Source organism: Lemur catta, chromosome 1, assembly GCF_020740605.2.
Source record: "Lemur catta isolate mLemCat1 chromosome 1, mLemCat1.pri, whole genome shotgun sequence".
NCBI classification, from domain to species: domain Eukaryota; kingdom Metazoa; phylum Chordata; class Mammalia; order Primates; family Lemuridae; genus Lemur; species Lemur catta.
Window position 1 is genome coordinate 79,158,819 of NC_059128.1, and position 144,179 is coordinate 79,302,997.

General features: G+C 41.5%; 2 protein-coding genes and 2 long non-coding RNA genes across 7 annotated transcripts; 3 read left to right on the forward strand and 1 right to left on the reverse strand.

Moving 5' to 3' along the window:
• The first annotated feature begins 5,555 nt into the window (after positions 1-5,555).
• Positions 5,556-19,712, forward strand: BLOC1S6 (biogenesis of lysosomal organelles complex 1 subunit 6). The gene is made up of 5 exons (XM_045528413.1): positions 5,556-5,746; positions 9,579-9,720; positions 16,226-16,313; positions 18,766-18,852; positions 19,263-19,712. The coding sequence occupies exons 1-5, from the start codon at positions 5,665-5,667 to the stop codon at positions 19,380-19,382; spliced, it is 519 nt and encodes a 172-aa protein (XP_045384369.1). The 5' UTR covers positions 5,556-5,664; the 3' UTR covers positions 19,383-19,712.
• Positions 19,713-38,349: 18,637 nt separating this feature from the next.
• On the reverse strand, positions 38,350-41,185 carry LOC123622262. The gene is made up of 3 exons (XR_006729444.1): positions 40,865-41,185; positions 39,846-39,988; positions 38,350-38,511 (listed from the first exon to the last, which is right to left on the reverse strand). It is a non-coding gene; the product is annotated as an uncharacterized LOC123622262 (long non-coding RNA).
• Positions 39,125-76,336, forward strand: SQOR (sulfide quinone oxidoreductase). 4 transcript variants are annotated; one of them, XM_045528430.1, is made up of 10 exons: positions 39,125-39,514; positions 56,009-56,259; positions 58,842-59,012; positions 59,656-59,709; positions 63,113-63,307; positions 65,201-65,410; positions 70,376-70,559; positions 71,092-71,278; positions 74,412-74,479; positions 74,776-74,868. In XM_045528430.1, the coding sequence occupies exons 2-9, from the start codon at positions 56,026-56,028 to the stop codon at positions 74,431-74,433; spliced, it is 1,257 nt and encodes a 418-aa protein (XP_045384386.1). In that variant the 5' UTR covers positions 39,125-39,514; positions 56,009-56,025; the 3' UTR covers positions 74,434-74,479; positions 74,776-74,868. The 4 variants fall into 4 exon arrangements, 3 of the variants coding, with proteins under 3 accessions (XP_045384386.1, XP_045384377.1, XP_045384381.1); XM_045528421.1 differs by lacking the exon at positions 71,092-71,278 and adding an exon at positions 76,023-76,336 and having other exon boundaries at positions 39,135-39,514; positions 74,776-74,954; XM_045528425.1 differs by lacking the exons at positions 39,125-39,514; positions 71,092-71,278 and adding exons at positions 51,668-51,752; positions 76,023-76,336 and having other exon boundaries at positions 74,776-74,954.
• A 1,404-nt stretch (positions 76,337-77,740) lies between these two features.
• Positions 77,741-82,082, forward strand: LOC123640875. The gene is made up of 3 exons (XR_006736119.1): positions 77,741-79,410; positions 80,131-80,230; positions 80,755-82,082. It is a non-coding gene; the product is annotated as an uncharacterized LOC123640875 (long non-coding RNA).
• Positions 82,083-144,179: the final 62,097 nt, after the last annotated feature.

A 144,179-nucleotide genomic window follows, 5' to 3' on the forward strand; every position in this document is an offset into this window, starting at 1 on the left:
CTGTCAGCCTGAGTCTCTGAGTAAAGATTTTGTGGAGCAGAGACCTTCATAAAATGGACATGTGTGAGTGTCTTAAGCCCTGAGATGTGAGAGTTGTTACTGCAGCATAGCCTAGCCTGCCCTGACTGATACAGTACCTGATACAGTACCTCTAGTGACCCTTGAATAACATAAATAAAAGAGGTTAGGGAAGTTGAACTTATATCTCTGATTTTAATAAGTTAATGTTTATTTGAAAACAGAAATTTGAATAAAACTTGGCTTGTATTTTCTTATATAAAATATTTCTAGTAATTGTGTTCATTTTCTAAAATTTTCAGAAGCCATTGCTTTTGACTTCTATATATATTTTACAAAACTTTTTGGTGTCAGGGTTAGCAGGAGGTGTTGGTGAAATAATCCATGTAAAAATATGCTTGTTACATAATGCAAGGAAGGAATGTGGAAAGTGTAGCAGAGTTGCAGTGGGTGGAAGTATTTTAGCACTTTGCTAATGTGAAAGAATATTTCTCATGCAAATACAAGAGAAAAGTGGTTAAAATTGCTTGGGAAAATGTTATCTTTTCAGATTGGTTAACCATGGGCAAAATGGTAACTTTTTCTTTAGTACCTTAATTTCCTTGATTTTATACCTAAAATTCTCTTCCTTCCTTTTAATTATTTTGCAAAGGTGCCACCCTATATGAATGTGTTCATATTTTCAGTATGTTAATCCACTGGAAGCATAAGGTCATGGGCTTCTCCTATGTATATTCCTCTTTCCCATCCCTTTTCTCTGCATCCTTAGTCCTTACATCTTTCTCCCTCAAATATTTTGTCCCCCTCTCAATTCTTTCTCTGTTTTTTGGAAAAGGATGGAGAGAGAGAGATAAAGGGGAGGGTAGAAATGAATGCCTCTGAGAGGTCAAACAGAGTAGATTTTTACCAAATCTTAGCACATTCTAAATATAGGACATCTGATCCATAAAAGGAATGAAAATATTCATGGAATAATGCTTCTTTCTTTACTTGAATCTCTTACCTACCTTTTTCCATTAGGCTAGAAAAAATAAAGGATACAGGAAAATTTAAAGAAAACAGCAAAAATGAAAGGTGGAATAGCAGTTTTGATGTATTTATTACATTATATTTGCTCTTCCTCTTTCAGATTTCAAAGTCCTTGAAATTGAATGGCATTATTTTTGCTATGAATATATATATATATATGCAGTGTTTAATTCTTTCTAGATAGTTTCTTTGAACTAACTTATTAGAACTACATGACTACATTCTGTGTTATCTTTTGCCTTCTTAAATTCTTTTAGTCTAACAGACTATGCAATACCTTTCTCCATTAGATTCTTCTACTAACCAATTAATCTGTGTTACTCAGGACAGTTAGGTGCCTGATGCCCTTGAATCTGAAATATATTTTTGCTACTCACAATGTTTTTTCGTGCCTGGAAGACTTTACTAGTTTTATTCTTGTGGATTACGTTTTACCTGTCCTTCTAGGTATGGCTTAAATCCCATTTCCTCTATTAAGTTTTAAAACTTTCTCTAGTTACTTCCTAATTGTGCACCGCACAACTAACTATGTGTCTGAGATAGGTTGAATAATGGCACCCCCAAAGATGTCCACGTTCAAGTCCTTGGAATCAATGAATGCTACTTTACATGGCGGAAACTTTGCAGATGTGATTAATTTAAGGACCTTGATATGGGGAGATTATCCTGGATTATGCAGGTGGGTTTAATGTAATCACATGGCTCCTTACATAAGGAAGGCAGGCGGATCAGAGTGGGAGGGAAGGTGATGTGACAATGGAAACGGGGAGAAAAGGCCATGTGATTGTGGGGCCATGAGCTAAGGAAATCTGCAACCTCTGCAAGCTGGCAAATTCTTGGGAAAGGCAAATTCTTGGGAAGCAGATTCTTCCCTAGAACCTCCACAAGTAAGCAGCTCTGCTGACATCCTGATTATAGCCCACTGAGCCTAATTTCAGACTTCTAAGCTCCAGGATTTTATTAAGATAATAAAATTGTGTTGTTTTAAACTACTAGGTTTGTAGTAATTTGTTATAGTAGCCACAGGAAATATGGCATCATGTCCTTTACGTTACTCTAGGTCTGTTCCATATAACTGAGCATTTTATTGTCATGTTCACTAAGTCTGCTATGTATAAATGGTAGAATATACATTCTTGGTGAACAGGAATCAGGATTTTTTTTTACTCCCTACAGTGGCTAGTTCTGTCGTAGGTATTCAGATGTTTGGAGTGGATTATAACTTTGGTGCATTGGGGGAGATGAAAGGCATTTTGAAAGACATAAAACTCAATAAATTGTGTTTACTTCCTTGCAATCAAATTCCAACATCTTGTTTTTGAGCTCTATCACATACAGTGTTATGTTAGATGCAAAGTAGCCATTTAATGGAGACTAGAACACAGAGGGTACTCAATAAGCACTTGATGCATTGAGCTGAAATGGGGGGGGGAGGTAAAGAAGAAAAAGGAGAAAGATAAAAGCAAGATGGGTCTGGTAGGAAGTCTTCCTTGTCTATTTAGCTGATTAGTTTTCACATTAAGTAAAATTAATGCTGAAAAAGAACATCAGATTTCTAACATGAATTTTTCCTTAAAACAAAATGGAGAAGATGATAAAAATAGGCAGGGTGTAGCAGTTTAATTTCATTCATCAAATTTGAGGAACCATTATTTTAAAATCCACGTAATATGCTTAATGCCGTGCTAAGAGATAAAGAAGTACAGACAACCCACAGGACGTGGGTTTATTCTAAAGAGTCTTACTACGTAGTTGGGAGATAATACTAAAAACCAAGTAAGGTGGTTACCAAGCAACGGGCTCAATGCCTGACATGCACAGAAGCAATACTGTGGCACTAGCTTTTGAAAAAAGAAAAAGCTTTATTGTGAGTTGACTGACAAGGAGACAGGAAGCAACACTCAAATCTGTCTTCCTCATATCGGGGGGTAGGTCAAGGTTTTATGGCATTTCTAACTAGTCCCAGGTGATGAAAATGCAGCTGGTCTGCCAGGCTGGTGGTATTAGCAATGAGGAGGTTAAAGCTTTTTCCCACTGTGCATGCCTGGGCAACATGACTTGCGATTTTGGCTCTGCGCCATGTGTAACAACTTAAGCAATGGTTAATCAGTTTGAGCTGGTCCTGTGGTTACAGGTTACCAGGCAGTTTATCGGGTGCCGTATTGTGTGATTCAGACTTTGGAGATTATACATATTTGGAATTGGGGGCTAGAGAATCAATACTTTATTCATTTACCCAATATTTATTGAGAGAGAACCTAATATGGTTCTCTGTGAATAAGAGTTTCTGTTTGGAGTTTGCAATCTAATCGAGAAAGAAAAGGGAAATAACTAATACAAGAATGCATTAAGTGCTAAATAGCAGGAGGATGCTTTGTAGTTGAAAAAGGTTATTATTGTAACTTGTGAATGAAAGAAGTGGGATCGTCAATGATTTTAAGGTAAAGATATTATTTAGGCTGAGCCTTGAAAGACAAGGACTTTGAAATGAATAGATTATTCCAAGCTGAAGCATGAACAACAGCACTGAAGACATGAAAGGGCATAGTTTTAGGAGAATGCTCAGATGAAATACAAGATGTTTGAAAGATTGTGAATTACTTTCCTAATGCTGTGGTAACAAATTACCACAAACTTAAAACAACACAAATTTATTATCTTACAGTTCTATAGGTCAGAAGTCCAACACAGGACTCACTGGGATAAAATCAAGGTGCAGGTAGGGCTGAGTTCCATTAGAACGAATGTGGAGGCGGGGTGACAGAAGCAGTTTCCTTGTTGTTTCCAGCTTCCAGAGGTAACCCACAGGTTGGTTGGAAGCTCCTTTCCTCTGTCTTCAAAGCCAGCAATGTTGTATCTGTCTAATCATTCTTCATAGTCACACCTCCCTCTTGACTTTGTTTTGCGCCTTCTTCCAGCTTTAAAAGCCCTTGTGGTTACATTGGGCTCAATGCAATAATCTAGGATAATCTATTTTAACATCAGGTAATTAGCAACCTTAATTCCCCTTTGCTATGCAACTTAACATATTCATAGGTTCCAGATATTTAGGCTGTGGACATCTTTGAGGGACCATTATTCTGCCTACCATAGGTAGTGTCAATGGAAAAGAAGCCAAACTCTGTAAAATAAAGAGGTTTATTCTGAGCCACATTTGAGGACCATGCTGCAAAGCCACACCCAAGAAACCTTGAGCAAGTGGACTCGCTGTGGTTCGGTTACAGTTGGGTTTTATACATTGCAGGGAGACAGAGATTACAGGTAAAGTCATAAATCAATACCTGGAAGGCATACATTGGTTTGGCCCAAAAAGGTGGGCCATCTTGAAGAGGGGGACTTACAGGTTATAAGAGGGTTTAAAGACTCTTTGACTTGTAATTGGTTAAAAAATGAAGCTTTTGTCTAAAGGCTTGGAATGTTTTCGGGTAAGTCTGTTAAGCAGAGACAAGCTACCAGCCATATATTTATTGTGTAAACTGTGGACCCACAGGTTTGTCTTGAATAGCCTTAGGCCTTTTAATGAGTTATAAAGGATATCTCCGAGAAGGGAGGGGGGCATGATGAGGAATGTCTGACCTTCCTCCTCATGGCAGGCAATTCAGTTTTAGGGTATCCTCGTGGCCAAGGGGGTCCATTCAGTCAGTAGCCAGGAGGAGCCTTAAGATTTTATTTTAGTTCACAGTAGTAAGGAATTGTTTATCCTGAGAGGCCAAAAGAGAAAGGGGTGTGAATGCTTTGATAAAGGCAATGGGGAGCTGGTACAAGTTTGGGAGGCTTGATATAAATTTTTAGTTTTTTGAAGACAGCTTTGACTGCAGCACAGAAAAGTGAATAGGCGAAATCAGGGAGCAACATTAAGAGGCCACCACTACACAGTGAGAGGGTCTAAGGTAGAGAAGGCATGGCTGATAGTTTTATTTGGTCTGAGGCTGTCTCTGTCCATTTCTAAGTGTATTCCATCAAAACTCATGACATCATCCCACAGGATCTCAGCAAGCCCAGCTTCCGGTAATTTGGCTGAATTTGTTCCGCAGATTACCACGGACACTTTAAATCATTCATTTATCTACAATTAACAAGGGGAGAACGTAATCATGGCAAAGGCCCAGTTAGCGAGACAGTCTCAGCTAGACACCGAAATTTTTAAAGGTCCAAATCGCAGGGAAAGCACAGTCTCCGTTCTGAAGGTTCTCCCTTAACACCGAGGCAACACCAAAAAGCAAGTCCCGTTTTCTACCTAGTCCCAGTGGACAAATCCTGACTGTTCGCCCGCGCACAACAAAGACAACGCTCTTCGTCTTGGCGACCCACGGCCCAAACCCGCCACCGCCCTCGCCCCCACTCCCACCAATCGGGTCGCACAGTGACCCGAGGCCCGCGCAGATGTGTCTACTGACGCGGCTGGGACTTGATCGTGACGTCAGCGCCAGACCCCAGCAGCGCTAAAGGGGCGAGCCAACCCTTGATCACGTGACCCGAGCCTGCCGTTTTCCGCCTCCGTCACTTCCGGGTGTGACCGCCGCTTTGGTCCGGCGGGGCCCTGGAGGCATTGGGTTCTTCCTTCTTGTATCTGAGTGTCCAAACGATTGTCTCTTTCCTGTTCCTAGCCGGCGGGACATGAGTGTCCCTGGGCCGCAGTCCCCGGATGGGGTCCTCACAAGGCCACCCAATAGTCTGGAGGCCGGGGAGCCGACACCGGGTATGTGCTGTCTGGCGGGACAGGCGGCCGGGGCTGGGTACAGGGGGCCGGGACCTGCGGGGTGGGACTGCGGAGCCGCCCCACGGGAGTTAGCCGCTTGTGGCAGCTGCGGCCCAGAGACTGTGGCCTTGTGCGGAAGTAGGGGACTGCGCCGGCCGGCCCTCCTGCCTGGAGGAATGGGCGGGAATCAAATCCCCTGGAGAAGTGGTGTACTGGGGTGCAGTTGGAGGCGGTTGATGGTGAAGTCATTCTGAGTTTGTTGACTCAGTTAGCACATCGTTGGCTATTTGTCATAGGGTAGTGGTTAGGGATGAATTATTCACCAGAAGGATGATCAGTTTATAATTCAGAGAAGTGATGTATGCGGTATTGACCACTTACACACGAAATGCTCTGTGACATTGGTGACATTAATTCATCCCTATTTCTCCAGCACTCTTTCTCAACCCAAGTCCAGGAGCGATTTAAGCCCCAAAGCACCCACTGAAAGGAATGAATGAACTTGCTATGCATCCGGAACATTACTACTAATGACCATCCTTGAGAGAATTGAGAAAATAGTCACTCAGAGTGTTTTCTGTGTCCTGTGGTTCTAATGAGGGACATTAGAGGAGAAAGGCTGCAGGGCTTTGGATCTGCCGTTTCTTTTTCCTCCTGTTTCAGAAATATAGGGGTTACCCCCAAATAGTACTCTCAGCACTTTCCTGGTCATGCTTTTCCTCAATGGTCTCTTCACACCTTTGTGAGTCACTTCTGTAAATATGACTTCCTTGTATATATTTGCAACTTGGGTCCTTCTCTTAACTCTTGCTTGCTCCTCTGTCTGCTTTCTGGATATTTTGACAGGGTTGTTTTGCACTAATCACACATAACAGCATGTACATAAATAAAAACAGATGTCTGATCCTGTTAATGGTGCCAAGTCACTTTTACTTGAAACTTAGAAATCACTCTGGACTCTTTCCTTTCTCTTTTCTTCCACATCTGTTTAGTCTAGGGGATTCTACTATACACTTTCGATCTCCTCTTCATAATTTCACCCTTAAAACAGCAGTTGTAAGGCTAGCCCACTTCCAGTCTCTTATTCTTCCAACGCATCTGTCCCACTGCTGTCACGTCACTGCCCCAAGATGAAGCTCCAGTCTTATCATTTTCCTGTGCTTAGAAACCTTAAATGACTCCTCACTACTTACTAACAAAGATCTAAACCCATTAACTTGGTACTCAAAGGCCCTCACAGGCTGGCCACATGGTCTTATAGCTCACTATTGCTATGCTATTATGCATACATCCCATGCTCCAGACACCTCTCCCTTCTAGAGCAATCCTATACTGTATGCCCACCTTTCTTCATGTTGCTTCCTTTACTTATGTCATATCCCTTCCTGTCCTGTCATAGTTTTCATCCCCATTTGGAAAGAGTCCTCACAGATTGTTGGTGGGAGTATAAATTGGTGCCATCTCTTACGAGAGCAGTTTTGCAACATCTGTTTAAAAATGCATAAACACTTTCTCCCAACAGTCTACTCAGAATTTATCCTACAGAAACAGTAACACAAATATGCAAAGATAAGCAAGGAGGCTCACTGCAGTATTGTTTGAATAGCTAAAAGTGAAAATAACCTAAATAACCTATCTATAGGAGGCTGGTCAAATTCTGTTCCTACAATGGTCAAGTTCCATTCTGTTAAAAAGAATGTACAATGTGGACAAGTTTGACAGTTAAATGAATTTAATTAAAAAAAAGAAAATGTAGATCTATAGATGTTGATATGGAAAGATATCTAAGGTATGTATTTAAAAAGTTGACGAATGGTATGAGTCATATTTCATTTGTGGTAAAGGCAGTGTATGTGTGAATTTGCAGGCACTTTCTGCAAGACTAGGAAACTCGAGAGTGGCTCCTGCTGGAGTTTACTTTTTAGTTTGTGCCTTCCTCTGTAGAGCTTTCAGTTTTTATAGTGAGTAACACTTAAAAAGAAAAAGGAAATGAAAACTCTATTCATTCCTCAGGCCTCAGCTCGAGTGGCCATACTTCCTTTAGGAATTGTTTCTAGATATCCCTGGTGAAAGTCATCTCTCTCCCCTGAATTTTCATAACGGTGTCTCTCTAATGGCACTTCTCATATTCCACGATTCCCCTGTATTGTGCCCTTTCAAGGAAGGGAACTTGCCTTATTTATTGTTGTAACTTAAGAATCTAGTAATATAGACATTCAGCAAATGTTTCTTGTATGAATAGGATAAGGATCCTTTCTTCTTATTTAATCTCCCACAATAAAATATCTTGAACTTAGTAATTAAAGATATATAAAAACACGAGTAACTGAGACTTGTGCAATAATTAACCAGAATATTGGGGAGGGGGAGGAGGGCCTATGAGTTCAAATGTATAATATATTATAAGTGAAATGCATTAGTTGTTATTCCTTAAAGTTGAAATATCCTTATTAGAGTGTTTCTGTTTATCTGTAATACTTACATTTTATTTACTTAAATAAAGTTCTGTTTGTGCTGTTATTGTAATCAAGCCTTAAACAATGGCATTGGTTGGCAGATATAATTTATTCACTCTGCATCTGATGGTACATCAGTGGCATAATATCCTTAAGTGCTCTACTTTTCCCATTATATTTTTATTTTATGTGTGGAGTGCTTCAGTTTCTAGTTAACTCTTACTTGTTTCAGTGTAGCCTTGCCACTTTGGGAAGTCCAGAGTTTGTTCATCTGTTTCTCAGGGTTAAAATAAAAATCTACAATTTTATTTTGATTTTTTTAAGAAGCTTATTTTGAGTATGAGAGCATGTTGTTTTCCTCAATCTTGTGAAAATTTAAATCTGTGGCAAAAACTATACCTAGAAATGTGCTGTATGTAGTGTGTTGTGATAAATGTGTTCTATATTGTGATCTCATTTGATGTAACTGATTGTTACCAGACTATGATTCCAGAGAGATGTTTCAGAGTTTAATATTAATCATAATTTTAGAGTACAATTTTAGTAAAGTGACCATTTTACTTTTTTTCTCATTCTAGATCAATGATTCTAAAATCTAATAAACTATTAATTGAACCCTATTTAGAAATTGTTTTTTACTTTTTTTGTAGGAATAGTGATTGATGGGGATTCATCTTAGACATTTTCGAATGCCTGGCACAGTGCTTACACTGTTATTATTCAAAGGAAAAGGATGGGGCGTGGTACCTGGCATCAGGTCTAGATTTACACACAAGGCAATTATTATACACTATTTTCTATGATAAATTAAGGTGCTGAATCTTAAGAAAAATCTCTCTTCTCCTCCCTAACAAATATTAATAATAAAACAACTCCCCCTTTATGTTTAAATAATATATCAAGCTATACGCAAAATAAATGTTGACCTATATTTTTGTTTCCATAGACATGAAAACATATTTTTAGGCATTACATTTTTGTTTATATAATTTCTGCATGCTTTTGAAAGCGAGAATGCTTTAGTTCAGTGACTATTATCCATTTTTCAGCCTGAGACTCCTTTAATAATCCATTGAAAACAATAAATCCTTTGCCCTGAAAAATACATAAACATACAGAATTTTATATATGTTAATGTTCTTTTACCCTAGAATTTAACTTATATTAGTAGCTTAAAAATGTTTTTTTGAGTGCTCATAATCCATTTTTTAGAGGAAGCTCAAAAGGTAAAAGAAATGGATACCTATAATTGGGAGAGTGGGTGTGTGTGCTCTCAGCCCCACTGTAGGCCTCCCTCCTACCTACTACTCCCAACCTCCTTTTAGTAACTATGTCAATTTAAAAGCTTCCTAAATTTAATTTTTGCTTGGGAACAGGTTTAAGTGACACTTCTCCAGATGAAGGGTTAATAGAGGACTTGACTATAGAAGACAAAGCTGTGGAGCAACTGGCAGAAGGATTGCTTTCTCATTATTTGCCAGATCTGCAGAGATCAAAACAAGCCCTTCAGGAACTCACGTAAGCTAACGAAAGACCAGATATGCATTGATTTCCTCTCTGACATAGTCATAATTTACTGTATGATTGTGTACTGTAGTAAGGTATAATATTTTGTAACATTAAATCATAATTGAATATTTCTGTTTCTTTAGTGATAGCAAATGAGCAGTACTTAGTAATCTAAATGAATACTCCTACAGTGTTTGATCTCTTCCAAAACAGTACCCCTAAATCTTCTGTGATTAGTTCTGGTGTTTTATTATTATCTTATGATAAAACATATTGGGTATTGTTGCAGGGTGGGTATACACATATTTCTTAGTAGAGCTGAAAAATTGTCTCCATAAAAGTCACACTTGTTTTCAATTGCTGGTTCAAATGAGTTGCCAGAGATCCTTAAATATCTTTTTTCAGATGATTGTTTCATTCCTAGTAGATAACTCTACTAGCTAAAGGATGAGAAAATATATTAAGAGAGGAACAGAATAAGGTAGAACAGAACCTATAGAATGGGATGAGTATACAAAAGTATACACTTTGACTTTATCAGCTCCCATCCAGAGACAACAGACATAGCTTCTGCCTCCTCCTGGGTCAGGACCTCTCTGGATTACCCAGGCTGGCCTATCATTTCTTTCTGTGGCTTTAAACTGGCTATGAACTGCTGCTGCTCTAAGACCTACACTTTGAAAACTTACTTCAGAGGTCTTTATTAGGGGAAAAGGAGAGGAATAATCAATAACTATGCCCATTTAATAATTATTAGTAGCGAATATTATACTTCTTGGTGTTAAGATGCTAAATCAGTATAAATGTGGTACTGAGTTCATGTACACTACTGTAGTTAGGTGGTAGTGGGCAACATTCTCAGTTTTCTGCTAGTTCCAAGAGAGATTTTTTTATCTCTAGCACATGGTATGCCTTGTATTTTGATGCCAGTCAATCCTTGTGGCAGAAAAGTCATAAGATTTTGTGGGGGAGTTTGGATGAGGTGATAGACTGAAGGAAGGTAAGCAACTTTGCAAGCAAAACTTGCCTGGATAATTCTTTACTTGCTGGAAGCTAGGAATCAAGGTTTAAGCACAGAATCTGATGATGACATTGTCTAGAATTTAGTGTTTTGAATGATTTCATGTATTTTTCTTGGCACCTGGACAATAATGATAATGATAGTAAAATCAGCTACTGTTTACTACTATGTATACTGCATGCCCAACATTTTATTTAACATGTCTCAATCCTCACACCAACCTTATGGAGTATCTAATGTTATCCTCATTTACAGTTGAGGAAACTGAAGCTCACAGAGGTTAAGTAACTTGAAAAAGATTTCACAGGTGGTGGTAGAATTAACTATTGGATATGATGAATTAGTAGTTGTTATACTTCTTAAGCGTTAAGGAAAGGTAAGCAAATTCAGAGAAAGGAAAAAGAGATGTTTCCTAATAGCTGCCTCTTTTCCCTATCTCACCACAAATTATACTGTTGATAAAGATGTAGGTGAAAGAGTTCTGGACTGAGAGGCACCTGGTTTCCAGGCCTGGCTCTGCCATCAGACCTTTGGCAAGCCACTTCACCATTATAGAAACAGAGGCTCCCGGAGGTAAAGGAGAAGGTAGTAGTAGATAGAAATTAATTTTATTTTGTAGCTAACAATGTTACCTATTGGGAAGGAAGACCAAGAATACAGTTTAGCTCTCTGTATAAGAAAGGTTATAAATATTCTTTTATCTGTATTTCTCATTTTAAGACATCGGAAAGTAAAAAAAGGAGGTTTTTGGATTCAAGCCCCTAAAGTGGCCAGAGAGGTGCAGTTGTGAGCAGGCTTTATGGAGCTCCCTTTGAGATAATCCAGGCTTGGACCTTCTAAGGAAATAGGTTTTCTTTCAGAGGATCATTCCTCAGACAGTGCATCAAGGCTTCCAAACATTCCCAGCATATTTACCACAAATTGTACAAAGCTTCAAGGGAATGGAAGTTCAATAATCTTTTCTGCCCCACTGTATTTCAGCTAAACAGTCTCTGCAAACTTCTTTGAGAATGGCTAGACTTATGGATCAGGAAAGCACAATTACAGTGTTATTTTAAAGGATACAGATCAGGATTAGCTAAATGAAGACACACACAGGGCGAGGTCTGACAGGTCATGAACATAGAGCTTCTGTGTCCTCTTTCAGTGAAATTAGGGCATGTCACCCTCCCAGCACAAAAGTGTGTTCACCAACCAGGAAGCTCCACTGAGCTGTAGTGTCCAGAGTTTTTACTGGGGCTTCATGAGTTAGGCATGACTGATTGAATCATTGGCCATGTAATTGAACTCAATCTTCAGTCCCCTACCCTCCCTGGAGGTTGGACTGGTGTCTCATGGCTCAAATCCCCAACCCTCCTCTAATCACTTGGTTAGTTTCTGGGTTGACCAGCCCTGATCCTGAAGCTGTGGGGGCGGAGGGGCGGTGCCACCATGAGTCATTTCATTAGCATAAACTCAGGTATGATCCTAGGAGCTCATGAATAACAAAGACCTCATGGATAACAAAGACACTCCTATCACATGGGAAATTCTAAGGAACTCATGAATAACAAAGATACTCCTATGACTTGGGAATTCCAAGGATTTTAGAAGCTCTGTGACAGAAACCTGGGACAAAGATCAGACAAATTCTTTATTACATAACAGATGTCTGTTCAGATTTTTTGCTCATTATAAAATTGGGTTATTTTCTTGTTGAGTTTTAACAGTTTTTTTGTGTATGTTTGATACAAGTCCTTTATGTGTTTTACAAATGTTTTCTCCAAGTCTGTGGTTCATCTTTTAATTCTCTTAACAGGATCTTTTGCAGAGTAGAAGTTTTTAATCTTAATAAATTTTTAAATTTAATAAATAGATAAGAAAAAATTAATCAGTTTTTCATGAATTGTGCTTTGGCATTGTATCTCATCACCAAACCAAAGTCACCTAGATTTTCTCTTATGTTTTCTTCTAGAAGTTTTAGAGCTTTGCATTTTACATTTAGATCTTTGATCCATTTTGAGTTAATTTTTGTAGAGGGTGTAAGGTGTGTGTTTAGGTTTATTTCTTTGCACATGAACATCCAATTGCTCCAACACAATTTGTTGAAAAGACTATCCTTTCTCCATTGCATTGCCATTGCTCCTTTGTCAACGAGAAGTTGACTTATTTGTGTAGGTTTATTTAAGGGCTTTCAATTCTGTCCCATTGATCAATATGTCTGTTCTTTCACCAGTACTATGCTGTCTTGATTTCTGTAGCTTTATAGTAACTTTTGATATTGGATACTGTGGGTCTTCCAACTTTGTTCTTTTAGTATTGCGTTGGCTATTCTAGGTCTTTGACTTTCCGTATGAACTTTAGAACAGTTTGTTGATACCTACACAATAACTTGTTGGGGATTTTGATTGGGATTGCATTGAATCTTTAGATCAAGTTGGGAAGAATTTACATCTTAAAAAATATTGAGTCTTTTAATCCATATACTTGGAATATCTTTCCATTATTTAGATCTTCTTTGATTGTTTTCATTAGAGTTTTCTAGCTCTTGCATATAGATTCTGTACTTATTTTGTTTATTACCAAAGTATTTTACTCTGGAGGGAGAGCAATTGTACATGGTATTGTTTTCTAAATTTCAAATTCATTGCTGGTACATTCATAGGAAAGCAACTGACTTTTGTATATTAACCTTGTATCCTGCAACCTTGCTATACTTGCACATTAGTTCCAGGAAGTTTTTTGTTGATTCTTTGGAAATTTCTACATAGAAAATCATCTGGAAACAAAGACAGTATTATTTCTCCCTTCCCCATCTATATACCTACTATTTCTTTTTCTTGTCTTATTGTATTAGCTAAGACATCCAGTATGATGTTGAATAGGAGTTGAATAGGAGTAGTGAGAGGGGACATGCCTTGTTCCTGATCTTAGGGGGAAAGTATGTAGTTTCTCACCGTAAGTGTGATGTTAGCTAAGGTTTTTAGGTTTTTCTTATCAAGTTGTGAAAGTTCCTTTGTCTTCTTAGTTTGCTGAGAGTGTATTTAATCAGGAATGGGTGATGGATTTGTAAAATGCTTTTTCTGCATCAATTGATATGATTTTTCTTCTTTAGTTCATTGATGTGGTAGATTGTATTGATTGGTTTTCAAATGTTAAACCAGCTTTACATGTGTGTAATAAATACTACTTGATTGTGATATATAATTCTTTTTATACATTGTTGGATTCAATTTGCTAATATTTTGTTGAGGATTTTTGCATCTATGTTCATGAGAGTGATTGGTCTACAGTTTTCCTTTCTTGTAATGTCTTTATCTGGTTTTGGTTTGGGGGTAATGCTAGCCTCATAGAATGAGTTGGGAAGTGTTCCCATTGCTTCTGCAGTAGTCCTCCCTTAACCATATAGAGATATGTTCCAAGACCCCCGGTGGATGCCTGAAACTATGGATAGTACTGAACCCTGTAGAGGTTGAGTATTCCTTGTCCAAAGTGCTTGGGACCAGAAGTGTTTCAGATTTGGGATTTTTTTCAGATTTTGGAATATTTGCATATACATAATGAGATATCTTGGGGATAGGAGCTAAGCCTAAACATGGAATTCATTAATATTTCATATATACCTTATACACATAGCCTAAAGATAATTTTACACAATTTTTGATAATTTTGTGCATGAAACAGTGTTTTAATTGTGACCTATCACATGAGGACAGGTGTGGAATTTTCCATTTGTGGTGTCATTCTGCACTCAAAAAGTTTTAGATTTTCAGATTTGGGATGCTTAACTGGTATATACTATGTTTTTTTTTTTCTATACTTACATACCACTGACAAATTTAATTTATAAATTAGGCACAGTAAGAGATTAACAATAATAGCTAATAATAAAATAGAATAATTATAAAAATATACTATAATAAAAGTTATGTGAATGTAGTCTCTATTTCTCTTTCTCTCAGAATCTCTTATTGTACTGTACTCACACTTCTTGTAATGATTTGAGATGATATTCTGCAGACTGCGGTTGACCAGGGATAACTGAAACCAAACAAAGAGAAACTACACATAAGGGGGAACTACTATATTTTCCAAAAGTGATTGTGGAGAATTGGTATCATTTCTTCCTTAAATGTTTGGTAGAAATTACCAGTGAAGCCTGGTCCTGGTAATTTCTTTCTTTGGAAGGTTATTATTGAATCAATTTGACTAATAAGTATAGGCTGACATAGATTTTCTATTTCTCCTTGAATGAGTTTTGGTAGTTTGTGTCTTTCAAGGAATTACTCCAGTTTATCAAATTTGTGAGCAATAGAGTTGTTGAAAGTATTCCTTTATTATTCTTTAAATGTCACTGGGGTCAGGGATCATGACCACTCTTTCATGCATGATACTAGTGATCGGTGTCTTTTCTCTCTTTTCTTGGTTGGTTTGTTAATTATATTGATCTTTTGAAGAACCAGCTTTTGGTTTCATTGATTTTTTTTCCCCCTCTATTGTTTTCCAGTTGTAGCAGCCTGTTTTTCTGTTCTACTTATCTTGGATGGTTGACTTGCTGGGTTTTCCTGTCATCCATTCTGTATTTCACCACCTCTGGTCTCTAGCCTGAGCTGAAGGAACAAATTTATGACCTGTAGGGTATACTAAACTCAGTGCTGGATGGCGGAGGTGTAGTAATTGTAATTAAGTTTCTTTATTGCTATTTCTTTTTCATCATTGTTCTCTATTTAGCATAGTTTTGCAAGCAAATCACATATTTTTCTTTGTAGCGTTCTTTAAGATGTTCAATTATGTGACCCTTTAGTGTCACTTATTCCTATGATCCTAACATTGATTGATCTGGAAGGGAGTATCAGGGAAGTTGGCTTCTGTTCCTCAATAGGTTTTGAATCTGAATTTTAATGAGGAACATTACAAGTTGTCTGGTTTGACCTTTTTACTTCATAAGTGAAGAAGAGATTTAGGCCCGGAGAAATAAACTGAATTTCCTAGATCACACATTGGCTATTGGCAGGGGAAAACTTGCAATTCTTAGTCCTATGCTTTTTTCATTTTGCTGCTTATTTATCTCTTTTGACTTATTATCCCTTGATACTCCATCTTTCCCAATTCTAATCTGAGAAGTCTTTGCTCATTTCCTTTATGGGAATGTTGTACTTTTAAGATATATAGAATGTTGAGTTTCTTGGGCAAAATATTAATAACATAAAAACTATTGGAATATACAGTGTTGCTAAAAATAACAAGTAATAAGATACTTTTAAATGTTTTGATTGTTTTAGTTATAGCATCTGAAATTGACGCAAGAATAAAAGACACATTTAGTTATCAGAATGTAGCTTTGGAATATTGTTTTGAAAAAGATTATGCTAAACCAAATAAGCCGTGGAGAGTCAATAAGTTTCCAACTTAATTTCTGACTGTTAGCATTAGCCAAGACAAATGTGATTCCTTTTAATGAACCAGCACTTAACAATCTGTAGAATTTATTTTGGCTGTGTGCTTTTGTTTCAGACAGAACCAAGTTGTATTATTAGATACATTGGAACAAGAGATTTCAAAATTTAAAGAATGTCATTCTATGTTGGATATTAATGCTTTGGTGAGTATGATTTAGTTGATGTGACTTAATGACATCTTGTATTAGAAATAGTTAGGTTTATCCTCCCAACTATGTACTTATATGTATATTTAGGATCTTAGTGTCTTTTTAAAGTTAAGAATTTCATGTTAGGAAAAGATGGGAGGATGATGCAGGCCTAGAGAAATAAGAGAGAAGGGAAAAAGTACCTTATTTTCAGACAAAGTAACAGAGAAAGAAGAAATGAGAGATGTATCAGTAGAAAGATTTGCCATCTTAATGTGGCCTCAAGTAAAGTCATAGTCTGATTTTATAGATACGCTATATCTCTCTGGGCCTTCCAGTTTTCAGTTCCTAGATGATGATTAAAGCCACTTTTGGCTGAGAGAAGAAAAGAGAGGAAGACTCCATTCTGCCTCTTCAGGCTGAAATAACAGTTACAGTATCTGCTTGGTTCCCTTGTAACAGCAGTAGAGAGTGCTTTACTTTTCTTAAATGAAACTGAGAATCCTTTTTAACAGGAAATCTTGATTTGCTTACTAGAACTTCCATTGTCTTGAATTATTATCTTTTAAATGTTGAATTTGTAATAGGAAATTGAACTTATTTATGAGTCTGGAATAGATCTGTTCATAATTAAAGACAGAAAAGAGAACTGAAAGTAAGGAACCTTTGAGGTACTATTTTTTCCTTTAAGGAAAGTGCATTTCTCTTTACCAATTACTTGATTTCCTAAATTATCATTTTATTTAGTTGTATGGCATATTCATAATGCTATAATAAATTAGCACCATGGGCTGAAAGGACTCTTTGAGAATGATCAGTTATATTTTTCAATATAAATAGTTGAATAGTTGAATTTCATCAGAAATTCTATATCTTTTTCATGAGAGGAACTGATACTCGTAAGAAATAGGGAATTAACAAAAATAAGGAACTTGTTGCTACCTTTCTTTTTCCCTTGAACATTAAGAATAGCTTGGTTTGCATGATTTTGTAGCCATTCATGTATACTTCAAAAAATGGACTTTTCATTGAACAACGGTGGTTTACTAATGTTTTCCTTTTATAACTGTCAAAAACAAAGTCCATGTTCTCTAGCATTAGACAGAGGCCTGTGGTAGTAAACACAGAGTCTTCTGCCTAGTAGTTCCTGACTTCTTGTGAAGGAGGTGGGTGAGGCTACACTGACCTACTTTTCTGTTCTCCACTGAGTTCATATTGCAGTAGAAGGAATGTTTGTTGAACGAATGAATGAACCAAGCAGATGTAATAACTGTTGCTTCAGTCTGAAGGGGCAGAAAGGATTCTTCCTCTTGTTTTCTTCTCTCAGCCAAGAATGGTTTTGATTATCATCTAGGAACTGAAAACTGGAAGGCCCAGAGAAATATAAAGAAGGTCTGTGAGTTCTAGAGCTCATTAAAACTATGACTTTGACTTTGTTTTCTTTTCTTTTCTTTTTTTTTTTTTTGAGACAGGGTCTTGCTCTGTTGCCAAGGCTAGAGTGCAGTGGTGTCATCATAGCTCACTATAACCTCAAACTCCTGGGCTCAAGTGATCCTCCTGCCTTAGCATCCCAAGTAGTTGGAACTACAGGTGTGCGCCACCACACCTGGCTAATTTTTCTATTAGCTATGTTGCCCAGGTTGGTCTTGAACTCCTGGGCTCAAGCAGTCCTTCTGCACTGTTCTCCCAAAGTGCTAGGATTACAGGTGTGAGCCACCATCCCTGGCCCAGACTGTGACTTTGCTTACAGCCATATAAAGGTTGCAAATCTCTCTACTGACACATCTCTTATTTCTTCTGTTTCTGTTACTTTGTCTGAAAATAAGGTACTCTTTCCTTCTTCTCTCATACTTCTCTAGGCCTAGATCATCCTCCCATTTCTCCTGACATGAAACTTTATTTTAGGCTGTACAGGCTGGCTGAGATGTAAAGACTGTACTTATAATTCCTTGGGAAGCAAAGTGTCCTCATAGAGGTTGTTCTATTCACTCTGACTTCAGAAGCCCAAGGAGTGGAACTGAACTTGTCCACAGTCCTCTCAGGGCTCTCTAGCCACAGCTTGGGTTTTCCTGATGGGCACTTTACTGTCCCATGTACCTTGGATCATTCTCCCTTGTAAAGGCAGTAGAGAGTGTTTTACTTTTCTTAAATGAAACTAATAACTGAAATTTTAGGATTATATTGCATGTTTTTAAAGCAAAGTGTTGTCTGTACCCAATTTAATATAAATGTCTATTTTATGTTTAGTAACTCCTTTTTGTCAATCTGAACTGAATCAAATGTTTTTAAAATGCTGCTCATGGCTTAAATAAAATTTTTATTTTGGAATTAAAATGTGGAGGTAATTAAGACTCTAAAAAAATTTGACCAATTTAGGAAGAACGAACAATATAGGCATTGACTTACTTATCCATTTTGATATTTCAGTCTACTTTAACTTGACTCTTCATTTTTTTTCCACGTCAAGTTCACTGAGGCTAAACACTATCATGCCAAATTGGTGAATATAAGAAAAGAGATGCTGATGCTTCATGAAAAGACATCAAAGTTAAAAGTGAGTTGAAAATTATTTTTACGTACTTTACAAAAGTAGAGGTTTATTGTTTTTCTTCAGTATTTATTTTTTGACTTTTTATATCTCCATGTACAATAGCATACTTAATTTATGATATATTGTTTTCTTTTAAAAAATGTCATGTTTTTGAATCCCATTCTGATCTTTACTAGTAGCTGTGCTGGTAGCTCATATTCTCTGGATATTTTCTGCAGTTCTTGTTTAATAAGAGCTTACAACTCTTTTTTGAATAAAAGGGACCTTTAAATTACTCCAAACAAATTTAAATGTTAAATATTAAATTTATTAATATGTATTGATTACCTCAAATCAAAGTACTATTATTTTTAAATTAGGTCATAATCTGTAACCCTCGATTGTTTTCTTGGTTTTAAATTTTTTTGACACAGAAAAGAGCACTTAAACTGCAGCAGAAGAGGCAAAAAGAAGAGTTGGAAAGGGAGCAGCAACGAGAGAAGGAATTTGAAAGAGAAAAGCAGTTAACTGCCAGACCAGCTAAAAGGACATGAAAAGTTGTGTTTGTGTGTTTTCTTTCCCTATCCCATATTTGGATTAAGATGACTTAGGTGTAGACTGAAATTGAGGTAGTGCCTTATACCATGATTGCTGTGTCTCCATGTCTTCATTTCAGCCATGCAAAAGTCTTTCTAAGTAGCTTACATAATGTCACTTCGTTTTGATATTTTTATGTAATTTTTTCAACTTTTGTTCAATTTTAAAATTCATTATTTTTGCCTTGAATCATTTATAAACTGGAAAATGGTTTGTTATGAGTCTAGATTCTAGTGGTTAAAAATTAGTATAAATTTTTTAGCTTCTTAATGAATGTAGATTTCAAAGTTTCCATTTCTTATTTTATGAAGTGACTTGCCTTTCTGGCAATACAATGTTGATTTTGGTAATTGCCTTCTCATTGCTTAGTAAAGAAGATATGACAACTATTTAATCACATATGCCCCTGCAAAAGAGGTAGTGTAGGCTTTTGTGAGGAACATAACTGAAAAGTGCATGCACTAAATATAACGGCACTTTAGACATAATTTAGGTAAGCAAGATGCCAGATAGATTCTACTAACCATGCACTCTCTCTGCTTCTTAGTGGTGGTGTTGCTCCTTCTGTAGCTTTTGGGTTCAAAGTAGATTACATCTGTTCCTAAAGTTTGATGGGGGTGGTGGAGCTATCGCATGCTCAGATGAGCTTATATATTTATAATACTTCGTAATAGTCATCACACACTGAGATACAGCTTCTGTGCTTTTAAAAAATTCATAAAGTAGAATGGTATGTACTAGCTGCCCACTTTATAGATAAATGGTAGGAATGGTGGAAAATTAGGAAATGGCTTCACAAAAGAGGCAGCATGATATCTTTAGTGTTTTCTAGAATTTTTTCCTTATATTTTGTGTAGGAACTTATGTGAGGAAAACATGAAATTTAAAATTGAGAACATATTATTTAATGTTTTAGTATTACTTAATATCTAACTGGTCTCCTACTACATAGGGACTGTACAGAACCTGCGAAGGTGTACAATTAGAATGTGTATCTTTCATAACTCATATTACATTTTTGGTAAGCTGGAATCACTACCTCTGATCACATATCAGGCTAATGATGGAGAAAGCATTAGATTTGAGTGTTAAGAACTGGTCTGTTTAAAGATTTAAATAGTTTGTTCAAAAGAGCCTTTTCCTTCTTTAATGAATGAATTATGACTTCACAATTCACTTGCTTTGACCTCGTATTTAAGAATTTAAATATATTTTATTTGAAAAGGCTAGGTGTTACCCTCAAACACTGCTTAAGGCAGGATATATTAGGGCTTGCAGGACAATATCACCTAAATTGCTGAATGTACTCATTTATAATATATCTGACAAAGGCAGGGCATTGTTTCTCAGAGTGGTTTTGGACCAACTGCAATAGTTTAAAATGCTGGTTCCTGGATACCACTCTCAATTTTCTAAAGCACATCTGGATTTTCTGTTTGTTTTTTTGTTTTTAAAATTTCCCCAAATGATTCTGATTTACCTTAAAAGTTGAGAACCACAGGTCTAGTGGTTTAGGGCAGGGTTTCCCACACTAAGCTGCATAGTATTATCACCTGGAAACTTAAAAAAAAAAATACAGACATTTTGGATTCTTGGTCATAATTTATGATGTGGAGCCCATGTATTTTTTAAAGAGCTCCCCGGATAATGATGATGTAAGGACCCACTGGTATAGACTATCTAAAGATTTATATTTATAAGCAGTGAAATAGTTTAAAAGCTACCCAGTAACTCTTAGGATTAACCTTATGAAATAAATTCTGAACTGCTGCTTTTGATATAGTCAGATTTAAGACTGAACCCTAGCAGCCAGGAAAGAGATACAGAATTCTGGCTAGTTAATGGAACTTTTGTGACCTGTATTGAAATAAATCCTGTTTATTAAATGAATGGCAAGGCACATCTACTTTCAGAATTGTATTATTTAAGTTTTGAAGACTTCTAAAAATTTCATCAAATGAATATATATTAACACCCACTATTTTAAGGTCAGTTGTGAATCAGAAGTACTGTTATCTTGGTAATTAAAATATAAAACTTTAGCTGTATTTCAGTAACAGAAACATATCTTACTGACTAAAGCTGAGTGGAACCCTTATAATTTGTCTTACTGTATTTTTGTACAAAATAGTGAATAGGTATTTAGGAAGTTTCTGGGTTTTGGCTAAAAAAATTGCCTTTGTTTTGAAACTATATCAAATATGTACTGCACTGAAATGATGGGAGTTCATTTTGTATTTATTTTGCAATAAGTGTTATGTAAATATGCAGACATTGAATGTAATATATTAATAGATTGTGTCTAGAGTGAGTTTTTGGGTGGATAGTTTATATATATACCACTTTATGTACCCTCATACATTTGTCTGATTTTGAGCTTGTAAAATGAGAACTTTTTACATATTTAATAAAAAAACTCTCTGAATTATCTGATGTCATTTATCAAGCACCATTCTGTGCATAGCACCATATACTCCCGTTTATGTACATTATTTCAAATATTCTACTCTTTTGATCTCCTCTCTTGTCATCTTCCCCTTAATCTCCATCTATTATGTCACAGAATTATGGATCCACTCATGAAATTCCTTTCAGAAGGGTAATGGAAAGTGTGAAAAGATTGTAGTTGAAATAACTCAACTTCATAAAGTTCTTCTCTATTCTTTGAGAATAAAAATAATAGCTACTCCTTTTTGTGGTTTGGTAGAAAGTGCTTCAAAAGGAACCCTGTGTGTGTAGCTATAAGTAATGGAAATTTCCAGCTAATAGAATATTTAGGTCAGGTTTTTAATTTTTTTAACCTTGGAGTTCTTGGACCCTTGAGGGACTTCTGTGGATGACTTTTGGAGGGGACATGAGCTCTCATAAATTTCTCACAGAATTTTGCGTGTGTGTATTTCTCAAGACTGGGTCTAGATTTCATCAGATTCATATGATGAAACCTTTGTCTGTCTGTCTGTCTATCTAAAATACCCTCCAAAGCAGCAGTCCTCAACCTTTTTGGCACCAGGGACCATTTTCATGGAAGACAATTCTTCCATGGACTGTGGAGAGGGGGATGGTTTCAGGATGATTCAAGCACATTACAGTTATTGTACACTTTATTTCTATCATTATTATTGTATTATAATATATAATGAAATAATTATACAACTCACCATATGTTGGTGATCCCTGCTCCAAAGCAGTGATTCTTAATCATTAAACCTCCAATCCTCACTGCGCACATATTTTAAGAAGTTACTTAGTTTCCAGATTTTTCTTTTGGATGAAGATAGTTCCTATCTATGTTCAGATTTATCAGATATTTAAGGTTTGTTCTGTTGCTAGTTATTCCTGTTTCAGCTCAGTTTGCATGTATGTGGCCAGATGCCATTTAGTCTTCAGATTAATATTTGAGTAAGACAGGTTTTATTTTCAAAGCCAGTAAGAGAGAAATGAGGAGTCGGTTCTAATGACTGTAATTTAAAAAGGGTTTAAAGCAAAATTCCAAAGAAATAATGTAAAGGAAGGACAAAGAGAAGGTCTTGGGTAAAATTTGGGGTGGGACGGGTGGTAGTTGAGAAAGAGAAAGAGAAAGGGACAGCCTGAGACCAACGTGGAAGGTCAAGGTAATTTATCCTTCGTGTACACACCCTCAATACTGGAGGCTTATAAGGATGTAAAGAATAATATATTAATGAAATCCACCTAGTCCACTTTTAGGTTAAAAGTAGCAAAAAGTCGCCCACTACTGTTACTTCATTGTAAACTAAAGGAAAGGTTGTAGCTGTTAATTCTGGTTTAGACCATAAATATATTCCTAATCGGCTCCAGGAACCTTGCAATGTTCAAATCCTGAGGATGGGGCTGAAAATCACTCCAAGAATGTATGGGTAATCTACACTCTTATTTTTAAGTTTGACTTTTATTCATCAGAAAAGACAGTTAAAAAGTACAAGGGAATACTAAGAAACAAAAACACGTCTATAAACCTGAGGGTTCCTGGCCTCCACTTTGATGGTGCATATAGGCCTTAGTAATATAGTGGTGAGGACTGAGGACTCTGAAGTCAGACTGCTTTGGTTCATATTCTTACCTGATTTGGGGCCTTAGACCAATTGCTTAAACCCGGTATTCCTCATTTTCTGAAACTAAGGTTGGGATAAGAGTTTTAGCTTCATAAGGTTGTGAAATTTCACAACATTTTTAAAAAAGTCCTTAACAAAATAGTAAGAGCTCAAATGTTGGATGTTGTATCTCAGTACTTTGAACTCACATATCTACATGAGGGCCCCTTTTTGTACATTTATTTTTGTTCCTAGGGTTTCCTCTGCCTATGATGTCTGCCTGTTGGATACCTATTAATTCTTTGCATCTCAAATGTCATCTCTTATGGTTTTTCTCCCTGCCACCCAAATAATTTCTCTTTTTCTGTGTTCCCATAGTACTTTCATAATACATTTGCCTTAGCACTCACAGTATTAGTTTTGTGTTCATGTGTCTCTCAAGATGTTGTGAAAATGTGTACTAGATATGTAACTGCGAAGCGAGTTGTAGGACACAGTAACCAGAAGGCCAAGATAACTGCTGCTTCCTGGAAACTCCCCTCTTAAGAATGTTGATTGTAGGGAACCAAGCAATCTCTGTAAGTAGAAGGTAAATAAATTAAGAAAGCAACCAGATGGCTTAACATGCCATTAGTGACTTTTTTAAAATTTTTTCCTTTTCCCTTTTATTTTCATGATATAAAAGGTTAGACAGGTGTACACTGCAAATGCAGAGATCTACTGCTTGCTGCTGTCTAAGACTGCCTGCTATGTAAGTTTCCCCTGAATAAACCTTTGACTACTTACAACCGGGAGTAGTCTACCTCTTCCTGAGCTTGCCCTCTACTTACGGAGGCAGTTCTTGGTTTTGGCAGGGAATTTTCCCAACACAAGATCAAAGATATTTCTTCATCACCTTTTTATTCCACGGTGCAGTGTCTAGCCTATAGTTGTATTAGTCAGGATTCTCCACAGAGAGAGATTTTTAAGGAATTGCCTTACATGATTGTGCGGGCTGCCAAGTCTAAAATTTGCAGGGCATGCCAGCAGGCTGGAGACCCAGGGAAGAGCTGATGTTGCAGTTTGAGTCCAAAAGCAGTCTGGAGCCAGAATTCCCTCTTCCTCCTGGACCTGTGTTTTTCTCTTACGGCATTCAACTGGTTGGATGACTCCCCCGCCATTATGGAGGGTAATCTACTTCACTCAAAGTCTGCTAATTTATAGTTAATCTCATTTAGAAGTACCTTCACAGCAACATCTAGACTGGTGTTTGACTAAATATCTGGGTAACATGGCCTAGCAAAGTTGCCACATAAAATTTATATTCACAGTTGTTTTTCAGTATATATTTTGGGATTGAATTGAATCTTGTAGGGGAGAGAGAGAGAGATGCATAGATTAAAAATAGCTATAGTAAAAAACTGGATTACATAAATGCCAAATAAGGAATATTACAATAAAAAAATTGAATTTCTGCAATTCATACATAGCTAAGTAGCCTATAATCCTTGAATAATCCAAGCTACTGCTCCCATGCCTAATTACATATTTAATTAGACTAAAAAATAAATAACCAGTCTCAAGATCTTGGGAACCAAATGTGCTTGGAGATATTGAGTGAACTTGAGGTTACAAAAATAGATGCCACGTCTACTATTTAGATTTATACTTCTCCATCAACTAGGAGCTGTTCGGCACTCTTAAAAACAACTTCAGGGAAGAGGTGGGCAGTTTAAGGGCAGGCTCAATAGATCACCTCTCTGAGTTAATGACCAGATAGAGCACAGATGGGATAATGCTGCCATCTTGTGGTACTCTTTGTTCTCCTTGTTCTACAAAGTCTAGTATTGTCTGGATTGGTTTGATAGGCCTTTTAACTGTAGCTTTTTAGGTAAGTCATGATTTTCTGTATGGTCTGACTTTTTGTTTAAACAATGAGATGCTTGAAAGCAATATATCTAAAACTTTTGATAGCATTTAAAACAACTTTTTTTTTTTTAAAACTTTTTGCGTCTTGTAGTTTGATGTTAGGCTTGAAGTTTTTGTGTTTTTTTTTTGTCTCCAATCATGGTCACTTAATCTATCATTATCATCAGCCATGCTCAGAATCCTCTTTTAAGAAAAACATTCCAGTTCAAAGATCTTGCTTATGAGCAAAGGGCCTGGGAATTCTGTTTTTGTTCACCTGACCCTGTGATGTTGGGCCTTAGCTGATTGGATCTAGGGTGGGCACCTGATCCTAGGGCAGCCAAGCCATGGGCTAATCAGCAACAGGAGAAACTCTGCCTGGAAGGGGACTATAGAGAATCTTACTGGCTTAGTAATCATTCACTGCCTCGGGAATGTGCACCAGAATACTCAGAGAGAATCAGCACTTTATTGCAGAAGTGAGAACACACAGATGCAGACAGAGAGCAAGTAGGTGTTAAGTGGGGATGAGGAGGGATCCATGAACTTATACTTCGGAAACAGGACAAAGTAATCAGACTCCTCAATGCCTTGGGTCCTGAAAAATTTTCTTGTATGTATGAGGCTCTGTGAGACCTGGGTGCTGGCCTTTTCTTGGCTTCCTATGGGATTTGATTACTGGGCTAAGATTTATGTTTTCCACATTTCCACAAGCATTTGTACAGTATCATCCCCCTGCTTCTCCCATTTATGAGCTAACCTTAACATGTCTCGATTTATTGCAACTCTCATTGGCATCTAACATTATCATTGTCTATTAGGTTGCTCTAGTATGTTATATTTTTTCAAAGTGTTTTAATGTGCATTATTTAATTTAATTATAAGGATCCTACTTTGGAGTTTATGTATTTCCATGTCTGCTAATCCAGGAATTCAAGGAAGAAGACATCAATGGCCAGCATGCAGATGCAATCCTGCTCTCAGCCACACACCTGTGTTCATTGCTTGTTGGGTGTTTCTCTTCTTTTGTCCAGTTTCTTAAAATGTTCACATCTCTGGCTAGATTTCTAATCCCAGATTTACTTCCAGCTCATTCTCAAATATAAAATTCAGAGCCCTAGCTCTGTTGAGCATTTATTATATGTCAGGTGTTTTACACATGTTATCTCATAGCAGCAGCCTTAGGAGGCAGCTATTGTTATTGCCATTTTACAGATGAGGAAGCTGAGACACATTTGGGTAACTGCCCAGGATCACACAGAGGTAAGTGGTGGGGCCGGGATTTGATTTTGGGAAAAACTTAAAGCTACCACGTCACAGGGAAATTTTCATAAACTGAAGAGCTGCTAGGAGTGGACACCACTTCATTTGCTAATTTTCTCCCTCCCCCCTTTTTTTTTTTAGAGACAAGGTCTCCCTCTGTTGCCCAGGCTGGAGTGCAGTAGTATGATCATAGCTCACTGTAGCCTCCAGCTCCCAGGCTCAAGCGATCCTCTTGCCTCAGTCTCCTGAGTAGCTGGGACTACAGGTGTGCAATACCATGCTTAGGCAATTTTTTTCCATTTTTTTAGAGATGGAGTCTTGCTATGCTTTTCAGGCTGATCTTGAACTCCTGGGCTCGAGTGATCCTCCTGCCTTGGCCTCCTGAGTTCCTGGGATTACAGGTGTGAGCCACTGTGCCTAGTTCTGCTAATTCTCTTTATCCAGTTTGACAATATTGGAAGAAGAAAAGTGAAGGCAGCGTGAGTTTCCTCATTAGGAGAGAGCCTAGTGGTAAGGATGCACAGAGCTCTTCTTTGATTTTCCTGTAAGGTTGCTTTAATTCTAGACAGACCCTAAAACTCAACACCTTTAGGGACAGATACAAGCAACAGTGAGACTGGAACTGGGTGAGATGTGGCTCAGGGGCCTTCCCTTGCACTGCTAATGATGCTGAAGCAGACAGAAGGAAGATGAAGCTGCTGGGAGAAACAAGTAACTCCAGAATGGCTGGGACGTTCCCAATAAGGCAGGACCACTCTGGGATATTTTGCCACCACCACCACCAAGCAGAGAGAGCTGTCTTTAACGTTGCCTTCCTGGGCCTGCATTTCTGGGTCTGCAGCCTACTAGTTAGTTCCATCTCTTTTGTACCTTTATAGCTTTGGGGAAAGAATATAGCTGCAACTAGAAGCCAGGTGTTTCTCACTGGAGCAAGTTAGATTCCCTCAGGGGAAAATGTGCAGACAGAGGTGATCCCTAAGACTCATCCAGCATTAACATTGGAAGCCTTGTATCCCATGGTTCTTGGTTCAGTGGCAGCACCCACAAATGTACTCATCACAGATGGGTTTTTTCTGGCCTCTAATCACTTCCCAGCCCAGGCCTCAGATGACGAATCCTGAGGTCCACAAATTCACTGTCCCAGAACGGAGGAACAAGGAAGGATTGCTTCTCATGAGGGCAAGTACTCCTTTCCTGTTTGGATTGACAGTATAATAGCAAGGAGAAAAGAGGTGAGGCACACATGAGTCACTTTGTCCCTCCGCAGTCCGCCCGGGAGCCCTCTCATTCTACTGACTCATCCTCCCCTACCCAAAAACAGGTATCATCCTGAACAGCAGCTTGTACCACCTTCAAGTCAGACCTGTTATTAAAGATGCAGACTGGCATTTAAAGCAGGCTGTGTCACACCCACCCTAGTCTTCGTTCTGAGCTCCTCTGGTGGCCATGTGGATATATGCCTCACTCGCCTCCAGCCGCAGGGAGCATGGCTGCCAAGGGCCCCAGCACTGTGCTCTGAGCCCTGTCTGCACCTGCACTACAGGCTGCACCTAGAGATGGTTGAGCATGGCAGGGACACTAAGGCAGGTCTGCTCCTGAGAGACTTGGGGCTTCTCTGATGGTTGACTTTGGTTCAAGAACTCCCCATTGGCTTTGCTGAAGCTCTGCTTGGCAGTTTAGGGTGCTTCCCCGCAACCTTCCTTCTTCACTCAGGCAGACAGTAAAGAATAAAGAGGCTGAAGGAAGTGGGCATGTTGGGAGGGCTATATTAGGTAAGGCCAAAAGACCCACCGTGTTCCATGAAGAGGGCACACAGGACACACCATCCACCTGGCCATCAAAGTGCTCTGGTGAGAAAGACACCATCGCTATGGAGTTCTGCAGGCCGGGGCTGGTGGTAGGAGCATGGTCACAAACTGAGCTGGGCATGACGGAGGCCAGGAGGTTGTGCTTAACTGCCTGAGGCCAGGCAAGAGGTCCCTGCCAAAAGACAGGGTTTGAGGAGCAGTCATGGGCTTTACCAGCAGGGGGAGGGAGGTTGTGGAAATGGTCTATGGAGCATGGTGTCTATTTTTCACCTAGGGCCAAGATAAGCAGTGAACAGGGGTGCTGCTTAGCATCTATAACAAGGGTCAACAAATATTTTAGGTAACAGGCCTGATTGTAAATATTTTAGGCTTTGCGAGTCATATGCTCTCTGTTGCAGCTGCTCAGCTCAGTTGCTGTGGCACAAAAGTAGTCATAGACAGTGTATAAACAAACCAATGTAGCTGTGTTTCAGTAAAACTTCATTTACAAAAACAGGTGGTTGACTGGATTTGGCTCATGGGCCATTATTTGCTGGTCCCTGCTCTATTTTTTTTTTTAAAAGCAAAATTGCAGGAGCAAGTGTCTGAGAGCAATCATTTCAATAAAAAGCCATGATCTCTTGCTCAGTTCCCAGACTTGAGTCAATCTCCAGATCTGGAACCCATTGTCTGAAGAGGTGGCTGGAGGAGGAACCCTGCAACACTATGGCAAATACAGGCCATGACGATTCCCCCAGTCTCCTCAAGGGACCTATGGCCATTTACTTGGGTGACTGTACACTGGGATAGGGGGAATAATCAGACATTTCTAGGACTATTGGACAAAGGGTCTGAGTTGCACTGATACCAAGAGACTCAAAGAAGCATCATGGTCTTCCTGTTAGAGTGGGAGTCTCTGGGGCACCCCCTATGGGGACCAGGTAAAAATGGGGTTCTGGATAAAGTCCATCTTACAATGGGCCCAGTGGGCCTGCAGACCCATTCAGTGGTCATACTGCGTTTTTCCCACCACTCCCACCTCCAACTCCATGGGGCTCTGTCAGCAGGGCTGACTGCACTGTGGCTTGGACCTGCTGCCACACCCTGTCCTGTTCCAGCCCCACTCAAAGCTGGCAGCTTTCTGTGTCATCTAGTATACGGGCCATAAAAGTATCCCCAGGGTGGAATGTGTTGCCTCCAGAACACAAAGAGGCCTACAGGGCATTGTCTTTCTTCTTGATGATAGGGTTAGAAGTTGCGGCAATTTGCCTTTTACTTTAGAAGGGGATATTTCAGAACACCTCCAACCGCTGGACCTCTAAAAATGTCACTGAAACGGCCTGTTCTGGAGTCTTCCGAGGGTTTATCTCCCATCCTCTGAAATGGATGCATCTTCTCAAGGCCTCCAGCATACTTGCCCATGCTGGCTGGTCCTGTCCAATCAGCTTAATGTCATCTCAGTGTCATGGATCAGTGTGATATTCTCTTGAATAACCAAAGAGGTACAGATCTCTCAGACTATATTATGATAGAAGGTGGGAAAGTTAACATAACTCTAAGGCAAACAGTAAATGAATATTATTGTGTGTTTTCTTGTCCACAGAACCTCAGCCAGCACTTCTATCTGGAGGCTTAGGGAATACCTGATCCATAGGTATGAATCCCATACAGCAGAGCATCCAACCAGGGGATCCACTTCAAGTGAAGGAGGTGTGGGAGTGGGTCATGACCATGGGATTCTCTGGTTGTGACATGAATACCCAGAGGTAACTGACCTTATAGATTGTTGGAATGATCTAAAGTCACAACTCTGAGAGAGAATGTGAAAGGATGGAGTGCCATCTTTCAGGACGTGGTGCATTTATAAAGTCAGTGATATATGGCACTATGTCACCTCTATATAGTGCTGTGTCCCCAGTAGGAAGGATACAAGGGCCTGGAAACCAAGGGGTGGAAGCAGGAGTGGTCCTACTTACCATCATTCACAATGACCCACTTACCATCATTCCCAGTGACCCACTGGGGGATTTTGTGCTTTCTTTCCTTGCAACTCTGGGCTCTGCATGGTTGGAGGTCCTGATCCCCAAAGGGAACACACTGTTGCCAGGGACATAATAAAGGTCCCATTTGAACTATAAGTTGTGGCTGCTGACAGGGCACTTTGCACCTTTGTGTCCAGGGACCTGCAGGCACAAGAGGAGTTGCTGTGCTAGCAGGAGTAGTTGATCATCAGCTAGCAGGGCAGGGAAGCTGCATCTGCACAGTGGGGCAGGCAGGAGTGTGTGCAGAACTCAGGCGATTCACCAACTTCCTCCTGTACTCCCTTGTTCCATTATAACTGTGGGTAGACATATGCAGTGACCCCAGTTAGTACCTGGAATAACACAGTGCCTTAATCTTGCTATCCTATCATCTGTGTATGTAACACACGCTTCAACATGGCTTTGAGTTTCTTCTTCCCAAAAATAAAAACAATTTAGGTTTCCTATCTCCTGGGTCATAGCTGGATACTGGTTATCCATGAAATGACTGGATTTCAAATGTGCAGTGAAGGGATTACAGTTTTGCATCTGATTTTTACCATAACTTCTCCCCTGACTGACAAGGCTGACTACATTTTGGGCATAGGGTTGTAGCAGAGGTTCCTGGGAGAGGAAGAGACATCTGGGAGGGAATGGTGAGAAATCATTGAGAGGAAAGAGAATGGGAGTAAGAAAGAGGGAGAAAAGTAAAGGGTAGTTGAGAGGAAACAAAGAAGCCTTAAGTGACATTTCCTAGAGAAATATTCTCGGTAGGGGCCAACCTGGATCTTGATGTTGGTGGCCCCAGTGTCCACGTTATTGACTGGCAGGAGGAGACTCTGGTTGCTTTCACTCATTTGCGTCTCTTTTTGGGCTTCAGCGAGCTTTTCAGGGTTATGTCAATGGCCCATGTATAACAGCATTACCAAAATCAGGCCAAGAGCCCTCCATTCTTAATGGTTCATCTGGAACTATGGGAGTCTGCACGCCCTCCAGGGACATGCTCACTGGCCAGGACCTCGAGGAAGCAACTTCACAGCCACTCAAGAGCTCCTTTCTAGACTTACTTTTCCTTGTTCAAAACATGCATAGAGAAGAGAGATGAACTAGTAGAAGAACTTTTACCTGCTCCAGGGGTCGGGAAGGCCTTAGATCTCTGTACTTCCCCCTACTCATGAGTTTCTCGTTGAATACTAGCCCTCCAGGTACTTATCAAAGGTGAGTTATGAATTTGTTGGATTTTTAACAGTCCTTTGAGGCAGCCTGTTTTAGCTCCTCTTTGGCACTTACACTCCTACTCTAGGAACTGTTTCATGGAGCCCAACGTACTTTTATCAGGTAAAAGACTTGCTAAGCCCTGGCTCCAAGAAGATGAAGACGACACAGCTCCCATGGACTGAAATGGGTTTATATTTTCCTTGGAGAGACACAATTTATTACATTATATATAGCTTTATTAAAGGGAATAATAAGTAACCATGACATAAAGGACCAAAGGAGTAGAGACTGGGATTAAGGGATTCACCACTAGGATGAGGCAGGTTTGGGAAGAAAGAAGTATCTTGAAGGGATGACACTGAAAAGCAACCAAATGTCAGCTCCAAAGGAGGCCTCCCACTCACTAGCTCTCGCTCTTGAGGCAGAGGGAACAACAGCATGTATTCATTTGCCTGAAGGAGTCTGAAGATAGATCGGGGCCTCCTCCAGTTTTTGCTTCATCACTTGTGGCTATCACTCCCACTCTCAGTTTCAACTTTTATTATTATGGTAAAATACATATAACATAAAATTTACCATCTTAACCATTTTATGTATATAATTCAGTGTTACTAAATACATTCATAATGTTGTTGCAACCATCACCACTATCCATCTCCATAACTCTTTTCATCTTATAAAATCAACTCATCTGTCGATGGACACTTGGGTTGATTCCGTGTTTTACCTATTGTGAATAATGCTGCTATAAACAAAGGTGTACAAATATCTTTTTGGGATTCTTCTTTCAATTCTTCTGAGTATATATCCAGAAGTGGAATTACTGTATCATATGGTAAGTCTATTTTTAAGTTTTGTAGAAACTGCCATATTGTTTTTGACAGCAGCAGCACCATTTTACATCCCCGCCTATTGTGCACAAGGGTTCCAATTTCTCTACATCCTTGCCAACACTTGTTCTTTTCTTTTCATTTTTTTTTTTTTTGAGACAGAGCCTTGCTCTGTTTCCCAGGCTAGAGTGCCGTGGCATCAGCCTAGCTCACAGCAACCTCAAACTCCTGGGCTCAAGCAGTTCTCCTGCCTCAGTCTCCTGAGTAACTGGGACTACAGGCATGCGCCACCATGCCCGACTAATTTTTTCTATATATATTTTAGTTGTCCAGATAATTTCTTTCTATCTTTAGTAGAGACGGGGTCTTGCTCTTGCTCAGGCTGGTCTCGAACTCCTGACCTTGAGTAATCCTCCCGCCTCAGCCTCCCAGAGTGCTAGGATTACAGGGATGAGCCACCACGCCTGGCCTCTTTTCATTTTTGATAGTAGCCAACCTAATTGGGGTGAAGTGGTACTCATTGTAGTTTTAATTTGCATTTCCCTAATGGTTAGTGATGTTGAGCATCTTTCATGTGCTTATTTGCCATTTGCATATCTTTGTCAAGTCTTTTGCCCATTTAAAAAATCTTTTTATGTTGTTTTTTTGAGTTTGAGGAGTTCTCTATATATTCTGTATGTTAATACCTTATCAGGTATAGGATTTGCAAATATTTTTGCAAATATTATGTCATTCTGTGTGTTGCTTTCTAGTCTGTTGACACTTTCTTCTGATGCACAAAATTTTTAAGTTTTCATAAAGTTCAATTTGTCTTTGCTTGCCTACACTTTTGGTGTCATATCTAAGAAATCATTGCCAAATCCAATGTTGTGAAGATTTCTCTCTATGTTTTCTTCTAAGGTTTACATTTATGTCTTTGATCCATTTTGATTTAATTTTTACATATAGGATTAGGGAACGGTCCAACTTCATTCTTTTGCATAATCCAGTTTTCCTAGCACCATTTTTAAAAGACTATTCTTTTCCCATTAAATGGTTTTGGCACCCTTGTCAAAAATCATTTGACTATTATGCAAGGATTTATTTCTTGGCCCTCTATTACATGGGTCTATATGTCTGTCTTTATGCCAGTACCACACTTTATGATTACCATAGCTTTATGGTAAGTTTTAAAATCAGGAAGTGTGAGACCTCCAACTTTGTTCTTCTTTTTCAGGATTGGCTAGTTAATTGGGGTTCCTTGAGATGCTATATAAATTTTAGGATTGGGTTTTTTTATTTTGCAAAAAATATCATTGGAATTTTGATAGGGATAGTATTAAATCTGTAGATCACTTTGGGTTGTATTGACATCTGAACAAAATTAAGTCTTCCAAACTGTGAACATGGAATGTGTTTCCATATATTTATGTCTTCTTTAATTCATTTCACTAATGTTTTGTAGTTTTCAAGGTACAGGTCTTTTCCTCCCTTGATTAATTTCTAAGGATTTTATTATTTTTGATGCTATTAGAAATGAAATTGTTTTTGTAATATCCTTTTCAGATTATTCATTGTTAGTGTATAGAAATGCAACTGATTTTTTTGTGTTGACTTTTTATCCTGCTACATTGCTGAATTCATTTATTAGTTCTAATAGGGTTTTTTTTTGTGTGGAATGTTTACAATTTTCTACAAATAAGATTATATAATCTGCAGAGATCATTTTACTTCTTCCTTTCCAATTTGGATGTTCTTATTTCTTTCTCTTGCCTAATTGCTCTGGCTAGAATTTCCATTATTATGTTGAATAGAAATAGTCAGAGTGGGCATCCTTGCCTTGCTTCTGATATTAGAAAGTTTTCAGTTTTTCACCATTGAGTATGTTTGCTGTGGGTGTTTCATATATGGCTTTTATTATATTGAGGTAGTTTTCTTTCTAGTTCTAGTTTATTGAGTGTTTTTATCATAAAAGGATGCTGAATTTTGTCAAATGTTTTTTCTGCATCAGTTGAGATTATCATGTGGCTTTTTTCCTTCATTCTGTTAATTTGATGTATTACATTGATTTTTGTATGTTGAATCATCCATTCCAGGAATAACTCACTTAGTCACAACACATAATTCTTTATTATAATATGCTGCTGAATTCAGTTTGCTAACATTCTGTTAAGGATTTTTACATCAATTTTCATAAGGGATATTGGTCTGTAGTTTCCTTTCCTTGTTGTGTCTTTGTCTGGTTTTGATGTTAGGGTAATGCTGCCCTCATAGAATCAGTTAGGAAGTATTCTTTCCTGTTAAATTTTTTGGAAAAGTTTGAGAAGGCTTGGAGTTATTTCTTATTTAAATGTTTGGTAGAATTCATGCAGGAAACCATCAGGTCCAGGGCTTTTCTTTCTGGGGAGATTTTTAATTACTTATTTAATCTCCTTACTTATTATCAGTCTATTCAGATTTTCTGTTTTTTAGTGATTTAGTCATGGTAGGTTTTGTATTTCTAGAAATTTGTCCATTTCATCTAGGTTGTCCAATTTATTGGTGTACAGTTGTTTACAGTACTCTCTTATAATCCCTTTTATTTTTGTACAATTGGTAGTAATGTCTCCACTTTAATTTCTGATTTTAGTGATTTGAGTGTTCTCTTTCTTTTTTTTTTTTCCTATAGTTTTTCCTTGCTGAAGATTTTTCAGTTTTGTTGATCTTTTCAAAGAATCAACTTTTGGTCTCATTAATATTTCTTATTATTTTTCCATTCTTTTTCTTATTTTTTATAATTTTCATTTCAAAATATTTAATATAAGGGAGTACAAGCGTTCTTGTTACATGGATGAATTGTATAATGCTAATAGGTCTTTTAGTGTGCTTGTCACCAGAATAGCGCACACTGTACCCAACAGGTAAGTTTTTATCACTCATCTCCTACCCACCCTCTCCCCCTTCTTACTTTCCAATGTTCTTTACACCACTTTATGATTATGTGTACCCATTGTTTATCTCCCACTTACTAGTGAGAACATGTGGTGTTTGTTTTTCCATTCCTGACACAGAGTGAGAGGAGGAGGAACTCATTCTTTTGTAATGGCACCAATCCCACTCATGAGGGTGGAGCCCTCATGACCTAATCACCTCCCAAAGATCCCACCTCTTAATACTGTTACAATGGCAATAAATTGTCCACATGAGTTTTGGAGGAGACAAACACTTAAACCATAGCAATAACATGATAACTACAATAACCATAATATTAGCACCCACTGTTAACTGAATACTTATTTTATGCCAGCTATAGTAGCAATCACTTTTTATATATTAACTCATTTCATTTTCATAGGGATCCTATGAAGGAAATACTTTTCAAAATACTCATTTTATAGATGCAGTTAACTGAGGCAAACTGGTACATTGTCTTTGAGAGTAGTGATGTGCAAACACAAAGATAACTTTTGGTCTTCATAGTCCCACATACTCTGAGGTACTTATGGCTTAAGAGGCACAGTGTTTTCTCTTCTAGCATACCCTTGTGGTAGGAGGACAGATTTTATCTCTATTTTATAGATGAGGAAATTCAGGTAAAAAGAACTGCCCAAAAGACAATTTGAGATTAAATTTCTGAGAAAGACTTGATTCCAGATCCAGTACTTTTCTTACATCGTAGGAGAGCCCTCTGGATGGAAAGTCTAAGCTGCCTGAGCCACACCCTGCTCTACAGAATGCTAATATACATATATTTAACAGAACCCTTTGTGGCCCTAGGAACTGAGGATTTTTCACTATCATACTACTTTGCTTATATATGCAGAAAACAACATATGATAAGAAGACTTTATATTTATGGAGCCTATAGTAGACATCTTCCACTCCCCCCCCTTCTTCTTGGTATTCAACCCCTTCCCCATTTTGGGGGGACATTCATCATAATAGTTCTGGCGGAAGTCAGAGGGGTCAAGTATGTCTCTCCCTGCTTTGACAGCTGTGATGCTGGCATTTGTCATACAGTTGGTCAATTGGACACTTCCACTGAGAATTGAATTCTGATTCTCTTTATATTCGTGTCACTCACCCTAGAGTGATTTATGATGATATGGGAGTATCTTGGGGACAGCCAGCCTGTTCCTGCTAAAAGATGGTGTGGTACTTACTGCTTTTTGATTCTCCAGAGCCACCCTGATTCCTATTCTTGTCTCCTGCCATCATTACTCCACCATTTTGATGATTCTGTGAACCCCTCAGAGCATTTTAATACCCCTTTTCTACTTAAGGTTTCCAGAGCTGGCTTCTTGCTTGCAACCAAGAATGTTGATTGAGATAGAAAGCTTTGTAGTTTGTGAAGCACCTCCATATACAGTAGTGCTTCTTGTTTGAAAAACAACTTGATCTTCAATGACACATTCGAGGAAACTTGAGCTATCCTGTAGCCCGATAGCAATTTTAGTTATTGTTTGACAAGCAGGTTGGCTGTGAGGAAAACAGCATATTTGGGAGGTGTTGGGACTTCCTTTTAAAAACCAAGCATAAAACATAATTGTCCTGTCTACCCACCTCCTTCAGTTTTGAGACTGCCAGGTGTTCTGGCAGGATGAACACCATGTATTCTTGGTGCATAGTAGGAACTCATCCCCAGCTCTTGCACAAGTCTCACTGCAGCTCTGCAGAAGCTGTGTTACTGGCTTACTGTCCCAGCTAGGGAGGTTTTGCCAGGTGAAGTGTGTGTGTGTGTGTGTGTATGTGTGTGAGCTGCTTCTCTAGCTACTGATTCATGTAGGGAAGCATTTTTGGCAGGGAAGGGATGAGGGTGGGGCTTGCTGAATGAGCAAAGAGGACAGTACTAGTTAAAGCTGCATGCCAATAGGATCAACTTCTTTGCCCTGCTCTTTCTCCTGTCCCTTCCCTTTCTTGTGTTATTAAGGCTCCCTTTCTCTGTTCCCACCCATTCCTGCTCATGTGCCTCGGTGTCTTCCCAGAGCCTTGTCAGTTTGCTTTGCCTTCTTGTGGATGTTCTTGAATCGGGATGTGTTCCTCTTAGTGCCAGCCCCTCTAATCACTTCCTCTTCTCACACTTTAACGATGTTTCTCCTAGTTTCCCATCTCCCTGAGTGTACTTTCACTTCTCTGCAAACATCACATGGATAGGAATCAAGTCTGAATTTTTAACAGTGTATGCCCAGACAGCAGGTATGGGACTTGCTTGACACGCGCTGGGCAAGGACTCAGTGAATATCCCTTGGATGAAAGAATGACTGCATAAGTCAGTGAGTAACTCTCAGTCCCCTTCTTCTTGTCTGATGGGCAAGTTATAACCTCTGCTCCCCTTTGATGTGCTCTCTTTTGCAGTGGAAGGAGGGGTCTTGGGTGAGATGATAGAATAAATACATGTGAAGCCCCCAGGATGTGTGATTTGCCAAGGACATATTTCTTAACTCTGAATCTGATTCTATAGCCACCAACCTAAAACCACCCAGCAAGTGTTGGCACATTTCCTGTGATTCCCGCTTGTCCACACCCTTCCCATGTAAACCAGGGCTTCTTAACTGGGATGGGGAGTGTGGTGGGCCTGGGAGGTCAGGTGAGGAATTTTGGAAATATAGGGGGGACAATTTTATTTGTCAAAATATTGGGACACCATCTATTGGCATATAGAGAGTTGGAACCAGGGATGCCAACCTCCTGTGCTATGGGAACAGTGCCATACAACAATTAACTGTCCAGAGACCTGCACAATTTCTGATGCCCCACCCCTTGCCCCAACATTCAAGTATGCAAAAAACCATTTTTTGGTAAAATAAATTAGGTTCTATAATAGCTCAGATAATTATAAATATCAAGTATTTTTGCATGGTTTTAATATAACAAAATTTCCCGGAACAGATCTATTCGAAAAAATTGAGATTATACTTTATTTTTTTGAGAGCTTCAACATTATTCGCCGTTTCAGAAAATCATGTCACAGAAGCAATGCTGCAGGTGGAATCGAGTTGCCAATAACAGTCTACAATTTGCATTTGTAGCTATGGTGTTCATGGTGATTTTATCATAGATGCAATCGGCCCCTCTGAAGATAGAAAGTGTTGATTGAAACAATTAAAAATAATTACTCAAAATTCATAAAGCCAAATAAAAGTGTAAAAAATGTAAATATACTTTCAAAGGATTTTTTTTTTTTTGGAAAGCGTGCAGCACTTGCACTTCTGAGGTTATTAAAGCTTAAAATTGCAGTAAGACTTTTGGAACACCCTGTATTTACTATAAAAAGGGGCTGCTGGATCTGATACGGTGGAGAACCATTGATCTACACTTTGCACACTCCTAGAAAGAACAGCCAATTGAAAATGTCCGGTCATGAAAATGGGATGGGACACTGTGTGGAGGCCAGTGGCTGGAAGCCAGCTGACCTCAGCCTGCGCGCTTTGAGGGTAGCGCTCCAGCGCTCACCGGTGCAAGTCACTGAGCTTCTCTGAGCCTCGGTCACCTCATCTGTGACATGAGCGTGGGAACAGCTGTCTTTCTGGGAAGTCGCGGGAACCTGGTGAGAAGCCCAGGGCACCCAGGCGGACCCAATGCAAACTGCCAGGGCCTCTCTCCGCAGCGCCCCACCTCCACCTTTGCTTGTCCAGATTATGCAAAGCTGTTGGCACCCAGGGGCGGGACCGTCAGGTGGCCTCCGTGTCCTCTGCTTGTGCGCGTGAGCGCGCGGGGCCCGCTCCAGGGCGCCCTGGGGTTAGGGGCGAATCTGCCCTGGCCGCTCACCCGCCGGGCGGGCAGCTCCCTGGGACGGCTGGACCCCAGCTCCTGGCTCTGTCCTCCGCGAGCACTCAAAGCCCCGGGGCACTGGTCATTCAGCCTGCACTGGTTATGGTGCCCGGGCAGCGGCGCCGGGCGGGGCAGCGGCGAGAACTTTCCGACCTTTCCGGGGGGAGCCTCGCTGTCCCCGCCTCCAGTCTCCGCCTGGAGGGCGCGGAGGGCGGGCGGGTCCCTAGCTGAGGCCCTGAGCCCCAGAAGGGATCGGCAGTTTTGGCTGCGCCAACGCAGTGGCGGAAGGCTCCGCTCACCGCCGGGTAAGAGGCATCCGGGAACCGATCTCCGGCCCCCGGCCAGGGGAGGGGGACAGGGCGGGGACGGAGATCCCCAGTGAGGCTCGTGGTTGGCCCATCTCTGCCTCCGCAGCGGCGACTCCGCAGACCCATTGCGCCGCGCCCCAACCCCCGGACACCTGCAGCTTTTGCCGCCCTTGGCTGGGGCCTGGGTCTTGGGACTTTTGCTTCCTTCTCTGAGTGTCGAAGCGGGGAGCAGAGAGGGCGACCTGCGAGGGGCGGTTAAAAACCGAAGTATCCGTGGTTTTGCTGTGTGGAGATTTCTGGCGCTTTCCGTTTGTTGACTGTCACTTACCAAGGTCCCGGAGCGGGAGTGGGTGCTCAGCCTTTGGGAGTCAGAGACTGACATCGGCCCGTCTGCCCATAGGGTGACACATTTATCCACCGACACTGCGCGTGGGACAGAGGGGCCCTCGATATGTCAGCTGCAGCTGGAACCTGTAGGGGAGAGCATTTAGGGCATGTGCCAAACCGAAATTGGCGGAAAGGGGAGAAAGGGTCCTCTGGTGGAATCAGGGCTTCTTTCCTTTCCTCTTCATCTGTATTTTAGATATTCAAATCCCAACCTAGCTTTTTGCTCAAAGACACAACGTCTGGATTTGCCTGGGCTGTCTCTGGGCTCTGACCCATTTTTGTGTCACGTACCCCTTTGGCAGCTCTGGGAAGACTAAGAACCCTTTCTCGGGAGGCTGAGGCAGTAGGATCGCTTAAGCCCAGGAGTTTGAGGTTGCTGTGAGCTAGGCTGATGCCACGGCACTCACTCTAGCCGGGGCAACAAAGTGAAACTCTGTCTCAAAAAAAAAAAAAAAAAAAAAGAACCCTTTCTCAGAGCAATACTTTTAAAGGTATAAAACAAAGCTAGAGTATTATAAAGGAAACTAATTGCAAAACACTTGTCAAAATATTAAAATAATTTATGATATAGTAATATATGTGCCTTTTAAAAACTAATGCTTTATTAAATAACGAGATCTAGCAGTGGACCTAATAACTACCATAATTTTGAAGTAGTAAAGAGCATAAACAATATTTCAAGACATAGGCAACACCTGTATAATAAGAAAATATCTGTGATTTCTATTGGTGATGAAGTCTTAGGTACTGCTAAATGCTCCTGTGGTTTGTTGCTTACACACATAATTGAAGAAAATGTTAAATTTCAATTAAATATTAATGAAATAAAATATGTAAATGTTAAATATTAGTGAAAATAGATATAATTTTTTTTTCCGTTTAAGTTCCTGGCCCCAAGGTTAAGATCCCCTGACAGTAGAAAGGGCAGTGCCCAGGCACTCAGAAGGTCAGATGACTTACCTTCTGGGCTTGACACATCCATTGACACCTCCACGGTCCAGCATGACCTTGGCTTTGGAACTTCTTTGGGCCTCAGCTTCTTCATTGTACAGTGGAGATAATAGCACCTTCCCATGTATTTAAGGCAACCAGCACTGCATCTGGTACAGAGAGGTGAAGTAGGTACTGTTTATTAGAACTTGTCTGTATCCCTCCCAAGCTTACGGCCTTCCCCACTGTATCCCCAAACCTGGTACATGGAAGGCACTCAGCAAATATTCATTGAAAGAATACATGGGTTGAAGAGGGTTGCTTGTAACTACAACTAAAAAACAAAATTCATCAAGGAGACAGCTGGTGGTTTAGGAAGTGACTATTTAAATTTGAGGGTTTTTTTTTTCTTTTAAACTGGTTGAACAAATATATAAAGACATCTGGAACTGGAGTGCTTGAAATATCAGCCGGGGCCCATGGATCTGTGTGTGGTGTGTAGGAAGGAAACCAGGATTTCGTTGCGGAACAGTTTCTCCTCCATCTTGCCCGTGTTGAGGCTTGTTAATCCAATGTGTTGTAACACAGGAAATGTCTTACAATGAGTGGACACAGACCCATGATGAGGCATTTCTGGGCACAGATGTACATTCCTCTTCCCTCTTTTCTTTTCACCTTTCCCAGATCCACTACCCACTACATAACTCCTCTCTGACTCTGAAGATTTGGTAATAGGGGCAGTGTGAGTAGTTTGTGAAAAGCTGCCCAGACTAGGCCTGAAGCCAACTAGTTGCTTCTTAATTCCCAGCCTTAAAAGTCTATGTAATCTAACAAATGTGCATGGTACTTATAAAGAAAAGTAGATCCAGCCAACTATCCCTGTGATTTACTCTGTGAAAGTGCTAAATTGGGGCAAGAGGTGGGGAGAGAACTCTGTAAAACAGGAAATTCAGAACCCACTGGTGCCTATAGCCCTATGCCTATAGCTTTGGGAAGGGCAAACACTGGTGCTATGGACTGTGTGTGCCCCTCCACCTGCAAATTCATATGTTAAGCCCTAACTCCCAGTATCTTGGGATGTGACTGTATCCAGAGATAGGGCCTTTAAAGAGGTAGTTAAGTTAAATTAGGTGATTAGGGTGGGGCCCTACTCCAATAGGAATGCTGTCTTTATAAGAAGAGGAAGAGACATCAGGGGCATATGTGCACAGAGAAAAGGCCGTGCGAGGACATAGCAAGAAGGTGGTCATCTGCAAGCCAAGGAGAGCGGCCTCAGGAGAAGCCAGTACTATCACACCTTGGTCTTAGTTTTTCAGCCTCCAGAACTGTGAGAAAATAAATTTCTGTTGTTTGAACCATCCAGTCTATAGTATTTTGTTGTGATGGCCTTAGCAAATTAATACTACTGTGCACTCCACCTGTCCAGAAGAGTCTTACACATACTCTTTTTCTACAGACACTCTGTATGGTCCCTAGGCTCCTGGCTGAGGTCATTAAAGCTATATTTACCTTTACAAGGCTGACTGTTAGGAAAAGAACTCGGTGTCTTCAGCAAATGACCCAGGTTAGCTGTTGTGCTCTGTACATAGTAGGTGCTTTATAAACACATGGTTGGTGATGGGATGATGGTACCATGGGCAGTACCATGGGGTGACTGCCTTCTAATCATAACGAATTGCCAAGTTTTGGTCTCAGCCCACCCCTCTGGGAACTTTCACTCTGTCCACCTGGGGAAATAGCAGCTCCAGCTTATTCGTGTTAATGGAGAGGAAATACCTGTGTCTTTATCCTGGAACCCACCCCTGACTTCTGGAAGTGGGGCCTGTGGTGATTATGCTCTATGATACTTTCTTGTTTCCTTGACTGTTTGTCTAAGGCAGCCCCTGATGTCTCCATAGGAAAATGATGTGTTTTAACAACCACCTTGTTTAGGGTATAGATTGTAAGAGCTCCTCAAGAAAGTACTGAGTCTAGTAAATGTGGTTTTGCATTTCTGTGAGCACATGAATGATGCTTGAGATAGATGAGGGTCCGTCTCATTCTCTGGCCATCTGAGTTTGGATGATAATCATGAGCCAAGGTCTAGGTGACCAAATCTAAGCTGGTTTTGAATCATAGAGTAATAAGTTCTTTAATGTCAGTTAGACACATCGACCTATTTTATACTCAGGAAAATGACTCAGAATGGTTAAGTGACTTGCCCTGGTCTCACAGTCTCAGTTTCCTCACTTATAAGATGGAGATAATAATTCCCACCTCTCTGGTTGTTGTGAGAAATTATGTAATGCACATATCATAATGCCTGTCACATAGCAAGCCTTCCACAAATGATTTTTTTCCAGATGCTTTTATTGTGCTTGGGTTAGTGCACCTACCCAGAGCAGCTGCTCAGTGAATCACAGTGGCTAATGGTGCAGGCGTGGCACTTGGGGACAGAGACTGAGAGGAATGGTTTCCATTTTGATTATGTTCCAGGCCTGGATATAAACCCTTGTCATTCTTTGCCACAATAATTCACAGCTCTGATCAATCTAAAGAGTTAGCAGAACAAATGCCTACTTGTTGCCATTTGAATGCCTACTTGTGAACCTTCATGGCCCTTTTCTCCTCATTTAGAGGATCACAAAGCTTTAGAGAAGGAAGGGACCTTTGAAGCCAGCCAGCCCAATCCTTTATCCCATTGATGAAGAAAGCATGGCCTGGAATGGCTAAGGAGGAGCCCTGCTTGGCACTACCTGGAACGTGGACCTGTGTCATCTAGTTGGACATAGAGACTCTCCCTGTTAGGGAGACCAGCACACCTGGTATCTTGTCTACACCTCATTCTGTCCTAACCATTAAAGGATTGAATTTAGCGTCTCCTCCAACCATGTTCAAAGAACAAATGTATACCTCATAAAGAGTCTTTTCTCGTTGTGCTGAGACCCCACACACTGGATTCCAGGGAGTGATATGCCTGGGTAATTGGTCAGTCCCTATTTACAATGAAACTCCACCTTTCAGAGTCTCCTTGCCTGAGAGACTCTGAGTGGGAATCACGGTGCTCCTGAGGCAGATGAGTAATTTTTCTGTGGTCATTTAACAGATTTAGGAAACCAGGGCCTAAGTTGATCCCTGCTGTGTGACTGAGAGCAACGTAATTCTACATCAGACTTCTTTTCCCAGTGAACTGGGTTCTGTAGTCTGCAGAGGGGCACACAGAGGCACATGTAGACTTTGAAAGGAAACCTTAAATATACTTGACCAGAGGCCAACTGTGAATGGTGGGGTTGTGCTTATTTATACACTAGAACATGAGAAGTCAAGTCCTCACTGGCTAAAGCAAGCAGAAAAACAAGATTTTTTTTTTTTATAGAATTCAGTCAAAACCCTTAACTCTTGAAATAATCCAATTGACTGACTTATTTTTTTCCTTTTCTGGAACCTGAATGCAAGTATTTTCCTTATGTAAATATAATTTTTGTTTTCTGCTCAGCAATTGTATTGGTTCGGTGAAATTGTCAGTCCTCCCATTATAATGCTTTCTCTGGCTATAAAAAAGCATAGGCTAGGGAAACTTGAAGGAAATTTCTTAGTAGCAAAGGGAGCCACTGTTACATTGGAATCTTCATTAGTGACTCTTAATCAGTAACTCTTTAAAGAAAAGTCCCATAGTTTGCCCCTAATGAGTTAGGGAACTAAAGAACCCCACTGTGGCTCCAAGCCTTGAATCATCAGAGAACTGCACAAGTACGATTGCTCCTGTTTCTCCGATGACTCAGTCCTGGTCCACAACTGGACTTGATTCATAGCTTAATATTTAAACAAATGTTTGGATTTATAATAGCTCTAGAGGGAGGGTTCCAACATCACCCTGAAGGGCTAAGATTGCTCCATTTTCCTTATTTGTTAACAATATAGTAATCCAGTTCCTGAACACGCAGGCGAGAAAACGCTGCCATTACTCAAGAGGAGGTGTGCCAAGAGGAAGGGCACGGCAGCCTAATCCCTTCGCGGAACAACACTCAGTTGGTTTTCAAGGAGGGTAGTTTCCTTCTCTCTCACTCTGCTTTGGGCCTTTACTACATTTTGAGAAATCCAGTACTGTTACATCCTCTCCATTAAATCCACCTAAACACATGGATGTAATGTCATAGTTCACATTCTTCCTTCTTCTTTATCCCATATAGCTAATTGTTGCAAAACTGTCTTCAACACGTGTCTCACATTCATGGCTTCATCTCAGTTCCCACCAGCTCTATACTGGTGCCTGAATTTCTGAAACAGCCACCTAATGGATTTTCACATTCCTGGCCTTTCCTATTGCAATAGATAGACTCTTATTATTCACCGCTGGCTCCGCAGTGCCTAGCACAATGCCTGGCATATAGTAAACACTCAAAAATGCTGAACTCAGCTGAATTGCTCCAATGCATCCTGTCAACTTCCCCAGGAGAATCTTTCTAAATCTTTATTTTTTTTAAAAGCCAGTGAAATTTAGCAGTGTCTAAATCTTTCTAAATCCAGTTTCATTAAGAACTTTCAAGGACTCTCACTGCCATCGCAGGGACGGCAAGCTCAGATACACACCAGGCTGGGCAGGTAACTTCAATGAGCAAGGAGGCTGGGTGGGCTGGGGTGAAGTAGAACCCTGTGCCTGGTGGAGATGGCCAATGACCGCTCAGCTCCAGCCAAGGGTTTCCATGCGAGAATGTGGGTTTGGTGTTGCCAGAGGCCAACAATCTGGAATTTTTTGGTGAGATCTCCAAAATTTTTAATGTTAGCACCTAATTCAAAATTCAAGAAAACACTGTAAGCCAAACAAAACACAGCATTTTGGGCTGCAGGTTGCTGCTTTGTGACCCCTAGATGGGATTACTATTGTCTAGGATTAGCTCTCAGACCTAAGTGTTAGTAACATATGCCTATGCAATCTTATTTCTCTCCCTTCCCAGTGCACACCTGCCCTAGGCTACCCTCCTTTTTATCCACTAGGCAATTCTCATTCCAAGTGATTCTACTTCCAAAACCTTAAATCCTGTTGTCCAAAACTAGCTCAAACAGGCTCCTGCCTTCATTTGCCTGTTTGTGCTCACATAATTCCTTTGTCTTCAGCTGCCTGGATATCAACTTTAACTTCTTTTTCTCCCAGAGGCCTTTCCTACTTCTCCAAAATCATTCTTTCTTCCCACCCTCTCTTTTATCTGAATCTTTGCATTTCTAATGCTAACACCAAATTCAGGCCCTATCACTCACACCTGGACTGCTGCAATGTCTTCTAACTGATTTGCTGAACTGTTTTTATTTCTCCTCCAACTTAATTTGTTCCACACCAGATTCCTCTTAAGCTGCCCCCTTTGTTCTATCACTTTCCAGAGCTTTGTTTTTCCATGGAAAGCCTCAGTGTCCTAGCACGGCCCTTCATAATATGGTTAAGATATTTCCTTCTTGTCATCTCAAAGTCAGTCAAATCTGGTCTGCCTGCCATTGCCCAAACACTGCCTGACTGATAAGCTGGGCTTCCTGTCTTATCAGTCAGCATATCTGGGAAACAGTTGGCACATTGAAAGTGTTTTTATTGAGGGCTTAATGAAATAACTATTTACAGAGGCTCGGGCAGGCTTGAGGGAAATCAGCAAGAGGGTGAAGCAATTGTATTGGTTTGGGGCTTGAGGATGCATAGAGGGGGTGGATAGAGCTACAGCTGAGGAGAGGGCCACCCCATAGGAGCCAAGGCCTATGGCTGAGGAATACGGCCATTGATGAGCGGAGGCTTGCCAGAGAGGGGACTGGAGAGTATACAGCCTGGCTTCCCTCTTTTTCCAACCTCTAATCTTCTACTAGTGCCATCCATTGGATGAACCCAACTGGAAGGCAGAGAGCAAGGGAGGCCAGCCGATGCACACCCTATGGGTCTGCTCTCAGGGCTCAGAGCATGAGCAGAGAAGGGTGGAGAGAGATCTGGAAGGCAGTCACCATCTCTTTGATTCGTTTGCTTATGCTATTCCCTCCTCTTGGTGTACCCTCCCACAGAAGTTCCACTTAGCAGAATGTTGCCAGTCTTTTACCTCCTGCTCAGATTCTACCTATTTCCTCAAGCTTTCATCGATTATGCATCATCAAAACACCTCATGGTATATGGTTCATATTGATTACATGGCACTTTGCTTCTGCCACTGGAGCTATGGGTAGTTGGATGTGTGCATATCTTTCTCTTTCTAACTTGAGTTGGGATGTGTCCTAGCACTTTGTGTTTTCTTCTGCACTCAGTATATGTTTTTTGGAATGAAGTTCTACCTTCACTCATTGTACCTATGTTGGGCATATAAAGGTATTGAATAAATCCACCCATCAGTTAATTCATTCTTTTTAGCAAATATTACTAAGATCCTTCACTGTACTGGCTGCTGTACCAGGAACTGGGAATAAAACAGTGGACAAGTCACATCAGGCCCTTGTGCTGACAAGGCATGCATTCTAGTGGAACAGAGTACATGTTAGTCCTTTCCCCTCCTCTCAACTGTTATATCTTCCTGAAATGGCCTCTCCTGGTTCCTTATCTTAGCCATGGCCCAAAGTCCAGCCCGAGTCCCAGCTTCTCTAGTCCCTCTAGCCCACATTGATTCTACAGTTTTATTACCTACCTTTCCTTTCGTGGAACTTTCTTGTTATTTGTTGACATTTTGATGCATCTACTTTCCCAGAGAGATCGAAACCTCTTGATGGTTTCAGACTCTGGTTCTAGACTCTGGTCTCATCTATCCCCACTGACACTCTCTGGGCCCTTTTTGTCCTTCCCTGGGGTGGTCCAGATGGTTGGTGGTCTAGGTAGAAAACCTCTGCAGTCTACAAAGAGTGTAGCACTGAGCTCTTTGGCCACCTTCTCAGGAACAGTTACCAAAAAATGGGGTACCTTTATTTTATAACCTTATATCATTACTGGACTAGTGGAAAGGGTGTTGGCATTAGCTTCCAAAAATATGGGCTTATATTTCAGCTTGTAGATTTTTTTTTCCTCTTAGAGACAGGGTCTCATTCTGTTGCCCAGGCTGTAGTGCAGTAGTGTGTTCAAAGCCCATTGTAGCCTCGAACTCCTGGGCTGAAGTTATCCTCCTGCCTCAGCCTCCCAAGCAGCTGGGACTATAGGCATGCACAACCATGCCCAGCTAATTTTTCTTATTTTTTATAGAGACAAGGTCTCGCTATGTTGCCCAGGCTGGTCTTGAACTCCTGGTCTCAGGTGATCCTTCTGCCTCAGCTTGTGGATTTAATCAGCATGTCATTTACTGAGGTTCTCATGTAACCTCATGAACTGAGGTTCAGAGAAGTAAATTAGAATAACAATATCTATCTCATGGGATTGTTGTGAATATTGAATATGATGGTATATGTATTAGCTTCCTATTGCAGATTTATATCTTACAATACTGTAGTTGAGAAGTCTAGCACAGGTCTCACTAGTAAAATCAAGTTGCTGGCAGGGCCACACTTCTGGAAGCTCCAGAGGAGAATCTATTTCATTTCTTTTTCTAGTTTGTAGATACCGCCCACGTCTTTGGTTCCTGGTCCCCTTACTCCATCTTCAAAGCCAGCAACTTTTCATCTTTCTGACCATTCTTCCATGGTCATGTCTGCCTCTGACCACAGCTAGGAAAGGTTTTCAGCTTTTAAGGATCTATGTGATTAAATTAGATTGGGCTTACCTGGATAATGCAGGATTGTCTCTTCGTTCAATATCCTTGACTTAATTACATCTACAAAGTCGCTTTTGCCATGTAAGGGAACGTATTCACATGTCCTGGGGATTAAGGCATCTTTGGGGGCAGGGAGCGCCGCATTAATTTGCTTATCACAGTCTACACTCAGGCTCCCAGAGCTCCATGCCCATCCCACATGCAAAATATTATTTCCTCCCGTCCAAGTTCCCCCAAAGTCTCAACCCATTACAGCATTAACTCAAGTCCAAATTCTAATCTAAGTCTCGTTAGCTCAAAAGTCTCAATTTCATCGTCTAAATAATTTGATTACGCATGGATGAGGTTCTGGTTATGATCTGTCTTGGGGAACAATTCCTGTGAAACTAAAGAAACAAGTTATTTGCTCCCAAAATACAATGGTAGGATAGGCATAGGATAAAAGTTAAAGGCATTCTGGTTAAAAAAGGAGAAAATGGGAGGGAAAAAGGAGTCACCAGTCCCAAGAAATTTCAAAATCCAACTGGACAAATTCCATTTGGTTTCAAGGCCTGGGAATGATTCTTTGTGGTTTTCAGCTCTGGCCTCTGGGACGTCCTTCCTTTCTCATGAAATGTAGCATGTGTTTGCAGCTGAGTAGTTCTAGTTCATTTTTGTTCAATGTTTATTCCTTCGGTTTATTTCTTTTCTCTTTCATTTTACTAAAAGCAGCAAGAAAAACTCTGGCTGCATCTTCAGTACTTCACTTGGAAATCTCTTCAGCTAAATGTTCAATTTAATCTTTTACAATAGTCCCCACCCCCCATCCATTTTTTTTTGCTTTCTGCAGTTTCAATTACCTATGGTCAGCTGAGGTCTGAAAATACTAAATGAAAAATCCCAGAAATAAACAATTCATAAGTTTTAAATTGTGCGCCATTCTGAGTGGCATGATGAAATCTCATGTTGTCCCACTTTGTCCTGCCTGGGACGTTAATCATCCTTTTGTTCAGTGTCTCCATGCTATATATGCTGCCCGCCTGTTATGCATGTAGTAGCCATCTCGTCATCAGATCGACTGTTGCAGTATTGCAGTGCTTGTGTTCAAGTAACCCTTATTTTATAATACTTAATAATGGCCCCAAAGTGTAAGAGTAGTGATGCTGACATAGTGTTATAATTGTTCTATTTTATTATTATTGTTGTTAATCTCTTATTGTGCCTAATTTACAAACTAAACCTTCTCATAGGTCTATAAGTTTAGGAAAAAACATAGTATACCTAGGGTTCTGTACTAGCTGAGGTTCCAAGTGTCCACTAGGGTTCTTGGAACATATTCCCCATGGCTAAAGGGGGAACTGCTGTACAAATTCCACTTTCCACAAAAGTGCAATTCTCTTAAGCTTTCTGCCACTATATAACATGGATCCCTTTTCCAAGTGTCCTATAACATGTTTCTTATTTCATTCAGAGCCCTCACCAGCAGTAACATCTATATTTCTACTATTAGAGTGTTCATGATGATTTAGGTATTCTCTAAGGTAATTTGTGTTTTCTCTACTACTGTGCTTCTTAACTTCTGCAAAGCCAGTTTCCACTCTGAGGCACTGTTTTTATGATTGTTGTTTTTTGCCTTTTCATTCTTTCACTCATTTTAACTTTCAAACATATGAGAAAATAGACCACCGCAAGGAACACCCATATATATCCATCAGCTGGCTTCAGGTTGCTAACACCTCATGACCCATCTTGTTTCACTTACACTCCTTTGCACCCTCCTGAAATATTTTCAAGAAAATTCTAAATCATTTTAACTGTTAGAATTTCAGTGTATATTTCTAAAAGATAAAGACTTTTTTTTTTTGAGACTGGGTCTTGCTCTGTTGCCCATGCTAGAGTGCAGTGGCATTATCATAGCTCACTGCAACCTCAAACTCCTGGGCTCAAGTGATCCTGCTGCCTCAGCCTCCTGAGTAGCTAGGACCACAGGTGCACGCCACTTTGCCCAGCTAATTTTTCTATTTTTTGTAGAGACAGAGTCTGGGAGTCTCACTCTTGCTTAGCCTGGTCTTGAATTCTTGGCCTCAAGCAATTCTTCCACCTTGGCCACCCAAAGTGGTGGGATTGCAGGCATGAGTCACCACGCCTGGCCACCCCCTCCCCCCCAAAAAACAAAGACTTAGAAAAGTAAATCTGTACTATTATTGTGCCTTACCCTCCCTGCAACAAAACCTCATATTTTCTTCTTTTCAATTTACTTAGTAAGCTAAAATTTAATACCATATATTAGCTCCCACTCCATTCCATGGGATTCAACCAAGTTGCTTTAAATTTGAATGAGAATAAAATTCAGCCAGTAGGCATTTTTCCTGAATTATCAGATAGTTTGAATTAAATTCTGCAGCTTAATTAGTGATGTGACCTTAGGCAAGGTCTCTAACCCTATTCTAAGCCTCAATTTTCTCATCTGTAAAATGGGGATACTATTTACAGAGTTGTGAGGAGTTTCTGAGACAACATAACTATTAATAGTAAACACTCAATAAATGTTAGCTATTGTGGTGATGGTAATTTCTTCCTACTTTTTCTTATCCTGTCTTCTGGAAATAATTGGGTTACAAGGTATAAATAACTGATGACAATGTGAGGTCTGACTTAATTAAATAGGCCCAGAAAGGCCAAGTGGGAGGATCTAGTAGAAGAGAAGTCTTCCAGGCATCTCAGCACCTGGGCATTAGGTATAAGCCTGACCCGTGCTGTGTAGACAAGGCTGGCTCTTGCCTCAGAGACCGGAAGCCATGGGGATCCAGAGTGACAGCTCAGAGTCAGTTCTGCCCAGGTCTGGTGGGAGGAACGGGTTGGGCGGGGCAAGAGCTGAGGCTGTTTGTTGTTTGCTTTCCACTTTGACTTTGGAAGTGTTCTCCAAAGGTGGTCTGTTAAAGGTTGGCTCTGTGGTTATTGAAAATCAGAGCAAAGTGGGCCCAGCCTGGCCTAGGCTTGAGATAGAACAGTTGGGAACTGTAAAAACCTCACTGTTTCCTCAAAAGCAGAAATAGCTGCAGAGTTGACTACAAGCCTGCTGGCTTGGTGGACCTTTGCAATGAATGTTGTAATTCTAGCTGCTCACACACCATGTCATGTGACATGAGATTAGGAAGTTTTTGTCACAGGCAGCCTGTACCGCTTGTCCAGCAAGGGCTGCCGAGGAAAGGTGTGGCGATCCAAAGGCTTGTCCAGACCTTGGCCTGGAGCCAGTGGCCAGTGATGTAAGTAGATGCCCAGGCAGCTCTCTTAACTTTCAGTCAGCAGGGATTTTACTTCTCCAGTTACTATAGATAGACCATTTATTTGAATGCTTTGAAGGACGCATTCAATTGATTTAGAATTAATAAGTTGATTTATCTAACTTAAAAGCATGATATTATTTAATTATAAAATATGTTACATGTGCCACTTGTTAAGTAAAAACTAAATTTGCCTTTTTATCGATTTTTTAAAAGTGTGTTTCAGCTTGTAGGAATGTAGATATAAAGTAGTTGCATTCTTCTGTATCATTGGCAGTTAACTCTTATTTCTTAAACCAACAAGTATATGTTTCAGTCTGTCTTCTGGGGAGTCTAAGAAGTCATATTAGATTTATACTCCTTGATTATTTTGTTGACAGAGGTTTTCTATTTCTTCTCTGCTGACTTCAGGGTCGAGTTTGGCCTCCCTTTCTTTTCTTCTGCTTTCTGGTTAAGATTGTTTGGCTGTTGCAACAACCAGAAAACAGACAATTGGAGGAAGCAATAGACTTGGTTTAGGTCAATGTCAGAAATTTGTGTTGGTTCCTGAGTGATATTTTCTGACACTGCTTCCAATGCAAAATGTATGGTTCCCAACACCAGTCAGTTCTCTGACACCAACCGAGTGCCCAACAGTTCCATTCAGTTCCGATGTTCCTTCCTGGAGTTAGCATGGACCCTGTAGGTTAAAGGCTACGTCTCACAGACTGTCCCCACTTCAGATGCCAGCCAGGCAGCACATCTGCTGCTGGTCCCCAGGTGACCCACCCTTGTATCTGGCTGGCTGCAAATTCCAGGGTCCCCATGATCCCCCCTCAGGTTCCATAATTAGCTACAACTACTCAAAGAACTCAGGAAAACACCTTACTTATGTTTACTAGTTTACTATAAGGGATACAACTCAGAAATGGCCAAATATTTTATAGAAGAGATACGTAGGCCAAGTATGGGGAGTCGTGCCTCGGAGTTTCCATGGCCCCTCTGGGCTCGTGGCCCTCCCACCACAATGTGTTCATCGACCTGGAAGCTCTTTGGCTCCATGTTAAAGAGTTTTTCTAGAACTTGGTCTCCAGGCCCGTACCCTCCTGGAGATCAGGGCTGGGGCTGAAAATGCCAGCCTTCTAATCACCGTCATGTGTTTGGTCTTTCTGGTGACTAGCTCCCACCCTGATCTATCCAGGGGTCCCACCCTTGGTCACCTCATTAGCACAAACTCAGGGGCTCGTTCTGAACAATAAAAGACACTCCTATCACTCAGAAAATTCCAAAGGTTTTAGAGAGTTCTGTGATAGGAACCGGAACAAGGATCAAATATATTTTTTATTACACTACAGTTCCAAAGTGGCATTTTAAAAACTTATGCTTATGTATCATTGCCCTGGCGTGGTTCTAGTCTTTGACTCTAGACTGCTTCTCCACAAACAGAGTTAGATTATGGTTCTAGGTTTGCTGATCTGGAAGTTTAGATGATGTTACACTGTTGGAGAGAGTTACTGAGATTTTTGGGAGTTTTGAAACTTTGCCCTAGCACATTCTTTTGTATTTTTGGAATTGTTGTTTATAGTTGGAAAGTGAAATTTGACTGCAAAGGCCAGGACATTCTGCTTCGTGGTTGTTATTAATGATGCTAATGAAACTGGTTCAGAGGACTTTGCATTTATAAATACTGAATCCATAAACAGGCTATGCGTCACTGTTGAAATAAGACAGAAGCGGCCTTGTCGGCTGAATGAGGGAAATACTTGCGTTAACTTTCAAGAGAAGAACCACAGCGTGTTAGGCTGGAAGGGAGCTAGGAGGTCAAATGACCTCAGATGGAGTGGCTGGAAAAAAGAAACTTAGTCAGGCCTTGTCCACCCCTGGGGCTAAGATTCAGTGTCAGGAGCATGAAAACATGGTGTCCCTTTTCTGGGAAACTGTGGAAAATATGTTTGCTTTTTATTTTCTATTTAACATTATCACACAAGCATTGTTTTGTTGTTGTTGATACACAGTTATTCTAAAGGTCACAGATGGCATAGTGGAGAAGCCTAAAGTAGGGGCCTGGGTGTAAATCACAGGGCAGCACTTATGGGCTGTATGACCTTGAGAAAGCCACGTAACTGCTACCTGCCTCAGTTTTACCATCTGTAAAATGGGGATGATACCGGCGGGCAGCTCAAAAGTTAAATGCTTATGTAAAGGACTTAGTATTTGTTAGTCACTGCCACCAAAATGAAGATTTTATTAACATTAGTATGTATACAGTAAAAACTTTTATAAAATACAGAAAAGCAGAAGAAATCAAAATCCCCCTTGTTCTAAAACCCAGGGAAAACCACTTAGCCAGTGCTAAGATAGATTTTGGCTGTCTTTTTTTTTTTTCTCCAATGCATTTTCTCTTACACAGTTGAGATAATATTGCATTTCCAATTTGTATCCTGATCATAACATAACCATTTTATATATTCTTTGTAAACATAATTTTAAAAGACTACCTAAGTCATTTTGTGTACCATATTGTACTTAACCTTTCCCCAATGTTCTGACATTCAGACTGCTCTCTGCCCCCGTATTAAATTGGAGACCTGAGCCTTCCCTGGCTGGTACAGAGCTTGTAGTTGTTTTTTTCTGTCCCTAGGACATAATCAGGACTAGTCCACAAACCAGTTAACAGAGGGTTGACCATATTATGAATAAGGGTGTGAGAAATATCTTTATAATAGTGTTTCTTCTTCAGTATTAGAGGTTATCTTCTTAGACTAGATTCTCAGAAATGGAAATACAGGGCCCAAGATGATAACTGTTATTTTCTAGAAGGGTTGCATTGATTTTAGACTTGGCAGCAATAATGTATGAGCCTGCCCTGCTTACTGGGGGCCTCTGAATCCCCTCCCTCCAGCTCTGGGTTGCTTCTCAGATATGAAATATTGAAGAAATTGTCAGTGGTGCCAAAACTCTGAAATAGAGTTAATCTTAATTATAATTAGCACCCCCGGCTCCTCCTTGCCACTGCCCATCATTTCCCTCTTCCAGGGCCTGCCCTTCTTTCTTTCCTAGCCCCCTTCCCTCTTAGCCTTCTCTAATCGTCTCGTGCAGCCTTCCTCTTCTCCAGTGGGGGGGGGGTGTGTGTGGGGGAAATGATATAATTAAATCATCCCATTAAGATGTTAGAGACCTTACCAGCTAGAGGTGTTACTCCCAGGCTGGGCATTTGCATTTTAATAAGAGTTTTTGGAGCAGTGTTGAACCTGAAGGACTGAACTTGATGGTAGAACTTGAGGCACTATAATACCCAAGAGGGAGAGATCCTCAGTGTGGCCCTTGAAGTTATACAGGTGGGTGGGGGCCTAGAGGTCAGGCCAATTCTATGCACAGGGGAAGCAAAGGCCAGTCTCTGAGAAGCCTTCATTTCCTCTCTGCCAAAGCACTAGCTGCTCAGAGTAGAAACACGTTTTCCTAAAGGTAAAAGTGCGTCTCTCAGAGGAACTGCTAAGAAGAAATTGTTTACTGAATTGGCTATAATAAAAAGCTGGTCAGCAGCATGTGCAGATTCTTTACATAAAATATAACTTTATGATACCAGGCAGGGCTCCTTTTATGGCCTTTTTAAAATCATCTGGTTGAAATTGCTGAAGGGGTGGAGGGCCTTTGCCTGCATGATTCGATTAAATTGCACGTCCCTGGGTAAGCGGAGCCAGGACGGCTCTGAGTGGGGGCTGAGGCCCAGGGTGTCACAGTCAGAACCCTGAGTGGCAGAAGGTGGGTTTCTTGCTGGGCTGTTTCTGCTTCGGCAAAGTCTTGGGTGCCCTTGAATGTTACGAGTCTCCATCTGGACTCACACATCAGTTTCAATGGACTGAAAAGCCAAAGAAAGCATTGAGGAGCATTCCTGAGAGGAGAATGGGCCACCTGGATACGACGGATGGTGCCCTAGGTCTTATAGATGGACGAGGATGGGTACAGACAAGTTACTAGGAAAGATTTAAAGGGTGGGGGTACCTGGTTCAGACAAAGTCCTTAATGGCCTGAACGTAGGAGAATGGAGAGAGATGGAAAGCTTAGCCGATCATTAGCTACCAATCCAGTGCTCCCAGGATACCTGGGGACCACAGCCAGAGGGAAAGAGGTCTTAAGAGATGGTGGGCACCAGCTGGAGTGGATCAGGTGCCCGCCTCCCCTTCCTCTCCAAAAGACAATGCCTTGGTCCCATGGTGGTCTCTACCGTGGTACTCATAGCCCCATCTCTTCCTTTCTAGCCTGATCGCACGTGAAGATGTCCCCACTGGTCACCTTGGTGTCGGGGCCCCGCACCCGGCTCTTTGCCTGCCTGCTCAGGGTGGGCTCTCAGCAGGCCGGCCCCGTTCAGCTGCACACGGGGGCCAGCCGCGCAGCCAAGAGCCACTATGAGGTGCTGGTGCTGGGCGGGGGCACCGGTGGGATCACCATGGCCGCCCGCATGAAGAGGAAGGTGGGTGCAGAGAATGTGGCTGTTGTTGAGCCCAGCGAGGTAAGTCTCCCCTTTTGATGCCTGAGTGGGCACTCATCCCAAAAGACTGGGAGAAAGTGGAGGGAAGGAGGTCCAGAGGGAGGACAGATCTCTCGGCTTTTTGTGTTCTCCTTTGTATTAGTTTCTTAGGGCTGCCTTAACAAGTTACTACAAATTGGGTGGCTTAAAACAGCAGACATTATTTCTCTCACAGTTCCCTCGCCTCTGTGCTGGCTTCTGGTGGTTGCCCACAATTCTTGCCGCCTCTCGGCTTGCAGCTGGGTTGTTCCATCTTCACTTGGTGTTCTCTGTGTGTTTCAGTGTCCTTGTGTCTTCATGTGACCTTCTTAGAAGGACACAAGTCATTGGGTTTAGAGAATACTCTATTCAAGAAAGACCTCATGGGGCCAGGCGCGGTGGCTCACACCTATAATCTTAGCACTCTGGGAGGCCGAGGCAGGAGGATCGCTTGAGGTCAAGAGTTCAAGACCAGCCTAAGCAAGAGTGAGACCCCTGTCTCTACTAAAAATAGAAAGAAATGATTTGGACAGCTAAAAAAAAAAAAAAATATATATATATATATATAAAAATTAGCTGAGCATGGTGGCGCATGCCTGTAGTCCCAGCTACTCGGGAGGCTGAGGCAGTAGGATCGCTTAAGCCCAGGAGTTTGAGGTTGCTGTGAGCCAGGCTGATGCCACAGCATTCTAGCCTGGGCAACAGAGTGAGACTGTGCCTTAAAAACAAAAAAAAAAAAAGAATGACCTCATGTTCACTTGATTGCATCTGCAAAGACCCTATTTCCAAACAAGGTCACATACACACATACTGGGATTAGAACTTCAACCTACAATTCAACCATGACACCCTCCCACCCCCATCCTCCTGCCTGGAGGAAAACCAGTGGCCATTGCACTTTCCTGTCTGTTCCAGTCTAGGGAAGGGACGATGAGTTGGAGGGCTGAGAGGCCTCTGGAAAGCTGTCAGTGGGCTTGAGAAATTTAAGTACAAGGGGATTATAAACAGATTATAAGGGAGGAAAGGTAGCTGACACTAGGAGGGAAGACTAAGTTTCATGAAAAACATTTTAAAATTGTCCAAAAGCTTCAGAAGAATATTCAATATTTTTGGTGGTTTCCTGTGGACCTGGGCGTGCACCAGTTGGGAGCTGTGTCCTTCGGAGGAAGAAGCAAATGGATCAGGTGTCTATTTTGGGGGGAGGGTAGGACAAGAAAGGCAGGCTCCTTTCCAAGATGTCTCCCCAGTAGACGATGATGCTAGCCAGGGCTGTGGTCTGACAGGAGACTAGGGGGTGCTCTCTGTCACTTCCTTTTTAAATCAGTGTCTCTTCAATTGAGGGATACCACTTTAAATGACAGTGGTCAGAGAGCTGTACCAGGTGGCCATTCTCTCTGGTGTATGTTGTACTGTAGCTAACTCACGGGCAGGTCTCCCAGTTGGGCTTCTCTTTGTAATGAGACTGGCTCTTCCAGGGTCTGGACGCAATTCAGGAGGCCAGAATCACGTCTGCCCTGCCCTGAGAGGAAGGGCAGGGCAGGAGTCTCTCAAAGGAGCTGCCAGTGGCTCAGGCTTTTGGTACTTTCCTGCTGAGTCTGGTTTAGTGGTAGCTGGAGCTGATGTTCGTAGTCTAAAAACTGAGCTTGTATTTTTGTTCCTCTCCCTGTTCCAGATAGACTTGACATTGATGAGCTCTCACACCTGGAGACCTCTGCCCTCCTCCTATTTGATCACATCCCCTACTAGTTGTAGAGAAATTGCCAAGAAATTTCTGGTGTCCTCTTCACCTTTCCATAGGTTTTGGCAGCTCTGGCCAGCCAGTTTGAGGCACTTTGGCAATATGGAGAGCTCTGAGTCTCCACTCCATGAGTGAATTGGAATTTTCAGAGGCCGTCAAACCAGTCTGCCCCTTGCCCCTGAGTCTAGAACTTTCTCAACTAATTTAGATCAAGAGTGAACCATCTGAAACAAGAGAATTCCAGAAAGCCGTGAAAGTTTGGGCTTGTGTTGCATTGTGGAGGCTGGTGCCTACTGGCTTTGGGTGTAAAACCTCGGAGAAAGGAGAAGGACTAATTGGGAGTGTCTGCAGTCCTCCATGGGCTTGGGAAACACAGTCGGAAGTTAATGAAGTTTCGAGGATCCCCAGAAGTGGCTGTAAACTTTCCAGACTTACCACTGTCTCCATATGCTACTGAGGAACCGTATTTAGGCTGCCAGGCTTAATTTTTCTTTACATCTGTGCACATAAAGGTATCCATAATGTGTGTGTCTATAGGCATGTATATATAATGTATACATATTAAACACAAAATCAACTTTCAGCCATAAATAATAAGGTGGTCACTAAAGACAGTTTACAGCTTTTATGGATGATCTTGGAAGAATTCTTATGTTGAGTGACTGTCCTTCAGAGCTTAACATAATAGGAGACACCAACCAGGGGGAACTAACTTTTAGGAGACTTCTATGAGATGCTCTAAGGGTCAGGAGGGAGTAATTGAGAGAGTCTAGCTCATATACCTTTGGTTATAACCCTGTTGATCAGCCTCAAATTGGAATAAATCTCCAACTCCTTTGTTTCTCAGAGACATTTCTATCAGCCAATTTGGACGCTGGTGGGTGCTGGTGCCAAACAGTTGTCCTCGTCTGGTCGTCCCACAGCGAGTGTGATCCCATCTGGTGTGGAATGGATCCAAGCCAGAGTGGTTGAGCTGAACCCAGACAAGGACTGCATCCGCACAGACAACGGCAAGGAGGTAACCAGTGGGGCCTTTGGATTTTTTATCTGAGGGCTTGTATCAATGCACAGTTGCTCTCAAACTGGATAGCTTCATGGTGAAAGAGTGGTATATATGCACGTGTGTGCCTGTATGAATGCGTGTGTGTTGAGTACTGCACGAGATGGCAAGGTGTGTGGTAAATGGAGGATAGGTGGAGGGACTGAGCAATGTTGAATTAATAAATAAATAAAACAACGAAGACAAGTATTTGTTGAACACCCACTGTATATATACCCTGTTGCTTAGAATAGTATCTTGCATCTGAATGTTTATTGAACAAATGCTAATGCTACATGTTAAAATAGCAGACCCTCTTTGCATCTCTTTCTTTTGAAGCAGCCAGCTTTTCTACCTGACACCTGGCTCCCAGAGGAATGGGATGCTGGAAAATATCCACCCCAGTAACACTGGGGGCATCATGCCAGAGCATAGAAAGCAGAGGGCATGGATGGTGAACTGGACCGTGTACCCCTCTCTGCCCGCCTGCCCACCTCTGTCCCAAGACATTACATCAAAAAATGGAAAGATGGCGCTGACCACACACATCTGGGACCTGAGTCAGCACTTGGGCTGCTGCTTTTTGGGTCCTGGTCTAAAATAACATCTTTTTGTGTTGCAGATCTCCTACAAATATCTTATTATTGCTCTTGGAATCCAGCTGGACTATGAAAAGGTACTGTTTTAAATTGTTTCTGTGTTACATTGGCTTATAATGTCAAGATTAAACATTGCATTTAGTTGCTTTATATTCATTTTGCCAAGGAATGAAGTTCCAATAAATCCTCTTCTAGTTTTATTTTTCTACAGTCCTTTTATGATTTTTAAAAAAGTCTTCTCTAAGATTCTGTCAGTCGTAACAACGTGTTCTAGTTTTAAGCTTTAATCAGAGTTCAGAATGTCCACGCCCTAATGGTAATTCTTACAAAATAGCAGCCTTTTCCATCCTTGTAAGAAACCTGCCTTTCTATGTGGGACTGAGTTGGCAGTATTAAAGATTACATTTTCTTTTGGAAGTAAGATTTAGATTATGAATTTTTAAGCAGACTTTAAGGGTAGAATACCAGCAGTTAGTTTATCAGATGCTGGAAGGACATCTGGTTTTGTTGTGTAAATGCTGGTTTTTTTTGTGACTGACACAATGTAGACGCTACCCAGAAGTTCCTTAGATCTCCCTTTTCAGTGAGCTAGGGAGCCAGATGCTATCTGATGGCTGTGAGATTCAAGTTTATTTTTCTAAAACATAGCGGAGTAAGTCAGTAGTAGCCATTTCCAGGAGCTTGCTGGGTGGGGACTGTAGAGACATAGTTGCAGCACATGAAGCATTAGTGCTAACCAGGTCATAAGCTGCAGGAATGTGATCTGGGCAAGGACCTCACTGGGGTTGGCCCAGTAAGGGTCTGTGAAATGTATTTTTGTGTTAAAAAACAAAACCAAAACCAAACCTGAATTGTGACATGTCCGGGGGAGGGTAGTGAAAATGTCTTGGAATGTGTTATGTGAAGATTCCGAGAAGCCATGAGTTGGTATAAGTGCTGAGATGATTTTGAGTCAAAGTGCCATGAGTCTCATGGAATGACAGACAAGCTATGGAGTAGACCAAATGGAGAAGTGTGCCAATTTCTACTACTTTTGGAAGGTCCACGCCTCCTCCAAAAGCCCCCACAGTGTTGACCTAGCAAAGGCAGCACATCTCTAAGGTAGGCTACCCAACGTCCTCTAGTGCCACGTGAGGAGGACTGAAGAGGTCAGTGCTGAGAGTTCATAGCAGCCTCTTGCAGCAAACCAAGAAATAATGATATTTTAAAGTAGCTATTGTTATGGAATCTCTATTATGTACCAGGAACCATGCTAGGAATCAAATACTGATTCTTCACAAGTACTTGTGAGAGAGGCATTTTTATCTCTACTTAAAGATGAGGAAACTGAGGCTAAGAGAATGTAAGCAATTTAACCATGGTCACTGTGCTACTTGGCACTCTTTGATTGCGGATACTAGAAAACTACTCAGTTAGTAGTAAACAAAAAGCGGGGATCATTTGATGAAAATACTGAGATATTTCTGGAACTCTAGGGCAGGAATGTAGGTGAGCCTGTGGCAGGGCTGGGTCTCCAATCTGGGCTCTGTTGGACCAGGCAGGCTCTCTCTGTCCATCTGTCCCCCACTCTTTCTCAGGCAGCCTCGCAGGGTCTCTGCAGCGTGGTGTCCTACTCACTGGTGTACTCTGTGTGGTGGGACAGTCCCCCGCTCCCCAGCACCCAGCGTGTCACTGTGCAGCCAGAGGGGGAGTCACATCTTGTTTCTTTCCCTGACCCTCACTCTCCCCTGTCCCCTCCTCTGGCTCTCTCTGCTCAGAGCTCCCGGGGAAGCGACTGCTGGGATGAGGGGCCACACGCCACCCTTCACCACACAGGAGCGTGGTTACCACTCTATGGCGCCTTTTCCCTCAACAATGGCTTCTTTAGACTAGAGAAAAATAATGAAGGAGAAAATGGATCATCAGCTGTTTGTTTATCTCTTGGATGGCGAGTTTTGCTTTGGGAACTAGGAGACTCGGTGGTCCTGTGGGAACACTCGTAGGCAGGTGGTCGGAGACCTTGGTGTCTAGTTCTTCAGGAACCTGGCCAGGATTCTCAACCTTGCTGTGCTTCAGTTTTCCCATCTGTTCTATGGGCTAATAATACCTCCCTGCCTCCCTCAGAGGCGTACAGTGAATATCCAATGTTAGCAGAGTTGTAAAACTTTGAAAACATTAAAACATAAGGTGACTCTATAATAATAATTATTATTGAGACTGTTCATATTGCTGCTATCTAAACTGTAACAGGGGTGATCAGTAGCAAAGAAATAGTTTCTCCATATAGTGAGTGTGAACAAATAGTGAACCCAGGCCACTGAGGAGATGATAGGACCCTGTTTCCTTGAGGCCTCAGGGATAGGTGTCTGGGGTGGCCCCAGAGGTGGCCTGGAGCATGGCCTGGGGAGGCTCTGAAGGACCAGCCCATATTGAGGACTGTTTCTCGATGGTTGAAGTTGAATCTCCTCTTGCTGAGAACTGGTGCTTAAGTCTCTTTAACTCGATCTGTGACATCTTCATTGCACTCTGTGACGCGTCTAGCATTTGAGATTAAGTATGTAGTTAATTGTATTGGCAGCTATAGGATAACATTTATCGGGCACCTACCGTGTGCATCGGTCCTTTCTCTCACCCCTGAACATGCATGCTCTCGTTTACTCCTGCCAACAACACTGTGCAGCATGTACGTTTATCCCCATTTTACAGGTGATGAACATAAGCTTCTCAAACCTCAGTGGGCATCAGCATCCGCTGGTGGCCCTGTTAAAACAGAGTGCTGGGCCTGTCCCCAAAGTTTCTGAGTCAGTAGGGCCAGGGTGGGGCCTGGTAACTTGCATTTCTAGCAAGTTCCCAGGTGGTACTGGTGCTACTGGCCTGGGGACCACACTTTGAGATCCACTGGCTTAAGAGTCCTAGGTAATTTATTCAGGGCCACAACACTAGTGAGTGGAAAAGCCAGGACTCAAACCAGGTGTGTGGGATTCTAAAATCTTTTGTTTTAATTACTTGACATTACTGCCTTTACCAAGAATTTGATCTGGTACAGACTGATACAGGGCAATTCAAGTTTGCTATTCTTGACAATATAAATGGCTTTTGGTCCTGCCTATTTTTCTTCTCCCCAGTAAGGCAACTGGTTTTCCTAAAAGGAAGGATAGGTGGCTTCTTGCTCTCACTTTGATGGTGGGAAGAGTTGTATGTATTTATTTAATTGTTAATTTAGGGGGTACAAGTGTTTTTTGTTGTATTTAAATCATAGTCTCAAGGCCAGGGAGGTGGAGGATTTCCCCGGGGCTGAGCCCATTCTGTAGTTTGACAGGCGACTGCAGGTGCCACAGCTCTGGTCTTACCACCCCCACCCACCTGCCTGCTCCCTGTGTGTGAGTATTGAGGGCAATAATAGTACTGAAATACTGGAAAGGTTGTAGAAATGGCAAAGAACAACGACTCTAAAGACACTGTGCTTTTATTTATAAAGAATTTTTGTGTGCTTTGATGCAGATTAAAGGCCTACCTGAAGGTTTTGCGCATCCCAAAATAGGGTCTAATTATTCAGTGAAGACTGTAGAGAAGACGTGGAAAGCTCTGCAGGACTTCAAGGAGGGCAATGCCGTCTTTACCTTCCCAAATACTCCAGTGAAGTGTGCTGGAGCCCCCCAGAAGATCATGTATTTATCGGAAGCCTATTTCAGGAAGGTATGCTTCCTTTCCAGGGCCAGAGATGAGGAGGGCAGATGGTGCTAACTCAGTGATTGCCAGAATTCTATTTTTATTACTATCATAATACCTTTTTTATTTCTAAATTTTTATTACATATGTAACAAAATTATATAACTGGAAGGAGGAGGTCACCCGTGATCTAATTGCTATAATAAAGCTGCTGTCATCAGTTTGATGTTTTCTAGTTTTTTCTATATGCTTTTTTAAAAATATGGCTAAAATCATACTGTACATACAAATTTAGATGTATTACTACACACTAATAGTCTTTGTAACATACTTTTAAATATGTGAATAAAAGTCTACTGGGGAGGTATGTTAGAGATTATTTAAATTTCAATATAGTTAGACTAAAAAATTCATTTTTATATATAATGCTATCCTCAGCTTCCACTCAGGTTTAAGGTCATGAATATTTTCTGGCTCTTGATACACATTTTTGCATATAGGCAAAATGCCAATTTTAAAAGCAAAAGCCAGGCGTGGTAGCTCACGCCTGTAAGCCTAGGTCTTTGGGAGGCCAGGGTGCTTGAGGCCGGGAGTTTGAGACCAGCCTGAGCAACGACACAGTGAGACCCTGTCTCTACAAAAAAAAAAAAAAAAAAAAAAAATTTAGCCAGGTGTGGTGGTCCACGCCTGTAGTCCCAGTTACATGGGAGGCTGAGGTGGGAGGATTGCTTGAGCCTGAGAGTTTGAGGTTGCAGTGAGCTATGATGATGCCACTGTATTCTACCCTGGGCAAAAGAGTGAGACCCTGTCTCAAAAAAAAAAAAAAAAAAAAGGTGGTTTACTTGGACGTCCTCTGAAGCAAAACAAAACAAAAAACGCAAAAAAGTGTTCACATAGAACTTCAGACCTTTGTAGAAAGATGTTTGTGCAGGGGAGGCTTTCTCAGTGTTCTCCAAACACCTTCTGTGTAGGAACAGGTGTCTGCAGCTAAATATACCGGGCTCAAGGTTGTGGGGGAAGCTGTTCTTGCCCTCCTGCCCTTGCCTGGGATGTGACATTTAGTTTACCAAAGCAAGGTTTGACTTGAGACAATGGCAGGATTCAAAGCAGCCTGTAGTCCTGTGTGGGGACAGACGGGGAGACCAACTGGGGAAGACAGGACTGAAGAGTTGTTGAATGTGTGCTTGGAACCCGGCACTGGGCAAGGCCTGCACCTGAGTTCTGTGAACTGCAACTCCCCTGGGGGTGGGGTTAAGGGACGGTTCCAGCAATCGTTTCTGATTCTGAGAAACTTTTGGGTCGTAAGGGGTTGGCACAACCTTTTGAGGTTCTTACCCACCTAACTTCTTCAAATGGTGAGATCCAGGTGAGCAAGTCCTAAGAGAAGCTGAACAAAGGAAAGAGTAAGAGACCAGTTCTTTCTTCCGTCCTGGAAATTCCCTTTGCATAAGTCTTTTCTCCCAAGTGTTGGATGGCCCGAGAGGAAGTTTCTCTCTCAGGTGCAATGACAGCTTCTCTGAAACATGAACAGGGGGCAGGAACTTTGTTTTGTTCACTGCTGCTCCCTTAGCACCTAGAACAGTACCTGGCCAGTGCTAGGACTTGGTTAAGTATTTGCTGAGTGAATGAACACATGAGTAAACAACTAGGCTCTATCTATCCTTACCTGGACTTGACAGTCCTTTTACCCTTCAGCTGAATGGTGCCCACCTTGACCTCCAGCTCAAGTGTGCACTTGGTTGCTGTGCCCTGGGCAAAAAATAAGGAAGAGGCAGTGAACTGGTCCACCCATCATCCCCCCAGGGTATAGTGATGGGAAAAGCTGGCAAGATCTCTTCTGAGAGCTTTAATTCTTGTCTAGGTTAAAAAAAAAAAAGCAATGTTTGGTGTTGGTTGTTTTTCTTCTTTCCTATTTCTTAGGTTGGGAAGCGATCCAAGGCCAATATCATCTTCAACACTTCTCTTGGAGGAATTTTTGGGGTTAAGAAGTACGCAGATGCCCTGCAGGAGATCATCCGGGAGAGGAACATCACCGTTAACTACAAGCAAAACCTCATTGAAGTCCGAGCTGACAAACAAGAGGCTGTTTTCGAGAACCTGGATAAACCCGGAGAGACCCACGTGATTTCAGTGAGTGGCAAGGTTAAGCTGTTAGCATTGTCTGCTGAACCGCAAGGTGGATGCGGTCACACCGTGGCTCTCGTCTCCTTGTCAGACGTAATTGCGTGCTGGGGAAGGCTGGTTAAAACGAGCATCCTGGGGAAGTGATGGGTGAGAAAGTGGACAAAAATGGGTGAGGACAAGTAAGAAGTTTGTCAGTGGGGTGAGAAGGGCTTATATACTGGTGGCAAGTGAATTTTTGTCCCATTCTTTTGACTGCACTTTTCCTGGTACCAAGTCATTTGAAGGAGCCAAAAATATTCCACAACTTCAGTTACTGCCCATAGTTAAGGGAGGGCTCTCTCAAATGCGGGATCTGGCGGTTGTCTCCATGTGTGGCATGGGAGAAACAGTCCTGCTCGTGCGCAGGAAGCACCCCTGAGGGTAGTTCAGGAATGACAGGGATGTCTTTCACCTGTGGAAGAGGCTGTCTTTAAACATCTTTCCCCTGTGCATCAAAGGAAGCACTTAAAAATCCTTCTGGAAGGGTTTGGCAGAGCTACCACCCTTGGAAAGATCTAGCTGTTGTTGTGTGGGCGTGGCCTTCATGTGTCTCAGTTTCTTCTTCTGTTCCCTGGGAATCGTACTTTCGTGGAGGCATGGTGAGGATTAAGAACACAATGGAAAGGCATCTGGAGAAACAGGGATGGAAGAATATCTGTCTGCATCAACCTGGCAAGAGCAGTTAGCAACGAGAAAGCATTCACAGCCACATTTTATTCATTTGGCATTTTTCAAAAAATGAAAGGTTCCATAAAAAGGAATTTTGATGTGAACCAAAGATTAGTCTTCAAACATCAAAACTTCAAATGTTAAGTCTTTTAGTTCAACTCTTTCTAAAAAGTATTACACCTATCTATCGTTTTAAAAATGGAATATATTGCACATCTTTTAAAATGTTACTGATGACTCAGGGTCATTTTTAAAAAACATTTGGAAATAATCTCAAACTTGGAGAAGTTGCAAAAATAAAAATAGTACAAAGAAAATTGAATATAGCTTTTACCTAGATTCACTTACAGGATTTTACCCCATTTCCTTCAGCTTTATCATTTGATCTCTCTCCATCTCTCTCCGTCTCTCTGTCTCTGTCTCTATGTCTCTCTCTCTCTAATTTTCCCAAAGGTAAGTTACGTACATTATACATCATGTCCTTTTACCCTTAAATATTAATACTTTAGTGTAAATTTCCTAAGATAGGAGTAGTCTCTTGCGTAACCCCAGAACAGTTATCAACTTAGTAAATTTAGGACAGATATAATATTTTAACCTTCTATTTGTATTCCAATGTTGTTGATTGACCCAACAGCATTTACAGCATTTTTCCCTTTAGTACAGGACTGTAGACTGTGTGTAGTACGGGACCCAGCCTACAATCAGGAATTGCATTTAATTATAATGTCTCTTTAGCCTCCTTTAATCTGGGACATTTCCATGGCCTGTCTTTGTCTTCTATGACAGTTACATTTTGGAATGATGGAGCCCTCCTCCCACCACTTTTTTTTTTTCCTAGCAGAATGTTCTTCATTTTGGGCTTATCTGTGTTTTCTTGGGATTAGTTTGAGGCTCTGCTTTTTAGACTGGAACACTGACTGAACAATGTTGTGTCCTTCTAGGGCATTTGCAAGTACACAATGTTCATTTGCCCTTAATTGATGATGTTAATTTTGATAGCCAGTCAAGATATGGTCCAATATTCCACCAAATAATTACTATTATTTTTCTCCCTTGCTACTAATAAGTTTGTGGGGAGACACTTTAAGACCATGGAAACAGTCAACTCATTGTCTCCCCTAGCGTTAGAATCTATTGATAATTTTTGCCTAATCTAATCTTTACTATGGTGGTTGCAAAATGATGATTTTCTAACTCTAGTATTCCTTCCACATTTACCAGTAGGCTCTTGGGATTCTGTCAGCAATAGCCTTTCTTTTTCTTTTAATTAATTATTGGTATGTGTGCATGAGTTCCTATTTTTCCCCCAATGGTTTATCATTCATTACCGTTCTTAATTATATTGGTGCTCAAATTTTCCTGGATTTGGTCAGTAGGTGACCCTCCCAGCTGGCTCCTGTGCCCCTGTGACATGCCCATCATGTGTTTGAGCACTTCCTTCCATTCTGGTGAAACAGGATGTCCCAGGCCCATCTGGTATCCACCTGCCCTGGCTCAGGTTCATCTTTTTGAATAGCTCCTATATAGTCATATGCTCAGAGCCTGCTGGGTTGTTTAGGGCTAGCTAACACTTTACCAAAGGGTCTCAGATTACTCTGTTCTTTGTTTTTATGCATGTCCTTTTTGTAGTTGTTCAGTTTTCCTTTTTCCCTGGCTATTAGGCAGACATAAGTGACTTTGGAAGGTCCCTCCAGCTTCAGCTCTCTTAAATTTCTGCTCCTTATTTTTTATTGGTTGGAAAATGAGAGAGCCAAACTTGCTAAATTATGTGTAAAGCAAAAGCAAATTGCCTATGAGTGAGGGCCCAAGGCATACTTTTATGAGCAAAGTGTAAGAGCTTGAGTGCATGAACTTAACTTTGTTATTTGGGTTTCATTGGTTTCTCAGCTGTCCTCTGGATAGTTGAGGTTGTAGGTAGGACGTGGATAAATGAATGGTTATTTTTCTTCTAAAGGGTTTGTATAGAAAGAAGATATGTGTCCCCTTTGAATTATAGGGTTTCAAGGCAGATATTCTTTCAATTCCACTCTTAAAATCTGAATTTTCAAATATCTACCAAAGGGATTTAAAGCAGTAGCTCTCAACCCTGGCTGCACATTGGAATCACCTGGGATGATTTTAAAATGTGCTCATGCTGGGTCTCACCCCCAGGGGTTTTGATGAGTTAGTCTGGGATGTGGACAGAGGATACGGAATTCCACAAATTCCCTAATGACTCTAATGTTTAACTAGGATTGAGAACAACTGCTATGAAGAATTAAATGTACCCCAAAGTCTATCATCTTGGATCCTTAATAGAGAGCTTATATAATGAACTGCTCCAAGTCTCCTAAGTTTTTAAAAATCTAAGCTTGTTTAATACCATAGAGTCCTAGAGCTGGAAGAAACTGGAGATTATGTTGTCTACTGCAATCTTTATGGTTAAGCTAATCAATGACCCGAGAGGTGAAGTGACTTGTCTAAGTAATAGCGTTATATATTTCATTGTAAATGAACCTGTTCCTTCAAGCCAGAGCTTCTAAGAATGTGATGCACAAGTTTCATGTGTCAGAATCACTAGCAGATTTTGCTAAGGTAGAGATGCCTGTGCTTCACCCACATCTACTAGATCTTGGGGTGGTGGGGCCCAGGAACCCGTGTTTTCCACAAATCTCCCAAATGCTGCTTATAAACACTAAAGTTTGAAAATCACTACTCTGCATGAATTATTTGTGTTAATGAAGGAGAACCAAGTCATTTATCCTACATGGTTTGTAGAAATAAATAAAGAACAAGCTACAACTAAGTGCCAGTGTTAATTTTTAATAAATCCGTAAAGCAGACCCTAGTATTTCTTTTATGTAGGATGTTAGCTCAAGTATAAAAACTTCATGCTTTATAATGATTATGTGAAAATGTTTAAAGTTCCTCCTGGAAAAGATGTGTGGAATTCATGTGTACTTGTGAAATTCAATTGTGCATATTAACTCCATCAGATAGAGATGACTCTAGTAAGGTTTTGACCTCAGTTAAAAAAAAAATAGTCCCAGTTGACTGCAGAAATGCTTTGGCAGATGATGGTTGTTGACCATTTCCTTCCTCATCCTGCAGACATGTGTTCAGTCTCAGCATTCTCTAACAGACCTGGCCTCAGAGACCCATGTCCCCAAAGGGCCTCCCAAGATTATCCCATAGAGGAACACCAACCATTTGCAGTACTCCTTCCTTAAGGTTAATTAAGCTTATACTTGTCTGAGAGTTAGAATAAATACAAGTCATCTTAATTCCCATTGCCATCAGTGATTGTTGAGCCTGGGTAAGGGCATGGACCTCCTTATAGAAACAAGGGGCTATTGACTGTCACAAAGTTGAACTGGTCTTGAAATGCTAAAGTTTTTACCCTAATGAAATGTTATATGAACATTAGAATCAATGTGTCCTCCAGTGGACCTACTAGCAAATTGAAGTTGTGAGATGGATTTCACTAAAACTAAAAACAGTAAAAAGAATGAACTACAAAAAGTAGAATAATATTATATAAACAAACAAAAAAGCTAACTGAGCCTTCATAAGTGATTAGGATGGGTCAGTGCACTATTACCAGGTAACTTTGATACAGTGTTTTGAAAAAAAAAAAAAAAAAAATCCACCCACCCCTTTACTGCTCAGTGAACTCAGTAAAGAATCAGAATCCTCTCTCCTTTTCCAAAGTACTAGCTGGCATACCTATCACCCACCCTTTTTTTTTCTTAAATTGATGTTTTGACAGTTTCCTTTATGTGCTTTGAGAGTTGACCCATGTTTGGGAATGATGCTCACTTACCGGCTTCTAACAGCCTTTACAAGTTTCAGGGACACTGAGCACCTCCTTACAGAATATAAGTGAAGTACCTGACTTTACAAGTTGACAGTGAAGGGTCAGGAAAACAGCAACTGAAATACACCACCCCCTTATTTTAGTATTAATAGATACATCAGTGGATTCTTTCAGAATATTAGTGAGCTTTACTCCACTCTCTCAGATTTCCCTAGGCCTACTGCCACAGGGATCACATGGCCCCCGTATGGCAAGATCACTGAAAGAATGGTTATTTAGTTTACCACCGTCCTCCACAGGAACATATAACATCTTGGAGTGGGGGTGGATTGACGTAAGCACTGATTGTATGATGCTCAAGGAGCCATAGCACAGTGTGTGGAGTAAGGAAGAGGCAGGGGGAGAACTTGTGGGCCGTAGAAATATTGCAAAAGTGTGAGCGTGGATATTTTCCTTTCGTGTAGTATGAAATGCTTCATGTCACACCACCAATGGGTCCACCAGATGTGCTCAAGACCAGTCCTGTGGCGGATGCTGGTGGCTGGGTGGATGTGGATAAAGAAACTCTGCAGCACAAGAGGTACCCAAATGTGTTTGGGATTGGGGACTGCACCAACCTTCCTACGTCAAAGACCGCTGCTGCGGCAGGTAAGACAACCAGCCCTCTCTCTCTCTCTCTCTCTCTCTCTCTCTCTCTCTCTCTCTCTCTCTCTCTCTCTCTGTCTCTCGACATGATGAGGCAGCATCGTAACAAAAACAAAAGTTTGGCATCAGCAGCATTCCATTAATAATGCAGAAATTTTTTGGCCTAAAAATGACTTTGACCTCTCTGAGACCGAAGCAAGCTGTCAATGGACCTAGTGTTGTATAAAGAAGAAAGTATTCATACTTTTTGAGTGCTTTTCCCCGGAGTAGCATGATCTGATCTGTCTTTTCTAGGTCAGAGGGGTTGTTTTCGGAAAAGGCATTAGAGAGAGGGCATCACTTTTCCAGCTCTCTGGAATTCTGTTACTTCTCACACTGCCATACTGGCATCCCTGATATTCTTTACCTCTCATGCCAGACAGCTTGGCTGTTTTTCTTCCGTCTGAAACACCATAAAGCTAGGGAAGCATTTGTTTTCCCAGAAAACACATGCAAGTCAATGAAAGCTTGCAGACCAGAAAATTGTTCTGTTAAGACAAATACAGTGGAGCGTGCCTGGATTGGAACACGATTAAGGCCTCAGCCTGGAAAACTAAATTCTTCACTTGGATGTTCTGCACCAGCAGTGATGGGGAGAATTGCCTTTTAGATTCTGTCTTCCACAGACAGGAACTGTCTTCTCTGGGTGATATAAAACACAGACCTCCCTTCTGCGGGGTATGGTAAGTTTTGTGTGAATTAGCCACCTGTGGAACATGATGTGTTACTTTTGTTGACTATTTCAACCTTAGGAAAGACTTGCTAGGAAAACCACTGAATGTCTTTTTTATTATTAATCGTAATTTCCTTCTAACTTTTTATTTCAAAAATCTCAAACCTATGAAAAATTTGAAAGTACAGTAGATACTCATATGCCCTTAAGGTATTAACCAATTATTATTTTCTGAAATTTGCTCCATAACTCTATGTACACTTTTTTGCTGAGTCATTTGAAGTAAGTTTAGACATCATGATATTTTACCTTAAATACTTCAACCTGCATCTCCTAAGAGAAAAGATATTTATCTCTGTAACTATAAGACCATTATCATGCCCAAGAAATTTAATGTTGTATATTAAAATCATCTGATATACAATCCAGTTCTAGATTTTTCCAAAGCTAGAATTTCTTTAGTTTTCCTAAAAATGTCCTTTGTAGCTCTTCCCTCCCATTAATTCTATTTGCCAGTGAAGGTCCACACACTGCATTCGTTGTCATAGCTCTTTGGTCTCCTTTAATCTAGAACAGGCTTTCTGATGTTTGTTTTTTCACTTTCATGACACTGGCATTTTTGAAGAGTCTAGGCCAGTTATCTTGTAGACTATCCCACAGTTTAGAACTATCCAGTTGCTTTCTTATGGTTAGATTCAGGTTGTATGTTCTGGCAGGAATCCCAGTGCCCGAGGTTGTGTACCTCCCTCTGCGGCACCTTAGGAGCCTGTCATGTCCTTAGTTTGCTTTGTCTTTTTTATTTTTTTTTCTGAGACAGAGTCTCACTCTGTTGCCCTGGCTAGAGTGCCGTGGCATCAGCCTAGCTCACAGCAACCTCAAACTCCTGGGCTCAAGCAACCCTCCTGCCTCAGCCTCCCGAGTAGCTGGGACTACAGGCATGTGCCACCGTGCCCAGCTAATTTTTCTATATACATTTTTAGCTGTCCATATAATTTCTTTCTATTTTTAGTAGAGACGGGGTCTCGCTCTTGCTCAGGCTGGTCTCGAACTCCTGAGCTCAAACAATCCACCTGCCTCGGCCTCCCAGAGTGCTAGGATTACAGGCGTGAACCACCGCGCCCAGCCTGCTTTGTCTTTGGTGAAGCTAGATTTCATCACTGGGTTAAGGGGTATCCATTGTTTTTTTCCCATTGTAAAAGCACCTTTTCTATTTGTAATTTTATAGGTAATCTGTGGGGTGATACTTTGAATTTACGCTCACTCAATGTAAGCCAGCTGAGTTTATGGAGTGAGAATACCTGTGATGTGAGGCCCAGATTACCCAGCTTTTAGCCTACTTCAAACAGACACATTTAATTCAATGTTTCAAATAAATAATATTAAATATGATTAAATAAAAGTTTATGTGAGAAGTCTCGCTTCCAGTCCTGCCTTCCATCTGCGTGGCTTCTGCATTCCCCCAATCGTGGAGAGGGCATCCCCATGGTTTTACAGTCTGTGTTCTGTTGTATGGTTGCTCCAGAACTTATTCAACGAGTCCACTCTTAATTTATATTTGGGTTGTTTCCAACCTGTTTTTATTTCAAACATAGTAGTGAATGCTTTTCTTTATGTGTTATTTCACACATGCGAAAGTCTTTTTGCTCTTCTTGTCAATGTCTAAATAACAATAGTTCTAGCTTTCCCCAAGTAGATCTGCATTTCTTCTTAGATTCCCCTCCCCAAAGCCTTTGAGTGTCCCCAGGCAATGGGATACCTGTTCCACACATCCATGCTTGGGTTTTCTTGTCATCCAGCCTCCATCCAGGCCCCTACACTATGAGTGAGTGAGACCCTATCCCATCCTATTCCTGAGGCTCATGCCTCTTCCTCTGCTTCTCTCTGCCCCAGGATTCTCCTTTAACTACTCACAGCACAGTCAAGATTATTAAATGTGGCATTTAATATGAGTTAACTGAAGGCTTGGGAGTGACAGAAGGAGACTGTCATAAAGGAAAAAAACAGAGCTGTCGTATGCCTGCACACACGCACACTTTAACCTGGGCATTGATTGTGACTGCTCCTGGGTCCGCAGGCTGGACCTCTGTGCTGGACCCACCAGAAACCTTATCTCCTTTTCCACCAGCCCTGATGCTGTGCTGCAGGGCCCCCCTCAGGTGTTCTCAGCACAGTTCCAAACTCTGTTAGGGTCTTCAAAGAGGAACAAAGTTTTCCAAAAGGGAACCATGATCTTTAGAGATGTTGCTTTGCTCACGGTGAAGATAGCCATGTAATATTTTTAAGCAGAGTTGTTTACTCCTCATTTTTTTGAACCCTTTCATTCTAGAAAAAACCTCACTGCTTTTTAATTTGGGTGCCAGCAAACTACAGCTTGTGGGCCACATGCAGCCCATTGTCTGTTTTTGCACAGCTGGCTAAGAATGGTTTCTACAGGTGAACATTTATAGGCGATTTGATGATTAACTCTTTTCTCATTCTAAGAAAAAGAATTCCATTCCACTTATTAGCAGAGCTATATTACAAAAAATTATTATTACATTTTGGATTTTATCAATAATATTTTTTGTGGAAATTTGTTTTTCTCTGGTTATATAATATCTTTGATTTTGCCTCTTGGCTTGCAAGGTTTAAAATTTTTCTTTACAGAAAAATTTGTTAACTCTTGATTTGAGGGATTACAAAATAACCGCTGTAATGAGCATTTTACAATATAAAGGTAACCAATCTTTCCTCAAAAGTAAATCTGGTGTTCTATGTCTAGAGAAACAAACTGCTGTATCTTTAAAAGGGCAGTCTTAATTATTCAAAATTGAATACAAACTGGGACTAGATGATATTAAAGAATTATTGCTGATATTTTGAGGTGTGAGAGGAGGGGCAGAGGGGTTGGGGTTGGGCCATCTTTACAGCCCTGCTGGAGAGAGCTGGCTCTTTAGTTTTAAGCCCATGGAGACATCTATGTAGGCCTTTGATGAATCAAAGACCCCCATTTGGTGGTCAGAACTTTAAGTGTAAGAAGGTTGTGCTCTATTCATAGTTTAGAGCTATGGGGAATGGAATCTTTTTAACTTATTTATATTCAAGTTATTTGCAAATTTGTTTTCATAGAGACTATTTTTCTGACTTTTCTATTTCTCTTATAGCTGCCCAGTCAGGGATACTTGATAAAACAATTTCTCTGGTTATGAAGAATCAAACACCAAAGAAGAAGGTTTGTATACCTTGTAAGAATCACTGTCTCAGTTATCATCTTCCATTCTGCATGAAAGTAGTGTTTTCCCACAACTTTGCCACTTTCTTAATTAGTTTCTCTAATATGGGCTCCTCAGCTTTTGCCTTTAGTACTATTTTTTGTTATATAACTTATTTTTCACAGTATAAAAATTAGAATATTCAAAAAAAGAAAAAAAATGGCAGCCACTCAGAGAAAATAATAATTTCTAGAGTGTCTATATAATACCATGGAAAAACATCTACTTTCCAACTCAGTCTCATTTATATTTTTAGTATGATGGTTACACATCGTGTCCACTGGTGACCGGCTACAACCGTGTGATTCTTGCGGAGTTTGACTACAACGCTCAGCCGCTAGAAACCTTCCCCTTTGATCAGAGCAAAGAGCGACTTTCCATGTACCTCATGAAAGCTGACCTGATGCCTTTCCTGTACTGGAATATGATGCTAAGGTAAGTGCACTGCTTGGTTCCTGGGTGAGGAGAGAGATCTGTAGCACATCTACTGCCCCGCAGGGGATGCAGCCTCTTCTCTTCATTACTGGCAGTGACCGAGTCCTCCTGTCTTCCATGCTCTGGTCTTCTTTTGCTGCTGGAGGAATAATAGTAATAGCAAATCACTTTCACATGTCAAGTACTGTCTCATCTGCTACCTTACTTTTGTTTTCATTATGTTATAGGAAAAATAAAATAGTGATTAAGAGCATAGACTTTGGAGTCACACCTGTATTTGAGCCGTGCTTTTGCCATTTACTAGTTGTGTGTCTTAGGGAAAGTTGTTTGAACTCTCTAAGTTTCTTAGCTGCAAAATGAAAATAACATTTCTTACCTCACAAGATGGAGATTAATGAGATAACACATAAAGAGATGGGTACACAATAGACGTTCAATAAGTAAATAGAATAATAAAAATAATAATTCCTCCTCCTTGTTCCCAAAAATGATGATCTCATTTGACCCTTCCAAACCCATGTGAGATAGATAAGTTAGGATATCTACACCAGTCATTCTCAACCAAGAGTGATTTTGCCCTGCAGGGGTTGTTTGGTAATATCTGGAGACCTTTTTTGGTTGTCATAACTGGAGAGGTGCTACTGGCATCTAGTGAGCTAAGACCAGGATACTGCTAAAAATCTTATGATGTGCAGGTCAATCCCCACCACAGAGAATTATCTGGTCCAAAATGTCAATAGGGCTGAGGCTGAGAAATCCTGACCTATAGTTAATTTATGAGCAAAGAAAGCAGGACGAATAGCAGTTTACATGTAGTAGGGGCTTCATACAGGTTTGCTAAGTTGCATCAGCATGTCCAGGCTCACACACAAGTCAATGTCAAAGCTAGGACTCGAAGCAGTTTGTCCCTTGTTAGTCATGGGATCTTTCTATCTCACTAGACAAATCTTGCTTTATGTGCTGATAAGCATACTCTGTTAGCAGCCTGGCTTCCCCTTCAACATCCTGCTGGCTGAAGTCACCCCATCTCTTTTGTGGCAAATATCTTTTCCATGTTGTTTTTTCCAGGGGTTATTGGGGAGGACCAGCCTTCCTGCGGAAGTTGTTTCATCTGGGTATGAGTTAAGGATGGCTTAGCCCTTGCTCACCTTGGATGGCTTCTGGATCAAAATTACCATCACTGATTGACCAAGAGCAGCACAAAGGACTTGGAGCCTAACCCTGTGAAGAGTTTCTTGCTGGATAATGGTGACGAAATGCCTCTGTTTTCAGTACCTTTGAACAGCCACCGTGTGGGCTGCCCAGGATGGGTTGATTCTTTGAAAATAGTCAAATGAAAGAATAGACTTCTATTTTCTCAATAAAAGTTTGTCATTGATTGAGTTCCACAAGAGAATTTTATCTTGACTGGTAGGAATGAAAAGTTAAGCACTTGGGAGAAAAAGATGGTGGTGGTGGGATAGTGTACTTGTCATTTACTATGGGTATTCAGCTGATAGCTGGCATCATTTCACAGGGCCTATTTGGATTCACAGAGTCATTCCAAGGACAGTATTGTTTCAAACACAGTGCATGGTAGCCCTTCTGTGCTGCTTAGAACTCCTGCTGTGGAGCACAGTGGACTGAGAGCCCAGCTGCTACCCTTCTGGCAGCACCTGTTTGTGCTGGGGCCAGGCTTTCTCCCAGCCAGCGACTGAACACGGGGTACTGGTACTGTACACCATGAAGGAGGACCTAGGAATAGTGTGTATGGGACATAGTAAGTACTCAGTAAATATTTGTTGAGTAACTGAACTAATTAGCTAAATTTTGGTCATTGCCCACTCCCTATCTGACGGAGTGGAGCTTGCTACCAAAAGAAAGAGACTGGTAGAAAAATGTTCTGAGCAGCCCAAAATCATTATTATATCTATGGTCATGAACCATGAGCAAGACTCAGCCAGGCAGAGGAGTGGAAGCTTCCCAGGCACGGGGAGTAGGGTGTATAAAGGAGTAGAGGTGAGAGGATTCGGAAGCTATAGGTAATCTGGTATGGATAGACTACGGGACCACATGGAGACAGGGTGGGAAGTGGTCTTCCGAAGGGCCTTGGGCTGGATCTTTCCTGTTGTTCCTTCAGTTCCACCTGCCACCTTCTGCACCCTGCCCTCTGCCCCAGGAGGTGGACAGGCACGGTCTATGTCGGTGGTCTCTCCTGCTGTCTGGTTTCTGGTTGGATTTGGTTGGAGGGTGTTGGCAGGAGATATGAGAGAGGGAGGAGAGTGAGGTTGGCCTGTCATTCCTTTAGCTCCCTCTCTGCAGGGCTGTCTTGGCCTCATGCTGGGGTAAGAACAGAAATTAAGATATAAATTCATAAACTTTAGTAGCAGTTTGATAGAGATTTTTATCTGTTGGATCTAATACAAGTTGAACACTCCTAATCTGAAAATCCCAAATCCTAAATGCTCCAAAATTCAAAAGTTTTTTAGGGCCAACATGACCCCACAAGTGGAAAATTCTACTTCTGACCTCATGTGATGGAGTTGTAGTTAAAACATTGTTTCATGCACAAAATTATTAAAAATATTGTATAAAATTACCTTTAGGGTATACATATAAGGTGTATATAATACAAATGAATCTCATATTTAGACTTAGGTCCCATCCACAAGATACCTCACTATGTATAGGAGATGTAAATATTCCAAAATCTGAAAAAATCTGAAATCCAAAACACTTCTGGTCCCAAGCATTTTGGATAAAGGATAGTTAATTTGTAATTTAAAAAAATCTGGGCTTGTATTTTATGTGTTTTTTCTCATCTCCTTTTTTCCTAATAATTTTTAAATTGTATTAATAATTTACCAAAGTACTAGTCTGAGAAGAATTAGATTTAAAAAATCCAAACAGAACAAAAACCCCAAATCTGGTCCTTCAGCACATGTCACTAGGGAAGCCTGGCTCTCATGACTCTTTTAGGCTGTGGTAAGGCTCCCCGCCCTCATCCAAGGGGGGCTGGCGGCGGGGAGAAGAGCTCCACTCTGTGAAGCCTGCGTGAGCAACTGCACTGTGCCTGTGGTTCCCCTGAACCTGGGCCCCGCATTGTAAGTAAACCCATCTTGAATCATCCTAATTTGATTCTGTCATCTGCTTCCCGTTGGGACCCCAATTGACACAAGGTCACCTGAGAGTGATGTAGAACCACTGAGGAAGTTTACAGAGAAATGACAGGAGATTGTGACAGCAAGAGTGAGGTATGGGTTGGGAAGAAGACTCCAGACAGAGTGACTGATGCCAGGGCCAGCTAACATCAAGGTGGGGAGGGCTTGAACTTAACGCTGTGGCACTAAGGGAAAGACAAAATTCATAGATATTCAGGATACTGTATCAGTCAGGAAAACAGAAACCACTGTCTAAATAGCTTAAGCAAAAAGGAAGTAAACACCGCAGAAGGTGACATACTATGACCTGTGAGCCAAGTGCAGTGTGCTGCCTGTTTTTATAAATAAAATTTTATTGGAACATGGCCATGTGTATTTGTTTATGTGATGTTTTTGGGTGCTTTTGTACTACAGAGTTGAGCAGTTGTGACCATAAGTGACCTGCAAAGCCTAAAATATTTACTATCTGGTCCTTGACAGAAAAAGTTTGCTGACTGCTGGAACACTGGGAAGTAGGTGCTTACAGTACTCTAGAAACAAGAATCATGGAAAACCACTGTTGATTTTCAGATCAGGGGGCTGCAGAAATCGCAGGAATACCGGCCACAGTGATCTCGGCTGTTGGTCAGCCACATCAAATAGGCGATCGCAGGAGATAGCCTAGAAGCCTACGCTAGCCTCATGTCCACAGATGCAGACACCCACGATTGCTGGAAGGGGAAGGGCTTCTCCTCTTCTGCCTTCCCATCTGGCAGGAGTGCCCCTCATCGGCTGACTCTAAGTGAAAATGATGTATTTTTCCAGATTTTCCTCTTGATACAGAAGTGAGCGTAGAAGGGACAGGGATAGGGAAGCCCAGGGCTTTGGGATGACTGGTGAGGACAGGGATTTGGAGGTTGGGATGACTCCCAGGCTTGGATGATGGTGATGAATTGTGCCATCCATGGAGAGGGAGAGGAGCAGAAAAGAGGAAGATTCTGGGTACAAGAAGGGGCCCTGTCAGGAGGTGAGATTCCCAAACTCTTGCCAACTGTGCAGTGGAGTCACAGCCATCTGCCCCAGTGGCGTTGCACTCAGATTTCTTCATGGGGTAAAACCATAAAGTACTTTTGACATAAACAAAATTGGTATTCCAAGACTGGAATTAATAGATCTTGCCATGGCTGATGATATCCAGGTTGTAAGCTAAAGCAGTTATAAATCTTCCTTTTTGTAGGTTTAAAGGAGACCTTCCAGGAATTGGAAAACATTGGCAATCGCCCTGTTGGCATGCATAGTCCTGTGAACGCCAGAGAGGCCTAAAGCACAGTAACAAAGTGAGGAGATCTCGTAAACTGGAGGGAGAGGTGGTGGGAGGCAGGGGTGGGGAGGAGAGAGAGGGTGCACCTGACGATGGGCCTCAGTAGAGAGGCGAGAAGTCAGCCAACTTTGTGTGGGGGCAATGGGAGGATGTGGGGAAAGCAAAAGGGCACTGGGGCAACAAGTGCTGACCAGCCCTGGGCCTCTGCCTCCACTTTGCTTATTGTCAGTCAGGGCTCCCCCTTCCTCCCAGGGTAGGCTCCCTGCTGTTGACAGGGGACCATACTCTGAAATTTAACATGACTGTGGCAAAAAATTCTCTCCCACCTGATATCCTTATCTGAGTAGAGATTCAAAGACCTATTTGGTAATAGTCCAGTTCACAAATCCATCCTTGAATTCTACTAATCCATCTTATATCCTACTAATTAGTGATTGTCTTCTAAATGAGGAATGCCTTCTAACGGTTCTTATGTGCAAATACAATATTGCAGGTGCTTAAACACCAATAGCTGTAAAAACAACGTAGTAATCACTATAGACTGAATGTTTGTGTTTCCCCTGTCCCCCATTTGTATGTTGAAGTCCTCAGCTCCAATGTGGCTGGATTTGGAGATGGGGCCCTTGCAGAAGTAATTAAGGTTAAATGAGGCCATAGGGTAGGACCCTGATCCAATAGGATTAGTGTTTTTATAACAGGAGACACCAGAGCTTTCTCTCTCTCTCTGCCATGTGAGAACATAATAAGAAGGTGGCCGTCTGGAAACCAGGAAGAGGGACCTCATCAGAATTCGACCATGCTGGCACCCTGATCTTGGACTTTCAACCTCCAGAACTGTGAGAAAACAAATTTCTGTTGTTTAAGCCACTCAGTCTATGGTATTTTGTTACAGCAGCTCAAGCTGACTAAAACAGTAATTGAATGGTTGTGGTTAAGACAAAACTTTTCTAGAATCCAATTTACAAATCCAGAAAAGGGCTGTCATTTCTGACTAGGAACAATATGTTCATTGTCAAAAGGCCTGAAACATTTTCAAGGTAACGTGGCAAATGAGAAGTAGAATTGCGATTTGAACCTTCATCTGTTCTTAGAATGTCTTGGGAAAATTGTTGATATCAGGATTACTTTGGAAGTTTTCTTCCAGTTCAGTACTGTACTATTTCTGCTTGGGGAGTAAAAGAAAAGGGAGAAATGTATTTGTCCAAATTCTTTCACTTGCCAAGTAGCAAAAAAATTAATTTATTAGCCTAAGTATCTAAGAAGTCTCGGAAGGAGATCAGGTATGGCTGGATCAAGAGCTCAGTTTATTACTTTCTTGACCTTTCAGCTCTGTCTTTCTTTGTGTTGGTTTCTTTTATAGGTAGACTTACTTCACATGTTGACAAAGTGGGCCCTGAAAGGGTTGGACTTACCTGGACCTTAGAGCCCACAGTCCCAGAATCTATGCCTCTTTTCTGTTACAGTATTAATAAAAATCTGTTGAAGGCTTTGATGATCCAAGCTTGTGACCTTCCCTGAACCAATCATGTGCCCATTCTCAGGAGGGAGGATTCAGTCAGCTGGGTGTGAGCCACATGGACTGAGAATGGGGGTTGGTGGTTCTCCAGTGAGGTGCTGGGCTTAAAAATCTACATTTGCTGTAAGGATAGGAAGGTGAACACATCCTGTCTTCTCCAACATCAGTGTTAATTTATTCACCCATTCTACAGTTATGAATTGTATGGGGCTTGGTTGGCCGCTGTGGTTCCTCACGTGAATAATCTGAGCTCCAGCCTTGGAGAAGCTTCCAGTCTAAGGGAGCCCGAGTTCACAGAGGGGGCTCCCTTGGACACTGGCACAGCAACCTGCGGGCCAGGAAGAAGACCCGCTGCTCCTCCAGGGAGGATGGGTTTTTGGCCTGTTGACACCTCGGCTTCCCGCCAGCACCAGCTGCCAAGAGCCCTTTCAGCGTCTCAGGGCCTCTCAGTGGGGCCTGGGAAGGAGCCCCGGCAAGCGGAGGGCGCGCCCCGTTCGTTCCTGGAGCCCGGGCTGTGGGCGCCCCCTGCCGAAAACAGGCGCTCCTGCGTGCGGCGGAACCCGGCCGGGTCCCTGTCCTTCCGCATCTTTTTTATATACAGTGCCTTGAAACGCTTGGTTTGACCAGGCAGAAGTAACGCCCCGCTGTGACCGTACCCCCTGTGCCAGGTCAGCGTCGGATAAAGGAGTCCGAACTCTCCGTCGCGGGACCCCTGTCCGTCTCTCCAGCCACCTTCCGATCACCTTACGGCGCGCCACAAGGACCCGCAGTCTCCCCAGGGGCCGCGCGCCGGCTCTGGACACCTTTGCACGCGCTTTCCGTCTGCCGGATGCCCCCTCCCCGCCGCTCCGCGAGCTCCGAGCCATCCTTCCAGACGCCTTCCGAGAGCGAACTTCCAACAACACGAGAGAACGATTCCTCTTCTGCGCCCTCAGGGCATCGTCCAAGTCCAGCTCACGTCCCCCCACGGCCCCCGGTCCACCCCCAGGGCCCCGAGCCCCTCCAGCGCCCCCTGTCGCTGCCCCACCGCGGCGCCGGGTCCCCCCACGGCCCCGGTCCTCTCCACGCCGAGCCCGGGAGACGGGGGCTTTGCTTTTCCGTCTGAGGCGCTCAATAAATATTTCTTAAACAAAGGCCTGCGTACGTGAGATAACGTAAAGGGAAGGGCTTGCCGCTACTTAAATGTAAACAAAAGCAGGTTTTTATTTTTTCACTCTAGCCCCTTATAGGTATGAAGCATTTGTGAGCAAAGTAGTCACAAGCTGATTAACACTGGTTTCTAATTTCTAGTATGAGACATGACGCTTGGGAGACAAGCCAGGAAACAAGACGTGCAGCTTATGTTTTCAGTAGCTGAGATTTAATGCACCTAGGGTAACAGTAGGAAACTGAAGTAACCCATAGTTAAACAGGGCCGTTTCGGTTAAATTTTATGGGTGCTGGGAGGAGGGCAAGGCCGTTTCCTGCTGAGGTGAGTTTGCTCAGCCATTACCATAATCACAATCACAAGATAATAACACAGTTGATGGGGCATTTTGAGGCAGACACTGGCTTAGGCGCTATGTATCTAATTTGTCATTTAATACTCACCATCACCTTAAAAGGGGGGCATTTACCTGTGTTTTATGGAGGACTGAGGCTTAGAGAGAAGGAACGTGCTCAAGTCACGTGGCTAGGAAGCGGCGAAGGCAGGTCAGAGCCACAAGAGGGCGCTCCTCCCTTTTCTGTGCTGTCCTATGGGTCTCCCCACCCGCTTTACTTGTTTACTTGTTTCTTAATTTCAGGGGATGGGCAGCTTTGGGAGTGTGGGTTACAGGTAGGATGAGAACATTATTTCTGGCACTGAAAATTATACTGCATCTGGTCTATAGGAAGCAAAGGTTTTGAATTTAGGAGTATTGTAAAATCTAAGGTATTGGTTATCAATACCATATGGGATGAAACTATAAAGCTATGAGAGGCCTTTGTGAGTAAGCCACATTGTGTGTGTGTGTGTGTGTCTGTGTGCACGCGCACAAACACAAGCGAGCACACTTACCTAATGCTGCCTCCAAATTAGTCCTGGGTTCTCCCTTGCCCTGATTACACTTCGAACTAAAGCCTCTTTCACCTCTGCGTATTTGCTCTTGCTGTTCCTGTCCCTGGTATTATTTCACCAGCACCTCTGCATGTCTAAATTCTACTTATTCTTCACAGAGGAGTAGCATTGGCCATTTCTGATTGCCTCATTGGTAAGTAACCACTCCAGTTTCTAATTATCAACTCATTTAAAGTGATAGTTTTCAAACCTTCATTAAGGCATTTTTGTACCCACTGAGTCTCCCCACCAGATTTTGGGCTTCTCGAGGGCAAAGGCTCTGTCTACTTTATGTATTGAAGCCTTGTACATGTAGGGTTTTGATGCTATGTAACTGCATATTTGTGGTTCCCAAACTTGTTGGCATATCCCAGTCAACTTTTTTCAACATAGGGCTTTCCACACCTTCACCTGGAGATTCTGTCCGGCTGGGTTGAGGCTGAAGCCTGGCGACTGTGTTACGTGGACAGCTGGCCCCATCCCTGTGGCATCTACCTCTGCTGCACCGATTGATGCCTCCCCAGCTCACATCATGGCTTCATGGGGCAGGAGAGGGATTTCCCTATGACACTTGGAGAATAGCGTGGGTCTGCTGGTAGGGGCTGAGAATGGACTGATGCCACACTACTGCCCCACTCGGGAGTGGCTTTACAGGACGCCAAGGAGGGAATCCTCCCAGTGGGCAGAGCTGTGAGAAGTACCCTCGTTTGTCCATTTTGTATGGAGGGAGAAGGGGCTTCAGGTCATTTACAGAGACTACAGGGCAGTGGCATATGATTTGGTCAGCAGTCTGGAAAGAGCAGGAGTGGAAGATCTGAGAACAGGAGTCTGGGGAAGAGGCGTGTGGCCGAACCTATGGGAGTGGGCACAAGGCATGCAGATCTCTATGTTGCCCATCAATACCCGTCTGAGTGTAAGCACAGCAGAGAGGCCACTCAACAACCGGGTAGACAGCATGACTCATCTGGTAGATGTCTGCCAGCCTCTGTCCTCGGTCACTCCAGCAGTCACACCATGGGCCCTTGGCGGGAAGAGCTACAGTAGCAGGCAGGGAGGCTCTGCATGGGCCCAAAGCTAGTCCAGTTACTGTCACTGCTATATACTTGACCTGTTGGAGGCCTTGATGTGGTACTATCCAGAGCCCAGCCGGACATGTGCTGGCAGTTGATTCCATCAGGCCCTTTGCACCCTGCAGGGGACAGTGATTCATCCTTTTTGGAACAGTCCCATCAGATATCGGTATGCCTTTCCTGTGCCTCAGCTAGTATCATCCAAAGGTTCACAGAGTGCCTGATTCCTGACACAGGATTCCACGTAGCAGCTTGTTGGACGAGAGGCCTCCTTCCACAGTGGAGGAGGAGTGCTAATGGGCACTGCGCACTGGATGCTCTGCACCTGCGTACACCGCATCACCTGGAGCTGTAGAAGGTTGGAATGGTCTGTGGGCCTTTAGCCCCTCAGCTGGAGTCAGCTTGTTATGCATGCCCCTTAGGTAGGGCCCTCAGGACATCCAGGGCCCCTGAATGCAGGTGTATCATAGAGGAGGACAGGCGAACAGACAGAGTAGGGGCTTGGGCCTGGGAAAGTGTGTGCAGAAGGACACTAGATGTTTAGGAGTGGGAATCTGTATTTTTAAAAGCTCTCAAGGTAAGTCAGGTGCTCTCCCAGGTTGGGGAACCATCAGGGGGTGGAAAGAGGATGAAACGTGGAGCAGGAGGAGCTACGTGTGTGTCTTGGCACCACCACTCATCAAAGGTGACCTCCGTTCGTCACAGGCTTAGGCGACGGTCAGAGAGCTGCTGACTTACTTGTTTATACTCTTTTCTCATTAACAGAACTGCGATCAAGGTACCAACTGGGATAACAGTGTGTGAACCATTATGAAATAAGTTAATATATGTAAGGCTTGTAAACCAGCACCTGAATTGCACAAGAGCACTATGAAAGCATTAGCTTATTTTTATGCAAGTGCTTGTTATTCTTAAAGGCTGGGGCACAGAAAAGACACTGACGAGGGCCAAAGACGTATTTAAATTCCTCCTGTCCATTGGCTCTGTGAGAACCCAGCAGTGGGGGCCAGGGCTGCCATTTCTTTCTTTTTTTCCCCTCCACTTTTTATTTGGAAATAATTTCACACTTACAAAAAGTTGCAAATATAAAATAGTGCAACGAGCGCTTATATACTCTTTACTTAGATTCACCTGTTGGAATATTTATTCCCATTTGCTTTATCGTTCATGCTTTTTCTTCCTATCTCTATGAAATATATGTACATACATATTTATATAAATATATACATACACATTTAGTTATTTATAGTATAATATATATGTATACACATTTTTTCTGAATAATATAAAGGTAAGTTACACCATGGCCTTTAATCCTCAATACTACATTATAATGAATATTAAACTACAATGCTGAGAGTACTAAATACTACGGTAGGGACAGTCTCTTACTTAAGCACAGTACAGTTATGGACCTCACAAATTTGCACTGATAACAAGATGTTATCTGCTGTCCGTATTCCACTTTTATCAGTTGACCTAATGATATTCTTTATAGCATTTTCCCCTCCAGTACAGAATCTGGTCTAGGGTCAGGTTGCATTCAGTCGTCTTGTCTCTTTAGCTTTCTTTCATCTGGAACATTTCCACAGCTTTTCTTTTATAACACTGACATTTTTGAAGGACCTACGTCCCCCCTCCCCATTTTTTTATAGCACATCCCTCATGCTACATCTGTCTGGTGTTTCCTCGTGGTCGGGTTGTGGTTGTGCATTCTCCGCCACCATGCATCTTGTAGTGCAGGATCCCTGCTCCTAACAGGACAAGAGTGCTGATGGCAGATGAGTCCAGGGCTGCCCTGTTCACTTCCTGGCTTGGCACCAGGGAGGGAGTTGGGGAAGCCAGAAGTGCAAATGAAGCCATAAGCTTCAGGAAATCTTGAGTGTCGTTCCATGTAAACAATATAACTGGACAAATGGAAAACTGGGCAACTGGAAATGCAATGGGAAATTCAAGCCAACAGAACCAGGCAGAGCAATGTCAGTCCAAGATTAAAGCCACCTGCACATTTCAATGATGAAATGTTTGATTTCTGAACAATGACACACACTGGTTATAAAATAGATGGGGCTGGTTTATGTATTTTTTTTTTTTTTAGCTCTGAAGTTGTTATTACTGAGGCTTGGGGAGGCAACTAACTTGTGTATGACCACGTGGTAAGCATTGAAGCTGAAGATAGACTCCAAGCCTGCCTGCATACCCTGTGCTGTGTCCATGAGAGCGGTGCTTTGCATGAAAAGTTCTCAAGTTTTAGTTTGAGGAAGGTGAGCTCTAAATAAATAAATTCTCCAGCACAGCACACTTGCTCAAGGAGCAAGGAGAGGGATGGCATGAGCTGAGGTGCAGATATAGAAACCAGAGAGATGTGGAGCCCTGCACTGAGGTTCTAGAGCCTACTCTCGGGAATGTTAAGGTCAATCTGGGCCAGCTCCATATTAAGGCGGAGTGCATGACCCTAGCATTTTCCTTTGGGACCTGAGAGATGCCTCTGGGGTCCAGAGACTATTAGGACTTGTGGTTCTGTATGTGTGTATGTGCAAGTTATGAGTACAATCTTGATTCTGTCCCTGAAAAGGTAAACCATCATTTAAACTATTTAGCCCTACTCTGAGGTCTCTGAACTGCCATTTCTTCATAATAATAACTATGATAATAATGATATAAAAATACCAGCGACTATAATGATTATTGCCTATCTCACTGGGGTACTGTGGGGATGAGATAATGGACTCAAAAGTGCTTTGTAATCCAAAAAGAACTATCATTATACTGGCAGGTTGCTAAATACCTGTTATTATCACTGTTATCCAGATGCTGAGGAGGGGTCAGCTGACCTGACCACGGTGTGGGTCTCACCGTGTCCTGTTGAAGAGTTTGCGTGATGTCAATCTTCATTTCAAATGAAGCGGTGGACACAGCCTTAACATTTCTCCCCTCTTTCTTGGGGGAAAACAACTGTAATGAGGATTGACCATTGACCATGTACCAGCTACTTTATATACGCTATTTATGTAATTAAACATGAAAATTTGTTATTATATATAGTCATTCCGATTACTCCTTTTAAATGAACTATTTAAGAGCAAGCTACAGACATGATGTCCAACACCTCTAAGTATTCCAGTGGGTCTTTTCCCCAAAGGGACACTTTTATAATTAATCACTACACAATCCCCTAAATCAACACTGATATGTTTCTATGCCATCTACAGACCCCGTTCAAGTTTTGCCAACTGCCCCAACAATTTCATTTTTTCCTTTCTGGTCTAGGATCCAGACCAGGATCACACCTTGCATTTAGTTGTCATGTCTCTTTAGTCTCCTTCATTCTGAAGTAGCTTCTCAGGATTTCCCTGTGCTGCATGACCTAGAAGGATGTAAAGAGTACTGACCTATCTTAGTCTGTTTTTTGTTGCTATCACAGAATACCACAGACTGAGTAGCTCATAAAGAAAAGAAACTTATTTATTACAGTTATGGAGGCTGGGAAGTCTAATATCTAGGTCCTAGGTTTTTAATGAAATACTTTTATTAAAAGGATTTGTTCTGTAAAACTTGGATTCAGTCAAAAGGCTGCACTTAAAGACCTAAAAGGCCACATATGGCCTTAAGGCTGTGAGTTCCCTACTCCTGATCTAAGAGCTGCAGCTGGTGAGGGCCCTCAAGCCAATAGAACCAGGCAGAGCAATGTCATTCCAAGATCACAACATGGCAGAAGGCATTCACATGGCAAGAGGGCAAAAGCATACCGTCTTAGGTCTCTCTTGCTCTTCTTTTAAGGCAGCAGTCCTATAGGATTAGGTCTCCACTCTTATGATATCACTTAACCTTAATTACTTCCTAAAAACCTATCTCTAGGTGTCATCTCATTGGGGATTTTATTTCCAACGCATGAACTTTTGGTGAACACATTCAAACCATAGCATGACCTTTCATTCTGAAGGCTGACCCAGGTCTGACTGATACGTCTTCATGGCTGGACTCAAGCCAGGCATTCTTGGCAGGAATTCCACAGAAATAATGCTGTGCTCCTCTTGGTGCATTGCGCTGGAAAACACATGGTACTAACTCTTCCCTTGATATTAACCTTGACCACCTTTTCAAGGTGGTTTCTGTCATATTCCTCCATCATAAAGACACTATTTTTTTCCCATTGTGATTAATAAGTATTTGTGGGGTGATATTCTGGCATTACACCAATATCCTGTTTCTTATCGAACCTCTACTCACCTCCCTTAGCGATTACTGACGACTCCCTCTGTGATGGCTGACAGATAGTGATTTCCCATTTCCATCTTTGCATCTGCGTTAGTTAGTTGGCGTTCACTGTAAGGACGGGCTTTCCTTTCTCACCTATTTATTTATTTATTTGTTTATTTATGTCTTTAAGGTCTCATAGATTCTGATTTTATCCAATGGGTTGTAAATCATCACTATTAGTATTTATTTTGAAGTTCAAAAATTCCAAGTTTAGCTAGGGGGACCCCTCTTCAAGCTGGCTCCTGAGTTCTTTCGACACGTCTTTATTAATCTTTGAGCACTGCTTTACTTTCTAACACAACAAGATATCCCAAACTTGTCTTGTCCTTATTTATTTATATTTTTAAAAGTCTCATTGATTTCCCTTTTATCCGATGGCTATAACCCATCACTATCATTATTTATTTTAAAGTAACTGCTCATTTTGCCTCCGGTATCTCTTCCTTCAAATCCATCCTATACTTTCACCAGATTAATCTTCTAAAATATTGGCATAGCTATTGTCATTACCTTTTGACCAAACTGGCAGCTCTGAAGAAGCAGGAAAAAAGCCCAAGTTTCTCATCTGGCATTCAAAACACCCTACACTCTGTCCCTGTCCACCTTGGCCATCTAATTTCCCAAGACTCTGTCATGTGTTTTCCAGTGGATGTTCTGAGCATTTCCTCTCCTTCCATTATTTTCCCCTCCTTCCCTCCTCTTTCTCCCTCCCTACCTCCCTTCCTTCCTTCACTCCTTTCTTCCTTCGTCCCTTCGTCCCTTCCTGCCTTCCATACTTATCTAGAAACTGTAATGTGCCAGGCACTGAACTAGGCACTCAGGACACAGGAGTTTTTGAAATGAAGTTTCTGCTGTCCTGGAGAGAGACAGAAAGTAATTACACAAATACATATGAGTCAGGTAATAATAAATGTTGAGAAAGAATAAAAGCAGGGTAAGGGGATAGAGTGGAATGGTGTGTGATTGAAGGTGTGTCTGTCTTTTTGTGTGTGTGTGTGTGTGTGAGTGCTGTTTTACATTGGGCACATCTAGAACTTTCCTACTTCCATGCCTTTGCTTATATCATCCCTTCTGTTTGGCATGCTGGTCCCTGTTGACCTTTGGGCTTGAACTTGAAGAAGTAGGATTTTCCACTCTTCGTGAAGTCTTTCTTGATTGTCCCAGACCCAGTGATCCTTCCCTGAACAAATTAAACTAAATAGAAAACATGGGTCTGTATGTTAGAGCACGTTGTATTGAAGTGATGAAATTATAATGCTTGGCAGTATAAATGGCATAAGTTTTTGAGGGTAAGAGCTAATCTCATTTTTGTGTATTTTTTCCCTCCTTCTATCTTCTCTCTCCCTGTATCACATAGTAGATGCTTGGTCAGTTTGAATTAAAAAATAAATAAAAGGACCTGTGAAGATGGACTTAGGAGGGGGGAAAGATGGTGGGCTCTCAGCAGTTAGTGAGAAGATGGTTACAGCAACTCTTTCCAGAACCCTCGGCTGTGATCACACCCAGCTTCAGCTTCTGTAAGGTTGAGGATTCCAGAGCTAGGGTTCTATTTTCCAGATTTAAGAGATGGCAGATGATTGACAAACAGTTTCACTTCATATTTCCCTGTCAACTGCTCTTGGTGGTTGTTTCTGATTGATTTTACTCCCTGGTGAATTCCTGCAACAGGTCTCAGGAGAAGAAAAATCACCATGTTACAATTCAATGTCAGCCTGAAACAAGCAAGAAAACAGGCATATAACCGATCAGCACAGCCTCCTGCTTGTTATAGCACGTTTCTTTATTTTTTTACACCCCCAAATAAACATAATACCTGCCAAGTTTGAAGTCTAGGTCAGATACTTTCTGCCCTGTACACAGACCTGAACAAGTGTTTTTCCCAGGCTGAGCCTGTTTCCAGTGCTGCCTTTGGAGAGGGCCGTGATGAATTGCACCAATCATGCTGTAGGTGGCGCTGTGTACTTGGTGCATGGTGGTCAGCGTGTTTCTGAGATTTGTTTGGAGAAGGAATGGCATCTGGCATCTTTTTAGTTAAACTTGTATTTATCTGCTCAGCTTCTGTGGAGCAAGTCTGAGAAACAGATTAGCCAATTTCTGACCCTAAATGGAAGGTCAGCCGTTCTGTGCTCAAATGTAGCATTCACCGTAGGCTGGATCATGTCCCGAGTTGGGGTTTGGAATGATGCCCACAGGCTATGAAAATGACCCTAAGGTGTTTCTTCCAAGTCTTTGCCTGGGAGTCCTTTCTGGGTTTTGTACTTGAAATCAGAAACTGTCATACATTAGAGTCACATTCTAGGCCTGTGGGGTGTGGGAGAGTTGGTTTGAACATATCAGCTTTCTGTTAAGCAGCAGAGCTGTTTGGTGTTTTAGCAGACATAGCTCAATTTCTAAATTTAATATTGCTCTTTCAAGTGGGCCCCTATTTGAATGAGGCCTTTATTGCCCCCATCCTGTCCCCAAGTCTTCAAAACTCTTTCTTTGTTAAAAACCTTTATGACCATTCGGGAAAATTGGTCTTACACTGGTCCAGAGGCTCTGTGATTATGTACTGCAGATCACCTAATAGCAGAAAATTGGGTGCTGAGTGTATCATTTGTCAGCCAACCTGCAGGACTTGAAATTCCTTAATTAAACTTGTAGGTCTCAGATTTCATAAAATGAATTCATGTCTTATTTTTACAGAATTTGAACATGTAGAGTCAAGAGAATTGACTAGATGGACTAGATGACCTACTATATTACAATTTTAATTCCCTAAATACATTTACTAACGGCATGTCTGACTTTGGGTGTCTTTTATATTTAAGAAAATAGTCTCTCTTATTTATATTGAAGGGAATGAGATGATACTTCCCATCGCTTTTCTGTAATGAAGTTCTTAAAGTTGATTTGAGTATCTTTATTTTTTTCTGTTTATTGTTTTCAGGTGACTTCTTTTTTTACTTTGTAACCAATAGATGGCTCTATGATTTTCCCTGAGTTGATAACGCATTAGTTTGGTGCCTCTTAAAGTATGGGGTTAATTTACTTTTGCTCTGGCCTGTGGGGAAGTCTTGAGCTGTTTCAGTCTCACAGGTGAGGAGAACGGCTGATGAAGGTCCTTTAACCCCGCCCCTCCATCACCATCGCTACCTTCTGGCTCTGGACCTCTGAGAACCTTAGGTTATGCGTGAGTGTGTGTGAAGGAGGGTTGTCCACTGAGTAGGCACATGTGGGCCTCAGTCCTCTGGGTGGTCACCGGGCAGTGTGCTGGCTACTGCTGCTCAAAGATCCTCCCAGAGGCCAGAGGGAAGGATGACTAGTGGGGCTCCTCAGCGCTGGAGGTGTAGATCACCCACTCGAGTGGAATGGAGCCTGGACCATCTGTAGCACTGGCTCAGCCTCCATTTGTCTCCCTGGTGCTGGAGGTGTTGCTTGAATGCAGGTGGGGTGTGGGGGTGTCCTTCTAGATGCTGCCTGCCTATGCTTCTGTCCACATGGTCCCCCCCAGTAGGCCCTTTGTCAATTTCCCCCCGTCACTTCCCTCTCATTGCCCATCCCTATCACTCACTCTAGGGGTTGGGAAACTGTTTGTGACCAATCACATCTTTTCCTAAATCTTTTTGACTTATCCTTGTGAGGTAGAAGTGGCAGGTGCTCACCCATTCCTGGTTCTCCTTTCCTTCCTGGCACATGGGAAGATGAAGCTTTCCAGTCTCTCTTATAGTTAGGCGGGGCTGTGTGACTTGTTCTAGCCAATAAAATTCGAATGGAAATAGCACTTGCAGATTCCATGCTGTTATGGAATGAATTGTGTCTTCCCAATTCATATGTGGAAGCCGTTTTCCCCAATGTGACTGTATTTGGAGACAGGGCCTGTAAAGAGGTAATTAAGGTTATAATGGTTGGGCCTTAACCCAATACCACTGGTGCCCTTGTAAGAAGAGACACTGGGGATGTGCACGCTCAGAGAAAAGGCCATCTGAGGACACAGTAAGAAGGTGGCCATCTGCAAGCAAAGGAGAGAGGCCTCAGGAGAAACCAAATCTACCAACACCTTGATCTTGGACTTCTAGCCTCCAGAATTCTGAGAAACAAATTTCTGCTGTTTGAGCCACCCAGTCTGGAGTATTTTGCTATGGCAGCCCTAGCAGACTGATAAACAGGCTGAGAAATTTAAAAGTGAGTGTGAGTTCTTCATTTTCTCTCTTCCTCTGCTTTAGTGGCCTCCAAGTGGTGTGTTCAGAAGGTGTTGCTAAAAGATGGAGTAGGGAGGCCAACCCAAATACCTTTTCCTGTGCAAGCCATTGATATTTCTGGTTCAATTTTTGCTGCATTCATCAGGCAGACTAATTCAACCTAGACCTTGCCTTTTGGAAACAAAGCTACACATCTGACCACTGGGTTCTGCAGTTCCATGGGATGAATCCTCCTTTAGGCAACAGATGCCTCATGTTTAAATGCATAAGTGAGGTTGGCTCACAGCATAACTGGGAATATGGAGGTGAAAAAAGTTGATTAATTATTCACAATATTATAATGTTAGAATTACATCGTGTTCCATGGGCCTTAAGAAGCTTCCTCTTAACACTCAAATGGAGCCCTCCAGATCTCAGAGATCTGCTGAGATGTTGGAGGTGGGGCTAAAAGGCAAGCTGGGCCTCTGGCTTTGCTCTCTGGAATCAGGGCAACTCTAATCTGTGTAGGGTTTTGTGTGAGATTTAATTTAAAAGAAGAATTCTGTTAAAGATAGTTTAAAAATTTCTCTGGTGGTGCTACAGTCAAAGAAATGCAGATTTTATGAAAATATCAAGACTTGGGAGCTTGAAATTTAGTTTGGTTCAGCCAGACCTCTCTTTTGATTAGTTCAAGGTCATAAGTTTCAGTTCAGCTCAGTTCCATGATCATTCTTGGTGACTTGAAAAAATCTCTGACTTGTGGAAATAAATTTGCACAAAATGCAGGATTTGAGCAAAGTACAGGATTCATTTTGGGTCTTAATATATTAATTTATGTTTCAAAAAGGTATTTATGGAAGGCACCAATGGCATACAGTGATACAGCAGTGATACTAAAACCAAAGCCTGAAATGGCACATGTGTGTTTCCAATGCTGCATCTCCTCATCCTGTGCAGACATTGCTAATTGATCACAGAACTAATTTCTGCAAAGCCCATATAGAGCCCTATAACTCTTCTCAATACACTGCTCTAGGCAGTCCCTTCCACTGATTGGTATTAGCACATGAAATGGGACCTCTTTTATCATCTTTATGTATAATCAATAATGATTTGGGGTTCATTTATCTATGTCTTTGAATGCTGGGTTTTAGGGCTGTGGTTAAGTTAGTAACTGAGTAGTCAGTACTTCTTGAAGACCATAATGGACATGCTTACCATATTTTTAAACCTAAACTAAGAATGTGTTCCATATAAACGTTCTGGTGAGGCTGAGTATTTGAAATGAGAATGTATCAGTCAGGACCCTGACTTGATTCTGCTTGTTAGGTGGTTCCAATTCTTTCTCAGGGCCTCTCTCCTGATTTCGGCTGCAATTTGTCATGTACTTGGTATATGCCAGGCACTGTGCTAAGTGCGTCACATTTGTGATTGTGTTTAACCCTCACAATCATCTAGAGTCTGTCGTCTCCATTTCACAGGTGAGGAAGATGAAGTACAGAGAGAACAATTATCTTGCCTGAGGTCACACAAGTAGTAATAAGTCACACTGGGCTTGTTTCCAAAAGGATTTATGACACTTAAAAATACATATAATACAACAAAGTGGAAAAAAAAAATAAGTAGGTTAGGAATTGCAGTTGAGAGAAAGGTGGGATGAATTGGGATGGGAGGTTCGTGTACACACTGCTTACCATCATGTCTTGCCCAAGGGAACTTGCCTGGGGTTTGGCCACACATGTGGCTGTTAGTAGCAAATATAATAAGGGAGACATGAGTGCTTTATGTGAGAGAGATGAACCAGCGTCCCTATTCCAATTCCTGACGCCAAGCTCAGGATAATGTTCCTCTCATGGGCCCTCAAAAACTTAACAAGCTTCATTGTCAATATGCTCATTGTTTGGTTTAGTATGCTTCACCATAGGCTGAGTCTTGGGGCAGCCCCAAATCCAAAAGTATGTCCCCAAACGTGAATTTAAAATACACATGTGGGATGACATGAGATGTCAGGAAGCAGTGCCCTTTAGTAAACCCATTGCGCCCACCACCAACCGCTGGCAGAATATTAGTCTTGGAGATGAGGCTTTCTCAAGTCTCCTTAAAAAGGCTGGGGGGTCTACCCCCTATGAGGTGTGGGGTGGGGCAGGGGGGCAGCTATAGGGAGAATACTCTGGGGATGAAGCTCTCCAATCTCCACTGAGGGAAATGGGATTCCTCCCTCCCTACTACTCCTGCTAGTGATTTCGTCATAAAATAAATGAAAATGCAGGGGAAAAAAGAAAGGAGAGAGAACATAAGTAAAATAATAAGAGCAGGGTAGAGGTTAAGAGAATATTAAATATAAAACATTGAGACTTGTTAAGAGGAAGTTAAAAGACAAAGGTCAAAATAAATATTACAATAAGAGAATAAAAGTCCAATGTAGAAAAAAAGTTAAGACATAAAATAATAGTGAGAGATAAAAGAAATGAGTTTTAAGATAAGGGAAATAAAAGAGTGAAATCACTAAAAGAAAGTGAGAGGAGTAAAAAAAATAAAGGTAAAATCAAATTCAAGTTAAAAATAAACTAAGAAGGTATGAATGAAAAAGCAAAAGAAAAGTTAAAAATTAAAAAGTAATGACAAGATAATAAATAAAATGATTTAAGATAAAAGATATAATATAAACCAACAAGGTAAAAGGTTAAATACACCAAAGTGAAAGAGATAAAAGATTAAGAGGATAACAGACTAAAACCCACGGGAAAAATGTTAAAAACATAAAAGTAGATGGGTTTGAAGCTTAAGTCCAAGATTAAGGAATTAAGAATGCTCTTTTGAGTGTTAATACTTCAACAAAGAGGATTTAGAGGAAAATACTTTAAAAAGAAAATAAAAGAAAGAAGCTTGAATTTAGAAAAATAGCTAATAAAACAAAGTCAGGTAAAAGAAAGGAAAATTTAAATTATAATAGCACAAATCAAGACAACAAAATTCTCAGCAATAATAAGAAAGCAAAAAAGCTTAGAAGCCATGTAGAAAACTAGAATGTTTCCCTGGTAAACAAATATCCACCAACTGCAAAAACATCATCCGTTTATTACAAATCCCCTGTGTGGGTCTTGGTCCCCACATGGGAGACTCCCCTGTTGTAGTGGCAGTGGCATTTCTGGCAAGATGAAGGAGGCAGGACATGTTATGAGATGCCCTTGCTTTTTGCTGGAAGTTTACACTCTTCTTTCAATACTTTCTTTTGCAGTAATAAAACAGCAGTTGCTCTGTAACTCAGCCAGCTGAGGTTGGGGTTGGGCACAAGCAGTGGCCAGCCCAGACTATGCAAACACCTTGGGCAAAAACCACATGGGAAAGTAATTTGTTTCCAAGAGATGGAAGGGTAAGTTGTCTGGGAGGTGGGGGATAGGTTGGGAGTTGGGGGTGGATCACGGTATGGGTGGAGAGAGATGGGAGTGGAAGGGGGCAGGAATTAAAAGTGTTCTTCTCAGTAAAATAGGAGTTGGGGTCATCTGTTGAGAGTGAGAAGGTGCGACCAAGGATGAGTAGAGTAAAAATGATTAGGTACAGCTGAGGGGTGGGGAAGTGCCCTGCAATTCAACACTTCACCCCTAGTTGGGACCCAGCTGTGGCTGTGACTGCCTGACTGGGGCAGCATCACACTTCAATGCTGGTTCTCTTATAAAGTGGGGTCTCAGTGGGTTGAGTCAAGAGCAGTCTGAATCCTGGGGTTTTAGTAGAGCAGAATTAAGTGGTGGTTGATCTTTAAGTGGCTGAATTGGAGACTAACCAGGCCATAGGGGATGAATCAAGTGGGGAATGTGGCTGAATATTTGCATGAGGGCAGATAGCAGGCTCAGTGAGAGAGGGGACTGTGGCCCTAGGGGAGAGGTAATAGGCAGGTGGGAGTTTTACTTTGATGTTTTAGAGGTAAAACAGGCCCATGCTCACACAAAACTTGAGTATGTTTGAAGGGGTGGGAGAAGGCCACTGGGGGGGTCTCAAGACCGTGGATGATATTCATACCTTTGAGGATAATGGACGGGGACATTGGTTAAGAAGATGGGCACAGGGTTGGAAAGCCCTGAAGAAGGGAGGGGAGAGTTCCGATTGTCAGCCTATCTCAGTGATGGGAAGGGGACAAGGTGGAATAATGGATCCAAGAGCACAGGAGAGGAGGTGGTGAAGTAGACTAAGGAAGGAGGAATATGTGGATTCTTCCTTCAGAGTCCTTGAATTGGAGTGAGTAGGAGAAGCAATGGTCTCCCTCGGAGAGGCTGGTGAAGGAGGGAAGTGGGTTTCAGTTAAGGAGGTGACGTGGAAGGGGAAAGGATGTGGGGCATGAGAGGCAGGTAGACTGAGGGATCTTTTTTCTGATGTGAGCATGGTGGAAGAGAGGAGAAGGATCGATTCAGCCCGTTGGGGTGAGTCAGTAGAGTGGACTAGGGCTGAAAGGGGTCTGTAAGGGGAACATGCAGAGTTATTGGAATCTAGGATAGTAACTGTGAGTCACTGGGGCAAAGAGGCAGGCCCTGATAGTGTTGGCGGAGGGACAGAAGTATGGGGAGTGTTGAGAGGGGCTTAGTTGCCATTGGAAAATTTAGCATAGCTTATCTCATTCCAAGGTGTTTATATGGACATGAAGGATTCTACATACACTGCATATACTGGCAATCCAAGGGCAGGCTTTTATTGTTTTTTGGGGGTGAGGGACAGGGGTGGGTGCTTCCAGTACAAGCTGGGAGGTGGGCCATTTAATATCCACTCCCAAGTTCTGGTGGCTTACAAATGCAGTTGCAACCCAGAATGAACCGTGCTACAGTTTGAATATGGTTTGTCCCCACTGAAAGTCATGTGGGGGCTTGGTCCCCAGTGTAACAATGCTGAGAGGTGGTAGTCACTTTTAGAGGCGTTTGGGTCATGAAGGGTCTGCCCTCATGACGGGATTAATGCCTTATTGTGGGAGTGAGTGGGTTCTTGCTCTTGCAGGACTGGATTAGTTACCGTGAGAGCGCGTTGTTACAAAGGGAGGCTGCCCCTCGAGTTCGGTGTGTCTACACGTGCCCTCTTCCACTTCCACTTTCCACCACGAGTTGAAGCAGCACAAGGCCCTCACCAGATGTGGCCACCAGCTCTTGGACTTTCCAGCCTCTCAACTGTGAGCCAAATAAGCCTCTTTTCCTTATAAATTACTCTGTCTCAGGTATTCTATTATAGCAACAGAAAACAGACTAAGACAAACAGTGAAAATTTAGGACTTAAGAGTAATTAAGAAGAGGACTGGTTTGAGACCCAGGACACCACATAGGTTATTACCGATAGTTGGATTGCTAATGCTGCTGCCAAGTACATTCGAGTCCCAGCATATTAGACAATAGATATAAAATACTCTTGTGTACCTGAAAAAATTTTCTGGGGCAGTAGCTGCTGGCAACTATTCTGTAGGTAATTACAACACAGCTTCTCACACATCTGCTTAGTGGATGGCCTATCAGTGATGCATAATGATGATGATTTGTTTCTGGTCGGGTGTGTTAAATTGTCAGCTATCAAACATTTTATGTGTGAGACTGCTGGGAGTGATGAGATTGCAAGAGCTTTTTCACAGTCTACCCTCCACAGGAATATCCCAGCACCTTGTGCATCATCTGGTATCCGTTTCTGTGAAGGAGAAAGAATTCGGACCATCAGTTTGAATACCAATTAAATGGCTTAAAAATGTCATGTAAAATGCACTGATTCTGGATTATCTGGCCCCAACAAAAAACCCTTTGGCTGCTGTGGGAATCTAAATGCAGGGTGGAGGCTGATCAGGGTTCCAGGATGCGCTGGGGGTGTGTGACAAGAGGGCAAATAGCCTCTTTTGATCTTGGGCCCCTATAGGGTTAGAGAACTCTTTCTCCTTGGGAAGGAGCTTGAGGGGGCTTTTGAGTTGAACTAGATAGGTGTGTTTTTTTTTTTCTTTTTTGTTTTCTTTTGGTAGGTGAAGAAAAGTAATGTAGAGTCATATAATTACATCCTGTTTTAGGAAACACTTGAACTCAAGACTCTTGTCTGATATTTAAAGGGATTTTTCATTTTTACCACTTATGTGAGGTTCATTCTTGAGGGATGATACATACCTAATCTGCATTCAAAAGGATGAAAAAAGTTGTCATTTTGTTTTTAAGTCTTCTCCTCCCAAATGTGTATGTGTTTCTGTAGTGTTACTCTATTAGGATGAAGCAGAGATCACCAGGGAATATTGCAAAGTGGAATCAACCCCACAGAAATGAAAGCCTGCTTCCTCTGAAAGAGGTCCCGCTAGTGTACCAGTGTGTCATCCAGGACTGGGCAGGGAGCTACTGGGTATGGAGAGAGAGCAGGAGGGAGTCATCGTTAAGACCTAATGGTGCTGACCTGAATGCTTCTGCTGTATGAAGTCCCATGATGCTGTGGTCGGCAGCTTCCAAGTTGGCTCCGTGTCAGCCCCAACTCCTGGAATTCATGCCTTTGTGTAATCCCTTCTTCTTCTTGAGTGTGGGCTGGACCTAGTGACTTCCTTCTAATTAATAGAATAGAGCAAGAGAGATGAGGTGTCACTTCTGAGGTTAGGTTACAAAAAGACTGGCTTCCTGTCTCACCCTTTCTTGCTCTCTTGCTTTTTCACACTGAGGGAAGCCAGCTGCCACGTTGTGAGTGCCTCCTGGAGAGGCCTGTGCAGCAATAGCTGAGGGAGACCTTGGGCCAACAGTCAGTGAGGAACGGAGGCCCTCACTGCAACAGCCCTTGAGGAACTGAATCCCGACCACAGCCATGTGAGTAGACTTGGAAGTGGATCTTCCTCCAGTTGAACTTTGAGGTGACTGCAGCCATGTGTGAGACCCTGAGCTGGAAGCCCCAGTCAAGCCACTCCTGGATTTCTGACCCACAGAAACCATGAGATAACAAATGTGTGTGTGTGTTTTTTTAAGCTGCTAACTTTTGGAACAATTTGTTACGCAGCAATGGATAACTAATGCAGACATACTTGTCCACTTTCATTGAAGAGCAGCTGTTGGAAGGTTTTAGTAGAGTGGAATGTTTTATCCTGCCTCCTCTTGTTAGTGTTTTTAGGAATATAAGCTACTCCCTAGTGCAAGGATATTCTTTGCCACAGGTGTGAATTAATCTTTGGACAGCTTTACTATTTTACATTTAGTGCTCATGAGATTCTGATAGCCAACAGCCTTCACAGCATCAGCCATGGCCTTGTGTCCCTTGAGTTCTGAGGTGATAAAATGTTTACAGACAAGTATCTGAAGCACATCAACAATAATGAACTTTATCCAAAGCTACCAACATTAACAAGTGACCCTCACCATTAAGCATAGCTTACTTATTTTGCAACCCACAGTTAAGACTTGGAGCACATGTAAATTCTATATGATATCTCATGAATTTCCATATCGTTCTATGCATTTTAGGGCATTCTTCATCCCTTGCCTTTGAGTTCTATCCACTCAGACATTCAGAAGCAATCTATCCCAGACTCTGCTCTGCTTTGTCACATGAGGAACAGGTTTAGACAGGAGTGCTGCACTGGGACACTCAGCTCAGTGGTTAGGGTGATCAATAATAGTGTCTGCACCCAAGGACTGTTTCTGATGTTAGTTCTTAGGAAATATACAAGCTGCAACCACAACTTGTTCATTGCTCTCAAGAGTTGAGAATTGTGTAACAAAAGTCAAAGATTTTACCTCCTTTGAGTCTATCTCCTAAACAAACATGAGGCATCATGGGAGGGGGTAGTAGAAATAGCAAAAACCTTTTAGTTAGATGGATCTGTGTTCAAATTTTGGCATCATCACTTACCAGCATGTGACCTGGGGCACCTCACTCACTTTCCTGGATCTCAGTTTCATCATCTACAAAACAGAGATAATATTAATAATATCTAACTTGAAGGAGTGTTAGGATTTGCTTAATAGCGTAAAATACATAAAATACCTATAATGGTACCTGTTGAGGTCCCACTCTGAGCCTCCTAAGGTCTAGCATGGTATCTGACAAAGACTGATGGCACAGAGCCCTGGTTCTCGAGATGCTAATAGGCGAAAAGGGAAATAAATAAAAGCACCAGGACCCTTGGGTGCTTGCTCAGGAGGAGAATGGATCTTTATGCTGTTTCCTTGCATTTATAGTTGGTGTGTGGATGTGGGAGGTGGGTGAATGAAGCCCTGCTTGGTGATGTTGAAGTGGCATTTCTTTCCTTTTACTTGATCAAAGCTCTGCCTGACTTCCTGCTACTCTGGGGCTCTCAGCCCTCACTTGTGTCAAGTTCAGCATCAGGATCACCTGGGAGGGGCCCAGTGTACATCAGGACTGATGCTGGTCCCACCCCTGGACATTCAGATGCTGCATCTGGTTTGGGGTGTGGTTCCAGCTCCCCAGGTGATTCAAACTCAAAGCTGGAGTGATGGCCATGGCAGCAAGGACAGAGATCCTAAATCATTGTCCTTTGGGTGTTCCAAGGCAGTTACAAATAAGAAAAAAAGTTGAATTATTCTGCTTCAAGAGAAATGAATGAAAATCTTTTTCTTGGTGGCTGGTGGTGGTCTGAGGTGAGGGTCTGGGTAGGGTGAAGTCTGATCGCTGCAAGAAAAAGTAGCAAGAGACCTGATTTAAAAAAAAAATGGCCCAAGAGGAATCCTTGGTGGCAGGCATGGTGGTGGTACATTAAAATCAGCATCTAATTTTCAATTTTAAAAGGTTTGCTGTGGTGCAATGTAATACCCCTTTAGTTCTTTCAGGAGAAATATTCCATACATAGCTGCCTGTGTCAGAGATGGTTTGAAGAAAGTAAAGAGAAGGGACTTCTCCAGTATTTGGGGACCACTGAAGGTTTTTACGCAAGTGAATGATGTGATCACATTTATATTTTGCTGATACCCTGGAGATAGCATAAGGGATAAATTGGAAGAAGAAAAGACTACAGATAGACAGGATGATATTATAAGGTTCCGGGTTGAAATATGATGGATAAATTGGAATTTAAAGATAATAATATATAGTTATTAAAATACCTAATTTCAAACATACAGAAAAGTTGTAACCATCACAAAAACAACTCCTGTATATGCTTCATCCAGATTCACTAGTTACTATTTTGCCACATTGGCTTTAGCTTTCTTTCAGTCTACCTGTCTATATAAAACTATGATATTTTCTGAACCATTTGATAGTAAGCTACAGACACGATGCCTCTTTACTTTTAAACACTTCAGCATGGGTTTCCTAAGAACAAAGATACACTTTTATGTAACTTCAGTACAATGATCAAATTCAGAAAATTTAATGTTGCAATAATGCTTTTTATCTAATACAATGCCTATATTCAAATTTCATCATTTGTTCTAATAATGTCCTTTATAGCTATTATTTTCTCTGGTCCAGGATTTAATGCAGGATCATGCATTGCATTTGGTTGTCATGTCTCTTTAGTCCTTTAATATGGGATGGTCCCTCAGCCTTTCTTTGTCTTTTATGAAACTGACATTTTTGAAGAGTACTGGCTAGTTATTTTGTAGAATGTTCCTCAATTTGGGGTTGTCTGGTATTTCTTCATAATTAGATTGTTATGCACTTTTGGGAGGAATATAGCAGACGTGTATCACATCAGGAGTGACTTGATGTCAGATTGTCTCATTATTGGTTGTGATATTTACTTGGTTAAGATGGCATCGATCATTTTTTTCCATCCAAGTTACTATTTTCCTCTTTGTGATTAATGAGTAATTTTAGGGTGCTACTTTCCTGCCATTTTCTGAGCATTTATTAAGTCCCAGGCTGTATTAGATACTTTACATACTTTATCTCATTTAACAAACTATGAAGAAGTTTATTTTTGTGTTTTCCCCTGTCCCCTCCTCCCCTGTTTTACAGGTAAGAAAACTGAGGCCTGTCTAAGGTCATACAATGTGGTTGTCTTTGTCTCCAAAGCCCACAGCCGTTCACTCGTACAGTGTCACTCAGGAACAGCTGAATATCTAGAACTCTCAGTGCCCCGATAGAGCATTCCTCCCACCGCAGATAAACATGTGTCCATGAAAGACACCGAGGAACCTTAAGTGCATGCTACTAAGTGAAAGAAGCCAATGTGAAAGGGTTACACACTGTGATTTCAAATATATGATATTCTGGAAAAGGAAAAACTATGGAGACAGTAAAAAGATCAGTGGTTGTCAGTGGTGGGGTAGGGAGTGGGATGAATAATAGATGGATAATGGAAGATTTTTAGAGCAGTGAAAGTGTTCTGTATGGTACTCTGGTGGTGGATACCTGTCATTATTCATTGGTGCAAACTCATAGGCTGTACAACACCAAGAGTGAACCCTCTTGTAAACTATGGACTCTTTACTATGGCACTGGTTCTTGAATAAGACTAAAAAACCAAACAAAAAACCTCTGGACTCTGGGTGATTATGATGTGTCAATGCGGGTTCATCAGTTGTAACAAAGGTAGCACTCTGGTGGGGGAGCTGACAGTGGGGAAGGCTGTGCCTATGTGGGGACGGGGGTAATGGGAAATCTCTGTACCTGCTCCAGAATTTTGCTGTGAACCTAAAACTGCTTTAAAAAACAGTCTGTTAAAAAAAAGAGTGGTTCCTGATAGAGGTGTTTTTATTTTCCTCAGTGACCACAAATTAATTACCTTAAGGTGTTTCACCAATTACTTTCAAAAGAAAGAGTGTATATACATCAGTTCTATTAAAATCAGTGATTATATCTGAAGGAAGGAGGGAGATGGGAAGGAAAAAGAATAGAGAAAGCTGAGGGAGTAAAATTTTAAAGAGATAAGTATAGAGGGTGTGGGTCTGGAACGCATGTGTGTGGCTGTCTGTGGATTAGGAAAAAGCTATAGCAAGGAAAACAAATACCCTTCTTGTGGCCTTTTCTGCTAACAACATTTTGTATTTTCAACTGCGGGCATAAAAGGGAATGACTCACTCTTTGCTTTTTGCCCTAAGGGCAGTCTGGGTTGACCAGGGATGAACTGCCTCTGAGAGCAAAGGGCTCTTCCTGACCCTGTGAACTGCCTGCCCTGAGGCTCTTTGCCCTGCCGTCCACCCCCTGGCTGACCGCCGGACTCCACCTGCCACCAGCCACAAGAGGTAGCCAGGGATCAGGCCAGCACCAGACGGTTGCTGCTGGGTTAGGGCCAGGAGAGCCCAGACCCAGGGTGGCCTTGCAGGGACGGGCCAGCCATATGTGGCCATATGCAAACAGCATGTGATGGCTTTAGGAAAACTGCCCCCGTTTCAAAGACACAAGGTTTAGTCGGCAAGAAAGGGCTGAGAGGAAACAGGAAATCTTTCCCTAGATATCAAACGGGATATTCTAAGTAGGCCGGAAACCAATTGTGCTCAAGGAAGAAAGAGAAGCTGAAATAATAGGTGCTGAAGGGAAATTTTTGTGTCGCACAGTCTGAGGCTCAGGACTGGTGAGAAAGCTGAGCGATAGGATTGCCCCGGAGACGGCCGACTCATCACCTTCAGCGGAGTCGCTTAATAGCGGCATCAGCCGAGGAATTGGACTAGATACCTTGAGACAAGTCCCTGGTGATGTGAGTCACTCAGCGAAAATGGAAAGAAGCTGAGGCAAGAGAAAGGAAGGACAGGAAGGAAAAGGAAAAGGAAAAAAAGAAAAGGTGAAAACCCAGTGACAAGATAGAAGATACACTCTTTCATGATCAGTCCCCTTAAAGTTCTTGACCAGAGTGCTTTAAAGGGCAGGATCGGGCAGTTTGCTCAGCGAAGGGACTGTTATACTTTGATAGAAGCATCTCTCCATGAACAAATAAGTGAATAAATACATACAATAGGAAACAGGAATAATTGAATGTTGCTGATAAATTTGAGTTTGTGTCTTAATAACGAATTCAGTTATCAAAATATTTGTCACTGTTTCAACCCTTTGAACCCCCCCAGCTGGAGTTGCCCCAAAGGCGGTGGCAGGGGAGTTCCCAGAAGGGAGCGCCCCAAACCATCCTGGGATGCGGCCGGTGGGATTCCAGAGAAAGAAGCACTGAACTCCGGGGTGATCAGTCCAAAGTATTTATCAGGGGAGCTCATAGAGTGCTGCAGCAATGCCCTCGACAGACAGCTAGAGAGAAGAGGTGTTCTACCTAGGTATGTCCGCAGCCAGAGGGTCCAGTATGGAGTTTGTGTGACGGTTTAAGGAATTTGGCTCCGGGCCAGAGCCAATTTCTTTCTAGTAAACCTAGATACCTTTATCAGTGCCTGGGAATGTTCAAGGCGCTGGTTTGGTTCAGTTCTCGGGGAAAAGCTTGCAGCTGGCTGGGTCAGAGTGGTCAAGGCACTCTGTGTTTCTCAGTCAGGACAGAAACAAATTGAGGGACACTGGGGGACCCTACAGTTACTAGGCAAGTGTGAGGAATGTATTGTTGTTGTAATCTGATTTTATAGTATTGATAACTGGACTAAATACATTTATTTCTAGTTGGCAGGTTCAGTGCTGTAAGTGACTTACCCAGAGCCACATGAGAGGTGGAGGCAGGCAGTGATCTCGGGGTAGCCATGTCGGTCCTGTCCTCCAGGCTGAGCTCTGCTCCTCAGCCAAGCTCATCTCTTTATGTTAGGCTGGTTCTTAGCCTTGGGTGTGCACTGTGTCCTTTGAGGGAGATGTGAAAAAGTACTGGTGTTGGGCCTGACCCCAGACCCATTCAACCAGGACACTGGGGTTGGGCCCTCAGCATGGGTTTCTGTTAAAAGTTCCTCAGGTGGTTCTAATGAACTGAGGTGGATAACCCCTGATGCAAGCTGTCTTGGATGATTGGACCTTGGTTCTATCAAGACAACCAGGTAAGTCTGAGAGGCTGTGAGGCCTCTTCATGGGGTGGGCTGCCGTCTGCTTGATGTGGTAACTGGCCCCAGTCTTCCCATCCTCCAATCATCCGTAGGGGTCAGCAGTTTCACAGTGAGCCAGGCAGTGCCATGTGGCATATCCCTGGTGACAGGAGACCCAAGAGAGGAATTGGGCCAGTAGGGAACTGCACGTGGCCAAGAACTGGCTCTGATGCTTGGACAGAAGACCCTCTGAGAGGTCAGGGCTGTGGGGGGCGACAAAGCTGCAGAGTGCGGTTGGCCAGGTGGAGGATGCGGAAGAACAGGTGTTAAGGGGTGGACAGGGATGGAGAGGGAGTGTGGGGCTTGAGCCTCAGGCATCTGTGGCCTGAAGGTTAGGACTCAGAGGCCAAAATTGTGTCACACCAGAGTCAGCCGTGTAGGGACTCAAGATCAGTCCATCAGGCCAGAGTTGGGAACCCAGGGGCACAGGAGCCACAGCACTGGCATCCCAGAAGGAAGATGCAAACGCAGAGATGAACACACAGATTGGAGAAGCAGGCTGCCCTGGAAGACCCTCCTGCCAGTCTGGGCCGCACGAGGAGGTTATTCCCTGCTTGCCCAACTAGCCTGCTTCCAACTATGCAATTTGTGGGACCTAGTGCAAAATGAAAATGCTGGGCCCCGTGTTCAAAAAACAGTAAAAAGTGATGTTCAAAGTATTAAAATATAAAGCTTTTCTCTTTCTTCCATGGTCTGACAACTTGTCATGGTAATTTTTATTTGCTATTTAATGTGTTTTTAAGTAAAGAAAAATTGAAAATTTAAATTATTAGCATTAATTTTACTGTTCAATCTATATTGTGCAATAGCAGTTTTAAATGCAAATATAAGAGGCATTCAACTCGTATGTAGAATCACTGAAATGATACAATTTAGTATTTCGTAGCTCATGCATGCATATGTATTTTGTTCTTACAAGAACAGTAGAAACACTGCACAAAACTAACTGAACTGATTTTAATTCACTTCTTGGTATGTGCACATCCTACTGACACTCTCCACCTTTGCCTTACTGAGGAGTGCGAAAGGACTGAAAGGAAAAGGAAGTGTGGGTTGCCCTCTCTCTTCCTTTTCTTTTATGTCATCATTTGCAGTTGAAGTGGCTGGAAGTAATAGGCAGTAACACGAGTATGTAACACACGGACATGATGGGGTTCCTTGGCCGTTTGTGTTTCTTATAACATCATTGCTTTCTTTCTGTACTCAAAGCAAGTTCTTGTTTGAAGGGACAGTGTGGCTTCTTAGGGCTGACAGCACTCCTGCATACTTAGTGGTAGACATAACATGCTCATCTTGTTCTTATGTTGAGTCTCGCTGATGCTTTGTGGATCCACGGGAACTCTGTGCTCATGGGGCACAGAGGACATGCCATGCTAATTGGGCAGCCAGGACCTATAGGAACATGCATATGGAGCATATTGCCTCTGCTTAGGTGCATGCTCCAAAACACAAGCTCAGAGGTAAAATTAATAATTTCTAGGTAGGAACTGCGGCACATTAAATCACATACAGGACCCTTCTGAAGGTGGGGAGGGACCTGTCCCTGTGCAACTGAGCAGGTTGTATGTCCTGCTGAAAAGACAGAAGTTGGGAACTAGGCTTGTGCTTTGTAACCAAGCATGATTTCCTTTTGGTTTTATTTTAATTTAGATTTTTAAAATTGAGGAGCTTATTTTATTTAGAAATGTTATCACTTCTGTAATTAACCTCACATTACAAGCAAATCTGTTCCTGCCTAGATTAATTTGAACAGGGGAATACAGAGCTGGGTGAGGAGTAGGATTAGCAGCTGGAGAAGTCAGAAACCCTTGAAGCGCTGTCAATCAGGCTCGGTGGATGGAGCCGAGGGAGAAGCCAAATGCCTGGGTATCAGATCTGGGATGCCATTGCAAGAATGGGCAAAGGTCCGAGGCTGGGAGACCCAGCCAGGCAGGGCAGGTGAGAAGGAAAGGGGCCACAACAGCCAGGGGCAAGGTAGACCACAGACCCTGGGGAGTTTCAGCAGAGGGAGCCAGTAACTGTCTTCCTGGTGGGCTAAGGGAGATGCCTGGGGAGCCTAGGATGGTCATGGCAGGTGGAATCACAGGGCAACTTCATTGGCGGTACGTTTAAAGGACAGGACACTAGTTTCTGGGAAACTAAGCATAGAAAGTCAGGCAAGGCTGACTCCAGCTCCCAGAGGAACTAGAAGAGATGAAGGCAGGAATCTAGAGCCCTGGAGACAACATGGACACTGGTAGAAAAGACAAGTTTCTGTTGTAAGAAACAAGGCAAGGAGTCCCAGCACTGGATCTGGGACCCAAGGTTGGGGCAGGAGCACCCCCAGGTTCAACAGATTGAGTCTCTGAGCTCCAGTGGTCCTTTCATTTCTCTGACCACAGAATCAGCCCTGGGGCCTGAGTGGGGACAAAGGGGCCCCAGCTGGGGGTTTAGAAGGACAGGTGTGGGGAGCCTGAGGAGTTGTTATTTTATGTGCACCATTTCTGCTGGAATGCATTGATTTGCTCCCTGATTTCTATTTTGTATATGGGAAAAAACAACCCATTGGCCCTCCTTTTGCTGAGCAGAATGTAATTGCAGGTGATCCTGAAACGTTTCTTCATGTTAGCCTATCACGCAATTCTAGGGGCTTGGAATTCACCTGATTCTGCCCTGGTCCTTTTTCCTTAGGAGTCCTAGCACAAAAATACACAAGGCAAACTGTTTAAAATCGATCAACTACAAATAAATGGGCAAATCTACATATTGGAGTCAATTGGTAAGCATTCAATTTCACAGTAATTTCAAAACTATAGACCATGCTCAATCAAATGGCTTGTCTCTCAGCAGGCTGAGCACAGGTAATGTGACCTGTCACATTTCCAGCAGCTCTGACACAACCAAGGTGATGTGATTCCCCATCACCCGAGGCCGGAGTCACTGCAGGATTCACAGTAGTTCTGAATGCTCCAACCTGCAGAAAATTGCACTTCCTCTGAACCAAGACCCCAAAGTTACCTTGTCACAGGGCACATGGCTGATGGGCTGATGTGTGTGGGTTTTTGTGCCTGTGTGATTAGGGAGCCTACATTTCCAATGATGACTTTAGTTAGTGACTGAGTGCTTTTGTATTATTAACATATCATCCCTTGGCTTCTGAATCATGACTTCTGCTGTGTCTGTTTCTAGGCTCTTCTTTTCCATAATCTGTGAAGTTCTGCACATCTTTGGGAAACCCAAACAACAGCCCTTCTCTAGTATGGGAAAAAGAAGGGGCAGGCAGTTTGAATGCTTTGGCATTTCCCTGAAGTGGTAGGTAGATCTAATCTGGTGACTTAGTTCCGCATGTATAATTAATCAGCAGCATGTTTGCAGCTCCTACTAAGCTGCCTGATTTACATAGTGAAGCTAGCAGATGCGGGGCTGGTCTGTCAGCCAATGAGAATTCTCGAGGAGGGACAGCACAAGGTCAGAACGAAGATTGGAATGAAGATTGTGTCTTGACAGGCCTTGAAGGGAAGTGAAAATAACCAGGCTTTGATTTGCACCTATGGTCACTGCAGGCTCCAAAGGATGTCATTTCTAGATATTTCCCGTGTTTTTCTTTGGAGTCACAATACGTCAGGCTCAGCTAAATGAAGAACTAAATTAAAGCTGTCACTTCAGCTCATAAATAACAGATGTCTAATGCATTTAATTATTTATAGTCTTGAATCTTTCAAAAATGAAAATGACTACACACATTTTTAATGCAGTTCTTGGTAATTTGCCGCCTGACTGATAAGATTTGCCGATAATCCTGGCTTGCAAACATGAAAAATAAAACAGAGACTGACTCGTTTATTTCATGAGACTGCTTTTTTGCTCCCTTGTGGCTTTAACAAAATTTAAATTAAAGTGAAATATAATCACAACAAAATGATGTTCATATACTCATGTTAATAATTGAGTTCTCCAAGATCATGAGGTGGGTACCAAAATGCCAGAGATTTTTGCAGTGCCTGGAAAGTCAAATTGCCTTAACCTTCTCCAAAGCGCCTCCTGGCGGGCAGGCTGTGACTACACTGATCAGGGTTTAACAGAGAAAACTGAAGATACATGGCCCCTGAGCGTGACTCTCAGATCATGTTAAGTTTGGCTAAGTATGGTTAAAAAGGCCATTGTGATTTTAGTGACACCAGGAGGTACGCTTCTTCTTCAGAATATTTTTCTCCTTTCATTTGGGTGCAAAAATCTTTCAGGTCTCTGTTAAGGCTCCAAAATGACTTAAATTCACAATAAGGTATGTCAATGTCAGTTTATGAGAGTACTTTTTTTTTTTTTTTTTAAGAGGAGGATCAAGTAAGATGCCTCGATTAGTTGAGTAGTTACTTTCTTGGTGGGCAAAGATAAACATTTGCTTTCTGTTTAGCATTGTAATGAAAAGTGAATTAATTTTGGGAGTCATAAAAACCTAGGTTTGAATCCTGGCTATAACAGTTATAAGCTAGTGTTTGTAAGTTATTGAAAATCTCTAGGGCTCAGTTTCTTTTAGTTCTAAAATGGACATAGTCATACCTGCCTCCCAGGGATGTTGTAAAGACTAAATGAGGCAACACAGGTAAAAAATACCTGTACTTAGCAGGTATACTATAAATATTAAGGATACTTGTTATCTGGCAGGGAGAAAAGCAACAAATGGCTCATTAGCGGAAATAATTATATTAGTTGTTTCCCGAGGTTATTTTCAGCTAAGAGTCTACATCCACTGCTCCCTAACCCTGCTATTTTACTTTTGCAGAAATCTTTATCTGCTTCTCAGTTCTGCTCAGGACTTCCCTTTGTGATTTCTCTGGGCTATTTCATTAGCTCAAACATGTGCTTTGGAACAAGGCTGTCAGTCCCCTCTGCTGAGAAAGACCCTGTCCTCAGCCTGTCCACAGTCATGTGTAACCCTGGGTCACTGGCACATCTCAGAATCCGTGGCACGTACTCCAGAGGCTCCAAGGTGGCCAGATGCCAGCAGAGACCATGCGAAGGTCCCAGGAGAATATAGGGACTGGTGGGGACTACAGTAAAATGGAGAGGCCATGGCTGTCTGTAATATCTCAGCTCCAGATGACGGTTGCCACGCATGGACGTGGACCCAGCATTGCCAGGTCTTTAGATTTTTCAAGAAACACCAGACACTAAGATATTTATTTGAAAACTTCCAAATTTTAATGATGACAAGCTGTTCACTTTAAACAAAAGAGAATAAAATCTGTGAGTATGGATGCTGTGCTATCCAAATAAAGCAGGCCCTTAGGTTTTTGGTTCTGACCTGTGGGCTTAAGATGTTTCATTGGCCAGAACTCCTGGGTGACATTTAACTCTCAGGGGTTTTAGAACCCCTGGGAGCAATTATAATTTCTCCTTTAGTAGCTATAAAGATTTTCTTCCTTCTCTCATGCGGCTCATGACATTTTGATATAGCCATTTGGTTGCTGTAGTGATATTCATATCTATTTTGTGATCATGAAAATAACTATTGAACTTAAAAAAAGGTCAAGTGATGTCCCTAACCCTCACTCTATCCCTGACTTTAAACTCCTATCATCCTCCTAGACTCATATCTCATCCTCTCCCCAAAGGTGAGAGTTCAGAAAGGATATGAGAATGTCTGTAGTGCACAAATCTTGGTAATAGAAAAGCTTGCATTTTAATGGTTTAACTTTTAGGCCCTGTGAAATGTCCCAATGTTAAAACAAAATATCCTTTTTAAGATCTTGAAGAAATGACTGTTCTTAGCCCTATTTCCTCCTGGCAGAGGCTGTCCTACAGAGACTGGAGTATGATAGGTTCATAATCCCTTATCTTGGAGCAGGTAGGTTTTGGAATTCAGAATTGTTTGAATTTCGGAAATGTAACACATATATTACGGAACATCTTCAGTAGAGCCTGGGCTAGCACCCCATAATCAAACACCAATATTTCTATAGCAAAATATAAATATTCATACTAAGTGGGATAAATAAAGGTCATAAACAGCCACATGTCAGTTCAGGTCAGGTTTTCATGCCAAGTGAATTGCAGAAAACTGTACAAAAGATTCCAGTTGTCAGAGATTTTTGGATGTTGGAATTAAGGATGAGGGATGATAAACCTGTGCATGCATCATAGTTCTGCTGCTGTCCAGTGGTGAGCGCCTCAGCAAGGCTTCAGTGGAAAAGTCCCATTTTGATCTTCCTTATGCTGATCCTGCCTCCTTACCTTGTTACATCTATAGAGTTACATAAGGCAGTTTAAATTTTCTCTATTTTCTAAATTTCTACAGTGAAAATATGTTTTATCATTGGAAAATGTATTAATAATTTCACTTGAAATTTTATAAACACTTCCTTCCTCCTGCCGTGTGACAGTGGGTGCTCTGCTTCTCCCCCTCACACACATCTCCAAGCTCCTGCCCCTGAGGTGCTGCTCCTGCTCCCCCAAAGCCCTTCCCCTCCAGCATTCTGGGTCCATCCGATTTCTCCTGCACGACAGTTCTATTACTACAGAGCTCATTCCCTGTGCTAGGCACTGTGCTGGCTCATGTGCCAAGTTCCCTGCAAAGACTAGCTGCTGAATAAATGTTTATCTCTTTCTACCGTCCACACTGACTTATGCAGAATAAATCTCACTTTACCTTTTCCATGTGAGATTGTGTTGTTAGGGCACAGAATACCTCATAGCTACCCCGTCTTTTGCTGTGCTGGGAGCTGGGTGAGGGAGAACATGCACATATCCCCTTGCAGACCTGCCCTACGCCTCCCTAAAGGTGTCTGCCCACAGGGGCGTGGCCAGGAACAAAGGACGACTGGGATTCTGCTGCAGTCTAACTCATATCAGGGCTGTGGAATTTCCCTTGGATAACTTGGTCTGACGCATTTAGAGAAGGACTCCTACTGTAGGCTGGGGATATAGAAACTAGAAAGTGGAAAGAGAAATACCTTCTTTTGAATCTGCGTTTACACTGAAACCTTTAGCATACTCAGATTACTGTTGTGGCTGTTTAATTGTGATTCTCCCTTGGCTGGAAGATCCAGCCTTCTTCAATTACACCTGATTCTTTGCAGCGAGTTTGGGCTTTGCTGGTGGCCCTCCCCACATTCTAAGTCTATGGACAGTCTGGCTCAAGATGCTTCAGTCCTCCCAAATTGGAGGGATAATAAAACTCCCAGTCCCTTAGATAAAAATTGGTTGTATTAGTTTCTTAGGGTTGCTATATACATTACCACAAACTGGGTGGCTTAAAACAATAGAAATGTGCTGTCTTGCAGTTGAGGAAGACAAAAGTCAGAAATCAAATTGTTGGCAGGGTTGGTCTGTCCTAGAGGTTCTGAGGGAGAGACAGTCTCCGCACCGCCTCCCCCCCCCAACTGTATCCCAGCTTCTGGTGGTTGCTGGCATCCCTTGGTGTTCTTTGGCTTGTAGATGCATCACTCCAATCTCTGCTTTTATTTTCACATCACCTTCTTTTTGTCTTTGTGTGTTGTTTTCTGTTTCTTATTAGGACACTCTCATTGGATTTAAGGCCCTCCCCCAATCTACTATGATCTCATCTTGATCTTTATATCTGCAAAGAACCTATTTCCAAATAAGATCCCATTCTGAGGTCCCAATGGACATGGATTTTTGGGAGACAATATTCAACCCCCTATAGTGGTCAACCTAGCATGACCTTCCTTTCCTCTGAAAGTCAATCCCTCATCCACTTGACAATGTCATTGTGCGTTATAAAATACCTTACCATTTGCAACTGCTTTTATACCTGATATCTAATTTAAGCCCCTCCCTGTGAAACAACTGTGTGGACATTACCTTTCTACATTTCACCTGTAGAATACATATGACAAATGATTTGATCAAGGTAAGTTGCAGAGCCTGGACTAGAACCCACATCCTCCTGATTCTCAGAAAGCAATGCACTGTAGTGGAATAAGCAAAAAATTCAGAAAATGATATTTTTGCTTGTTTCTCTTCCCTTTTGGGATGTGTGCTGGGGGAAGGGAGGATGCACATTTCTTTTAATTTTGTGTCTGACAATCACATTCAGTTATTGTGGGGTAAGATCACTGAAGCTTTGACAAAAAATGCAGCTGTAGAAACTTCTCTTCTCTCCCGCTCCTTCATCTCCCTGCAAGGAGGCTGCATTCGTCCCTCCCCCACCCCCAGGCCTACTCCCATGCAGGAGCTGTGCTGCTGCTCAGAAGACCTGGGCTTGGCTCAGGGTTCCAGCAGTGTCACCACCACATCCCCCAACACCCCCCGTCCCCCAGCGCAAGGGCCCGGCTCTGCAGACTGCCTTTGAAGACGTAATTCAGTTAAAATGAGGTTGTCAGGTGGGCTCTAGTCTAATGTGATTGGTGTCCTTATAAGAAGAGGAAACTTGGGCACACAAAATGGAGAAAGCAACTCTGCCAGCACCCTGATCTTGAACTTCCGGCCTCCAGAACTGTGAGAAAATAAGCTTCTGTTGTTTAAGCACCCAGTCTGTGGTATTTTGTTATGGCAGCCCTAGCAGACTGATACAGCAGGTGTTGACATTTATTTACAGCATATTCCTTGACTTCTTTGGGCCTATAATCCCCTCTCTGGGGATTATAGTATCTCTTTTTTTCTACCCCACCTGACATAACGTTTTCTGGAGATTTTTTGTGTAAATTAAATTCCATCCAAATAAAAGTGTAATAATTATAAAATCCATCATCCATGTGGTTGGGACCCAGAACAGCATCAGACTGAAAAAATGTTGGTTTGCACAGATGGAGAATAACTCAGGCCCTTTAATTGTATGTGTTAGACACCAGGGAGAGGACACAATCAGCAGCCCCAGTTTGCTGGCTCTTGTCCCTCTTGCCCTGCTACTCCCCCACTGCTCAGGCAGGAAGGCCTGACGATGGTCAGGCTGGAGTGTTCTTTAGAGCGCTGTGTGGTGGAAGGATGTGGACACACAAAACCCTTAAATACGACGGAGCAAGTGTTATTAGGTTGGAGACCAGAGAGTTGCTCTTGGCCCAAACAGTGGGGGTGGTAGATGGTCATGGCTATGGCAGCCTCAGGCCACGTCCACCGGCCAAATCTGAGACTCTGCAAGTGTGGAGAATATAAACCCTCTGCTTCCCAGGGTGTCAGAGAAGCTGCACATGCAGTTCTGGTGCAGTTTGCAGGAGCTCCTTGGGCTCCTGACTGCTTTCGTGCTGAAAGGAAAAAACACTTCCAGGAAAAGCATCATTTCCAGTTGTACTGGTAGATCAGTGGTTCACAGAGTAGGGGGAAGTTGCTTTCCCAAGCCCAACAGCACTTCCAGAGACATTTGACTTGTCCAAAGACTACTGAAGTGGGGAGGTGCTACTGGCATCTAGTGGGGGGAGGCAAGGGGTGCTGCTGAGCATCCCACGGTGCACAGGGCAGCGCCCCCCACCCCCGACACAGAATCATTGCATCCCAGCATCAGTAGTGGTGAGGTTGAGAAACCCTGCTGCAGACCATCCTGGGCACTTCTTGTCACCACAAGCCCTCCTCACTCCCTGCCTCCTTACCTTGCCTCAGCATAGTTCTGACCTAGACCTCTCCCAAGATCTGGGCATCAACTTCTGAAGAAGGAAAAATATGCTATTTCTGGCAGAGTAGACGGGAGCTTGAAATTATGAAATTCTGATTGAGGTTTGGAGAGAAAAGGGAGGTCAGAGCTGTTTGATTTCTTTGCCATTAAAAATGGGAAGTAGGGTTTAAAGAATGAAGAGGAACAAAGGGCACATATGCTAAGAGGATCATCGCACCGAATAAAATGCAGTTCGAGCCCCAAAGCAGGGGACTGAAACAGGCTGTAAATAATCGGCATCCATTTCCACGTGAAAAGAGGACAGCGGGTCCCATCAGCTCTGAAAAGCATGTTGACTTGGCAAACAGATTTCACGTTGACATTTCCCAGCGACCACAGGAATGACAAAGGCAGTAAAATACCAAAAAACAATCTGATCCCAGCGGCGGTGGTACCGCTTTAACGATATTTTTGCGCCAGTGTGGGGTTTCACAGTGCTGCGTTGGTGAGACGCTGCCCTTTCCAAACTTCCATGGAAATATTTTCCATCATTTTGACATTTCATTTAAAATGAAATATAGGAGATATTAAAAATTCATGTTCATGACAGGTATTATTTGTTTGACTTTGAAATATACAGTGAACACACTGTTAATGAACAGTGAGGGAAGTGTCAGTATTGTGTGCGCCTGCATATTCATGGGCTGCTTCCTGACTTCAGAAGAAAACAATTGCAGAATCAAAGAGGGCTGACCTTTTATGGTTCTAAAATCCATGTGTGTGTCGTTATGAATAACTGAATATGGAATAATAAAAATGACCCTTTTTTGGGGTAGTTCAGGTAAAAGCAAAATGCCATGACTTTATCCTAGAAACTCGAACCTCAATTATTTCTAAATTTGCATGAATTACATGAATATCTCCCTTGAATCATTACTGGGATGCAATCACATTAATTCATCCAACTGCCAGCATGCCATCTGTGTTTCTCTGTCGTCTTTCCTCCGCCCCGAGGACTGTGCGATCCTCCGGCTTGGAGGGAAAATGTTTCCTTCCTTTGTATCCTCTATTCTCCTGCCATTTAGACTCTGGGAGGAAATTGCTTTTTCCTAAGCTGGGAGGCACTTTTTTACGGTTTGAATGTGTTCTCCAAAGTTCATGTGCTGGAAACTGAATCCCCAATGCAACAGTGTTGGGAGGTGGGGCCTGAGGAGAGGTGATTGGGTCACGGGGGCTCTGCCTTCATGAATAGATTAGTGTGGTTATCTAGGGAGTGGGTTGGTTACCACGTGGCTGGGTGTGTTATAAAATTGAGTTTGGCTCCCTCTTTTGCTCTAGTGCTCTCCTGTCATTCCGCTTTCTGCCATGGGATGACGCAGCAAGAAGGCGCTCGGCAGATATGGGGCCCTTGACCTTGGACTTGTAAGAAATAAATTTCTTTTCATTATAGATTATCCAGTCTGTGGTATCCAGTTATGGCAATACAAACAGACTAAGACGCACCTTTTCTCCATTGTTCAGGTGAAGGGAAGGAAAAGGACTGTGTTGTGTCTATTACCATTAGCACAAGAGAAGGAAGTGATGTCAGGTGGAGCCACTATAAGAAAATGAGAAGAAAGGGTGGGAAAGAGAACATGTTTCCTCCGTTAGTAAGATCAGAGAGGGTAGACTTCTATTTTCTTTTATTCAAAAAACATAACCAATTTTATTATTATTACTTTAAAAAATAAGGTGTAGAACTGTTGTATTCTTGGATTTTCTATCATGTAGGATTCTGTGAACACATCCCAGTTTTCTCACTGATCGGCTTTATACATTAAATCAGAGTTTCATTTATTCACACACGTTTCCTGAATGCCTGCCATGTGCCAGGCACAGGGTAGAGACAGGTTCTGGGCCTCCCCGGCCCCATAGTCTAGTGGAGGAAGACAAATCAGAAACTAGCAGTTCTGAGTGATGAGCAACGCCAATGAGGAGGGTGGGTTGCCACAGGTGCACGCAACAGGGAACCAGCCTGCTCTGCAAGTTCTGACAGAAGCTCCTGGAGAGCTTGAAGGAGGAGTGGGCGTTGGCCCAGCAGAGGAAATAGCAGATGTGAGGGCCTGCGGAGAGAGAGATGCCTCTCTACCATGACCTCCCAGCTGCCACGAAGGTAACAATAGCAGGGAAACACTGAGAGAAATCAGCTCTCAGGGATGAAGCATGGTGGGATTCAGGAGGCCTGGATTCCAGTGTTGGTTCTGCCATGTATTAAGGAACAGAGAGGTTGTGAGAGTTGCTGGAGATCACAGTCTGTTGCCTCATTTGTAGTTGCTGTGTGTGAGGAGTGGCGTGGGGTGGGGCATGAAGGGTTTGGAGTTGGATTGAATTTGAAATTCTATTTTTGAATACTCGATAATCTTTTATATATGTGCATGTGTCTAAAGGAATTGTAATTCAATATTAATGCTTTTTCACCCCCTGTAAGATTTTCTTTTAAAATTATACATCTCATGAGCTATGGCACTAGAAAATAAGCTCTATGAAAAAAGGAACCTTGTCCTTGTCCATTGCCTAGGAGAGTTCCAGGCATATAGTGAGTATCTAATAAAAGAGGCTGAATAAACAAATAAATGTTATTAAAAATTGACAATTTACCTGTCAGTTAACATCATAACGAGGAAAGCCAGTTGAGCCCAATTTAAGGGATATGAACCAGCCTTGGATTCTCTCCCATGGAGGAAGGCATACATGTGGACAAGGAGCCAGAGGGCAATCTGGGGATGTGGCCTCTAGTCCCAAAGCCACCTCAGACTGATGGTGGGGCAGACATCTTCTTTTGCCTTCCAGATCATTCTCCACCGTTGCCCACCCTACCCAATGCCAGGAGATTGCCCTGCCTTCCTCCAGAGGAGAGAATCCAAATTCACAGCACCTGGTCCCAAGCCACCTGTGAGCTCATGCTTTTTGATCCCTGGATCTTATTGGAGAGCAAAACTTTGGTTAGATATATCATTTATCCATTTATTATCCCCGTACATCCTCAACATGGACCATTGAAAGTTGATTACTGTATACACAATAACTGATTCTCCTGACCCTTAAACCTGAGAATTTGTTTCTTTGCCCCAACTGCAAGGTGATTTTTGATACAGAACAACTGATTATGTACTCTAGCCGCACACATCAGCATGCTGATAATGTGAAATCTCGTAAGGAATTATAGTCAATGCCAATCATTGTGTAAGTGAAGGTCAAATTTTACAACTTCTATTGGTGTCATCAGCATTTTCAGGATAAATCTTTGAAGCACACAAATTAATATTGGGATACATGTCAGCACTGAAGGCATCTTTGAGAAATCAAATGCCTGTGGACTACATAAGAGAGAGTGTGGGAGAGAGAGAAAAATACCAGAGTCCCTGTGCACAAAATTATTGGTTTAAACTACAAGGACTATGATCAGTCAGCTTTTTAAAAGTGCTAAATGCAGTTTAGGTATTTGAGTTAGTAAAAAATACTTCCAAGTTTTAAATCTTCAGTCAGTGAGCAGCTTTGGAGAAAGATGCATGTACTGTGTGCGCACATGGATAGTACATGCACCTGCAGACGCAGGTACATTGCTGAAGCTCCATTTAAAATTATAGCTGAGAGTGCATTTGTAGAGGCAATAAAAAGCAGTTCCTCTGGATTAAGACAGGCCTGGATTCAAATTCTTGATCTACCACTTATTAGCTGTGTGACATTTTTGAGCCTCAGTTTCCCTGCTTTGTAAAACAAAGATAATAATAGTACTATTTACCTCATGGGATTTGTATCAGTTAGCTTTTGCTACAGCAATGCTGCTTAACAAATAACCAAAAAATGTCAAAGGCATAGAACAACAAGCATTATTGCTAGTGCATCTGAAGTCACATGGATTTGGCTGGGCAAATTTGCTGATCTCTACTGGGCTTGGTCACTTTTCTGGATGTTGAGTGGCTATTATTTAATCTGGGATGGCCTCATCTGGGATGACTCAGGCGACTGGTTGTCCTCCAGGAGTCTTTCATCCTCCAGCAGGCTAGTCTGGGCACAGACTCATGGTGATGGCAGTACGCAGGCACAGAAGCACTTTCCAAGCCCCTGATTGGTTTATAGTTGCTGATACTCTATTGGCCCAGGCTATCACCTGGCTGAGCTTTAAATCAGAATGGGAAACAAGGCATAGTTAAATGCAAAGAATGTGGATACATACAAGGAGAGATGAAGAATTGGGGCTACTGATGCAATCAATCCACTGCAGGATAATGAGGTTTAAATGAGATAATATTCAGCAAGTGCTCAGCACATGGTATTCATTTAATAAATGGTAGCAGTTGTCATTATTATTATTCCCTATTTACATCACAACTAGTATCTACCAGGATTTTAATTTTTCAGCTGGTCTTTCTGTGCTACTTTATAAGCTTATTCTTGCTTTAAAACAGAATGAAGGGATTTAGGTTCAAAGCCTGGCTATGAAACCTACTTTTAATACACCCTCACTGTGTTATGTGGTGGAAAGGAATGTTTGCTGAGCCAGACAGACCCTGGCTAAATGCTGACTTTGACTATTTTCTGTCCTGTGACCTTGTGTATTTACTTCTCAGTCTTCTTAGCTGCAAAATGCTGACAATTGTACTTGTTCTGCTGGATTTTTGTGAAGATTAAAAAAGAAAAATATGTTTTATATCTTTCTCCACATTTGTCACACAGTGTTCAGTAAATGGTACCTATTATTATTTACAACTTTATTAATTTATGTTTGTAGAAAAATTAGAAAAACAATTACCCAAATTCTATTATATAGAGATAGTAGCTATTCACATATTAATTATTTTACCATGATTTTATATGTATATGTTTCCAGAATTAGAACTAGATTACTTATGCTATTCTATAAATCATTTTCCTCATTAATAAAACATGACAACAATTTATGCATTCATCTATCAACGGACACTGAGGTTGCTTCCATGTCTTGGCTGTTGTGAAAAATGCTGCAATGAACACGGGAGTGAAGATATCTGATGTTGTTTACTTCGGATATGTACCATGAAGTGGGATTGCTAGATCACATGGTAGTTCTATTTTGAACTTTGCGAGGATGCTCTGTGCCAATTTACACTCCCACCAACAGTGCACAAGGGTTCCCTTTTCTCTACAACTTCACCAGCACTTGTTGTCCTTTGATAATAGTCGTCTTATCAGGTGTGGAGGTGATATCTCACTGTGGTTTTAATTTGCATTTCCTTGATCATTAGTGATGTTGAGAATGTTTTCATGTACCTCTTGGCTATTTTTATGTTTTCTTTGGAAAAATGTCTATTCAGGTCTTTTGCCTGTTTTTAATTGTTTTCTTTTTCTATTGAGTTGTGTGAGTTCCATATATATTAATATTTTGGATATTAACCCTTTATCTGATACATGGTTTGCAAATATTCTCTCCCATTCTGTAGGTTGCCTTTTCATTTTGTTGATTGTTTCCTTTGCTGTGCAGAAGCTTTTTAGTTTGATGTGGTCCCACTTGTCTATTTTTGCTTTTGTTGCTTGTGCTTTTGGTGCATATCTGAAAAATCATTGCCAAGACCATGTCAGGGAGTTTTGCCTTATTTTTCTAAATTGTTGTGTACATATATACAATGGAATATGATTAATTCATAAAAAGAAGGAAATTCTGCCATTTGTGACAACATGAATTAATCTGGAGGACATTATGCTAAGTAAAATAAGTTAGAGAAAGACATATACTGTATGATCTCATTTATATGTGGAATCTAAATACGTTGAACTCATAGAAATGGAGAGTAGAATGATAGTTGCCAAGGGGTTGGGGGGGGGATGAGGAAAATGGAGGTATGTTGGTTAAAGGGTACAAATTTTCAGTTATAAGATGAATAAGTTCTGGGGATCTAATGTACAGCGTGGTGACTATAATTAATAATACTATATTATATATTTGAAATTTGCTAAAAGAGTAGCTCTTAAATGACTTCACCATGAAACAAAACAAAACAAATTGTAATTAGGTGAGATGATAAAAGTGTAACTAACTTGATTATGGTAATTGTATCACAATATATAGGAATATAAAATCACCACGTTGTACACTTTAAACTTACAGAATTTTGTCAATTATACTTAGTGAAGATGGAAAAAAATAATATGCTGTTCTTCCACAGGAACAAATATAGATCTATAGCAACAATTTTAGTAAAGGTATCATATCCTTATGTGGATATATTCCAATTTATTAAACCAATATCCTATTGCTGAATCTTTAGATTATTTCCAATTTTTAATTATATGAATAACTACACTGCAATAAACATCTTTTTAAATGTCTTTATGCATGCATCCACTTATTTCTTTAAATTTCTGGAAGTAAAATTGCTGGGTTGAGGGATACTTTTTTAAAAAAATTTTTATTGTCAAGTGTAACAAACATATAGAAAAATAATACAAAATATAAGTGAGCATCTCAGTGAATCATCATAAACAAACACTCATGTAATCACCATTCAGCCCAAGAAACAAAACAGTGCCAGCCCCCACAAAACACTTCTCTTCTGTCCCCTCTCAATCACCAACCTTGCCTACTCCCCAAAGGTAACCACTCTCCAGACATTTAACACACTTTAGATTTGCCCATTTTTGAACTTTATATGAATGGGTTCATATTATTTGTATTCTTTTGTTTCTGATTTCTTTCAATCAGTATTCTGTTTACATGTGTGAGATTTAACCATACTTTTTTTACATAGAAATAGTTTATTCATTTTCATTGTTGTGTATTATTTCATTGGACAAATATATAATTTATCTGTTTTACTGATGGAAAATTTGGGTCATTACTATTTGGACTCTTAAGAATAATATTGCACTTTTCATAAGTGTATGTGCTTTTTTGATGTGTACATGGGCACATTTCTGCTTGCTATGTATCTAGGAGTGGAATTTCAGAATCGTAAGTTTACGTGTATGTTTATCTTTAGTAGATAGTGCTAAACTCTTCCAAGATGATTGTTCTAATTCACAGTTTCACCTGCAGTATATGAAAATTCCCATTTGCTCCATATTCTCTTTAATACCTGACACTAAAAAAATGAGCTATTCCAGTGGGTGCATTGTGGTTTTACTCTGTACTTCTCCAATAACAATGCAGTTGAGCACCATTTCATGTATTTGAGCCACTTGGATATTCTTTCTCAAGATGTTCTTACTCAAATCTCCTGCCAGTTTTCTACTGGTTATTTTACTTCTTAAGAAATTGATTTGTGGGAGTTCTTTTATGTTTTGGATAAAGCTCTTTGTTGAAAAATTTGTTACAAATATATTAATATTTTCCCACATTTTAGTTTACTTTTGTACTCTCTTCATAGTGTCTTTTGATGAACATAGATTCTGAATTCAAAGATAGTCAAATGTATCGTCCTACCTACCCTCCCCTTTACTATTTGTGTTTTTTGGTGTCCTATGCAAGAAAACTTTTCCTGACTTGGGGAATGTCTTAATTCTGGCTGCTATAACAAAGTACCATAGACTAAGTGGCTTACAAACAGCAGCATTTATTGTCACAGTTATGGAGGCTGGAAGTCCAAGATCAGGGTGCTGGCGTGGCTGGGCTCTGGCGAGGGCCCTCTTCCTGGTGCAGATGAGGACTGTGTGCTGTATCCTCACGTGGAGGGAAGAGGGCTAGAGAGCACTTTCTAAGGGCTCCACCCTCACGAACTAATTACCTCCCAAAGGCCCCACCTTCTAATATCACCACATTGAGTGTTAGGATTTCAACATATGAATTTTGGAGGGACAGAAACAGTCAGTCCATAACAGACAACAGCAAACTTCTGTATCATCTTGTAAAAATTTTTTTTGTAGTTGTTTTGCCTTTCACATTCAGGCTTACAATCTACTTAGAATTGAGTTTTGCATAGAACGAGGTGGGAGTCAAATTTTATTGTTTTCTAGTGGACATCCTGTTGTCCCAGTGCCCATTAGTAACAGTTTAGACTTTTACTCACTGCTTTGCAGGCCCATCTTTATTTTAAATTAATGTGCATAAATCAATGTATCTATTTCTAGGTTCTCTGTTCTATTTACATTGATCTATTGGCTAAACTTTAGTCTCTAATGGTTATTATTTTTTTAAAAAGGCTTTTATCACATATTGGAGGTGACTATTTATTGGTTATTTTTTAAAACAGTAATAGGTTCCTTGAAGCTACTTTTCTGACAGAAAGTCAGGCTGATCATGAGGAGTTTCCTAGTTGTTCCAGGTATAAATGAAATTGCAGAAACACAGTCATTGACAATTCATATTCTCTTTTTGTTTTTTTAATTTTTATGGGCATATAACAGTTGTATATCTTTACAGGGTACATGTAATGTTTTGATACAAGCATACAGTGCGGCTTAATCAAATCAGGGTAATTCAGGTATCCATCACAATAGGCATTTATCATTTCTTTGTGTTAGAAACATTCCAATTCCACTCTTTTGATTATTTTAAGTATACCCTAACTTATTGTTGATTATAGTGACTTTGTTGTGCTATCAAATATTGTTCATTCTATGTAACTAACTATATTTTCACACCCATTAGCCATCCCTGTTTTATCCCCCCCTCCTTGATACCCTTCTCAGCCTCTGGTAACCGTCATTCCACTCTCTGTCTCAATGAGAGCAATTGTTTTTAATATTTAGCTCCCACATATGAGTGAGAACATGTGAAATTTGTCTTTCTGTGCTGGCTTATTTCACTTAACATAATGTTCTCCAGTTCCATCCATGTTGGTGCAAATGGCAGGATTTCATTCTTTTTTGTGGCTATATAATATTCCACTGTGTGTATGTACCACAATTTTTTCATCTGTGGGCACTGGCGGAATTCTGCTCTGTGCTGGGGCGGCCCTGAGTTTCAATGCAAAGCCCCACAATCACTTTACTCTCCCCGCCCCGGGCACACAGATTCTCTCTCCACTTGGCACACTGGTGTGACATGGCTGGGGGATCGGGGAGGGGTGGCATAGGCAATGCAAGAGTGGCTCTTCTGCCCTCTTCAGTGTGTCTTTCCTTGATTTAATGTTAAAACCAGGTAGTATGATTGCTCACCTGATTTTTGGTTCTTCTGAAGCTGCTTGCTTGTGTGGATAGTTAAATTTGGTGTTTGTGCAGAGGGATGATCACTGAAGGTTTCTCTTCAGCCCTCTTGCTCTGCCCCCTGTCCTGTCATAGTCTCTTTTTTGTTGATCACCCTTCCTCCTTTGCTTGTCCTTTCAAACATCTCTCTTGTCTCTGGTGATCTCTAGTTATCCTATTTCCATTTTCCTCCCTATCAACTGGATGTCAGAAAACTGCACAGAGACAAACAAAAAACTAATTACAACGTGGTCCTACCCAGAGACATTTGCTTTTTAAAATGGACTCCTTAGAACAAAATGCGTCCAAACCCAAAGGGAACGGCTCTCTAATGGTAGAGTGTCAGAATGGTAAGGGGGTCTGGGCGGCCGATTTCTTCTTCATCTGTAACATAGTTGAATCAGCAGTGGGTGACCTCTAGTTCTTCAGCCCAGACAAGTGATATGAGTTGCTCAAAGTCACCTAGTTAATGTGTAGGAAACAGGAATAATAATCAGTATCAGAAGATATATTTTTGAACTTTTTTAAAGGAGTCTTCTTACTGACCTTAAAATTTTACCAAATCAGCTTCCTCCAAAGATTAGCTTTTTTCTTAATTAATAATTACAGAATTGCAAGATTAGACTGTCCCTTATTTAAAATTCTTTTAAGCACAAGTGAAAAGACCTTAAGGTAGACCTTCCTTCAATAAGACATTATTTGTCCTCATCTGGTTCTTTTAATGAAGTATTATCTTACACGTTGTCTCTCACCAGAGTGGCCCTGAGGTAGGAGTGATTCAGCTGTGTGGGTCATTTTCTATAAAGGGATTCTTTCTGTGAAGACCATGTCTCCTTACTTTCTTTTGGGCTCCCCTCCTGACAGGGGTCAGCTGAGTGTGAGAGATGGTGAAATGTTTGTGTCACAAAACTACTCTCCTCCCTCTAGGTTCCATTCAGTTAGGTTAGATTAGGTAGGATTCAGTTCAGCTCAACTCAGTCCTCTTCAGATGTGTTCTGAGCACCTACTACGTGCTGAGTTCTGACGTTGGCACTAGGAACACAGAGATGAAGTAGATACTGCAGGATTTTTGGCCTTGTGGTGTTTATAATCTGGTGGGAAGCTGAAGATTAAACAGATATAGTCAGGCATCGCTTAACAATGGGAGTATGTTCTGAGAAATGCATCGTTCAGCAATTTTGTCTTGCCAATGTCATAGAGTGTACTTATCCCTCATGGTATAGCCTACTGCACACCTAAGCTATATGGTACAGCCTGTTGCTCCTACGCTACTCACCTATACAGCATGTTACTGTACTGAATACTGTAGGCAACTGTAACACAATGGCAAGTATTTGTGTCTTTAAACATAGAAAAGGTACAGTAAGAATACGGTATTATAATCTTATGGGACTACCATCGTATACGTGGTCTGTTGTTGACTGAAACATTGTTATGTGGGGCATGACTATAGTTCCAATTATGAGGGGAGTTTGGAATAGATGCACTCCCTCCAGCCCCTATCAACCACCAATCTGCTTTATGTCCATGGACATATCTCTTCTGGAGATTTCATATAAATGGTATCATATGAAAGTGACCTTTTGTGTCTAGCTTATTTCACTTGGCACATTTTAAAGGTTGTAGCATGCCATCTTATAGCATGTATGAGTAATTCATTCCTTTCTATGGTTGCATAATATAACATTGTATGTATATACCATATTTTGCTTATTCATTTGTCTGTTGATGGACATTTGGGCTGTTTCCACCTTTTGGCTGTAGTGAATAGTGCTGATGTGAACACTTGTGCACAAATATTTGTTTGCGTACCTATTTCAATTCTTTTGCATATACTTAGGAGAGGATTTGCTGCATCAAATGGTAAATATAGGTTTAGCTTTTTGAGGAACTGCTAACCTTCTTTTCACAGTGGCAGCACCATTCCCACCAGCAATATAAGAGTGTCTCAATTTCTCCATATCCTCACCAACACTTGTTATTTTTTGTTAAAAAACTTTTTTTTTTAATTATAAACATCCTAATGGGTATGAAGTGGTATCTTATTGTGGTTTTGATTTGCATTTCTGTAATAACTAGTAATATTGAACATCTTTTCAAGTACTTGTTGGACATTTGTTGATCATCTTTGGAGAGATGTGTGTTGTCTTTGCCCATTTTAAAATTGAATTGTTTGAATTTTGGTTGTTTAGTGGTAAGAGTTCTTTATATATTCTGGATATGTGATTTGCAAATATTTTCCCCTTTCTGTAGGTTGGTTTTTCACTGTTTGATAATCTCCTTTAATGTATAAAACTTTTTAATTTTGATAAAGTCCAATTTATCTAATTTTCCTTTGGTTTATTATGCTTTTCGTTCCATATCTAATAATTTATTATCAAATCCAAGTTCATGAAGATTTACCCCTATGTTTTCCTCTAAGAATTTTATAGTTTCAACTCTTATATTTAGATCATCGATCCATTTTGAATTAGTTTTTGTGTAAGGTGTGAGGTAGGGGACCAACTTCATTCTTTTGCATGTGGATATCTAATTGTCCCAGCAGGCCATATGTATTAATAGTTTTATTTGTGAAGGGATGTGAAATAAAGTTTCCCTCTTTGTTGTGACTTTCCTGAGAGGTGAACACATCCCCTTGCAGCTGGGAGAACTGGGCTCTTATGTAGGATTCTGGCTTCAGAGCCACTCAAAATTTCCCAGCATGGACATAAAAGCACAGCAACTTGATATCCCTGTAACTGACTTATTCTGCTAGTACTGGGGCTCTTCCTCGTCTTGGCTGTCATTGCCATGGCTGCGCACACCTAGGGTACGTAGTATGTACTTGTCTGCTCCCACTTGTCTTTCTTGGGCCAAGGACTGTTTTAGTTTATACCTTCCATATCAGTCCCATTACTAAACAATCCTGCCCCCTGCCCACAAACAGCCCGGAATATTAGGCCTGGTCTCCTCCAATTTTAAATAAATTTAAAGGTCAGGGATTGTGACACTATTTCTGTATCTATTAGCCACAAAAACATTTATAAATGTGAACTTTTAGCTCTTGGTTGCTGAATAAGTAAGTGAAAAGTACACAGTGAGAATGCTGTATTTGCATAGTTATCAATTTCCTATATAAATAAGTGTCCTAACATGAAGCAGGAGCTATACCTAGACAACGTGTGCCTTATTTACATTACTGCCAGCCAAGCAGGCAAAAAGGGAGAAGGAGGAAGGTCACGTGGAAAGAGCTTACTGGGAATTCAGGGATCAGGATTCTATTAATAGTTCTGTCATTATCACCAAGTAGTGGTGTGGTCATTGTGTTGATCTTCTTGTTCATCTCCTCACTGATAGTAAAATTATTTTGGCAGGCTTTAAATCCACACTAGCTGTGTTTATCTTCCAAATGTTTTCAGTAGTCTTTAGACACAATCTAAGTGTGTTTCTAATGTTCTCCCTGCTAAGCCTTCCTCACACTTACAGAAGTATGCATTAAAATTGAGAATCTGACACCTCCTCTCCTTCCTTTTTTATTCCCAACTATATCAAATAAAAGATGTTTCAGTTTAAAGACAAACTACAAAAAGCAGAAGATTGTGATAAAGTGAATTGGGATTAAGTTAGTTTGGGTTCTGGGTTGACTAAGAAAGTTTTCCAATTTCCCTCCCTGGAAGATTAATGAAGGTGTAACTAAGTCTTTCTTTATATGGTAAATGTGACTGAATAATGACCTATGACACTGGTTAAAAGTGTATATTCCAGGAGTCTAACCTCTGAAGTTTGGATTGGGACCTAGGCATCTGTATTTTCAAAAAGCTTCACACTATAATTCTGTACAGCCAGGCTAGGATATCTCTGAGTTCTCAAATTTACTTCCAGAATCCTGTAAGATTATTGAAATGTGTTTGAATGAACAATATTTATCCACATCACTTGCTAACTAATAATGTTCTTTGTATATATCTTTTTCTTCTTTGAGCTTGTAAGATTGAGGGCAGTGGCTATTCTTTTTTATCTTTATAGCCTCAATAGTATCCAGTAGGCATTACAAAACTTATCATTAAATTAAAACAGAAATATTGTGCACATTCAGTCATCTCACAGGAAGGCATTGGTATGTCAGGTTCTGCATTGACTAGAGTTTCATGGGTTACCTGTTCATTTGTTTGGTTTTAACTTTCAGGATAGGAGTTCCTCCTCTTGCTTTTTGCTCCAACCACTTTTGGTTTGCTACCGCAAGTTGTATTTCTTGCTATATAGAATTGCTTGACAGTTCAAGGCCCCGAAGAAACTTGTTTTGGTATGATTGGCTGCTTGGTTGTCACAGCCAAGGAGACTTAGAAAACTCATGTCTCTGGATTCTCAGTCCTAAGTCCTTTTCATTAAACTGACAATTCTGCCTCTCTGTCATCCTGTGAATAAGAGAAAGTTTTCTTTTGTCTCCTTCTGAAAACCACAGCCCTTTTGCAGCTCCCTCACTTCCCAAGGAGATGGTCCATTTGAGCCCTCAAGGTCTTGCATCATAGAATGGCTGCAGTTGCAGAGATAAAGGCAATGAAACAAATGCCATCAAGGCTTTTCTCTAAGCTCCTAGTAAAGGGATTTACATGCAGCAGCTATGGAACAAACTGAAACAGTAATTGACCCCGTGGACCGCCTCTGATTATTCAAGGTGCAGTAATCTCAAGGGGCCTCATTCATCTCTTTGCTGAAGTCTTAGCTGACTGCAGAATAATTACAGAGAATTCAAGTTAAGACTTGGAAAGATTTGTCACTGGCTGGTGGATACCACTGGCTTAATAAAACTCAACACACTTATAATTAGTATAAGCCAGCTACAAGTAACCTTGTGTTAAAATGCAAATTATTAAAACATCTATTGCCAAATACGAAAAGTTTTTTAAAATATTAGGGATTCCAAGCACAGGAATGTGTGGTGAACTTGAAAAGCCTGATGCCAATTATGTGCTTCACTGAATTAAAATGAATTGGTGTTATTAATAAAAACTCTAATGATCTACCCTGCCAGTCCAATCTTTTAACACCTCGAATTTCATTAGAAATGAACTTTTCAATTAAGATCTGTCTTCCCACACTTACCAAGTTGAGTTTTCCAGACTCATGATTCAGTCACAGACACTTAAGGAATATGGCAGGTGCTAAGGTTGGGAGTAGGGGTCATGCCCAATTTTCCATGATGGCTTACCAGTCCCTAATACAATATTTCCACTTCTTTCAGAGTAATGTGGTCCCTTGTCTAGGTCCCGGATATTGAATAATTTATTCAATAAAATGGTGCAATTTAAAAGAAAGTGAATGAAGATGTTTACACTTGATGGCAGCTCTCTAAAATAATATTTGCAGCAGAAAATTGAAATGAATCTGTCATTAACTATTTTGGTAAGAAGAGAAGGAAATAGATAGGAATCAAAATGTTTGAGGATGTATTATTATTCTCAACTTAGATTATCCCGCAAAGAGCTTTTCCATGCAAATGAGAAAAATATTCAATTTGAAATTCCTCCTAGAAAGTAGATTGATTTGCAAATGTTTGACATATTAATAATTTCATCAGTAAATAGAGATAAAATTTAAGGCATGATTCAGAATTTCTCAAAAAAAGTCAGCAGTATATTTATTCTGCTTTGCTGATCTCTTAACAGTGGGTAGTTATTTTCAAAGCTCTTCCTCCTTTTTTAACTTTGATGGGCTCATCTTGCCAGGTTACTTGCAGTTGTACGGAAATGCACCAAAGAGCTGGTCATCTTCACCGGTTTCTATAACCGCCTCCCTTTTCCTGGCTAATAGCAGCTGCAGAAAACTTATTTTTTTGTGAGGAGTGCGGTGATTTATTTGTACCCTCCCTCTTAAGGAGTTTATTATGTGTGCTTTTCATTTCACTAGCAATTTCCCCATGCGATCTCTGTTTCCAGGAAATGGTGGCTGGTATGGTTCCTGGTAAGTTCCTCAAGGGCGGGGGCCTCATCTGTCTTGTTTGCCGCTGCGTCTCATCTCCAGTGCTGTGAGCAGTGCCTGGCACCCTTGACTGTGTCACGGTCCCTTCTCTCCTCAGCTACTTGGCCTTCCTCCCACTCGCCCCCTCCACTCTGTCTCCTCAGCTCTCATCCCCAGCACAACCCACATCCATCCCTGCTTCTGGGTTGTGCTCACACTGTTCTTTCCTCTGAACCTGCTCCTCTCCTCTTCTCTAACCAGATCCTACCTGCCTGACTGTACCTGAGTTCCATGTCCTCCATGGTGGTTTACTGAACCACGCTTATCCACAAGGTCTTGGTTTTTGTAGTCTGACTGTATCTCACTATCATTTGCTATCCCAGGGTTTTGCTTGGTTCTTTCATGAGAAGTGGTGTTTGTCTTCATGGAGTTTGGGCCTAGGAGAGCAGCCTAGGTGCTATTCCCAACACTTGTATGGTGTGTGTGCTCCTCCAAGAACCAGCATTGCACAGGGGCCTGCGTTAGATGTCTGCTAGATGCTCACTGCAGACCAACAGTCCTCTTTCCTCAGTACTACAGAGAGTGATGCCTACTTAGCTTTGAACCCAGCATTTGTTTTGGTCATGAATTCAGGGAGACGGTCAATCAACACATGGCAGGCATTCCCTCTGCCACATTTCCCAAGCCACCTCTCATCTTTCTGGATCGCTCTGCCACCTTTGCAGAGGAGCCGTGTTCTCAATGTCTGGCTCTTCTTGGGGTCCTGTGGCCCAGCCCAGCCCAGCCCTGCTCTCTGCCCCTGCTTGCCTTTACCTTTCTCTCACTCTCCCCAACTATAATACGTCATCATTTTTCTTTGAAGGTACATTTTTAGTTTGGTCTATAACCCTCCTACACTTCAGAACAGTCACTCTCTATTTAAAAAAAATGATTTCATAATTTGTACTTTTCACTGTCAGACTGACCTTCCCTTCACTTAGTTCAAATTACTGAGCTTTTATTGTATTGAGCTACTCTCTCACCCTTAAATTTCAAAAATGCCTTTTTCTGTCAAATCTTATTTAGGAGGGTTAACACAAGAATATGATGATACATAGAATGTTGACACCCAAACAGGATCCTTGAAAGAGATGACCTTGGATCCAGGCTCTGAGATAATTAGCAAAGGAGAATTGACAGAAACCAACTGCTTCCAAGAGAGCACAGGGTCACAATCAAAAGAAGGGCAGCAGAAACGGAACAGACAAGCTGATCAAAGACAAAAACTTTCCAAGGGATTTAGAGTTTTAAAGAAAATCATTGGGGTACCTGGTATTCATTCAATAGTAATTCCATTGGTGTGTATTGAGCAACTATTATATTATCTGCACCATTCTAGGTGCCGGTAATATAGAGAAATGAGGTGGAGTCACTGACCTGCTCACAGTCTAGTCGGGTAGGGGTCAGGGTAGGAGTAATGGTAGAACATATGGACATGCATTGTTTCTGGGAGAAAAGGTGGTAAATTTCATTTTGGATCCACTGTGTTTGATACTTGATACTTGTAGTATATCCAAGCAGGACTGTTCAGTAGGGGTTGATTTCCCCACTAGAGATGTTCAAGCTGCTGCTGCATGGGCAGCTGTTAGTGATCTTGCAGAGGGGGTGGCCTCTTGGATTAGATGAGCTCACAGAGCATGTGAATGACAGTGTGCTTGTTCCCACAATTCTTCTGTGTGATATCCTGTCTTCAGTAATACTCATGGGAGGGGATGGGAGATTCTGTGAGCATCTGAGCCCTTGGCCCCAACACCCTCCTGTCAGAAGCAGAAATCACCAAGGAGATGTCTCCTTTCCATAATCCAGGTTATAAAAGCAATTAAAATGTTTCACGGCTTATTTCCTGCCTTTCTCTACCACTTTGCAGATTGACATCTGAAAGGGCCTCCGACCTGGCCGCCCTGTTCTAATTATCTAAAATGAAAGGAAGGGGAAGTGTTTGTATTTCTTAGGAAAAGAATGCGCATCACTCCTTAAAAAGAAAAAAGTAAAGGCATTGAGGAAAAACAGATTCATTACTGTAGTAATTTAAAATAATAACTTTTTTTCTTGTTACCAAAGCACAAAGTCATCACAGAAAATTCAGATAATACAAATAAGGAAAATACAAAACTCACTTGTGAGTCCATCACCCTGACATAATAACTGCTAACAACTTTTGGCTTTTCAATATTTTTCTATGAACATATTGGTACATATTTCATAATAGCGGATTCATACTAAGCATACAATTTTGTAATCTTTTTTCATTTAATAGTTGGAGTCAGTATGTTTTGTTTTTACCAGTTTGGAGGTACAAAATGAGTTCACATTACTTTTAATATTCAAGTTAAATTAATTTGTGTCTCCAATACAGAAGAGTATCTCTCTTCTGTCTCTCCCATCTATCTATCCATCCACCCTATCATCTCAGAGTTTTAGCTCACACAGTAAATTAAAAAAACCCAAGGGCATTTACTTAACCCCAGGCGTCAGTCTTGGTCACTGTCCTGCCATGGAGAAAGGACCAGGGAACTGACACGGGCAGTGGAACAGCCCCATTCCATTGACTGTTGTTGCTCTTGCTGATACACGGTATTGCTCCAGTGCTGTTACTTGCCCACTGTCAAAAGACCTGCAGTGATATGGACACACTGGTCATTAATGCTGGTGACCCTGCAGCTTGGGATAGTCACTGACCACTGAAGAAAGTGCTTTTTGGACTCATGCACATGTTAGCTCAGGAATGATTTTTCAGGATGCTGTTGGAAATTTGAAGGGAAAGAGGAAGATATTTTCCTGTACCATCACTTTCAGCTGAGGTTGTACCATAGGCCTGGGTTCCTACACACACGTGCATGCGTGCGCGCGCGCGCGCACACACACACACACACACACACACACACACACACACACACACACACACACACAGAGTTTAGAGTTTTAGAAGCAGATCCTAAGATGGAGTTTGAAGTGTAAGATGTTTATTGGAGATCAACATCTAGGAAAGGAAGGGGGAAGAGGCAGGCCTGGGTTCAGGGAGAAGCTGAGCTGTGATGCAGGCCTGAAAAAGCCTCAGCGAGCCCATCAGAGTTGTCCCATCTTGGCCTGGAGTGGTGGAGCCTTTGTATGCCTATCTCACTCGGTCACTGGGTGTGGGCTCTTACAGGGAAGGATGTGATTTTGGGCAAGGCTGCTCTCTGTAGCTCAGACACATGCTAAAGGAGTCCCCACTCTTCCCAAAGCTGGGCAGCAAGTCCTTCCTTGAAGGGGATCTGGGTGGTGCCTCTCTGGTCTTCCATGGTCCACAGTCTTCTTAGCTCCACTTCTTTATATATGTTTGGGGAGCAGCTCCTCCTGGATACCTATGGGCCTCTCTGTAATGGAAAAGTTTAAAGAGGGAGGTTAGTGAGATGAACTATAGCCCCTGCTGCTGCAGCTGGTCTTGGGGCTGCAGTTGACATTGTGTCCTTCCTCCAGTGTTTATCCTACATTCCACTCACTCTGGGTGACCAGGTCTGACAGCCTCACTGGCTTAACTAGTGGCTTGAACCAGCCACTGAGGGGTCTGAGAGTTTGATTGCCATGCCCTTCTCAGGAAGAATGTTGTATCTGCTCATTTACAGTATAATTGATCAAGGCAGGACCAAGAGGTACTCAAATGATTATTGGGGGTCGCTCATATTCCTTCTCGCCCCCGTTGTGTAACAACAGTCTTAGCTTATTCTCATGAGCAGGGACAGTTACCTGGCTGAGATGGTGACTCCTCTTTTTGCCTGCTGGCCCTTGGATATAAGGAGCCCAAAGTATCCAGGCAATAGTTTATAGATCAATAGGAGATTTGATAGTTCCTTGATAGAAGTGTTCCCTCTCTGGGGACCAGATTTCTATCCCTGCTCAAAGTTGTGGGGATAGGAAACACAAATTCCCTAAGTGGGTTATTGGGAGTGATGGTAAGTACAGTCATTCCTACTTCAACCCTCTGACTCCAAAACCCCTGAATTCCTTCTGTTGGGGACATGGTGCCACATAAAAGTGTTTCATTCAAGGTCTATACTGTATCCTGAAGGATGGCATCTTATTCTCTCCGAGTATTCCTTCTGAGATGACAGTCCCTCTGTGCCTTTAGTAGGCTTGTCTGATACTCTGTCAGGCTCGCAGCTCTGAGTGCTGTGGAATAGGATATGACCAGTAGAAGTTGTGACTGTGGATCCACTCATAAACCTGGCATGGAAGGAATGTCTCCCCATGAAACACCAGTGACAGCCTCTGGATCTGCTGTCTATCAGAGCTACCTTTGAAGCAAAGCAGGTCATTATATAATGGAAAGGGAACAATTCAACAAGAAGACATAACAATCCTAAATATATATGCACCCAACACAGGAGCACTCAGATTCATAAAGCAAATTTTACTAGAGCTAAGCAAAGAAATAAATAGTATCATCACAATTGCTGCGGACCTCAACACCCCACTGTCAACAAATCATCAAAGCAGAAAATAAAGAAACAATGGAGTGAAACCAAACCCTAATCAAATGGACCTAACAGACATTTATAGAATATTCCATCAAAAAACTACAGAATAGACATTCTTCTCAGCAGCACATGGGATGTTCTCCAAGATTGAGCATATCTTAGGCCACAAAACAGGTCTCAACAAATTCAAAAAAATTAAAATCATGCCATGTACTTTCTTAGGCCACAGTGGAATAAAACTAGAAATCAGTTGTAAGAGAAACACTCAAACCTACACAAAGTTATGAAAATTAAACCACCTGCTGCTGAATGATTATTGGATCAAGAATGAAATTAAGATGGAAATTAGAAAACTATTTGATCTAAAAGACAAAGGGGACATAAGCTATCAAATCTATAGGACACAGCAAAAGCATTCCTCAGGGGAAAATTTATAGCCTTAAATGCCTACATCAAAAAGAGAAAGATCACAAATTAACAACCTAATATCACAACTTAAGGAACTAGAAAAGGAAGAAAAACCAAACCCAAAGCCAGCAGAAGAAAAGAAATAATTAAGGTCAGAGCAGAAGTAAATGAATTGGAAAATAAACAAACAAACAAATACAAAGGATCAATGAGACAAAAAGTTGGTTCTTTGAAAAGACAAATAAAATTGACAGCCCTCTTGCTAGATTAACCAAGAACAGAAGAGAAAGGACCCAAATAAGGTCAATCAGAAATGAAAAAAAGTGACATTACAACTGATACCACAGAAATGCAAAACATTATCCATGAATACTATAAATCTTTTTGGGTGTAGTCCCATTCTTTCATCATCAGGCCAGCACATTCTCAGCTGGGTTGTGCTGTGCTTTAACCAGAGTTATAGGCCGAGTGGCCAGGAGGGAGGTGGGGTAGATCCTATAGCATTGCTGGGGAGAGGTCTTTGCATTGTCTTCCAGGATGAGGTATAAGGGAAAGTGCTAACACTTAGTAGGGAGGACGAGCCATTTCTGCAGGCTCAGAAAATTCAGAGAGGTCTAGGGAGTCAAAATCTTCAGGGCATCCTCCCAGATGTCTCCATTGCATGTCAGGTCCTCGGTTTTCCCAAATAGGGCCCTCACCACGGCATAACAGACCTGTGTTTTTTTGATATTTATTTCCTTCTTTGAAGTTCAGTCATTTGGACCATTAAATTCTGGGCTTGATCCTTGTTTTTCTCTGTCTTTGCACTACAGGAGAAAAGGACTTCTTTGTGTTACTAAAGAGGTTTTCTGGCTCTTACACTTGGTTTGCAATTATTTGTTAATTTCCCTTAGCATCTAGTTTATTTCTGAGGAGCATCAGTGCACCTTGGCAATAACTACCCAGTCTCATTATCCTTGCAGTTATTTTTGTCTTCCATAAATTTCAAATGCAATACATTGCACTGATGGATAGTAAGAGGCAATTTGTACATTGTCTTTTTATTAATAAACATATCAAATTAATATTATAATTACTTTTGTAGATTGGTCTTCCCTGCTTCATGATTTCTTCAAGGGCAAAGTCATATCATATTCAGTTTTGTGTAAATGGTTTTTGAATAAATGCATGAGATATTTTGTGGGAAGGTGGTTTTTGGAGGTCTCTTAAATTTTGTCCTAGATTACTACTTCCATTACCTATGAGTAGGAGTAGCTTAAAATCTACTGTAAAGGTTTTATGAAACATTAATAATAAGAATTCTACCTTTATTGTTCTCAAATCGGATGAGATGTGGACCCACAATATTATCATTTACTGGGCTCTTCAAGATGATGAAAGTCAGCGTCAACCTGGCTGAAAGTCTTTAAAAATGTTCTAAGAAACTCAAAAGATAATGCTTTTTAACATAAAGACTATAATAGATTTTGAGCTATTAATGCCATGTGGTTTCTCTGCAGTATAACTTTTGAATAATAATAGTAATATTTAATATTTAAAAAGTACCTAGTATGTGCCAGGCACTTTAAGTGTATTCACTAACTTAATCCTCATAACAACCCCATGAAAGGATTATTGTTACTATTCCCATGTTTTGATGAGGAAGCTGAGGCACAGAGAGGTCATAATTTCCTGAAGTTCACAGCTCAGCTCTTAAACGGACTTTGAACTCAGTTGGTTTGGCTCTAGAGCTACATCACATCTATGGTATATTTTAAACATAATTATCCAACATTTAAAAATCACATCTCATTTTTAAACAATCTAGAGCCTTCTAAGAGATATTTATCAACTCACATAGTTTTCAAAAAGGCTACATTGTTTGTGGAATTTTTTTGTTGTTGACAGTGTAAAATCTGAACTGAAAACAAACCTCGTATAATATAGAAAAGATACCTGTGAAGTTCTTGTGTTCAATATGGTTGTAGGCCTATTTGAGTATCCTTTCAGGGGAAGGCACATCCCTTGTGTCACTGGTTTCTTGACTTGAAGACTGACAGTGATGTGCAGCACCCAGGAGGGATTACGAACCTCATCCCTTTCTTTCATTAACGCCCACACCTGCCCTGGCCTTCTCTGCACCAGCTCTTTCACGTAATCACACATATCACTTGGTCACTGAGCTGCCCTGTGTCCTGCTAACAGGCATTTGGGGATGATAATTAGGACTTAGTGCATGGCCCTTATTCTAACAGGACTGACTCAGCTATAACACATCGTAAATACAGCCCCGACAGGAGCCTGGAAATTGGTTCTGGTTGATTGTCTTTACATGGTCCTGTGACTCATCGCTTAATTTCTACTGATGCTTTTGCCATAAAGGTTCTGTAACCTATAGTTTTTATAAAAAATGTCTCTAATTCTTGGTGTTAAAAAAGGTTTCTGGTCAGTAATCACATTGATTGGATATCTCAATCCTCAGACAACATTTATACTTACTACCCATTTTTTAAAACAAGTATGACAGGTTTCGTTTCTTTACTTGCTATTTTGTAAAATGAATATCCAATATATTGAACACCTGTTATGTGAGAAATACATATATTTCATCCTGTTTTCCTCCCCCTGTTTATCATGTACTCATTCTGTAAGAATCTCTGTTAGAAGGCTGGTCTCCCCGTTTATCATGCTGTGGTCAGATGTAGCACTTTTAGTTTAGATCCCAGAACAACAATAATGCTGAAAATATTTCCAGTCCTTATGTTTTTTTCAACACAAGGCACAGTCCCAGCACATGCTCCCGCCAGCGGCTGCCAGCCCTTCTCTACCTGTGTGTGTGTCTCTGGGAGGTTTATGCACCTCATAAACACTGACAGCTCACACTGAATGCCGTGTGGACAGCCACGCTCCAGGCACTGTCCTTCCCCATTTGGTTCCACTCTCCAGTCCAAAGTTTCACACCATCTGAGAGAAGGTTGGCTCCCCAAAGACAAAGTTATGCTATCACTATGTCTCTGGGACCCAGACTAGTGCCCAGAATGTGGCAGAGGGTCAATAACTGTTGAATCAAACATGGTACATCCGAAAAAAAAAAACCAAAAAACCCATGCTGTTTACTTGTTTTTTCACTTTTCATATGGGTCTTGGTTCTTATCATTGTTTGTAGCTTTATTAGTTGGAATATCTTTTTTGTTAACTGTATATTTTCTCATAAAAATAACATGCATTACTTACAGACATTTTGGAAAATAGAAAAAATTAATAAGGAGTAAATACAAACAACCTCTCATATTAACAATGTTTATTTACTCATTTTTGACTTGGTAGCATAATTTCTAGGTAATTTGGATCCTGTCTTTCACTTGGCATTATATTGGGAATATTCCCCTTTATCATTAAATATTCTTCTAGGATAATTTTTAACGATTGCCTGAAGAAGATTTCATCATATGGACTATAATATTTTCCCTTTGCCCTTCCAGATCCACTTCTACCCTTCTCCAGTCTTTTGTCCACACTCTTTGCCTCTGGAGGCTGGTCTCATGGACCATATCAAGGGGTTCCTGTGCCTTTGGGCTTCCTGTTGGGTTTGGTCAATGGGCAGCCCTGGCAGGAGATGGGAGAGAAGGGAGGGAGGGATGAGATAAAGGGCAGGTGTTTTATTCTGTTGACTCTCTCCCTGGCAGGTCACCTCAGGTTGGCTGGGTGCTTCCACCAAAGGCCAACTCTACAGGGTTCTCTCTTTCTGAGATCCAGTATCAACTCCTCATCCTTTTAGGGGTTTCAGGCCAGGATTACTATGCTATCTTTTGGGGTCTCCCTACACCCACCTTTGTAAATAGTCACTTGAATATCCTATGTTGAGTATCATCTTTTTCTGTTGAGAACTTAACTGGCCTTTACCACAGTTTAATTAATTTCCTGTTAAATTACATCATTGTAAATACCATTTCAGTTGAACTTCCTTGTACCTAGATCCTGGTGCTAATTTCTGATTTTTTGAAAGGAGAACTTCTAAAAATAGGATTGCTTGGTCAAAAATGAAAAGAAAATGACATGAGTCTGTTGATATAGATCCAAATTGCCTTTCAGTGTGAAATGCCTATTGTATGTAATCATTTGCTATGTGTATTTGAAAGCCCTGTATCTCATTCTCATTGTGGGTGTCCCTAAACACATGAACCAGAGTGATAAGTAGGGACCTGTCTTTCACTTTAGAGATGAAGGAAGTAGATATCTCTTCTTTCCACTCTCTGTCAATAAAACTATAGGTATTGGAAACAGGTTTTGCTTCCAATGCCAAAAACCACTGGATGCTCTTGGCCTGGACTTGAATCTGGGAGGGATATAGATCTGAAGACATGAGTGATACTTGGAGATACCGTGGGCTGGGAGGGAGAGCTGTGGGTGCAGTGGCAGTGGTTACCATGGGAGCAGAAACCACTGCACTGTGGGGTGTTCCATGCAGGTGACTTAGATATTGCTCTGGCTGATTGTGCTCTTGCTCTTTCTCTCATGGCTCTTGCCTATGTTCTAAGGTGGGTTCTTAAGTCTCCTCATCACTTCTTTATGAATTGATCTCTTAATCATTACAAAATGCCTTTTTTTATTTCTCAAAATATTCTTTTTTTGAAGTTGGCTTTGTCAGATATTCATATAGCCACTCTAACTTTTTTATGCTTAGTGTTTGCATGGTATATTTTTCTATCCTCTTAATTTTAACTTATTTGTATCTTTATATTTAAAGTGGATTTCTTATAATCTACCCTCTTAGCAATTTTCAAGTATACAATATGGTGTTGTGAACTATAGTCACACTGCTATACATTTAGAACTCCAGAATTTATTTATCTTGCATAACTGAAACTTTATAAATCTTAAGTGTTTTCAACATACACATACACACATACACACACACAAAAATGGTAACTATGTGGTATATATGTTAATTAGCTTGATTGTGGTGAATATTTCACAAGGTATACATATAGCAAAACATTAAGGAACTTCCGGATAGCTGAACACGAGGAGGTTCCTGGAGGGCAGTGCACCCGGGGAGGGCATAGAAGCTCTGGGCCCCTTCCCCCATACCTTGCCCTATGCATCTCTTCTTGTGTATCCTTTGCAATATCATTTATAGTAAACCAGTAAACATAAGGAAAGCGATGGCCCCCCCCAAAATGTCTACATCATAATTTCTAGAACCTGTGACTATATTGCTTTACCAGGCAAAAGAAACATTGCAGATATGATTAAGTTCTGGAGGCTGGAAGTCTGAGATCAGGATGCTGGCATGGTGAAGTTCTGATATTTTATGAAGCACCAGCTCTGTGCCAGGCTGGCTTCTGTCCTTATCTCCCCAGTACTCTGCACGTATGGCCTCTACCCTGGACCAGTCTCATATGCTCCCACCTTTAAGTCTCTGCTCCTCGCCTGCTCCTCACTGGACCCATTGTGTGGAAGATGCAGTGCACCTGCTGCATCTTCTCAGAGACTTTCACTTACCTCCCCAGTTGGAGCCACGTCCTGGAAATTTAGGCAAGTGCCTTAATCCCTTATTGCTTCTGCTTTCTCATTTGTATAATGAGAATTGTAGTAATAATATGTAGTCTAAACATTTGCTGTGAGGATCTAAAGAGCTAATATATGGGAAATGCTTAGAACAGTTGTGCTTGGCACAATGTTAAAGCTCAAGAAATGTTCTCTACTCCTGTTAGACTGTAAAGCCATCCAAGGTAGAACCCTAGTCTCATTCCATTTTACAACTCCCATGGGACCTAACACCTTCCTTTTTCTCCAGTTTGGTACTCAACAAATATTTGTTGAGTACATGTATGAATGGATGTCTGTTGCTGCAGACTGAATGTTTGTGTGTCCTCTCAACCCTTGTCCAATTCATATGTTGAAACCGAATCCCCAAAGTGATGGTATTTGGAAGTGGACCCTTTGAGAGGTGATTAGTTCATGAGGGTGGAGCCCTCATGAATGGGGTTAGTGTCCAATAAGAGAGGCCCCGGAGGGCTCCCTAACGCCTTCTACTATGTGAGCACAGAGTAAGATGGCCATCTGTGAACCAGGAATCAGGCTCTTACCCACCACTGAATCTGTCAGAGCCTTGATCTTGGGCTTCCCAGACTCCAGAACTCTCAGAAATAAATTTCTATTGTTTACAAAAAAATGAAAACAAAACCAAAACAAAACCACTAAATTGTATACCCTAAATGTACCCATTCTTTTTTGTCAGTTATATCTCAATAAGGCTGGAGAAAAAAATGGAATTTTTATTATTCTGCCATGGCTGGAAGCAGAAAGTTGTCTCCGTATCAGTTTTTTGAACTACTTTTCTCCTTTTGGCAAGTTTCTTTTCTGTTTAATCAGCTAAAGTTTATTTCTATGGTTTGCAGTCAAGAACTTTGACCGGTACAATATTGGTACTGAGAACAGATTGCAAGCAATGGATCCTCAGAGAAAACGTGGGAATCTAGGATTGCTAGCTGGGGCAAAAAGTGGTAAAAAATCCCTTTGTATTAGGACATGGTCTTCTGGCAGCACAGTGAGTGTAGTGATGAAATAACCCCTCATGATCACCTGGAGTGAAGACCACATTGAATACAAAGTTTAGAGAAATCAAATGACTCTTGGCATTGAAGAATATCAAAGGGGTGAACATTTAAAATACTGTGGGATGGTCTGACACAACCAGAACTTACAGGATTAGAGACAATGGGATAAATATGATAGCCTTCCTCTCCAATCTCTCGTGATGTCATGGTAGGGCTCCCCATTTTCTCAATTTGTTATATTTTGAGTAAGTTTTAAATTGTATCATGCACATGAGTTACATTTTGTAGAAACTCTGGATTCTGTTAATTTTTTTTGATGAGTCATGTTTCTTTTATTTTAGCACATAATTAACTTGGTTAAATATGTGCTCCAAATTCTTTTTATTTATTTATTTTTTTACCAGTTCTAAACTCAGTTCAGATCTTTTACTTTTAGCTGAGGTGCTGTGAGTCTGCTCTGTGCATGCATGATTCAGGAGTCAGCCAGCGGTGTGGGCAGGCAGAACTTGGGTATCCCCTTTCTGGCTCTTTTCCCTCCAAAATTTCCCCTTTCTTCAGTTCCTGCAGTTGCCCTGAAAATTTAGTACTAAGATTCCCTAGGCTAGAAAAATTGTGTTTTTTCATCTGTGCATGCTAACTGAACCTGGCCTCAGGTGAGCAGCAGCAGAATGGAGGACTTACTCCATATACTGCTCCCCCTTGTGCATACACCCCTCACTGGAATCTACTTTCCTTCACTCTCTTGTGCCTTAATATAGCTGCTGCCTGTGTTAGGTCCATACTTAATAGTAGCTCTCTGTGGAGGGTTTATTCTGGTAGGATCTTTACTTGGCCATTACTGGAAGCTCAATCCTTAATTTAAAACATCTCTTTGTTTTTTCTCTTCATGTTACTAGAATGTTCCTCCCCCCACTATTAAGGATGCAATGTGTCCTTAAAAATGCTTTCAGGCTTGCTGGAAAAATCTGAGTCCCTAAACGTTACATGTTGTAGGAGCATTAAAGATTATTGTGCTGAACCTCTTCCGTGCACAGATGAGAAAACTGAGGCCTTGAGGGGGCAGGTAATTCACCCACAAGGAGGAGCGGCTGCTGGGAAAGATGAGTGAGACGGGTCTGAGAGAGACGTCTGGGTTTGCTGAGAAGAGACATGTCTTCTGAAGAGCGAAATGTCATTTGCAAAACCTGTTGGGAAGGAACTTTTTCTTTGGTGCCTCTCTGCCACGGTGATAAGGGCATTATAGACTTAGAAGCTTGAAATGAGGAAGAGAAAGGATTTCTTTGGAAATCTTGTCTGAAACTGCCATAAATTTTAGAAACATCCAGTTGGAAAACACATCAAACATGTCCTTTCTGAAGCAAGTTGTCACATTTCATCACCATGCCTGGTTTTCTATTTCGGTCTCTGTCTCCTCAAGCAGCTGTGTTCGTGCTGAAGTGAGATTCGGAACGTGAGACATCAGATGACATGTGTTGCCTCGAGTTAGAAGCCTTTACCAAAAGGTCCTTGTTTGCTTGTCTGTTTAAATAAGAACACACACCCTTCTCCCCAATGTCTTCCTCCTTCCCCCACCCTCTCGTCTCTCCCACTCCTTCAAAACAGACAGGGTTTGAAAATGATGACCTCAGTCTAGTAGTCTCTTGCCAGGAGTCATTCTTTATGCCAAAGCTGAATCTGGACACGTCATTTACTCAGACACCTTGGTGGATTAGATGGTTAAGATGTCATAAATCTATGCTTTCTGGAATTTTCTGTTATTGTTTAGATTCCAGAATCATCGTAGTAAGCTTAAGGAGCAGGAGAAAAAAAGAAGCCAAGCCAAGCAAAAAGCCCAAAGGGGGGAAAAGGGAGTGAACATGATAGTAAACACAAGTGCCTGAAACAGAAGGGAAGGATATTAAAGTGTAAAATACTTGGTATGTAAATTACCTCAATTTGATGTAATCTGTGGGAGATTGCGCCTTGAAATAGAAAAAAATGTGGATTTAAAAAAAGTGACCTCATTTGGCAACTTCACATTTGGAGTTACTCCCCAGTGGCATGGGCTACCCTGTGAGGGGTGAGACACTGTCCTAGCAGCCTCCTGGGACTTGAGAGCCATTTGTTCACCCCAAGAACCACAAATCCAAACAACAACCATCAGACAAAACCATCTAACTCTCTATTAAATGAGTACATAGGGGATTGATTTACAGACCTGGAAGCATGCATTTCCTCACACATAATCACCACAGCAACACAAGCAACTATGAAACCTCTTCCTGCTCAGAGCACAAAGGCTCTCCTAGTGGCATGGGATGTGGGGGATTTCTCAGGTTCAGCATTTTGGTTGAATGCAGCATGTTTAGAAGGCATTGACAGGGGCTGGCACCTGGTGGGTGCATCTGTGTGTAGTAGGATGGGTGAATGGTTGAATGCATATGTAACTCACTGTCATCCCCTAATAGTATCTAGTGACTGCTTTCCTGGGGTGGGTTCATGCAAGTAACCCCACAGGTACAAGGCTTTTATTTGGAGATCAGGAGTTCAGGAAGTAGCAATTGAATACAAAATGGCTTTCTCTAAAATTAGTTATTAAAAATAAACTCTTGCCATTACTAACTTTCTCACTTTAAATGGAACTGACACTATGACCAAATAATTGGTAGTAATTGCAGGCCTGGTGTCAGATTTAATAAACCACTCAAACCACAAATCCTTTAAAGATGTAGCTAGTTCCTCTGTATCACAAGATAGGACTTTCATATCCTTTAGTGCCTGATTACTGTTGCTCGTATTTT

Bases quoted from the DNA above. Each gene is read 5' to 3' on its own strand.
- BLOC1S6 (XM_045528413.1), top strand. From the start codon at position 5,665: ATGAGTGTCCCTGGGCCGCAGTCCCCGGATGGGGTCCTCACAAGGCCA. The intron at 9,721-16,225 runs GTAAGCTAACGA...CTTTTGTTTCAG, and splicing joins CAAGCCCTTCAGGAACTCAC to ACAGAACCAAGTTGTATTAT. The intron at 16,314-18,765 runs GTGAGTATGATT...TTCCACGTCAAG, and splicing joins TGTTGGATATTAATGCTTTG to TTCACTGAGGCTAAACACTA.
- SQOR (XM_045528421.1), top strand. From the start codon at position 56,026: ATGTCCCCACTGGTCACCTTGGTGTCGGGGCCCCGCACCCGGCTCTTT. The intron at 59,710-63,112 runs GTACTGTTTTAA...GCTTTGATGCAG, and splicing joins TCCAGCTGGACTATGAAAAG to ATTAAAGGCCTACCTGAAGG. The intron at 70,560-74,411 runs GTAAGACAACCA...TTTCTCTTATAG, and splicing joins AAAGACCGCTGCTGCGGCAG to CTGCCCAGTCAGGGATACTT.